This window comes from Nicotiana tabacum, chromosome 12 (assembly GCF_000715075.1).
Source record: "Nicotiana tabacum cultivar K326 chromosome 12, ASM71507v2, whole genome shotgun sequence".
NCBI lineage: Eukaryota > Viridiplantae > Streptophyta > Magnoliopsida > Solanales > Solanaceae > Nicotiana > Nicotiana tabacum.
Window position 1 is genome coordinate 7,960,609 of NC_134091.1, and position 144,179 is coordinate 8,104,787.

Genomic DNA, 144,179 nt, shown 5'->3' on the forward strand with positions numbered 1-144,179 from the left:
TGTTATCTTCTCATATATGATTTAATTGCATAGGTTCATATTATTGTCGTGTCCTTGTCTCGTCACTACTTTATCGAGGTTAGGCTCGGCACATACTAGTACATGGGGTCGGTTGTACTGATACTACACTCTGCATTTTTTGTGCAGTTTTCGAGACTAGACCGCGTAGATCAGAGCTGGGTTGCTACCTTCAGTTCAACAAAAGATCCAAGGTAGATCTGCTGGCATTCACAGACACTGGAGTCCCTTTCCAGTTATCCTGGTTTCTCTATTTTATTTTATTTTGGAACAGATGTATTTTCTTCAAACCAGTATTTGTAGTGAATCTTAGAAGTTCGTGGATTGTGACACCAGATTCTGGGTAACCATGTATTAGTACTTAGATTATTATGAATTTTCGCACTTCTTACTCTGTTTTGGTTTAATTACTGTTATTTACCATTTTGGATAATGGTTAGCATATTAAATCTTTTTGTTGGCTTGCCTAGCATTCTGAAAAGTTAGGCTCCATCAGGATCCCGACGATGGGAAATCCGGGTCGTGACACCTCAGCGATGGGTGAGGATGATGTCTTCAAAACAATGCTTTAGATATTTATGACTAATCAATGAGATAAGCACAAAAATTAAGTAATAGTAATACAAACTAACCAAATTCGGTGGAAGCTCCTCAGCATCCCTCGATGAATATGAGCCTTAACTAATTCGATGCCTACTATCCATATCTCATACCGGACGAGCATCAGCAACCGTCGATGCCTATGGATGGTCAGAAAACAATGCATCCCAGTCATGTGAGGTAAAGGTTGTGCCGACAATCGACAATGGAGCTGACGAGGTCACCTGCAAAGTCCCTGGAGTAAGCCTTGTAGACATGTAATTTTTGACCCTCCCCAAGATTTTACATTTTTAGCGTTTAAATAGTTAGTTTAGGTCTAATACCGCTATTTTAACTAGTTTTGACCCTTTTACTTTATTTTATCACATAAATAAAAATTACAAAAATATTCGCTCTTGTTTAGCTATTTGATATTTTATTTAGTTACTTTTAGTTTATCTACCTTTCATAAAATAAAAAAAATATATACAAAAATAATTTCACTTTTATTTTTTAATTTTAATCTAGTAATTTATTTTGATTAGGAATGATTTCACAATTTTATAGTTATTATTGTAGGAATAAATATTTTTAGTCTAGTAGAGTTAAAGAGCCACTTTTAAAGGTAAATGTTTGCCAAAATTCGGCCCAATTCGGATCTAGCCCATAAATCCAATCCCCTTTACCCATTCCCCTCTTATATCTTAATTAAAAACTAACCCTAGTCAAAAAGACCCTTGAGCCGTTTCTATCATCTTAAAAACCTTACACACCTTAAGCTTCCTCTTCATCACAAAAAACACCATAGTAGCAACTCCTTCTCCAAAAAAACCATCAGCCGCAACACACAAAGACCTAGATATAGCCACCTCCCCTAATTCATATACACATCTACCGCACCCCTACTTCGTTGGACCACGCCGATGACCACTCTTAAACCCCCCATATCGATCAGATCTGGATGATTTGACATGAAAGCTCCATGTTTGGCCGAACTCCAACGATCTCTCCTTGTTCTATGCCGCAGCTACCTCATTTATTCGCACCGCTGCTTGTCGCTGTGGAAATAGCGGTGTGTGTGTTCGATTTTCTGATTTTTGCCAGAATTTCAGATCCGGTTGTTTTTTTTTACTTTCCGGCGAGTTTCGAGGTAGAAGAGTCGAGGTCTGTCTGTGTTTCATCGACTTTCGGCAAGTTCCGAAGTCGAAGTTCCATTGGTCTTGGTCGCGTTTCCATCAGACTCTGGAGCTGCAAATCAGCTAAGCTCAGATTCATTTCTGGAGAGGCTTGTTTTTTGTTTGTTTTGGTTCTACTGTAATCAGGTATTACTTTTGACTGGAATGATGCAAATATTATGTTCCGTTGAATGAAGATTATACGAGCTCACCTCTATTTAAATTTGTTTCAAATTCTAGAGTTGTGTAAATGTTTACCTTGTTTAAATGCTATATTGCTATTTGAAATGTCTATTCATGGTGTAAGATGCCTATCAAGAATTTTATTTATTAAATTATTGTCAAGATGAAAAGGAATCACGTTGGCAGTTGGTAAAAAAGTTGTATCACTTTGCTTGGACATTATGTGTAAATTATGTCAGTAATGATTCTACCAAATGAAGGTTTAGGCTCATGAGGATCTGATTTGTTAAGTTGGTTTTCCTTGATTAAAGCATCAATCTATTGTAGTTAGTTCGACCTGAAGTAATTGAGTTAGCATGTAGTTGAAGAAAGAGTGTTAGTTCATAAAATTGCTTGTTAATTGTAAGCAGATTTCGAATGTCAGTCTTTATAAATAATTCTGTATTGTGTTGAAATTTGAAAATCATATGTGTTTGCCATATAACTCGTTAGTTCCATGTTGTGCTGGGCGATTGGAGTTCGGAAGAAAATCTAATGAATGCTTTGAAAATTATTGGGCCTGTTAATAGGCCCAAACAAGGTTTTTGTTACCATCGACTTCATGCCTTTATTGTCGTACCCAAGTATGGGTTCAAACATATTTCAAGAGTTTAAATTGTTACTGTCAAAATTTTATATTTTATTTCTCTAAATACAATTTTGCTCACAGATGATTCCACAATAAATCATTTCATAACTTTGGCCTCGCAATAATCTCAAATTAGTTTAATAAGAAAAATAATATCCATAAACATCGTAGCTTCCTTTAGATGCTATTAATAAATCAGCGTGACTGTGGGTACGGTTCTTGTGACATGGTTATGATACGTAATTCCCAAAGTCGGGTGCATATTTCATGTGACCTGACCCCAACTTCGAATATTAATAAAATACATGTGTTGCAGATTGTGGGTACGGTTCCCGTGACACGATTCGCAACATGTACAAAAACAAACAAGTGTACGACAATCGTAACTTATTCCAGAAATAAATCCATAAATAATTAAAAGCGGTTGAAAAGCTAAAAGTGCACAATAATTATAAAATATGTAATTAATCAGATAATTAGGCCAATTAATAATAGTTGAATGACCGTGCTAAAACCACAGAACCCGGGAATGTCTAACACCTTCTCCCAGGTTAACATAATTCCTTACCTGAATTTTTGTGTTTCGCGGACTGTAAAACAGAGTCAAACTTTTTCGATTCGGGATTTTAAACCGGTGACTTGCGACACCATAAATTATCCCAAGTGGTGACTCTGAATTTGAATAAATAATCCTATTTCGGTTTTGTCACTTTAATTGGAAAAACTCCCCTATACCCTTTCGGGTAGAAAAAGGAGGTGTGACAGCTCTGGTGTGATGACCCGGCCAGTCGTCTTAAGAATTTACGCCTCGATCCCCTATTAACTGCCTTCCCCGAGTTTATTTCTACTATTTTGATTTACCGGGATATACGGTTTTGAATTTCGGAGAGTTTTGGGACACTTAGTCTCTAAATGAGAGTTTAAGTATTGGAAATTTGACCGTAGTCAGAACACTGTGAAGATGGCCTCAGAATGAAAATCTGATAGTTCCGTTAGCTCCATTTGGTGAATTCAGGCATAGGGGCTTGTTCGGATTGTGTTTTGGAAGTCCGTAGCTAATTTAGGCTTGAAATGCCGAAAGTTGAATTTTTGAAGTTTCCGGTCTGATAGTAAGATTTTTATCCAAGGGTCGGGATGAAATTCCGGAAGTTGGAGTAGCTCCGTAGTGTTGAATGTGACGTTTGTGCAAAATTTCAGGTCTTTCGGACGAGGTCTACTAGACTTTTTTATAGAATGCATATTTTGAGAAAATTTGGAGTTCTTAGGCTTAAATCCTTGGTTAATTAGAGGTTTTGATATTGGTACAAGTTTGGATGGTTTTTTGTGACTTGTTGGTGTCTTTGGTTTAGGTCTCGGAGGCCTCGGGATGAATTTGAATGGTTGACGGAAAGATTTTGGATTTTAAGTTGCAGCTTCAGCTGCTGGTGCTATCATAGCCACACCTGCGGTTTGGGTTCCGCAGGTGCGACACCGTAGATGCGGCTCAGCGAACGTGGGGGCGGAGTTGTGGAGTAGCAGTAGGTTCCGCAGATGCGGGTAGTTAACCACAGAAGCAGTACCGCACATGTGGATAGTAAATCGAAGGTGCGGCAGTTAGACCGTAAGTGTAAGTCATAGATGTGACCAATTATTCCGCACATGCGGGACCGTAGAAGCAGTCCCAAAGCCACAGATGCGTAAACTGCTGGGTAGATTATTTTAAAAGGGGTTCCGCGACTTTGGGGTTTATTTCAACATTTGTATCACTGCTTGGGAGCTTTTCGAACAATTTGAAAGAGGGATTTTAAGGGAACTTCATTGAGGTAAGGAATTTGGAGCTAAAACTTGTTCCTATGATATTATTTCACGGATTAAAGCTAGAAATCATGGAAATTAAGGGTGAAAAATTGGGGAAACTAGGGCTTAGTATTGGAGAACTTTGAGTAATGATTTGAGGGACCATTTGAGGTCCGATTTTGGTAACTTTGGTATGCATGAACTCGTGAGAGTGTGTGGTTTCTTAAAATATAAATTTTACCCGATTCCGAGACGTGGGCCCAAGGGGCATTTTGGTCATTTTACATAATTTCACATATTAGCTTAGAATTTCTTTGTAGAATCCGTTACTTGAAGTGTTATTTACATTATGCAATTGAATTGAATAGATTTGGGCCATTTGGAGTTGAGTACTCGTGGCAAGAGCGTGGGTTTGGATTGATTATTGAGCCGTTTCGAGGTAAGTGGCTTGTCTAACCCTGTGTGGGGGACCTTCCCCTTAGGATTCAGTATATTTGATATTTGAAACACCTTGTGCATGAGGTGACGAGTTTGTACTTGAAGCTAATCTTTAAAAATCCGATTTTCTTTACGTAATTTCAATTGTGTTCCTTTTCTTGTTTCATTTTACATGCAATTTAAACCTGTTGTTAGCTTAGAAAGAGTATGCCTAATTGACTTAACTATTTATTTGCTTAACCTGCCTTAATTGCATTACATGAAGCATGTTAGGCTAGAATCAAATGTTTACTTGGTATGGAATTGTCTTTAAATTGAGTATTCTTGTGTTGCTTCTGTGTATTTTTAAATTGGGACTACGAGACGGCAGCTCGGGAGATCCCCTGTATGAAATTATGATCTCGACTGAGGTGCGGGATACCAAGAGATCCCTGGCAAGTATATTGAGGATACCAAGAGATCCCTAACATATATTGAGGATACCAAGAGATCCTCGGGATACCAAGAGATCCCTTGTATACATAGAGGATACCCAGAGATCCCCCGGTTATCCTCCTTGTTATGAGTGGTATTTCCTCGCATTTTGTCTTAATCTTTATTTTTGTTATTGTACTCTTATTATCTTGTACAGATTCTTGCTGTAGATTCTTAATTGTAATGCTTATCTTATCCTGTCATCTTAGTATTTATTTCATTAATCTCAGTAGGGCCCTGACATTCCTAGTCACTACCCCACTGAGGTTAGATTTGACACTTACTTAGTACTGTTGTGGAGTACTCATGCCCCTTCTGCCCATGTTTTTCATGTGCAGATCTAGGTACTGCTACTCAGGCCTACCATCTTTGAGGGAGGCGACTGCTTAGAGACTTCCAGGTACATCTGTCGTGCCCGCAGACCGAGAAGTCCCTTTCTATTCCTGCTTTTAGTATTTAGCCTTTTTGTATTTCCCCTCTTATTAGACATTCTGGAGTTAGAGTTATGTAATATTTTTCTTAGCTTGTGATTCGTGAGTTTCCGGGTCTTGGATCTATGTATTGGTATTGAGAGTTAAACATGGTGTATATCGAGCAACACCTTTAAAACATTGTTATTACTTTAGTTCTGTTTTAAACTATTTTACTTCCACAAATTTGGTTTTTCTTCCGCAACTTAGGCTTACCTAGTCGTAGATACTAGGTGTCATCATGATGGTTCACAGAGGGCGAACCGGGGTCATGACAAGTTGATATTATATCTCTAGGTTCACAGGAGTCATGGATCACAAGCCGATTTATTAGAGTCCCGCTGATCGGTACGGAGACGTTTGTACTTATCTACGAGAGACTATGTAAGTGTTAGGAAAATTTCCACTTCATTTGATTTCCTTGTCGTGCGATATTTTGACATCACAATTCTAAACTTCTATATTCTATTCTCTCACAGATGGTAAGGACACGTGCTACCTAAGATGATCAGGCACCCGCGCCCCTACTGTAGCCGTTAGAGGCTGCAACCAGGGTAGAGGACACGGGCGGGGTAGAGGCCGAGGATGCGCACGTGGTGCAGAAAGAGCACCTGCGCGAGCTACCACCAAGGTACCACCAGTAGTTCTAGCCGGAGTCCAGGCACCTGACACGCCTACTGCTACTACTACTCCAGCTTTTCAGGAGACTGACACAGTTCATGAGCATGTACACCATTTTGGCTCAGGCAGGGTTGCATCCCCTTACTGCAGCTGCATCTCAGGAAGGGGGAGGAGCACAGACTCCCGCCACCCGCACTCCTGAGCAGCGAGTGCATGTTGAGCAGGTCCCTGAGATTATTCCTGTACCGCCTACAGTGCCAGTTCAGCCTGAGGTCAGGGTAGCAGTTTTCGAGGAGGAGCAGCTGAGGCTTGAGAGGTTCAAGAGGTACAAGCCTCCTTTATTCAGTGGTCTAGAATAGGAGGATGCTCTGGGATTTCTAGATGAGTGTTACCGCATTCTCCACACCATGTGTATAATAGGATCGAGCGGGCTTTCCCTCACTACCTTCCAGCTTCGAGGAGCTGCCTATGAGTTAGACAGTCCAGATGAGGCTGCTTCACTGACTTGAACTCAGTTTTCATATCTGTTCCTGAGGGAGTATGTTCCTCAAAGCCTCAGGGACGCATGGCGCATAGAGTTTGAGCATTTGTACCAGGGTACTATGACTATCTCAGAGTATGCTGTCTGTTACACCAGTTTGGCTAGGCATGCACCAACCTTGGTTTCTACTGTTCGCTAGATGGTTCGTCGGTTTATTGAGGGCCTTATTCCCAACATCAAGTCTAGCATGGCTCGTGAGTTGGAGATGAATATTTCTTATCAGCAGGTGGTGAGCATTGCTAGGAGGATTAAGGGTATGCATGCTAGGGAGAGGGAGGACAAGAGGTCTCGAGAGTCGAGCCATTTCTCTGGCGCCCGTGCCCCAACTGTAGGTCGTCATGGTATGGGTTATATGAGTCGCCCTGTTCATTTAGCTCTTCCAGCAGCCAGTGGTATTCTAGCTTCTCCTAGGCCTCAGGAGCCTTATTATGCACCTCTAATTTCTAACGCGCCTCCTGCGCGGGGTGTTTTCAGGGTTCAGTCCAGCAAACCTGGCCCGAGACAGTCATAGCCGCCACATCCTCCTAGAGCTTGTTTTGAGTGTGGTGACACACGCCACGTGGTGAGGGATTGCCCTAGACTTGGGAGGAGTGCACCACCACAGACTTCTTAGCCACAACATGCCCTAGAGAGTTTTCAGGCTATGGTTATTGCTTCAGTTGCTACCCCACCTACTCAACCAGCCAGAGGTGGAGGTCGGGGAGGTAAATGTCACCCTAGAGAGGGAGGCCAAGCCCGATACTATGCCCTTCCTACCCGTACTGAGGCTGTTGCCTCCGATTCTGTCATCATATGTATTATACTGGTTTGTCACAAAGATGCATCGGTTCTATTCGATCCAGCCTCCACTTATTCTTATGTGTCTTCTTATTTTTCTCTACATTTGGGTGTATCTCGGGATTCTTTAAGTTCCCATGTTTATGTTTCTACTCCTATGGGAGATTCTCTTATTGTGGACCGCGTTTATCGGTCGTGTTTGGTTGCTCTTAGTGGTTTTGAGACCAGAGCCAATTTATTGTTACTCAGTATAGTTGACTTTGATATTATCTTGGGCATGGACTGGTTGTCGCCCAATTATGCTATTCTTGATTGTCACGCCAAAACTATGATGCTGGTTATGCTAGGTGTATTGCGTGTTTAGTGGAGGGGTACTTTAAATGACACTCCCATTAGAGTTATTTCTTTTCCTAAAGCTCAGCGTATGGTTGAGAAGGGGTGTGACACGTATTTAGCTTATGTGAGAGATATAAGCATTGATACCCCTTTAGTCAATTCAGTTCCAGTAGTACAGGATTTTCCCGATGTGTTTCCAGCTAATCTTCCAGGCATGCCGTCTGATAGAGATATTGATTTTGGCATTGATCTGTCGCCGGCCACTCACCCCATTTCTATCCCTATATATCGTATGGCTCCTCTTGAGTTGAAGGATCAGTTATATGAATTGCTTGATAAGGTTTTATTCAGCCCAGTGTACCACTTTGGGGTGTTCCTATCTTTTTTGTGAAGAAAAAAGATGGTTCTATGCGTATGTATATTGATTATCACTAGTTGAACAAGGTTACAGTGAAGAACTGTTATCCTTTACCTCGTATTGATGATCTGTTTGACCAGCTTTAGGGCGCACGAGTGTTTTCTAAGATTGACTTGCGCTTAGGTTACCATCAGTTGAAGATTCGGGAGCCAGATATCCCGAATACTGCTTTCAAGACTCGGTATGGTCGTTACGAGTTCCTTGTTATGTCATTTGGGCTGACCAATGCCTCAGTAGCCTTTATGCATTTGATGCACAGTGTGTTCCGGTTGTATCTTGACTCGTTTGTCATTGTCTTTATTGATGATATTCTGGTGTATTCCCGGAGTCGGGAAGATCATAAGCAGCACCTGAGGACTGTGCTTCAGACTTTGAGAGAGAAGAAGTTATATGATAAATTCTTGAAATGTGAGTTTTGGTTGGATTCAGTGGCATTCTTAGGCCATGGTATCGAGTGAGGGTATTCAGGTGGATCCGAAGAAGATAGAGGTCGTGCAGAGTTGGCCTAGACCATCCTCAGCTACCGAGATCCGTAGTTTCCTTGGTTTGGCAGGCTACTACCATCGTTTTGTGGATGGGTTTTCATCGATTGCAGCCCCTATGACCAGGTTGACCCAGAAGGGTGCTCTGTTCCAGTGGACGGGGGAGTGTGAGGCGAGCTTTCAGAAGCTTAATATAGCTTTGACCACAGCCCCAATTTTGATACTGCCTACAAGTTTGGGGTCTTATATGGTCAATTATGACGCCTCGAGGGTTGGCCTCATAGTGGTGTTGATGCAGGACAAAAGGGTGATTGCCTACGCGTCCAGACAGTTGAAGTACATGAGAAGAACGACCATGTTCATGACCTTGAGTTAGCTGCCATTGTTCACGCACTGAAGATTTGGCATCATTATTTATACCGGGTTCCCTATGAGATTTATACTAACCATTGGAGCTTGCAGCACCTGTTCAAGCAAAAGGATCTAAATTTGCACCAGAGGCAATGGTTAGAGTTGCTAAAGGACTATGATATCACTATTTTGTATCACACGGGCAAGGCCAATGTGGTGGCCGATGCTTTGAGTCACCGGGCAGAGAGTTTGGGAGTTTGCCTTATCTACTAGCATCGGAGAGGCCTATGGCGATGGTTGTTCAGGCCTTAGCCATCCAGTTTGTGATATTAGATCTTTCGGAGCCTAGTCCGGTTCTAGCTTGCGTGGTTTCTCGGTCTTCCTTATTTGATCGTATCACAGAGCGACAATATGATGACCCTCATTTGCTTGTCCTCAAGGACAAGGTTCAGCACGGTGATGCCAGAGATGTGACTATTGGTGATGATGGGGTATTAAGGATGCAAGGTCAAATTTGTGTGCCCAATGTTGATGGGCTGCGAGAGTTGATTCTAGAGGAGGCCCATAGTTCGCGGTATTCCATCCATTCGAGTGCCGCAAAGATGTATCAGGATTTGAGACAACACTATTGGTGGAGGAGGATGAAGAAAGATATAGTTGGATTCGTAGCTCGGTGTCTCAACTATCAGCAGGTGAAGTATGAGCACCAGATACCAGGTGGATTACTTCAACAGATAGAGAACTCGAAGTGGAAGTGGGAGAGGATCACCATGGACTTTGTAGTTGGGCTCCCACAGACTTTGAGAGAGTTCAATGCTATTTCGGTGATTGTGGATCGACTGACCAAGTCCGCTCATTTCATTCCTGTGTGCACTACTTATTCCTCGGAGCGATAGGCGAATATTTATATCGGAAGATTGTTCGTCTGCATGGTATTCCAGTGTCCATCATTTCAGATAGAGGTACGCAGTTCACATCAAAGTTTTGGAGGGTCGTTCAGCATGAGTTGGTTACTCGGGTGGAGTTGAGTACAACATTTCACCCTCAGACGGACGGATAGGCCGAGCGCACTATTTAGATTCTTTAGGATATGATCCGTGTGTGTGTGACTGAATTTGTAGGGTCTTGGGATCAGTTCTTGCCATTGGCGGAGTTCTCTTACAACAACAGTTATCATTCCAGCATTCAGATGGCACCGTATGAGGCTTTATATGGTAGGGAGTGTAGATCTCTGGTGGGTTGGTTTTAGCCGGGTAAGGCAAGACTATTGGGCACGGGCTTAGTTCAGGATGATTTGAAGAAGGTTAAGGTGATTCAGGATAGACTACATACAACCCAGTCTAGACAGAAGAGTTACGCGGACCGGAATATTCGTGATGTTGTTCAGCTTCGGGTTTCGTCTATGAAGGGCGTTATGAGATTTGGAAAGAAAAGAAAGTTGAGTCCGAGGTTTATTGGCCCTTTTGAGATATTGAGCCATGTTGGCGAGGTTGCTTATGAGCTTGCCTTACCTCCCAGCTTGGCAGGAGTTCATCCGATATTTCATGTTTCGATGCTCTGGAGGTATCACGGTGATCCGTTGCACGTGTTGGATTTCAGTTCAGTCCAATTGGACAAGGATTTATCTTATGTTGAGGAGCCAGTGACAATATTGGACAGGCAGGTTAGAAAGCTGAGGTCAAAGAACATTGCTGCAGTAAAGGTTCAGTGGCGGGGTCAGCCGGTCAAGGAGGCAACCTGGGAGACCAAGTAGGATATGAGCAGCCGTTACTCTCATCTTTTCACTACTTTAGATATGTCTTTATGCTCTTTCGAGGATGAACGAATGCTTAAGTGTAGGAGGATGTGACGACTCGGCCGGTCGTCTTAAGAATTTATGCCTCGATCCCCTTTTAACTGCCTTCCCCGAGTTTATTTCTGCTATTTTGATTTGCCGGGATGTACGGTTTTGAATTTCGAAGAGTTTTGGAACATTTAGTCCCTAAATAAGAGCTTAAGTGTTGGAAAGTTGACCATAGTCAGAACAGTATAAAGAAGGCCTCGTAATGGAAATCTGATGGTTCTGTTAGCCCCGTTAGGTGAATTCGAGCTTAGGAGCGTGTTCAGATTGTGTTTTGGAGGTCCGTAGCTAATTTAGGTTTGAAATGCCGAAAGTTGTTTTTTGAAGTTTCCGGTCCGATAGTGAGATTTTGATTCGAGGGTTGGAATGAAATTCCGGAAGTTGGAGTAGCTCCGTAGTTTTGAATGTGACGTGTTTGCAAAATTTCAGGTCATTCGGACGAGGTTTGCTAGACTTTTTGATCAAAAGCGTATTTTGAGAAAATTTGGAGTTCTTAGGATTAAATCCTTGGTTAATTCGAGGTTTCGACGTTGTTTTTAGTGTTTTAAGGATTGGTATAAGTTTGGGTATTGTTTTGTGACTTGTTGGTGAATTTGGTTGAGGTCCCAGAGGCCTCGGAATGAATTCGGATGGTTGACGGAAAGATTTTGGAGTTTAAGTTGCAGCTTCAGCTGCTGGTGCTATCATAACCGCACCTGCGGTTTGGGTTCCGCAGGTGCGGCGCTGCAGATGCGGCTCAGCAATCGCAGGAGCAGAGTTGTGGAGTATCAGCAGGTTCCGCAGATGCAGGTGGTTAACCGCAGAAGCGGTACCGCACTTGCGAACGGTAAATCGCAGGTGCGACAATTGGCCTTACGTGTAAGTCGCAGATGCGACCCCTTGTTACGCATATGCGGGACCGTAAAAGCGGTCCCAAGGCCGCAGATGCGTAAACTACTGGGCAGATTATTTTAAAAGGGGTTCCACGACTTTGGTATTTATTTCACCATTTTTATCACGACTTGGGAGCTTTCAGGACGATTTGACTGAGGGATTTCAAGGGAACTTCATTGAGGTAAGGAATTTCGACGTAAAACTAGTTCCTATGCTATTATTTCACGGATTAGAGCTAGAAATCATGGAAATTAAGGGTGAAAATTTGGGAAAACTAGGGCTTAGTATTGGAGACCTTTGAATATTGTTTGAGGGATCATTTGAGGTCTGATTTTGGTAATTTTGGTATACATGAACTCGTGAGAGTGTGAGGATTCTGAAAATTTAATTTTTACCCGATTCCGAGATGTGGGCCCGAGGGGCATTTTGGTCATTTTACATAATTTCGCGTATTAGCTTAGAATTTCTTTGTAGAATCAGTTATTTGAAGTTTTAGTTATATTAAGTAATTGAATTGAATAGATTTGGGTCATTTGGAGTTGAGTACTCGTGGCAAGATCGTGGTTTCGGATTGATTATTGAGCCGGTTCGAGGTAAGTGGCTTGTCTAACCTTGTGTGATGTGTACTTGAGATAATTATTTAAAATCCGATTTTCTTTACGTAATTTCAATTGTGTTCCTTTTCTTGTTTCATTTTACATGCAATTTAAACCTCTGTTAGCTTAGAAAGAGCATGCGTAATTGACTTAACTATTTATTTGCTTAAACTGCCTTAATTGCATTACGTGAAGCATGTCAGGGTAGAATTAACTGTTTACTTGGTACGGAATCCGTAATTGCATTAAGCATTAAATTGAGTATTCTTGTGTTGCTTCTGTGTGTTTTTAAATTGGGACTACGGAACGACATTTTGGGAGATCCTCTATACGAAATTATGATCTGGACTGAGGTGCGGGATACCAAGAGATTTCGGGCATGTATATTGAGGATACCAAGAGATCCTCGGGATACCAAGAGATCCTTTGTATACATAGAGGATACTCAAAGATCCTCGGGATACCAAGAGATCCCCCGATTATCATCCTTGCTATGAGTGGTATTTCCTCGCGGTTTATCTTAATCTCTGTTTTCGTTACTGTACTCTTATTATCCTGTATAGATTCTTATTGTAGATTCTCAATTGTATTGCTTATCTTATCCTGTCATCTTATTTTTTATTTAATTAATCTCAGTAGGGCCCTGATATTCCTCGTCACTATCCGACTGAAGTTAGGCTTGTCACTTACTGAGTACCGTTGTGGAGTACTCATGCCCCTTCTGTGCATGTTTGTCATGTGCAGATCTAGGTACCGCTACTTCGGCCTGCAATCCTTGAGGGAGGCGACTGCTTAGAGATTTCGAGGTACATCTGTCGCTTCCGCAGACCGAGAAGTCCCTTTCTATTCCTGCTTTTAGTATTTGGCCTTTCTGTATTTTCCGCTCTTATTAAACATTCCAGAGTTAGAGCTATGTAATATTTTTCTTAGCTTATGATTCGTGGGTTTCCGGGTCTTGGATCTACGTATTGGTATTGAGAATTAAACATGGTGTATGTCGAGCCGCACCATTAAAACACTGTTATTACTTTAGTTCTGTTTTAAACTATTTTACTTCTGCAAATTTTTGTTTTTCTTCTGCAACTTAGGCTTACCTAGTTGTAGATACTAGGTGCCATAACGATGGTTCATGGAGGGTGAACGGGGGTCGTGACTTCTAGCGACTCTACTGGGGATAAGAACCCAGAATCTCTGGTTCAGGGTTCAGAATTCGAGCATAGAATAGCTGTTATAGATGGCTTTTATTTATTATGTGATTTTTATTACATGTTTGAGCCTAATGTGCTAAATATCGCTTTGATATTGTTTGAACTATATATAAACTATTACGAAACCCTTCTTCTCTCTGAGTCTTCTAAATCTTTTGGGAAGTGCACGCTGGTGTGACTTCTTTTCTGTTAGAGTCATACCCTAATTTAGAACGAGAAGCGGATCAGTTACAAAGTCGGATGACTTTTTGGTTACCGGTACGTTGCCCCCCGGCTTGAGTTGTCTGCTCGGGTAAGCTAGTTCTAGAAAAATACACCCAGGTTTTTCAAAACCTAGAATAACATAGCCTTATGACGGATCCCTAGTAGGGACGCTTGTTTGCATCACGTGCATTTGACTTTTGGGACTCAACACAGGGGTTGGGTCCATCTAGAATAGGTGTACCCGAAATAAAAGACCATCCTGATGTATTTTTACGTACTATTTGAGCATTTATTTGTTTCAGCTTGCATGTTGACCGGCTTTTAGATTAGGAAAGAAAAATCAAAGGAAAACAAATATTGTGGTAGGAGAGAGAAAATCATCCATTTCCAAAAAAACCTGGTGTTCAAATATCCCGAAACTCTGCCAAAATTTTGGAAAAAAAAAAGTAGAAAAAGAAAATTTATTTCAAAATAAGTCATATTTACCGTTATGTCACAACTGACAAAACTACGCGGGTCTGATTCTCACCGGATGTGAGATACGTAGGCAAACCTCATCGGTTTCGGCCCCCAGTTTTCAAAAATCCTAAAATATTTTCCTTTACTTCCTTCTTTAGAGAAGTCTTTCTTTGAGTACCCAATTTTAAAAATCCAAAAATATTTTCATTCTTTTTCAGAAGTTTTTCTTTCAAAAATTCAAAAGAAAATTCAAAATTCAAAAATATTTTCTCTTTTCTTTCGAAGTATTTCTTTCATAAACTCAAAATAAAATTCCAAAAAATCCAAAAACAATTCATTTCTTCTTTAGAAGTTATCTTTTGAAATCCCAAAAAAAAATGTCGAAATCCAAAAAATGAGTTATGTCTAAATCCAAAAAGAAAATTCTTTCTTCTTTATGTCTTTCTTTCGGAAATTAAAAAAAAAATTCAAAATCCAAAAAATGAGTTAGTTTATTTATTTTATTCCTAATCTTCCTGAAATACGCAAGATCTGATTTATGTTCTCACATGATACGTAGCCCACATAAGGTTCGATCGAATGGTTTTAAAAAAATATATTAAAAAAAGAGAAAAAAGGAAAAAAAAAAGAGAGAGTTTATTCTAACATACTTGTTGTTTTGAAATAAAAGCTAGTCAAAGGTGGTCGGTTTGTTGGTTTGCTATAGCAAGTCACAAAAACAATACAAGATCTCTCGGAAATAAAAGCATATTTTCAACCAATGTAACAAGCACCATTGTTGTTGATCAAAGGTCACTAAAAGGCAAGTAGGCAATTTGGTGATAAAAATAAAAAATAGAGGCAAATGTGGGGTTGACTTTACCAGATTTGAGCAATAGGACATGCCCTGCTCGGGATAATTGTCAAAATTTGAGTGTTGAATCCAAAACAATCAAATTGGTTAAATGTCGTAGTAAGGCTGATGTGTGAATGTGTGGCTAAGATGTCACTTAGTTACTGGAAAGTCACTCCTCATTTAGCCATGGTAGCTTATTTTTGTCGGTTTTTCTTCTTCTTTTTGCGATCGGATCCTGCTATCCTTTATTCAATAAAAAGCACTCAGTCACTTTGTGTCCATTTTGTGCATAGTTCTTTTCATGCTAGTTCTAGTGACATGACATGCATGTGAAATTTTTGGTCAGATCTTAGAAAATTAATTTATTTTGAATTTGATAAGTGAGAAAGAGACACTTTTGAAGATGAATAGAGACATGAAACATTTGAAAAAATAAGCATGAGCCAAGTTTACATGGAACCAAAGCAGTCATACTCATGGAAGTTAAGGATCTCTACCTTTTGAATCATTTGAGAGATCGAACTTAAGGTTGATCAGACGGGTTGAAATTTTTTTAGCACTAAGAGATAGAAAGTGTTTTTCAAAAGAAGGTGTATTCCAGACAACTCAAAAGGGATCAGTTAGTGGCAAAATGCATCTTCTTCATCAAGACAAAATCCAAGAAAAAGTCACCTGAATTGATAAGGGGCATTCACTGCGAGGAAAACATTGCCCATACAACCTTACACTGAAAAAGACCCAAAAAGCAACATGTCTATCTATGTCGTGTTGGCATTCTCAAGGTTACGAGGCCTTTTTTTGCTGCTACCCAAACACGTTATACCCTTTGTTATCCCTTTTGAGAGTATGTTATTTTCTTTGATCACCCTCTTTTGGAATCAAATATAGAGTCCAAAAAAATGATTGAAAAAATAATAATAAAAGTCCATGCCCCAAGAGTACAAACTGGGGCAGCATTTAGAAAGTTCTAAGTGAAAAAAAAAAGAATTGTCAAAGGTCCATGACCTAAAAAATAGAAGCTGGGGCAACTTGTTTTGAAAAAAAAAACAGAAAGAAAGATGAAAAAAAAGTTAGGTCAGATGTTTGAACTACGCTAGACCTGATTCCTTTAAAAAAGGATACATAGGCAGCCTCACGGTTCGGTCCAACCAAATAAGAATTCAAAAAAAAAAAAAAAAATTCCAAAAATCCACAGTATCTGAAACTGGGGCAAAGATTTTATTTTACTTTTGAAAGAGTCGATTCCAAGAGTTGTAAGTCTACAATCATTCCTTTTGAATCTACTTTGAGCCTTCATGCCATCCTTTCTTTCCCACCCTATCCAAAAACATTCCAAATAAAGACCTCCCGATATGCTTTCAAGAATGCCGAGACACACATGCAATGAGCAACATTTGTCACACGTCATAGAACACTGTCAAATTGCTCAAGAAAGCAACAGAAAAAAGAGAGAAAGAAAAAATGAGAGTCTTGCTAGTGAAAACCTTCACGGGCACTGTAAGAGATGGTAAGCAGAGATGAACAAAGGAGAGAGACTTATTGGTATAAACCCCTCGGGGCACCACTAGTCGAAAGGGAGTCATGAAGCTGATGCAAAGGATTAGCACGAACAAGCCCGACTTCAAATATTATAAGAATGGTAAAAGGGAAGATTGGATTAGTTTGGTAGATCGGTTGTTTAGTCCAAAATCCATGTCATGATCATTAATGCTAGTTATTGAAAAAAAAAGCTCTTTCTTCTGTCCTTCCGACAGGGCCATTTCCTGTTAATACTTGTTTGTTTGCATCATTGTGTACTTCACCCTAAGTCAGTCCTTGTCAAAACAAGTAAGAAAAGATTTCATAATCTGCTACCTGCTTTTTAGTTGCATAAAGTAAATTTGGCCAGCACACTCAGTTGTTACTGTCAATATACCTTGAGGATTCATGCAAAGGCTTCCCCAAAAGACTCTTGTCAGCCTACTTGGTGCAAGCAAAGATTACTAGTGATTCTCTCTGACAGACAAATTGCTCAAAAAGTAAGAAGTCATTCAAGATATTAGAAAAGGTCACCTAAGAAAAGATCTCCAGCTGGGATAAGGCTGATTGAGCCACATACACAAATGGTACTGGGTGTGAAACAATTAGGGTTGATGCAGAGCAAAAGTCTCTTAAAACCAACTTAAGCTGATTGAGCAGAAGCCAAGCTGCCCAAGACTCAAGGCCACAAACCGACCACCATTTTCAAAACTGACAAATTTTTCTTTGTGTGAAACAACAACAAAACAGTGCAAGGAAAGTGGTTCAAAAAAGAAAAAAAACAAAATAAGAGAAGAAAAATAAAAGAAGAGAAAAGCCGACAAAGGGAAGTTTCTCAAATCTTTGCCTTTATTTATCTTGCTATTGTGCATAAAATCTTGCTATTTATCTTCACATTTTTTTCTCCTAGGATAAAAAGTCCTAGTCTGATGGATTTTCTCCCAATAAAAATCTTAGTCTGATGAATTTTTCTCCTAAGAAAACAAAAAAAAGGGACCTAGTTTGATGAACTTTCTCCTAGGATCGAAATCTTAGTCTGATGAATCTTTCTCCTAAGATAAAAGACCTAGTCTGATGAACTTTCTCCTAGGATAGAAATCATAGTATGATGAATCTTTCTCCTAAGATACCAAAAAAAATGAAGAAAAGAGACCTAGTCTGATGAACTTTCTCCTAGGATCAAAATCTTAGTCTGATGAATCTTTCTCCTAAGATAGAAAACCTAGTCTAATGAATCTTCTCCTAGTATGATAATTTTCATATTAAAAAAGGAGGGTCTGGATTTGAAAAAAAAGGGTCAATTTTTAGTTTTCTTAAGCTATTAATCTTTACTTTTCTTGAAATCAGGGGTCCTCTTGGAGAATAGGGCCAGTTTTTATTTTAGTTAAGCTTAATTTATAGTTTTCCGCAAGCTCAATCTTAAATTTAGGAGACGCACTTCCTAGTCTGGGTCATTCAGGTTTTTTTAGCAGGCGTATTTGCTTGTTGAAATTTTCTTGGTTTTACTCACAAGAGACGCACATCCTAGTCGAGTCTTCAATTGCATCTTTCATCAATAGCATAGGTGATTCATAGGTATGCTAACAACTCATAAATCTTCCTAGTGTAAACTGGGGCAGAAAAGTTTTTTTTGTTGTCTGTTTTGCGGTAGTAGCAAGCGCCCACATGGAGAACGAGGGAAGTCATTTCATAAGTCAATTCAAGTTAGAAGTAGCGGAATCTCGCCTAAAAATACGAGTCGACAGTCCGAGATAACCAAAAAATAAGTCTAAATCCAAAAAAGGGAAGTGAATCCAAATGCAGAAGAAGATGAAAGATGTGAACTGCTCAAGAAATGGTTGAAGTCACAAGCGCTGCATGTCCGATCTTGATCAGAAGAAGTCGTGGAAGAATGACCTAACACCTGCAGCTAACAAGCATCAAGATTCAGATCAGAGTCCGCATGAAGAACCAACCAAAGCACAAGATCAAGTTTGAGAAGACTCATATATAGGAATCTTGTAACTCGTTGCTGATAGGCTTAGTTAGTCTTTTTAATTTTGATTTTGATGTAATAACAGGACCGCGAACCGGAGCTTCGATGAAACCTTACTCGACTCTCGAACTCATCACTCCATCATTCTCTAAACTACACGTGGCTTGATTCCTTTATAGCCAAGGATATGTAGGCAACTCAAATACCAGGGCTCGGTCCCATTCTCCTTTATTTTAATTTTTGGTCTCTCTAAATAAGGGTCGGGTCAAACCTGTCTCGTCGTTCCTTGTTTGAAAACTATTCATGTTTCCAGTCAAATAGGGGCAACTATTGTAACGACCTAACCGACTGTTTTGAGCTCTAGCACGTCGTTCAATGATTTGAGGCCATGAGCAGCTTCACTTCAGGTATTATGACTTGTACGCATGGTAGGAGTTGAATTTCGGAAAGTTCGTAGTTGATTTGGAGAGAGAATTCTTATTTCATAAGCTTTAAGTTGAAAGAATTAACTAAGATTAGATTTTTGAGTAAACAACCTCGGAATTAGGATTCGAAGGTTCCAGCAGGTTATATGATAATTTTGGACTTGGGAGTATGTCCGGATCAGGTTTTGGAAGACCCGGGAACGTTTCGGCACCTATTGTGGAAGGTAGCACTTTTGGAAGGATTTCATAAGTTTGGGTTAAAGTGCCTTTCAGTGTTATCAATGTCCGTTTGGGATTCTGAGTCTGGGGATAGCTCCATATGGTGCTTTTAGTATTAGGAGCGCGGTTGGAAGTGAATTTGGAGGTCCGTAGGTCATTTTGGAGTCATTTAGCTAAAGATAGAAATTTGAAGGTTTTTGAGGAGTTTGATCGGAAGTGGACCTTTTGATATTGGGATCGGATTATAATTCCAAAAGTTGAAGTAGGTCCATAATGTCAAGTATGACTTGTGCGCAAAATATGAGGTCAATCGGACATGATTTGATAGGTTTAAGCAACGAAAGTAGAAGTTTGAAATTTTAAAGTTCATTAAGCTTGAATTGGAGTGCGATTCATGATTTCAACGTTGTTTGATATGATTTGAGGCCTCGAGTGAGTTCGTATCATGTTTTTGGACATGTTTGGTATAATTGGTTAAGGTCCCAAGGGCCTCGGGTGGATTTTGGAAGGTTAATGGAATGGATTTCGGACAAAGAAAGATGCTGAAATTCTGTTGCAGAAGTTGTTCGGCAGAAAATTTCTGATGCAAGGAGTCGATTTTGAAAGCTCATATCTTGCCATATGTAAGGAATCTGAAAATTTGCAAGAAATCGAAGTTGTAGCCCTTGCTTTCTTGTTTCCAGAAGATAAACCATTCATCATTTGGATATTTGTACAGAATGTTATGATCGATTGAATAAAGGCTGGTAAAACTATTTTGCAATTTCCCTAGAAATTTCTGAGGCGAGGAGCCTATTTTGGAAGCTTATATCTCGAAATCTATGGAATCTGAAAATTAACAAAACATGAAAGTTGTAGATCTTTGATTCTAGTTTCCAAAAATTTAAATCATTCATCATTTGGACATTTGTACATAAAGTTATGGTCCATTGACTTAAAGCTTGTAGTAGTTCATTTTTTGACCGAAAATCAGGCAAAGTCGCATTTCATACATGCGACTTGCCTTGGCAGAATGCCTAAATACGGGAGTCAGCCATTTTTTACTCATTTTTGAGTTTTGAGTCTCGGATTTGGGCAATTTTTGGAGCTTTTGGAAGAGGGTTTTCACCCAGCACTTTGAGGTAAGTAATTTCTATACAACATGAGTTTAATACATAGATGGCAAAATACATAAGTTGGCACCCGAACAATGGACCAAATCCCTGTTACACACTTTCTGTGGACACAAATAATATTACACACTCAACCTTTTAAAAGTGTGTCTAATACACCCCACTTTTTTCTTGACCACTTTACCTAAATATGGGTAATGTCACACACCAATAAGGTCATGACACGTGTCATTAACATAAATAAATAAAACAAAAAATATAAAATTACACATATACCCTCATCTTCTCCAACCCCATCTCTTCAACCTCCATGGACCACCCGAAAAACTAGAACACACAATTCAACCCAAAAATTAGGAGCCCAAGTGATTTAATCCCAGAAAGAAATAAAAACATCAAAAGCTAATAAGCCATGGCTCACACCACCGTATTATCACCACAACAAGGCCATTGTTCAAAAAAAATGCAACAATGGCAAAGGTAGATCGAAAATTACAACTGCTTGGGTACCATATCTATTGAAGCTTATCTACATCAACAAAGACATAAACGGACTATTTTCATTTATAGCTCTCTTCCAAAATTTTGTTTGTCATTTCCGTGGCTGCCATCACCACCACCAACTTTCAGAATAAAAGATTCAGCCTCCTCTTCAACATGAGAAGCTAAGAATCTTAAATTTGAGATAGATAACCGCAAAATTTAAGGAAAAGGCAGATGCACGCGATAGATGTAGCCGAAATTACTCACAAAGAAAAAAAAGCTATATTAATTGAAAAATTGGCGATGATGACAAAATTTTATTAAATTTGGATGAAATCAAACATATAAAAAAGGAGGCTGGAGACAGAAATAGATTGGAAGCTTGAGATTAATACAAAATATGTATATTTAAGAGGAAATCAGAAAGAAAAAGAAAAAGAAGGGATTTGGTGGGGGGAGGTGTTGGCTGGCGGAAGAGAGTGATATAGGAAGGGTGGGGAAGATGAGGAAATTTCAGACACGTGGCATTGAATAAATAATTAGACAGTATTTTTATTAGTAGACGCGCTTCTATCGTGGTGTTTTACACATGCTGAGTCCTGGTCAAAAGCGGTGTGTATTAGATACACTTTTAAAAGGCTGAGTGTGTAATATTATTTGTGTCCACAGAAAGTGTGTAACAGGGATTTGGTCCATTGTTCGGGTGACAAATTATGTATTTTGCCTACATAGATTATGGATAGATTAACATGTAAAAATTGGTGAAATCAAGGGTTTAGATGAAAACCTAGGTTTTGTTAAAAATGAGATTTGACCGCGAAAATGGTTATGGAATTTGGTAATAATCATATATTTGACTTCATAAGGTTATGGTAACAACTTTCTTCGAATATTTTCGAAATCCGGGCACGTGGACCCGGAGGTGAATTTTAGGAATCTTACATTTAGGGTTGGGTAATCACCTCAATAGTTGGAATATGAATTTTTGAACATGTATTGATTAGTTTAAACACTATTTCATTAGTTTTGGATTGTTCTGTACCGAATTGAGGGTTTGAGGATAATCTTGGATAGGAAAGTGGGCTTCGGAGCGAGGTGAGTCTCCTTTCTAACCTTGTAAGAAGGAATTATCCACATAGGTGATTAATTGGATATGTGCTCCTATTTGTGGGGCTACGTACGCACAAGGTGATGAGAGTCCGTGCATAGCTACTATTATGCATAAGTCCGGGTAGTCTAGGACCAAATAGCATACTCTACTTGTAATATTTGGAATCTTGTTGTCGATTTAAAATACTTAAATCATATTGAATTGGTAAATAAATTTTTAAAGGAATTAAACATCATTTTCTTGACCATTAAAGAGAATTGCTATTTCTTTGGGTAATTATTTTTCCCTGATGAGATCTTGATTGACTGTTTGAATGTGTGTTTCTATGTGTACCTGCGTTGCATGTATGATTAGCGAGCGGGGTGATTGATTATTTATATTTGACCGCGTCGGTTGTATGATTCACGAGGGGGGTAATAGATGTATCTATGGTTCGCGCCATTCGACCCTCTGGCAGAGCACAATTTAAATATTTGTTGGATCAGGTCGTACGACCTCGGCATGATTTGCGCATGTTTGTAGTGCTTGCCTTGAAATTCATAGATGTTAATATTTATTTCTCCCCGGCCTGAGATAAATGTATAAATGATGAAAATAAATTTGGGAATTTCCTATAAACGAAAGAATTGTTTGCTTGTCTCATGCTATTTGAGTTACCGTCATTTTTATGAAAATCCTCGATTTATGAAATTATTGGTATATTATCATTGGACCACTAGCAAGTATCAAAGTCGACATCTCGTCTCTACTTCTTCGATATTAGACGGGATACTTACTGAATACACGTTGTTTTTGTACTCATGCTACACTTGTTGTGCAATTTTGTTGCACAAGCACATGTACCTCTAACGGCCTAATGGGCATAGCAGCATGGATGATATGGACACTTAGGCGAGCTGTATCTCTCGAGGCGACCCGTAGCCAGCATAGTCTCTTTCAGTGTATTGTATTTACTTCCTATCCAAATCTGAATTCCGAATAGTTATTGTACTTTATTTGATTTCCTAGTGATTGTTCATGCACTTGTGACACTGGATTCTGGGATGATTATGAGATATTTATTATTAAAAGTTGTAAACATTTTTATTTATTCAGTGATAATTACATTTTTACTAGTTGAATTAAAGGAAATTGGGTCGTGACAACATGGTATCAGAGCACTAGGTTCCTTTAGGTTTCACTAGTCATTAGTGAGTATAGTAGAGTCTTGAAGATCGGTACAAAGACGTCAGTACTTATCTTCGAGAGGTTGCGGGGCTGTTAGGAGCACTTCCCTTCTTGATTCCCCATCGTACAGTTTGATTCCTTTGAGGCTTATGCCCCTATTTCCTTCTTACTCAATCCCATGGGATGCGAAGCGCTTAATATAAATTGCGAATTGAGGAATTATAATAGTACTATAGATGTGGTGCGGGATGTTTCTTCAGTGTAGTTGTTTGTACTATTGTCGTCACCTTGTAGAAGGTCGTTCTGTTGTTTCAGCTCAGTATCAGTATTACCTAAGGTTTCGAGATTTGGCATCGATTTTATGATGATTCGTGCATTGCTATCGCCCAATATTGATGTGATGGTAGGATACTTACCAATATGTCGAGGCATTGAATGACCTGAAAGGAGGCCTACTCAGTGCATGATTCAGAGACTCGGAATGATCTATGATATTTTTAACTTGCAGTGTAGCATCGGGAGGAAAAAGGGAAAAAGAATTCAGATTCATAGAGGGATTATCAGAATGGGTGCATTAGTTGAAGATGCAAATGTGCGTGCAAGGAGGGTATGGAGCGGTTCATGGGTTTGGAGACAATGTGGTCTCATGGAATGGGGTCACTCAAGATGAGTGCGGATTTAGGTTGGTGATGTAAGGAATGGAGATAATATTATTTCTAAGGAAGTTAAGGATGAATTAGAGGAAGTTAGATTGGCCAGCCATGGTTGAATTGGCATAGTGGTGGCGGTGCCCGCGAGGCTCAACGGTCGCCGCAATTGATTATATTTGAAAGTATTCAAGTATTATGGCCTGTTATGTGTAGGCGGATCTGGGAAGGGTTATGGCAATTTAGACCACTACTTGAGGTTTGAATGTTCTGCGGCTATGATAAGTTACTCGCGTGTTGCTATGGTCTTCTTGGAATGAGTTAAGTAAAAAGTTTCCAGGTGAAGAAGTGTTTACCATACTAGTGGTTTAGGATTTATGATGAAGATCTTGTGCTATCGCATATTGCCATGTTGGGTGCAGTGAGTGGTATGGAATTTGAAAGTGAGGATCAAGGTTGCGGTTCATTGTTGACAACGATGTCACGAGCTCGGATGAGCATGAAAGGGATTTGAATGTTTAGAGTAAGCTGGCATTGTCTTCAACGTCACCTCAGATTGGTGTTTTGTGAAAAAGGCTTTGCATCTTGGATAAGGATTTTTGATCTCTTTTCAGCGTTAGTGTGGACGGTGGTATGGATATACAAACCTGTTATCTATTACGGAAGGTTGTGGGAGCGTGTCCCACGAAAATGTTGTATAAGTGTGTCATGTAGTCACTTCCTTAATTGAAGAATTAAACCTAGGATGAAAATTGTGGTGATATCGTTAATTTGAGAATTGATGCCTGGAGAGCACTCGATTTATTGGGTTGTGGACTGTGGAGGATTACTCTGGTTATGATGGTTGTTCTTGTGTGTTATGGGAAAAAGGGGGGAAAGATTATGGACCTAGTTCGGTACGATCAGAATAGGCTTGAGGTCTGTGAATGGATTTAAGTATGAATATGGGCTCTACATCAGGCAGAATGTGTTCATTTCAGCATAGTTCTCCTTATGGAGGAGTATTCAGACGTTGGATGTTATTTCATCGTCGGCTATTTCATGTAATGCTATATTGTGTCGTGTAAGTTGTGAATGGCTCGATAATTTTCTTATGTGTTGAGGTTCAGCGTAGCGATGGTGTTATGCGAGCAGGATGGCTCTTTAGTTTTAGAACATATATCACACCTCAGTTGTGTTTGAGTTTGTTAGCTTATGGAGTTATATGTCTCCCCAAGGATGGTATTATGCACTTAGCGTGCTTGTGACCGATATTTGGTATTTTGTTGTAATGAGCAATTTAGCTCGATGTGTATCTCCTTATGTGTGGATCGGGTGGCACGCCGACATGGGTATGTTGTTTGGATCGGGTTGCACTCCATAGCAGTGTGATGTTGAGTATAGTTCCTTATACCTATTTTTGTGTGTTTTGTTTTCCATATTCTGAGGAAAGTTCATATCAGTCGCATGAGTTGAGTAGTCGCTTCCTGAGTTTATTTTCCTTATGTATCACGTTAGAGCTTGCAGCCTATTGGCACGTTACGACATCATATGTAACTTTTAATCATGACCGAGGTGGCTATTGCCTGAGCAGTTTGTACTGGGTGAGACAAGATTATTGGATCTAGGATCAGTGTAGTCAGATTATATGAAGCATATTAAGGATCAAAGATCATTATTTGGTTCAGAATGAGGTAATGGTTCTTGTCAGAAGTATAGAATCAATGATTTTTTAACTTGGTGGTTGGTTATAAATTTCTACAAATCTCTTCTATCGTGGCGGTATTGCGAGAGTTGGAACAAGACTTATATATATCATGAGGTGTGTTTTGAGCATCAGATTCGGGGAATGTTGGTTATTATGATCAAAGAATGTTATTATGGTCCTGTGAATGATGTGGTGCATGGTGAGAATTCAGCAAAGGTATGCAGTCATGTTCTGGTACCTCGTGTAGTGATTGATACAGTGTTCATATACTAGAAGTAGGCCTGACGCAGAATTCCGGATGTTGGAATTGGGCTCTAAGCTTATTTGCTTCAATAAAAGGGAATATCTTAAGATTTGACCGAGCTAATGTGCTCAACTGGGTTGTATAAGCACGGGTAGGTGTATGATGTGTTAAACAGTGATGTCAAACAACTCCAGCGCAGTTCTTAGCATGTTCGAGGGCGAACATATGTTTAAGTGGGAGAGAATGTAACGACCCGACCTGTAATTTTGAGCTCTAGCACGTCGTTCAGCAATTTGAGGCCACGAGCAGCTTCACTTCCGGTATTATGACTTGTATGCATGGTCGGAGTTGAATTTCGGGAAGTTCAGAGTTGATTTGGAGAGAGAATTCTCATTTCGGAAGCTTTAAGTTGAAATAATTGACTAAGATTGGATTTTTAAGTAAATTACCTCGAAATCGTGATTTGAAGGTTCCAGCAGGTTCGTATGATAATTTCAGACTTGGGAGTATGTTTGGATCGGGTTTTAGAAGACACGAGAACGTTTCGGCACCTATTGTGGAAGTTAGCACTTTTGGAAAGATTTCATATGTTTGGGTTCAAGTACCATTTAGTGTTATTAATGTTTGTTTGGGATTCCAAGTCTGGGGATAACTCCGTACGGTGATACTGGTATTCGGAGCACGATCAGAAGTGAATTCGGAGGTCCATAGGTCATTTTGGAGTCATTTGGCTAAAGATAGGAATTTGAAGGTTTTTGAGGAGTTGATCGGAAGTGGACTTTTTGATATCGGGGTCGGATTCCGATTCTGAAAGTTGGAGTAGGTCCGTAATGTAAGTATGACTTGTGCGCAAAATTTGAGGTCAATTGGACGTGATTTGATAGGTTTAACAAACGAAAGTAGAAGTTTTAAATTTTAAAGTTCATTAAGCTTGAATTGGAGTGTGATTCATGATTTCGACGTTGTTTGATGTGATTTGAGGCCTCGAGCGAGTTCGTATCATGTTTTGGGACATGTTTGGTATAATTGGTTAAGGTCCTGAGGGCCTCGGGTGGATTTTGGAAGGTTAACAGAATAGATTTCTGACAAAGAAAGCTTCTGAAATTCTGTTGCAGAAGCTGTTCGCCAGAAAATTTCTGATGCGAGGAGTCAATTTTGGAAGCTCATATCTTGCAATCTATAAGGAATCTTAACATTTGCAAAACATCAAAGTTGTTTTCCTTGCATTCTAGTTTCCAGAAAGATAAACCATTCATCATTTGGATATTTGTACAAAATGGTATGATCGATTGAATAAAGGCTGGTAAAGCTGTTTTACAATTTCCCCCAAAAAATTCTGATGCGAGGAGCCTATTTTGGAAGCTCATATCTCGAAATCTATAAGAAATCTGAAAATTTGCAAAACATGAAAGTTGTAGATCTTTGATTCTAGTTTCCAGAAAATTAAACCATTCATCATTTAGACATTTGTGCATAAAGTCGAATTTCATACATGCAACTTGCCTAGGCAAAATGCCTAAATACGGGAGTCAGCCATTTTTTACTCATTTTTGAGTTTTGAGTGTCGGATTTGGGATATTTTTGTAGCTTTTGAAAGAGGGTTTTCACCCAGTACTTTGAGTTAAGTAATTTATGTACAACATGAGTTTAATACATATATTATGGATAGATTAAAATGTAAAAATTGGTGAAATCAAGGGTTTAGATGAAAACTTAGGTTTTATATAAAAATGATATTTGACCACGAAAATGGTTATGGAATTTGGTAATAATCATATATTTGACTTCATAAGGTTATGGGTAACAACTTTCTTCGAAAATATTCGAAATCCGGGCACGTGGGCCTGGGGGTGAATTTTAGAAATCTTACATTTAGGGTTGGGTAATCACCTTAATAGTTGGAATATGAATTTTTGAACATGTATTGATTAGTTTATACACTATTTCATTAGTTTTGGATTGTTCCGCACCGAATTGAGGGTTTGAGCATAATCTTGGACAGGAAAGTGGGTTTGGGAGCGAGGTGAGTCTCCTTTCTAACCTTGTAAGAGGGAATTGTCAACACAGGTGAATTAATTGGATATGTGCTCCTATTTGTGGGGGCTACGTACGCAAAAGTTGACGAGAGTCCGTGCGTATCTACTATTATGCATAACTCCGGGTAGTCCAGGACCCAATATCATGCTCTACTTGTAATATTTGGAATCTTGCTGTCGATTTAAAATACTTAAATCATATTGAATTGGTAAATAAATTTCTAAAGGAATTAAACATCATTTTCTTGACCGTTAAAGAGAATTGCTATTTCTTTGGGTAATTGTTTTTCCCTGATGAAGTCTTGATTTACTATTTGAATGCGTGTTTCTATGAGTACCTGCGTCGCATATATGATTCACGAGCGGGGTGATTGTTTATTTATATTTGACTGTGTCGCATGTATGATATGCGAGCGGGGTAATAGATGCACCTATGGTTCGTGTCATTCGACCCTCTGGCAGTGCACAATTTAAATATTTGTTGGATCGGGCGATACGACCTCGGCATGATTTGCGCATGCTTGTATTGCTTGCATTGAAATTCATAGATGTTAATATATATTTCTCCCTGGCCTGAGATAAATGTATAAATGATGAAAATAAATTTGGGAATTTCCTATAAACGAAAGAATTGTTTACTTGCCTCATGCTATTTGAGTTACAGTCAATTTTATGAAAATCCTCTATTTATGAAATTATTGGTGTATTATCATTGGACCACTAGTAAGTATCGAAATCGACCTCTCGACTTTACTTCTTCGAGATTAGACGAGATACTTACTGAGTACACGTTATTTTTGTACTCATGCTACACTTGTTGTGCAGTTTTGTTGCACAGGCACATGTACCTCTAACGGCCTAATGGGCGTAGCAGCATGGATGATATGGAGACTTAGGCGAGCTGCATCTCTCGAGGTGACCCGTAGCCAGCATAGACTCTTTCAGTGTATTGTATTTACTTCCTGTCCAAATCTATATTCCGGACAGTTATTATACTTCATTAGATTTCCTAATGATTGTTCATGCACTTGTGACACTGGGATCTGGGATGATTGTAGGATATTTAATATTAAAAGGTGTAAATATTTTTATTTATTCAGTGATAATTACCTTTTTACTAGTTGAATTAAAGGAAATTATGGTTCCTAAAATATTAAAATGAGAGTTTAATTAATTACTCAATGTTGGCTTGCGTGACCGAGGTGTCCGGCGCCATCACGGCCTTTGATGGATTTTGGGTCGTGATAGCTGTAGATATGTAATGTTTGACCCTCCCCAAGATTTTACATTTTTAACGTTTAAATAGTTAGTTTAGGTCTAATATCGTTATTTTAACTAGTTTTGACTCTTTTACTTTATTTTATCACAAAAATGTAAATTACAAAAATATTTGCTTGTTTAGATAATTGATATTTTTATTTAGTTACTTTTAGTTTATCTAATTTTCATAAAATTAAAAAATATACACAAAAATAATTTCACTTTTAGCATTTAGTTTTATTCTAGTAATTTATTAATTAGAAGTGGTTTCACAATTTTATAGTTATTATTTTAGGAATTAATGTTTTTAGTCTAATAGAGTAAAAAGGCCACTTTTAAAGGTAAATTTTAGCCAAAATTCTGCCCAATTCGGATCTAGCCCATAAATCCAAGATCATTACCCATTCTCCTCTTATATCTTAATTAAAAAAATAACCCTAGTCTGAAAGACCCATGAGCCGTTTCTATCATCTTAAAAACCTTACACACCCTAAGCTTCCTCTTCATCACAAAAAACACCATAGCAGCAACCCCTTCTCCAAAAAAATCATCAGCCGCAACACACAAAAACCTAGAGACAGCCACCTCCCCTAACTCATGTACACATCTGCTACACCCCTACTTCCTTGGACCATGCCGGTGACCACTCTCAAACTCCCATATCGATCAGATCTGGATGATTTGACTTGAAAGCTCCATGTTTGGATCTGAAGAAAATAGAGGTCGTGCAGAGTTGTCCCAGACCATCCTCAACTACAGAGATCCATAGTTATCTTGGATTGGCGCATTACTACCGTCATTTTGTTGAGGGGTTTTCATCGATTGCATCCCCTATGACCAGACTGATCCATAAGGGTGCTCCGTTCCGGTGGACGGAAGAGAGTGAGGCGAGCTTTTAGAAGCTCAAGACAGCTTTGACTACAGCCCCAATTTTGATACTGCCTATAGGTTCTGGGTCTTATATTGTCTATTATGATGCCTCGAAGACTGGCCTCGGAGTGGTGTTGATGCAAGACGGTAGGGTGATTGCATACGCTTCTAGGCAGTTGAAGATACATGAGAAGAACTACCCTATCCATGACCTAGACTTAGCTGCCATTGTTCATGCACTGAAAATCTGGTGTCATTATTTATACGGTGTGCTTTATGAAATTTATACTGATCATCGGAGCTTGCAGCACCTGTTCAAGCAAAAGTATCTAAATTTGCGCTAGAGGAGATGGTTAGAGTTGTTGAGGGATTATGATATCACTATTTTGCATCACCCAGTCAAGGACAATGTGGTAGCCGATGCCTTGAGTCGCTGAGAAGAGAGTTTGGGGAGTTTGGCTTATTTACCACCATTGGAGAGACCTATGGCGATGGATTTTCAGGCCCTAGCCAGCCAGTTTGTAAGATTGGATCTTTCGGAGCCCAGTCGGGTTCTAGATTGTGTGGTTTCTCCGTCTTCCCTATTTGATCGTATCAGAGAGCGGTAGTATGATGACCCTTATTTTCTTGTCCTCAAGGATAAGGTTCATCATGGTGATGTCAGAGATGTGACTATTGGTGATGATGGGGTATTGAGGATGCAGAGTCAGACTTGTGTACCCAATGTTGATGGGCTTCGGGAGTTGATTCTGGAGGAGGCCCATAGCTCACAGTATTCCATTCATTCGAGTGCCAGAAAGATGTATCAGGATTTGAGGCAGCACTACTGGTGGAGGCGGATGGAGAAAGATATAGTTGGATTTGTAGCTCGGTGCCTCAACTGTTAGTAGGTGAAGTATGAACACCAGAGACCGGGTGGGTAGCTTCAGTAGATAGATATTCCGGAGTGGAAGTGGGAGCGGTTCACCATGGACTTTGTAGTTATGCTCCCACAGGCTTTGAGAAAGCTCGATGCTATTTGGGTGATTGTGGATCGGCTGACCAAGTCCGCTCACTTCATCCCTGTATGTACTACTTATTCTTCGGAGCGGTTGGCGGAGATCTATATCCGGGAGATTGTTCGTCTGCATGGTATTCCAGTTTCCATCATTTTAGATAGAGGTACTCAATTCACATCACGATTCTGGAGAGTTGTTCAGCATGAGTTAGGTACTCGGGTGGAGTTGAGTACAACATTTCACCCTCAGACGGACAGACAGTCCAAGCGCACAATTCAAATTCTTGAGGATATGCTTCGTGCGTGTGTGATTGAGTTTGGAGGGTCTTGGGATCAGTTCTTGCCATTGGTAAAGTTTGCTTACAACAACAACTATCAGTCCAGCATTCAGATGGCACCACATGAGGCTTTATATGGGAGATGGTGTAAATCCTCAGTGGGTTGGTTTGAGCTGGGTGAGGCAAGATTGATGGGCACGGACTTGGTTCAAGATACTTTGGAGAAGGTTAAGGTGATTCAGGATAGACTCTGTACAGCCCAGTCCAAACAGAAGAGTTATGTGGACCGGAAGGTTCGTTATGTTTCCTATATGGCTGGAGAACGGGTTCTGCTTAAGGTTTCACCTATGAAGGGAGTTATGAGATATGGGAAGAAAAGGAAGTTGAGTCCGAGGTTTATTGGCCCTTTTGAGATATTGAGGCGTGTTGGGGAGGTTGCTTATAAGCTTGCCTTACCTCCCAGCTTGGCAGGAGTTCATTTGGTATTACATGTTTCGATGCTCCGGAGATATCACGGTGATCTGTCGCACGTGTTTCAGTTCAGTCCGGTTGGACAAGGATCTATCCTATGTTGAGGAGCCGGTTGCAATATTGGACAGGCAGGTTAAAAAGTTGAGGTCAAAGAACATTATATCAGTAAAGGTTCAGTAGCGGGGTCAGCCGGTCGAGTAGGTAACTTGGGAGACCGAGCAGGATATGCGCAGCCATTACCCTCATCTTTTCACTACTTTAGGTATGTCTCTATGCTCATTCGATAAAACGAATGTTTAAGTGTAGGAGGATGTGACGACCCGGCCAGCCGTCTTAAGAATTTACGCCCCAATCCCATATTAACTACTTTCCCCGTGTTCATTTCTACTATTTCGATTTGCCGGGAGGTTCGGTTTTGAGTTTCGGAGAGTTTTGGGATACTTAGTCCCTAAATAAGAGCTTAAGTGTTGGAAATTCGACCGTAGTTGGAGGAGTGTGAAGACAGCCTCGGAATGGAAATCTGATGGTTCCGTTAGCTTCGTTGGGTTATTTCAGGCTTAGGGGTGTGTTCGGATTGTGTTTTGGAGGTCCATAGCTAATTTAGGCTTGAAATGCCGAAAGGTCGAATTTTGAAGTTTCCGGTCCGATAGTGAGATTTTGATCCGAGGGTCGTAATGGAATTCTGGAAGTTGGAGTAGCTTTATAGAGTTGAACGTGACGTGTGTGCAAAATTTCAGGTCATTCGAACGAGGTTTGATAGACTTTTTGATCGAAAGCGTATTTCTAGAGTTTTGGGGTTCTTAGACTTGAATCCATGGTTGATTCGTCGTTTCAATGTTGTTTTAGGTGTTTCAAGGATTGGTATAAGTTTGGACAGTGTATTAGACTTGTTGGTGCTTTTGGTCGAGGTCCAGGGGGCCTCGGGGTGTTTCGGATGGTTGATGGAAGGATTTTGGAGTTTCGAGTTGCAGCTTCAGCTGCTGGTTTTCTGTCATAACCGCACATGCGAGTTTGGAACAGCAGGTGCGGCGCCACAGAAGCGGCTCTGTGGTCGCAGAAGTAGAAAGGGGGAGGTTCAGCAGGAGGCGCAAAAAGGTAGAATTTCTGCAGAAGCGGTACCACATCTCCGGATGGGGAGTCGCAAATGCGGAAGCTGGTCGTAAGTGAAAGGTCGCAGGTGCGGCCATTTTTTCCCAAAAGCGGGACTGCAGATATAGTCCCTTGACCGCAGATGCGGTAATAGTTTGGCAGAAATATGAAATTTCGAGAGTTTAGTTTCAAAAGTTGGAAATTTGATTTGGAGCTCGGGAGAGGGCGATTTTGAGAGGAAATTGAAGAGGTGGTCATTGTGTAACAATTCTTTAATCCTTTCTAGTTATATTCCATCCATCTATAGTTTGTTTCATCATTTAATTTCGGATTGGAGATGAAAAATTGGGAAAAAGTTGGAAGAAAGTTCTTAGACCTTAAATTCGACTTTTGATTGGGAATTTGACCTTAGATTTTGATAATTTTGGTATGCATGAACTCGTGAGAGTGTGAGGATTTTGAAAATATAAATTTTACGCGATTCCGAGACGTGGGCCCAAGGGGCGTTTTGGTCCTTTTACCTAATTTCGCGTATTAGCTTAGAATTTAATTGTAGAATCAATTACTTGAAGTGTTATTTACATTATGCAATTGAATTGAATAGATTTGGACCATTTGGAGTCGAATACTCGTGGTAAAAACGTGATTTCGAGTTGATTTTGAGCTGGTTCGAGGTATGTGGCTTGCCTAACCTTGTATGGGGGACCTTCCCCTTTGGATTTGGTATATTTGGTAATTGAAATGCCTTGTACGTGAGGTAACGAGTGCGTACTTGTGCTAATTGTTGGAAATCCGATTTTCATTAAGTAACTACTAGTATGTTTCCTTCCTATTTTTATTACTTGCACTATTAAGCCTGTTGTTAGCTTAGGAAAACATGTCTAAGTGACCTAATTGCTTACTTGCTCAAACTGCCTTACCTGAATTCTGTGCAGCATGCTAGGCTAGAATTACTTGTTTGCCTTAATATGAAATTTATCATTTCTGAATATTTTCCTATTGCTGCTGTGTATTTACATTGGGACTACAGATGTGGGATTCCAGTAGCTCCCCCTTGTCTATTTATTTTAGGACTACGAATGTGGGATTCTAGTAGATCTCCCCGTACAGTTATATGAAACTACGGGAATGCACCCGGTAGATTCCCCCAGTACTGTGTATTTATATTTGGGACTACGGAACGGGATTCTAGTAGATCCCCGTGCACTATGAGTTGGACTACGGGACGGGATCCCAGGAGATCCATTGGATATGTATTACGGTATCCTGGGAGATCCCGTGGTGTTGAACCGTATTTCTTTCTGTGTTTACCTTGTATCTGAAATAGTTGTTGTTGCCTCTTCTATCTAGTGTTACTTTTATTGATGTACTTATTTATACTGTTTTATTCTGCACAGTTGAACTTTATATTTTATTTAACCTCAGTAGAGTACTGACCTTCCTCATTGCTATTCGACCGAGGTTAGACTTTGCACTTACTGAGTACCGCTGTGGTGTACTCATGCCCCTTCTGCGCATGTTTTTCATGTGCAGATCCAGGTACCTTGACTTAGTCCTATCACCCTTGAGGCGAGGCGACTGTTCCACAGATTTCGAGGTATATCTGTCGCGTCCGCAGATCGAGGAGTCCCTTTCTATTCTCCCTATTGTATTAGCCCTTCTGTATTTCTTTTCCTTGTTAGATATTATGGAGTTAGAGCACTATGTAGTATCCTTAGCTTGTGATTCATGGGTTTTCGAGTTAAATATTGTGTATGCCGAGCGGTACTTTTAAACGTTGTTTTATTACTCTATTTCTATTTTAAATTGCTTTCTTTTCTTCCGCAAGTTTGGTTTATTTTCCGCATTTTAGGCTTACCTAGTCGTAGAGACCAGGTACCGTCACGATGGTTCACGGAGGGCGAACCGGGTCGTGACAAAGACTTATGCTTGGCCTATAGCAGTAGTAGCTCTAGGGAGGCAGGTCCGGGATGCAAAGGCAGAACCTCCATGACGACTACTGTAAGTTGAACAAAATTAATTACATTATTTTTCTTTTCCACTACTTAAATATATTGCAATACCTTGAATATTAAATTTTATTCGATATTTTTACTATATTGTTAATTAGGTTGTTACATTTTCAATATTATAATTTTATATTTTATACATTACTTTAATATGTTAGTTTTATTATTTTATATGTTAGTTTTATTAATTTATATATTAGTTTTATTATTTTATATGTTAGTTTTATTATTTTATATGTTTGTTAGCTATTCACCTATTTTTTACTATATATGATTTAATTATTAAATATTCACATTTTGGTTCCAAACACAATATTTGAGGCCCAGTAGCACCAATGTATCCTGAATTCTTATGTTCATGATGAGAATTTTTTTTGATTTTTTACTCAACAGGTATGTTATTTTATATGTTAATTTATTATTGTATATGTTAGTTTTATTATTTAATATGTTAGTTTATTATTATATATGTTAGTTTTATTATTTAATATGTTAGCTTTATTATTTAAATATGTTAGTTTATTATTGTATATGTTAGTTTTTATTATTTAATATGTTAGTTTTATTATTTAATATGTTAGTTTTATTGTTTATTATGTTTTTTTGTTTATTTGTTTGTTAATGACTTATTTTTTTACTATACTAAAATTAAATAATTACTTTTCATAACTATACAAGATTTAATTATTAAATAATTATATTTTGGTTCCGGACACAATATTTGAGGCCCACTAGCACCAATGTATCCTGAATTCTTATGTTCTTACGTTTGTTGACTATAATTGGAGATAATTTGTGTTTCGACATATTTTTGGGAATAAAAGATACTTAAATGATTCATTTCTATAACTACAATGATACTACGGTAAAGGGCACTACGTTTTACTACGCTAAAAGGTCACTAAATTACAAATACGAACACTACATTAGGCCACAAGATACCACTACAAGGTACTAAAGTAAAAATTTATCTAGTTTAATAGTCTTTTAGCAAATTAATAATCTAAATCGAATAAAAATAATAAATTAATTTAATCACAAAACAATCACGAAATTACATATACCACAGTAAAAAGTAACTAATTAACTTTTTTTTAACAACTAATAATAATTTCTCTATTTTATAATTTTTTTAGCATACTAATACTATAGTCCGGATAAAAAATAACAAATTAGTTAAATCGCAAAAAAAAATTACAAAATAACATAGGGTACATAAAAACAAATAATATGCATTTTTAATACAAGTTTTAACAAAAATTAAGTCGAAATACCTCAATTTAAGGTTTTTAGAAAGTCGAAAATTTTATGATTTTGAGCCGGAACAACCAACAACGTACGAAATAACGCCTTAGCTAGCACGTGGGACCGAGAGTCTTTACTTTTTGTAGGACGGGCTGGGCTCCACTCAAGCTTTTTTGGTTTAAAAATTGGGGGGGGGGGGGAACGTTTCTGTTTTGGGGGAAGGGAAGGAGATAATATATTTTTCCGCTTAAATTAATTCAGGTATAGCGTCTTTTTGAATCACGCTATACTTAACTGGCCAAACGACCGTTAAAGTATAGCGTGATTTCAAAAAACGCTATATGTATTTATGTCACTAAGTTTTTTTTTCCACATTTTTGTTGTTTGAGTCCAAAAGAACCACATTGATTCCGGACTCGGGCTGAGGGGGAGATTAGTAAAGCCTTTGCTTTAGGACCCTTAAATTTTGGGGCCCCAAAAATATTTTTAGTTGTAGATTTAGTACCTTATTTTCGCTTAGATAATATTGAAGTTTATAGAAAAAAAGAAAAAAAATACTAAATCCTTATTGAAATGGAAAGAAAGACTATCTATTTTTTAACAATAGAAATATTTTACAACTTTTACTTGAGATACTCAAATCTTCGTATTGATAAATAACGTTTTTACAATAAGATCCAATGTAACGAATTATAAATATGTGGCTTCGTATTGATAAATAACGTTTTTACAATAAGATCCAAGGTAACGAATTATAAATACGTGGCTAACATCTTCTTAACTTGAATTTTCTTACCAATATAAATATTAATATTATATTTAAAGATAACTACACTATAAACAAAATAAAGAAAGAAAAAAAAACAATGTAATATTAATACTATATTTTGCAAGATAACTATAGTATAGACAATAAAAAAAATTAAGATTGCATTGCAAGAGCATAGAGGTGGTGCTCCTTGTTTAATTTATTGTTGGGTCTGTTCTAAGAGTAGAGTCTAATTGAGGGAAAATATTTGATTTCCGTTGTGACTATTTTATACAATTTTTTTTCGCTTAGCTGAGACGATATTTTAGGCACCTGGGTAATACTTTCTTGCCCTTGTTCATCTCTAAGAATGATTTCTCGATCTTTCCATTGATTTTTTGGCTTACTATCTGGCTAAGCTGGGTGTTGGATAACAGATTACGAAGACGAAATCTGCTTAGTGTGCTTATTATTGGTAGAGATCCTGCACCACAACCATTAGTTAATATTGGAGATCCAATTGCTGAACAACACAAGATGGTGTTGGAGCTTGTAATGCTAACATTCTAAGATTTATGCCACCATAAAGTGGTGGTAGAGCTCCAATCGTTGAACCACCACAAGGTGGTGGTGTTGGTAATGCACAAGTTCCAATACCGATACCTCCACAAGATGGTGCTGGGGCTCCAATACCCGACCCACCTCAAGCTGGTGCTGGACCTGGTAATGCTCAGATACCTCAAATACTACCGGGGGATCTAGAATCAGCGTTATTGCATGATATAATTCGCAAAAATCAGGTATGCTTTTGTACCTCTATATCCTTTAATGTTTCCCTATTTTATGTATTAGTTGGTGATATAAGATTTTTCCTGTTCTTTCATCTGGGGCTCCAAGAAAATTGGCAATTCTATGATTAAATTTGTTTGTCTTTGATTAACTATTATGGCTTAACAATTGTGATATGTGTTGCTGTTGCACTTGGTGTTATTTCTCTTGCCCAATTTATTCTATTGTCATTGATTGCTATTCCAAAGATTCATGCTCATATGTCGATTAGTTTAAGGCCAAAAGGGTGTTAATACCTTGTTTAGGAACGTTAATTTTTAGGATATGTTAGTATTATGGCAGGAGAAGTTGAGAATCCAAAAAATACATTTCCTGTAATATTAACTTTTTCTGTGTTTTGACTTGTGTTGGGTATATTATTCCATTTTGCCCTTCACTGGATTTGTTTAGTTAAGAAAAATGATTGAGACACACTGTATTTATTGCAAATGCTGCAGAAATGAATTCTGGAAAATGGTTGAAATTTTGGATCGAAATTGATGTTGTTTTATCAGCCATTTGATTATTTGAATCTCAATTGAATAGTTTCGTATTTCAACTTTTGGGCATGACTGATATAGATTTATTTGCCAAGTTATTTTGCTTAAGGTCTAAATGGTTCAATACACCTTGGGTTGGTATAGTGTTATCAACAAAAATTTCATTGGGAATGTCTTAAATTAATTTTCAAGATATCATTTCTTCAGTAAATATTTAGGTTTGCTTCTGGAATTTACTTCATTACTCTGGCTGAGCGCCAATAAAATTGCCCACTTTTGGTAATTATGTGTTTATTACCCTTCCCATGAGTTTGTTTTTGTTGGAAATTATGTGTCCATGAAGTTTTTTGGTTATAGCAACCAAACATGTGTAATTGATTAATGGTTTGATGGCTATTGGAGGGATTATATGATTTTTTTGATGAAGATTTGTAAGACAAAGAGGTTGCTTACATTCAATAATTAAGGTAGACAATAATTACTAAGAAAGGCAGTTGGTGTATGCTTTTTTTTTGCTAGAAAGAAACTTGTCGTGACATTTTTATAATATGTGACTACTGTTGGAAAAACATTCTTATTTGCCACTTCTACTTGTATATTATGCATAAAATTGTTATTTTTATTCATTTTGACTAAAATTTGTTAACTTTTAGGCTTACCTCAAGAAGGTGTTTGATCTGTGGAGTGCACATATAACCCTAGTCGATGGAAGAGCTTTAACATTGAACGCTTGGACAATGAGGGTTAGCGAAAATGACCAGCCAATTAGTTGGTAGCTACCTGCAATGGATTTTGTTGCACTCTACTTCTCGTTGGTGGACGAGACTAGCGTCAATGGTGTCAACCTGGACAATGGTGACCATCTAATAATAAATACTTAATTTATTAGTGGTGTTGTTGAGATCTTTGTCCCTATCTGACCAGAGAGAATCAGTATTTTTGCTGCTGAGGGTAGGGATATTAGTAACTCCTAATTTGTGCCAAAACTTAATAGCATTGTGACATTCAATGATAATATGGTCAACCGTTTCTTCATCTCTATATTTAGTGTAATGTTCAACAGTATTAATACCTTGCTTATGAAGATAATGACGGGTATGGTGCTTATTGTGGTAGTTGAGCCAGATGAAGTATTTTATCTTCAGAGTACGAAGATTACTTCAAGAAAAATTCCTAGTATTATCTGAAAGCTGACTTATCAATCTTTAAATTGACCATACTACAGTAGGAATATGGATACAGAATGCTCTTAGTAGCAGTATTAGAAGTCAAAAGGAATATTATCAGAACTCCAATTATTATTATTAAGGTTAGAGCTGACCTGCATCTCATAGTGTTGTCCCATCAATGGACCGTGAATTGTTTCTAAAAGACTTGTTGTCAGGGATCCAGTTGTTGTCCCATAACCTGATATTATTCCCATTAACTATAGATTAACAGACTACATTCCTACAAATGCTAAAGATATTCTTCCAACTCCTAGATTTTACTTTAAGTTGCGTGATGGGATGAGGTCTAGAAAGGGCATTGGAACAATGTTTATGAAACAAAGTTTGTGCCCAAAGGGTGCAGAGTTGATTGAAAAACCTCAAAGATAGACAAGATAATGTGAGCTAGAGTTTTGGTTTCAATTTTAATCACCACCCCCCCCCCCAAAATTTCTTCCAAGGTAGTAATATTCTAGTTAACTAGGTGAAGTTTTGACTTAGTGTCAGCCTGTCAGCAGTACCCCAAATAACATTGCGCTAAATTCTGTAAGTGGAAGCAGTTCTTAGGGACTTATATGTACTACATAGGGTGGTTTGGGGTAGTATTGAGAAGGGACTAGGGTAACCCTACCAGGCATAGTAAGGAATTTCCATTTCCAGCCTGCCAATCTCTTCTTCATATTATCAATTATCAATAATATACTGAGAATTCTAAGGTCTTTGGTGAAACTTTAGAAAATCGAGGTACTTACCAAAGGAGGATCCTATAGTTAGATTAAGGGAGCAGGATATCGGTTGTCTAGTGGTCCTATGGCTGTTGTTGGAAAAGAATATATTTCACTTAGAGAAGTTTATGTTCTACCCTAAAATAGTACAAAATTCAGAATTCCTAAAAGTATTACTTGATTTGGAAGTTGCTCTATGTCACGATCCTAAACCTAGACCCGATCGTGATGGCGCCTCTCGTAAAGACAAGGCCAGCCGACACTTTCCATTTCAGTTTTTAAGCAATTAAACAACAAGATTCAAATCTAAAGCATGATAAAATAATCTAAAGTTTAAGCAGTCAACAGTACAAATTTACGAAAGAACAACCTAACACAGACCGATAGGCGTCACTAGTCATGAGCATCTAAAATCCGGAATAATCAAGAAAAGTCTACAGAGTTCTGTACAAAACTAAAACAAGAAGAAACAAGATAAGGAAGAAGCTTTGGGCTGCGAACGCGGACAGCTACCTAGAGAATCCTCGGATCCGCCTGAGCTGGAAGGATCAACATCAAGAGTGGGACCAGATGTGCCTGAATCTGCACACGGGGTGCAGGGAGTAAAGTGAGTACTCCAACTCAGTGAGTAATAATCATAAATAAAGACTGTAAGCATGAATTCACGTAAGGTACATTATAGGCTATAATGAGGTAGTAAAACCAGTAAAACCAGTAAATCAAAAAAAGATATGTGAAAGTTATTTTAGTTCAAATTACACTTCATGAAAAACCTTTCTCAACAATTAAGCAGGTAAATGACATGCAATTAAGTAAGTTAAACACATAAAGGTTCGCCCCTCGGGCATAGCATCAACAAATCCGCCCCTCGGGCATAGCATCAACAAATCCTCCCCTCGAGAAATATCTCAGAATAATAGTAGCCCCTCGGGCTATATCTCACATCACAATGGGTACCCGCGCTCACTAGGGGTGTGTAGACTCCTAGAGAGGCCCTTTACGGCCTAAGCGCAATATCAAGCCATCTCGTGGCATCATCACTAGGCTCTCGACATCATATCAACAAGCCACCTCGTGGCGTACACATCTCAGGCCCTCGGCCTCATAAGAATAATCAGTATTTCCTCACAACATAGGCCCTTGGCCTTACTCAGTCAAAATCTCACAGCCACTCGGGCAACAGTAAAACATAGTGCTTAGCCCAAAATATCATTTAAGTATTAAAGTAGAGTAAACATGGCTGAGTTATGAAAATAGTAGAATACAACATGATTGAGTTCAAGTATAAAGTCAAAACAGTAAGGAATATCAATAAAAATCCCCTAAGGGTTCAAATAGTTGGCACGAAGCCCAAATATGGCATTCAGCCTAAAACAAGATGATATCAAATAGATTGCAGTCAAATATGCGGTAAAATAGTCATTCGGGACAGACTAAGTCAAAATCTCCAATAGTGCACAACTCCACGCTCGTCATCTAGCATGTGCGTCACCTCAATATAGCATCACGATGTGCAATCCAGGGTTTCATATCCTCATGACATCATTTACAATCATTACTCAACTCAATCCGGTCAAATCTCTAGCCCGCAACGCCTTTGCCCCTCGAATCGGCCTCCACTCGCATTGAATCTATCCAAAATCAGAAACACGGCATGAAAATATGCTAAGGGAACGAAGCCCAAGCGAAAATAATCAATATACAACACAAATCCCGAAATTACCAAAACCCGACCCCCGGGCCCATGTCTCAGAATTCGATAAAATTCACATCAATGGATTTCTTATCTCCCCACGAGTTCATACATATCAAAAGTACCAAAATCCGATCACAATAGGTTCCTCAAATCCACAAGTCTAGGTCTCCAATACCAAGCCCTAGTTTCCCCAATTTTAACCCTTAATTTCCATTAATTATGGCTCTAATCCGTGAAATAATACATAGGAACGAGTTTTATGACCAAAATTTTTACCTCAATAAAGTTCCCTTGTAATCTCTCTTCAAAATCGTCCAAAAAGCTCCAAAGCCGACTTAAAAATGGTGAAATAGCTCAAAAATCGCGAAGGACACAATTTATACCTTCTGGCCTAGGCATTTTCGCATCTGCGGCCATATACCCGTTTTTGCGGTATCGCATTTGCGGCCAAAGAACTGCCTCTGTGGTTTTCACTTATTCTGTCCTGATCCGCATCTGCGATGCACCAGCCGCACCTGCGCCATCGCAGGTGCGGTCCACTAACCATTTTTGCGGCTTCCTGCCTACCTAGCTCCATTCTGCTTCTGCAGCTCCCCTCCACGCATCTGCGAGATCGCACTTGCGCACCCTAATCCGCATGTGCAGAAATACCAGAAGCAGCAAAAAATTTGCAGCCTACCAAAATTCCAAACTTCTCCGTTAACCATCCGAAATCACCTCGAGGCCCCTAGGACCTCAACTAAAAACACCAACCTATTCCAAAACCTAATTCAATCTTGTACCAATCTTCAAAACACCTCAAATAACATCGAATCAACCAAACCACATCAGATTCAAACCAACTGGACCGTGATGAAATCCAGAACATGAGATGGATACCCGGAGCATGGAAACATGAATTACCTGGTGCACACTCGACAAGCTGAGTGGTAAAGCAAGCTCATAAGCCACCCCCCAATCCTCTGAAGCACCTCAAAAGGCTCAATGAACCGAGGACTCAATTTCCCTTTCTTCCCAAATCTCATAGCACCCTTTATGGGCGAAACCTTCAACAGAACCTTCTCGCCAACCATGTAGGACACATCTTGAACCTTCCTGTCAGCGTAACTTTTTTGTCTCGACTGTGCTGTACGAAGCCTCTCCTGAATTACCTTCACCTTTTCTAAGGCATCCTGCACCAAGTTTGTCCCCAATAGCCTAGCCTCACCTGGCTCAAACCAACCAACTAGAGATCTATACCGTCTCTCATACAAAGCCTCATATGGAGCCATTTGAATACTCGACTGGTAGCTGTTGTTATAAGAAAACTCTTCAAGCGTTAGAAACTGATCCCGTGACCCTCCGAAATCAATGACACAAGCACGCAACATGTCCTCCAATATCTGAATAGTGTGCTCGGTCTGCCCGTCTGTCTGAGGGTGAAAAGTTGTGCTCAACTCAACCTAAGTACCCAACTCTCGCTGCACAGACCTCCAAAAATGCGAAGTAAACTGAGTGCCCCTATTTGAGATGATGGAAACTGGGACACCATGCAAACGAACAATCTACCAGATATAGATCTCTGCCAACCACTCTGAAGAATAGGAAGTAGACACAGGAATAAAGTGCGCGGACGTAGTCAGCCGATCCACAATCACCCAAATGGCATCGAACTTCTTTAAAGTTCGTGAAAGTCCAACTACAAAGTCCATAGTGATCCTCTCCCACTTCCACTCTGGAATATCCATCCGCTGAAATAAACCACCTGGTATCCGATGCTCATATTTCACCTGCTGACAATTGAGAGACCGAGCTACAAATCCCACAATGTCTTTCTTTATTCTTCTCCACCAATAATGCTGCCTCAAATCCTGATACATCTTTGCAACACCTAGATGAATGGAATACCGCGAGCTATGGGCCTCCTCCATAATCAACTCCCGAAGCCCATCCACATTGGGAACACATATCCGGCCCTGCATCCTCAACACCCTATCGTCACCAATGGTTACATCTCTGGCATCATCATGCTAAACTTTGTCCTTAACGACAAGCAAATACGGATCATCATACTAGCGCTCTCTGATGCGATCATATAAGAAAGACCGAGAAACCACACAAGCCAAAACCCGATTGGGCTCCGAAATATCTAACCTCACGAACCTATTGGCCAAGGCCTGAACATCAACTGCAAGAGGTCTCTCCCCAACTGGAATATATTCCAAACTCCCCATACTCACCGTCTTTCATCTCAAAGCATCGGCCACCATATTGGCCTTTCCTGGATGGTACAATATAGTGATATCATAATCCTTAAGCAATTTCAACCACCTCCGTTGTCTCAAATTAAGATCCTTCTGTTTGAACAAGTGCTGGAGACTACGATGATCAGTAAACACCTCACAAGACACACCATATAAGTAATGCCTCCAAATCTTCAACGCGTGAAATATGGCAGCCAACTCCAAATCATGAATGGGGTAGTTCTTCTCATGGGGCTTCTACTGACGAGAAGCATAAGCGATAACTCTACCCTCCTCCATCAATACACAACCAATACCAACTCTCGAAGCATCATAATACACGGTATATAAACCTGAAGCTGATGGCAAAACTAACACTGGAGCTATGGTTAAGGCTGTCTTGAGCTTCTGAAAGCTCTCCTCACACTCATCCGACCATACAAATGAAGAACCTTTCTAAGTCAACTTGGTCAAGGGCGATGCGATGGATGAAAATCTCTGAACAAACCGGCGATAATAGCCTACCAGACCAAGAAAGTTATGAATCTCTATGGCTGAAGACGGTCTAGGCCAACTCTGAACTGCCTCTATCTTCTTCGGATCAACCTGAATACCCTTGTTGGACACCATGTTCCCCAAGAAAGCCGCCAAAACTCACACTTGGAGAATTTTGCATAAAGCTTCTCCTCTTTCAATATCTGCAACACAACTCTTAAATTCTCTGTGTGCTCCTCCTGACTACGCGAATACACCGGAATATCATCAATGAAGACTATGACAAACGAGTCGAGATAAGGCCGAAACACGCTATTCATCAAATGCATGAATGCTGCTGGGGCATTGGTCAGCCCAAAACATATCACCAAGAACTCATAAGGACCATATCCGGTCATGAAAGCTGTCTTAAGAATATCCGAGTCCCTGATCTTCAACTGGTGATACCCTGAACGGAGATCAATCTTGGAGAACACTCTCGCTCCCTGAAACTGGCCGAATAAATCATCAATAGAGGCAAAGGATACTTACTCTTAACTATTACTTTGTTCAATTGCCTATAATCAATGCACATCCTCATAGTGCCATCCTTCTTCTTCACAAATAGAACCGGCGCGCCCCAAGGTGACACACTAGACCGAATGAACCCCTTATCAAGGAGTTCTTAAAGCTGCTCTTTTAACTCCTTCAACTCCGCTGGTGCCATACGATACGGCGGAATAGAAATGGGCTGAGTGTCCGGCACTAGGTCAATACCAAAATCAATATCCCTGTTCGGTGGCATGCCCGACAGGTCTGCAAGAAACACATCGGGAAAATCCCTCACAACTAGAAAAGAATTATTACTGGGAGTCTCTGCATCGACATCCCTCACAAAGGCTAGATACGAAAAACAACCCTTCCCAACCATACGTTGGGCTTTCAAGAAAGATATCACTCTACTAGGAACATAATCAGTCACACCTGACCACTCAATCCGTGGCACACCCGGTATAGCCAATGTTACTGTCTTAGCATGACAGTCCAGAATAGCACTATACGGAGATAGCCAATCCATGCCCAAAATGACATAGAAATCCACCATACATAATAATAAAAGATCCACTCGGGTTTTTAGACCCCCAATAGTCACCACACACGACCGATACACACAGTCTACAACAACAGTATCGCCCACTGGGGTAGATACATGAACAGGTGATACAAGAGACTCATGGGGCGTATCCAAATAATGAGCAAAGTATGATGACACATAAGAAAAGGTGGAACTAGGATCAAATAATACAGAGGCATCTTTTTGGAAGACTGAAACAATACTTATAATAACAGCATCGGAAGCAATATTCGGGTCTAGCTGGAAGTGCATAAAAATGGGCCTAGCCGCCACCTGATCGACCTCCCCCTCTGGGACGGCCTCTAGCTGACTGACCTCCACCCCTAGTTGGCTGGGTGGGTGATGATGAAGTAACTAGCGCTGAATCCGATGACTGACCCCTCTGCTGAGATGAACCCGCAAGACGACGAGGGCACTGACTCCACATATGACCCATATCTCTACAATCATAACAACTCCCAAGTGCTGGAGAAGGGGACTGAAGGGAACCCCTCGCACCTGAATGACTAGCAGATGCACCTGGCATAGAAGAGCCCTGAACTGATGGAGCACGGGACGAACTTTGAGCTGGATTGGCACTAAGTGATGATTGGCCCTGATGAGAACCGTAAGAACCATGACTCGATGACACTCCACGATAACCTGGGTGAGCTGGCTGAGCATGCCTGAATAGATGGCCTCTACCGTGCTGAAACTGGCCTCTTGAAGGAGCACCACGATAACTACCAGATCCTCGAGGCCTCTTGGCCTCCCTCTCCTCTCGCTCCTAGCGATGAACAGACTCAATCTCACGGGCGATATCCACAACCTCCTCGTAAGTTGCACCAGTACCCTCTCCCTGGTCATGAGAATGCGAAGCTGATAAGTGAGGCCATCAACAAACCTCTTAATCCTCTCTCTATCTGTCGAAACCAACCAAATGGCATGACGAGCTAACTCGGAGCACCTCAACTCATACTGCGACACGGTCATCTCTCCCTGATGCAACCACTCAAACTGCCTGCGCAGCTCCTCTCTATGAGACTGCGACACATAATTCTCCAGAAAGAGAACGGAGAATTGCTGCTAGGTAAGGGGTGCTGCACCAACAGGCCTACACCTCTCAAAATCCTCCCACCAAGTGAAGGAAGCTACAGAAAACTAATAAGCAGTGAAAGCGACCCCGCTGGTCTCCAGAATACCCGCTGTACAAAGCATCCTCTAACACTTATCTAAGAAACCCTGGGCATCCTCGCCCTCTGCACTACTGAAGGTCGGAGGCTGAAGTTTACCAAACCTCTCCAACCTACGTTGTTTGTCCTATGACATGGCAGGAACTACATAATCCTAAGCAGCTGCAACTGGCTGGGCTGGATGTGCCCCCGGTATCTGAAGTCCCTACACGACCTGCTCAGATGTGCGGGCGAGGGGAGTCTGATTTCCTCTCCCGGCCTGAGAAGTAGCTGTGGCTGTAGTAGGTGAGACTACCTGAGCTAGGCCAGTGCAAACTGATAGAATCTGAGCCAAGGCCTCTTGAAGACCCGAAATCACAATGGCCACAGCTGGTGCTTGAGCTGGTACTTCTAGAGTGTCCATAACTGGGACCTGATCCTGAAGTGGGGTTGCTGGTGGATCTGCAGGTGCAGCCCTAGTTGTTGTGCGAGCCACACCTCTGCCCCTACCGCGACCACGATCGTGTCCTCGGCCTCTAGTGGCCATAGTTGGTGGTACTGGTGGTCGTCTATCCTGACTGATAGCGCGATGTCCTCACCATCTGTGAGAGAATAGAATAACAGAATGTTAGTACTCGGATCAACAAATTCGCACGACAAGAATTTTAAGAATATGAAGTTTTTCCTAAAGGTTCTGCAGCCTCTTGAGGATAAATACAGATGTCTCTGTACCGATCTGCGAGACTCTACTAAACCTGCTCATAACTCGTGAGACCTATGTAACCTAGGCTCTGGTACCAACTTGTCATGACCTTAAACCCGGACCCGGTCATGATGGCGCCTCTCGTGAAGTCAAGGCCAGCCGACATTTCCCATTTCAGTTTTTAAGCAATTAAACAATAAGATTCAAATCTAAATCATGATAAATAATCCAAAGTTTAAGCAGTCAATAATACAAATTTGCAGAAGAACAACCCAACACAGTCCGATACCAGGGTGTCACTAGTCATGAGCATCTAAAATCTGAAATAATCAAGAAAAGACTACAGAGTTCCGTACAAAACTAAAACAAGGATAAACAATACAGGGAAGAAGCTCTGGGCAGCAAAAGCCGGCAACTACCTAGAGAATTCTCGGATCCACCTGAGCTGGAAGGATCAACACTCGGGAGCGGGACTAGATGCGCCTGAATCTGCACATGGGGTCCAGGGAGTAAAGTGAGTACTCCAACTCAGTGTAATAATCATAAATAAACACTGAAAGCATTAATTCACGTAAGGCACATTACAGGCTATAACTAGGCAGTAAAACCAATAAAAACAGTAAATCAGTAAAAGATATGTGAAAGTCATTTTAGTTCAAATTACACTTATGAAAAGCCTTTTTCAACAATTAAGCAGGTAAATGATAGGCAATTAAGGAAGTTAAACACATAAAGGTTTGCCCCTCGGGCATAGCATCAACAAATCCTCCCCTCGGGCATAGCATCAACAAATCCTCCCCTCGGGAAGTATCTCAGAATAATAGTAGCCCCTCGGGCTATATCTCACATCACAATGGGTACCCGCGCTCACTAGGGGTGTGCAGACTCCTGGAGAGGCCCTTTACGGCCTAAGCGCAATATCAAGCCATCTCGTGGCATCATCACTAGGCTCTCGGCCTCATATCAACAAGCCACCTCGTGGAGTACACATCTCAGGCCCTCGGCCTCATAAGCATAATCAGTATTTCCTCACAACATAGGCCCTTGGCCTTACTCAGTCAAAATCTCACAGCCACTCGGGCAACAGTAAAACATAGTGCTTAGCCCAAAATATCATTTAAGTGTTAAAGTAGAGTAAACATGGCTGAGTTACGAAAATAGTAGAATATAACATGATTGAGTTCAAGTATAAAGTCAAAATAGTTGCGGTACCGCATTTGCGGTTATTTCTCCGCTTCTGCGGAAATCACTTAACTTACGGTTTTCTGCTTATGCGATCCCTCATCCGCATTTGCGACATTGCAGATGCGGTCCATCTCACCGCTTCTGCAGTTCCTGACTCCCTCAGAACTTCAGTTTCTGCTACCTCCCTTATTGCACATGCGGTCCCCAATTCGAATGTGAGGAAATACCAGAAGCAACACCTTCAACAGCTGCAACAAAATTCCAACTTCTCTGTTAACCATCTGAAATCACCCCGAGGCCCCCGGAACCTCAACCAAAAGAACAAACATATCCTAATACCTTATTCAAACTTGTACCAATCTTTAAAACACCTCAAATAACATCAAATCAACCAAAACCCATCAGATTCAAGCCAAATTTTCTAAAATCTTCCAAATTCCGCTTTTGATCAAAAACCCAACCAAACCTCGTCCGAATGACATGAAATTTTGCACATACATCCTAAATGATACAACGGAACTACTGCAACTCTCAGAATTCCATTCCGACCCCTCTATCAAAATCTCGCCTACCAACCGGAAATTGCCAAAATATCAACTTTGCCAATAAAAGCCTAAATCTACTACGAACCTCTAAAATTCATTTCGATCACGCTCCTAAGTCACAAATCACCTCCCAAAGATAGCCGAACCATCAAAACTCACATACGAGCCCTCTAACACATAAGTCGATATCTGGTTGACTTTTCCAACTTAAACTCACTCTTAAGAGACTAAGTGTCTCAAACCTTACCAAATCCTTTCCGAACTCGATACGACCAACCCGATACCACATAACACGGATAACAAGGCATAACAAAGCAGAAATAGGGAAAACGGAGTGGTAACTCATGAGACGACTGGCCGGGTCATCATAATATTCCCCTACCTCTCCCCCTTGTGTGAGATTTGTTCTGAAGCTGTATGTTCTCTAGCCTGCTTTCTAACTATTTTTTTTAAATGCCTTATTAAATTGTTCCTACTCTTTACTCTGTTCTGACTTTCATAAATGTTCTTTCTACTAGTAAGATCTTCATTCTCTATCTACCAAACCCTTTCAAAGTCATTATGCACTCCCACATTACTCCTAGAGTATTAGGTTCTGCCCCTCTGGCATGTCAGAGCTGGCCTTTCCACACTGCACTTAAATCAGTTATTGTTGAGAAAGGGTTTAGGTGTGAGCACTACCCGGGATCCTTGAGGTCCTTAGGGAACTTTGACACACCTAGACATGATATCGTCTATGGAACTTTGGTATTGAGGCTATCGGAGGCTTGGGAAATCATTTGGGCCTGCTTCAGGCTCCCTATAGTTAACTTCTTTTTTTTTATTTGTTTATGTAATTTATTTCAGACGGTATGTAATAATTATATATAAACAACATTGGGGTGATTAGTGAAAAGGGATGGGTAGTTATATCTGTTAGGGTAATTCGGGTAGATACCATGCCTATAGGATTGTGTTAATACACTTGTTATGTTTGCTTTACTTTCACAATATTAGAAATTATGTCTATAGGGTTAAAATCAACTTTATAATTAGAAATCATGCTTATAGGATCTAAATGGCTTTGTAATTAGAAATCATGCCTATAGGATTTAAATGGCTTTAATAACTAGATACCATGCCTATAGAGTGTAAAGTAATTGAGTTCAATTTCTGCCACTACATGTATTTGCATTTGTTTCACTAAAAATCATGCCTATAAGTTCCAACATCAGCTCTTAACAATTAGATACCATGCCTATATGAATTAAAATCAAAAATCCTACCTACAGAACTAAAATCAGTTTGGTTAAACAAGTCAGTTTAATTCATGTCTAATTCGTGTTCAAATTGGTTCAATTACTGTCCATTTCTTTAAATGAGTTTCCAAACACTGCCTTAATTTACTACCGCTAGAAAACATGTCTATAGGATCTCAAATATCTATTTAAAACTGTTCGCTATTTTACTAAATCAAGGTAGATATCCTGCTCTTAGGACATCACTGTCTGCGTTTAGGCAAGCCTATAGGGCGATTAAAATTTTGCAACTCTGAAATTGTGTTTTTGCTATTTAAACTGTCCAGATTTAATAGGTTTAAACCAGTAGGCAAGCTAAATAGGATTTTGACACTTTGTCCTAATTCAAGGCTGTGTAATCCCTGCTCACCTAGATACCATGTTCTAGGATCTTCTCTTAAATACTGGACTATTGTTTGAAGACGTGCAATTACTTGTTATATTTGTGGAGGTAACTTTGGGCCTATAACTTGTTCCCTTTAAATGCAATCCTAACCGTTCTTGATTGATTCCTAGACTTTTATCCTTTAAAACCTTAGGAGGGTCTAGAACTGTCCAAAAGTAGAGGTCCTGAAATACCTCCAGGGCCACGAGGAGGGGACGGGTAGTGCACACATAAGACATTTTAATGTTATTAGAATGCTTTAGGTTATGATGACTACGCGCTAATATCACGTCTAGCCCCTTATTGAGGAGTGTTTACCGGGCATTGTGTGGGGTGATCCTGTAGGCTAATCAACATAGGATCCCTTTCTCCAATTCCCAATGTACTTTACTTTTTTATATGCAACTTGCTCAAATTCTTTGTCTTATTATTATTTGAGTCAAACAGTGTCCGATATACTTTTATTTACAAATTATGTGTTTCAACTTCTTGTTTTTAAAGGACTAATTCATAAGTATGAGTTCGGCCAGGACCCACTATTGTGGACCAAGAGGGGTGCCTAACACCTTTCCCTCAAGGTTATTTCGAGCCCTTACCCTAAATCTCTAGTAATGCAAATTAGTCTAAGTGTTAATTACTCTAGGTGCCCTAACGCACCATAAATCCGTTAGGTGGCGACTCTTCAAATACCCAAATCCCAAAACCCCCCATGAACGTCGGAACCCGGAATTCTCTCCGCGAAGAGAAAAAAGGGGCGCGACACTACTTATTTCCTGCATCGTTAGTGTGGAAGTTTCAAATAATTTTTTACTGTGCTGTTTTGGATTGGATAACCAGTCGTTGGATGATTTTTTTTTCTTTTCTTGTTTTGCTATAAAAAGAAATAATCAAAGCTGAAGGGAGAAATAAATCAAAGATTGATTGAAGCATCTAAAAGGAAAAAGAGCGCTAAGAATCCGACAAGAAAATCAATCAGAGATTGCCTGAAGAGTTAAAAAGGAAAAAACGCATTAAAGATGGAAGGAACCATATTTAAGGAGCAAACACGGCGCTATTAAGGCTTGAAGATGGAAGGTGTCAAAGTCCACACATCAAGGAAGAGTAACGGGCATTTACCTTATTCTTGGAAAGAATCAATTTCTTTCCAAGGATCAAATCTCTTGGGTTGACAAATCTGTTCAGTAACAGTCTCCTACAAAGTATTTATACGCAACCTTAGGACTTAGAGACATATACTTTGATCAAACCAATTATCCTCTCTTTGTTCTACCACAAACAAACATTGTAGCTTTACTAGATCTACCGTGTAACAACTTAGAGAAGAAAGAGAGAAAAATACTAGTGAGGCATTGTATCAAGAAAAGACGAGTGACATAAAAACTGAGTTGTTGGTGTAAACTACACCATTCACTTTGTACTCAAGAAACTCAATCCCTGAAAGAGAAATCCCTTGCAACCCAAGGGAACTGGACTAGGATTCACATTGAATCCGAACCAGTATAAAACCTCCGTGTCTTTAATTCTTGCAATTTACTTCTGCATTTTAATTCTGCACCTTTTGATATCTTGCTATTACATCTAGCCGACTAATTGAAAAAATAATCAACTTATAACAATTAATTTTAATAATAAATCAATTCACCCCCCTCTTGTACTTTCATGTACTTATCTTCTAGAGGCTATGAAGTTTAGGAACAAATTTCACTTTTACTCTTCTTTGTCGTGTGATTTTACTCTCTCATTGCTCATTGAACTCTTCTACTCTTGTTCTCTCACAGATGGTGAGAACATGTACTGCATTTCAATCGGAGACCCCAGTGGCAGCTCCTATGAGAAGTAGAGGTCGAGGCTGAGGTAGAGGTAGAGCTCAGCCCAGAGCTCGAGCACCAGCACCAGCACCAGTAGTAGAGTCTTAGGTGGAGTTTGATGAGGAGGTTCCATCCTAGACTGTGCCTATTGGACCAGCTCAGGTCCCGGAGGGGTTCATCGCCACCCTTGTGCTTCAAGACGCTCTAGTCCGTTTATTGGGCCTTATGGATAGTGTGTCCCAGGCCGGTACATTCCCTATAGCACCACCCATATATCAGGCTGGGAGAGGAGCAAAGACTCCCACTACTCACACTCCGGAGCAGATGAACCCTAATACCAGACTCCAGCAGCCCAGCCAGTTAGGGTAGTTTAGCTGGTGTTGTGGCATATGCCGGTGATGGACTAACCATGTCTTCTGAGGGCTTATTGAGATTGGACAAGTTTACCAAGCTCTTACTAGTTCACTTCAGTGGTGCACCTTCTGAGGAGCCACAGGATTAGCTTGGCCGCTGTCATGAGGTGCTGCGGAACATGGGGATAGTTGAGACCAATGGGGTCGATTTTGCTTTGTTTTAGATGATGATTTCCACCAAGAGATGATGGAAGGATTTTGTAGCTACTAGACCAGTCGGGTCGTATGCTCTTACTTGGGACTAGTTCTCTCAGATATTTCTTGAGAAGTTCTTTCCTGTCATACTGAGAGAGGATTATCGCAAGCAGTTTGAGCGTCTCCATCAGGGCAGTATGTTAGTCACTCAGTATGAGACTCGTTTTGTGGATCTGGCCAGTCATGCTATTCTTCTGCTTCCTACCAAGAGAGAGAGAGAGAGAAGGTGTGGAGGTTTATCGAGGGACTCGCTCAGCCTATCAAATTGCAGATGGTTAAGGAGACCGGGAGCGATATTTTTTTCTGACAGCTGCTAATGTCACCTGGCGAGTCGAGATGGTTCTTGCATAGGGGGAGGTAACGGATCTGACAAGAGGCCTCGTCATTCCAGTGGGTTCAGTGGTGCCTCGTCTGGAGGCAGGGGTACTTTCGGTAGAGGCCATCCTCACAGGCCGTTTTATTTAGCACTCCAGGCGTCCCATAGTGCTACAGGTGGTTGTGGCCCTCATATGCCTCATTCTGACTAGCTAACCTATAGTGCACCACCAGCTCCTATTAGTGCACCTCGGCTCCAGAGTTTTCAGGGTGGTTTCTCGGGTTGACATGGTCAGTTTTAGGGTCTGCAGTCACAGCAGCCAAGGTCCTGTTATACTTATGGTGATCTGAGGTATATTGCTAGATTTTTTCCTCGGGCATCGAGCATCTCACAATATCAAGGTTCTCGTGCCATGGTCCCAGCACTGGTGCTTTACTGCCCGCTAATATAGCTAGAGGTTGGGATCAGACAGCTAGAGGTAGAGGTTAGGCTATCAGAGGTGGTGGTCAGTCTGCTAGAGGTGGAGGCCAGCCAGCTAGGGCCCGTCCATAGAGATATAGTTCAGAGTGGTGGGGCCCAGCCTCGATGCAATGCTTTTCCAGCTAGGCCTAAGGCTGAGTCATCTGACGCCGTTATCAGATGTATTGTTTCAGTTTGCCGTAGTGATGCTTCAGTTCTATTTGATCCGGGCTCTACTTATTCCTACGTGTCATCCTATTTTGCTTCATATTTGGTTATGCCTCGTGATTCTTTGAGTGCTTCTATGTATGAGCCTACACCTATGGGAGATGCTATTGTTGTAGATTGTGTTTATCATTTGTGTGTGGTTACAATTGAAAGTCTTGAGACTAGTGCAGATCTTCTACTTCTTGATATGGTAGACTTCGATGTTATCTTAGGCATAGATTGGCTATCACCGTATCACACTAGATTGGATTGTCACGCCAAGACGGTGACCTTAGCCTTGCCAGGGTTGCCTCGATTAGAGTGGAGAGGGACTCCTGGCCATTCTACCCGGAGGGTTATCTCTTATGTGAAGGCTCGGTATATGGTCGAGAAGGGGTGTCTAGCTTATCTGGCTTATGTCCGCGATTCTAGTATGGAGGTTCCTTCCATGGATTCAGTACCTATTGTTTGTGCGTTTCCAGAGGTATTTCCTACAGACTTGCTGTCATGATCCTAAAACTCACCCGGTCATGATGGCGCCTATCGTGAAACTAGGCCAGCCGACACAAACCCAAAACCAACTAGAAAATCATAAGAAGCCATTTTAAGCCATTAATTAACTAAAATCCCATAATATAAGTTTAAACAAGCAGTGCGGAAATATAACACAAGCCCGACATCGGGGTGTTACCAGTCATGAGCAACTACAAACTTTTCTAAGAACAAGGAAAGGCTAACATAGTCCGAAAATAAAATACTAAGACAATCTGAGTAATAAGAAGGAGAAATGTAGGGCTGCGAACGCCAAGAAGCTACCTAGCCAACTCTGGAGACCTGCTGGAAGACTGATCAGCACTCACTATCACGTCCCGAGACTCATGAATCTACACACATGGTGCAGGGAGTAATGTGAGTACGCCAACTCAGTAAGTATTAAAAGTAAAAGAAGCTAAGCAGTAAGAAAACATGTAATTCCACGTCATAGAACTACAACAAAATAGTATATGTCCAGAACAATACAGTAAATCAATTAACTCGTAAAACAACTCGGTTCAGTAAAACCCTTTTAAAACATCTTTCAATAGTTTCAAACGAGTGATGAAAACAGTGAGTAAAAGGATAGAAAGTAAATGGCCCCTCGGCCAAAACATGTATCAAAAACTGCCCATCGGGCAAAATATCAACAAAACCAGCCCCTCGGGCAACAACATGAAACAACAAGAGCCCCTCGGGCAATATCATATCACTCACACTGGGACACGCACTCACTGGGGGTGTTCAGACTCTAGAAGGGCTCCTACAGCCCAAGCGCTATCACAAGCCATCACGTGGCATAGCAAATCAGGCCCTCGGCCTCTCATATATCACAAATCAGTACAACATGCTATGACGCACAGCCCGATCCCATAATATCCTCACAACACAGGCCCTCGGACTCACTCAGTCAGAAATCTCTCAAGCCACTCGGGCAATAGTAAAACATGATGCTCAGCCCAAAATATCATTTAAATTATCAAAATGGAGTAAGTACGGCTGAGTTATAAAAACAGTAGAATACAACATGACTGAGTTTAGATATTAAGTAAAACCATTAAGGAATAGTAGTAAAAAGCCCCTAAGGGTCCAAAACAGTTGGCATGAGGCCCAGATATGGCATTCAATCCAAAACATGGAAATACTTTCCAAAACACAATGATATCAAATAGTTTTCAATCAAATACACGACTTAACAGTCGTACCGGACAGACCAAGCCAGAATCCCCAATGGTGCACGACCCCACACTCATCATCTAGCGTGTGCATCACCTCAAAGTAGCACAACGATGTGAAATCTGGGGTTTCATACCCTTAGGACAATATTTACAATCATTACTAACCTCGATCCGGTCCAAACTCTAGCCCGCAATGCCTTTGTCTCTCTATTTGTTCTCTAAATGCTCCAAATCTAACCAAAATCAGTATCATACCATAAATACGCGCTAAAGGAACAAAGCCCAAGCGAAATAATCAAATTAACTCAAAAATCCTAAAATTGGTCAAACCCGACCCCAGGCCCACATCTCGGAATCCGATAAAAATTACATCAATAGAATCCTTATTCTCCCACGAGTCCATACATACTAAGAACATCAAAATCGGAACTCAAATGTCCCCTTAAATCCCCAATTTACACTCTCTAATTTCAACCCCTAATTCCCCAATTTTAGGCTTTAAATCCCACTAATTTCATGTCTAAATAGTTAGAAATCATCATAGAATTGAGTATTGAGTTCAAAAACCTTATCTCCAAGTGTTTCGCTTCGATTCCATCTCCAATACCTCTCAAAAAGCTTCAAAGCCGTTCAAAAATGGTGAGAAATGGGCTAATAATCGCGAAGATGAGTTTTTATACATTCTACCCAGGTGCTCTCTTCATCGCGAACGCGACCGTCCTCTCGCGTTCGCGTAGGCCAATATCAGACTTCCTCTGCTTAACCATTTGTGAATGCGACAACTTCTTTGCGAATGCGATGCTCAACCAGCTCACTCCTTCGCGAACGCAGACCTCGCCTCGTGAACACGTAGACCAAAGACCTGGGTTCCCCAACTGCCTCACTCCTCTTCGCAAATGCGACCCCACTCACGCGTCCGCGATGCACATGATGCCTTAACCTTCGCGTTTGCGTCCTCTCCTTTGTGAACGCGTAGAACAAAATTCACTACCACAGAAGACACTCTTTGCGAACGCGAGACACCCTTCGCAAACATGATTAACAAAATCTCTGCAACAGAAAACCAGCAAAATCTGCTAACTCCTCAAGTCCAAAATGACCTGTTGAGCATCCGAAACACACCCGAGGTCCTTGGGACCTCAACCAAATATGCAACACATCCCATAACATCATTCAAACTTGTTCCAACCTTCGGAACACATAAAACAACATCAAAACATCAAATCACCCTCAAATTTAAGCATAAGGATTCTAGAACTTCCGAATTCCGCAAACGTTCAAAATGTCTGTCAAACATCACTTGAATAACCTGAAATTTTGCACACACGTCAAAAATGACACAACAGACCTACTCTAATTTTCAGACTTCCATTCTAACCCCGATATCAAAATTTCCACTGTCAACCGAAAAATGCCAAATTTTCAATTTTGCTAATTCAAGCCTAAATCTACCACGGACCTCCAAAATACATTCCAGTTATGCTCCTAAGTCTCAAATCACCTAACGAAGCTATCCGAACCATCGAAATTCACATCCGAGGCCTTTTTCATATAAGTCAAAATCCGGTTGACTCTTCCATCTTACGCTTACTCAAAAGAGACTAAGTGTCTCATTTCTCTATAAAAACCACTCCAAACCTGAACCAACCACCCCAATACCACAAAATACAGCTGAACAAGACATAAGGAAGAAGCAATGGGGGAAACGAAGCGGTAACTCATGAAACAACCGGCCGGGTCGTTACATCCTCCCCCTCTTAAACAAACATTCGTCCTCGAATGAGTCAACAAACATACCTAAAGCCTCAAATAGGTGAGGATATCTACTCTGCATCTCCCGCTCAGTCTCCCAGGTAGCCTCCTCCACGGGCCGACCTCTCCACTGCACTTTCACTGAAGTTATATTCTTTGACCTCAACTTTCGGACCTGCCACTCCAAAATAGCAACTGGCTCCACATCATAAGTCAAATCACCATCTAACTGAATCGTGCTGAAATCCAAAACATGAGACGGATCGCCAATATACTTTCGGAGCATAGAAACATGAAATACCAGATGCACACTTAACAAGCTGGGTGGCAAAGCAAGCGCATAAGCCACCTCCCCAATCCTCCGAAGTACCTTAAAAGGACCAATGAACCGGGGACTCAACTTACCCCTCTTCCCAAATCTCATAACACCCTTCATGGGTGAAACCTTCAATAGAACATTCTCCCCAAGAATGTAAGACACATCACAGACCTTCCTGTCAGCATAACTCTTTTTTCTTGACTGCACTGTACGAAGCCGCTCCTGAATCACCGTCACCTTGTCTGAAGCATCCTGCACCAAGTCTGTACCCAAAATCCTAGCCTCACTCAGATCAAACCAACCAACCAGAGATCTACACCGCCTCCCATACAAAGCCTCATATGGAGTCATCTGAATACTCGACTGGTAACTGTTGTTGTAAGCAAATTCTGCGAGCGGTAGAAACTGATCCCATGACCCTCCAAAATCAATGACACAAGCACACAACATGTCCTCTAATATCTGAATAGTTCGCTCGGACTGCCCGTCCGTCTGAGGTGAAAAGTTGTGCTCAACTCAACCTGAGTACCTAACTCTTGCTGCACATCCCTCCAAAATTGCGAAGTAAACTGAGTACCTCTATCTGAAATGATGGAAACTGGAACACCATGAAAGTGAACAATCTATCGAATATAGATCTCTGCTAACCGCTCTGAAGAATAGGTAGTACAAACAAGAATGAAGTGCGCGGACTTGGTCAGCCGATCCACAATCACCCAAATAGCCTCGAACTTCTTCAAAGTCCGTGGGAGTCTAACTACAAAATCCATGGTGATTCTCTCCCACTTCCACTCTAGAATATCCATCTGCTGAAGCAAGCCACCCGGTCTCTGATGATCATATTTCACCTACTGACAGTTGAGACACCAAGCTACAAATCCCACAATGTCCTTCTTCATTCTCCTCCACCAATAATGCTATCTCAGATCCTGATACATCTTCGCAGTACCCGGATGAATGGAATATCGCGAGCTACGGGCCTCCTCCAGAATCAAATCCCGAAGCCCATCCACATTGGGCACACATATCTAGCCCTGTATCCTCAACACCCCATCATCACCAATAGTCACATCTCCTGCATCATCGTGCTGAACTCTGTCCTTAAGGACAAGCAAATGAGGATCATCATACTGGTGCTCTTGATGTAATCAAATAAGGAAGACCGAGAAACCACACAAGCTAAGACCCGACTAGGCTCCGAAATATCCAACCTCTCAAACCGATTGGCCAAGGCCTGAACATCAACTGCAAGAGGTCTATCTCCAATAGGAATATATGCCAAACTGCCCATACTCAATGCCTTCCTACTCAAGGCATCGACCACTACATTGGCCTTTCCCGGATGGTACAAGATAGTGATATCATAGTCCTTTAGCAACTCCAACCACCTCCGCTGCCTCAAATTGAGATCCTTCTACTTAAACAAGTGCTGGAGGCTGCGATGATCAGTAAACACCTCACAAAACATGCCATACAGGTATGCCTCCAAATCTTCAATGCGTGAACAATGGAAGCCAACTCTAGATATCCACACATTTTCACCTCGATCGAACGACAACGGGATACTATTTCGATAAGTTCAAAATAACACCCTTTAAGGCCAAGGACCTTCTCCAAAATGAAGAGTTCGACCTCGATCAAATGACGACGGGTTACTATTTCGATAAGTTTTGAATAACACCCTTTAAGGCCAAGGGCCTTTCCCAAAGTGAAGAGTTTAACCTTGAGCGAACGATGACGAGTTACTATTTGGATAAATTCGAAATAACACCCTTTGAAGCCAAGGGCCTTCGCCAAAATGTAGAGTTCGACCTCGATCGAACAACGACGGGTTACTATTTCGATAAGTTCGAAATAACACCCTTTAAGTCCAAGGATCTTCGCAAAGTGAATTGTTCGACCTCGATCGAACGACGACAGGTTACTATTTCGATAAGTTCGAAATAACACCCTTTAAGGATAAGGGCCTTCGCCAAAAGGAAGAGTTTGACCTTGATCGAACGACGATGGGTCACTATTTCGATAAGTTCGAAATAAAACCCTTTATGCCCAAGGGCCTTTGCCAAAAGGAAGAGTTCGACCTCGATCAAATGACAACGGGTCACTATTTCGATAAGTTCGAAATAACATCCTTTAAGGGCAAGGGCCTTCACCAAAATGAAGAGTTCGACCTCGATCGAACGATGATGGGTTACTATTTCGATAAGTTCGAAATAACACCCTTTATGGCCAAGGGCCTTCGCCAAAGTGAAGAGTTCGACCTTGATCGAACGACGACGGGTTACTATTTTGATAAGTTCGAAATAACACCCTTTAAGGCCAAGGGCCTTCGCCAAAGTGAAGAGTTCGACCTCGATCGAATGACGACGGGTTACTATTTCGATAAGTTCGAAATAACACCCTCTAAGGCCAAGGGCCTTCACCAAAGTGAAGAGTTTGACTCGATCGAATGAAGACGGGTTACTATTTTGGTAAGTTCGAGATAACACCCTTTAAGGCCAAGGTCCTTCGCCAAAATAAAGAATTCGACCTCGATCGAACAACGATGGGTTCTATTTTGATAAGTTCGAAATAACACCCTTTAAGGCCAAGGGCCTTCGCCAAAGTGAAGAGTTCGACCTCGATCGAATGACGACGGGTTACTATTTCGATAAGTTCGAAATAACACCCTTTAAGGCCAAAGGCCTTCGCTAAAGTGAAGATTCGACCTTGATCAAACAACGATGGGTTACTATTTCGATAAGTTCGAAATAACACCCTTTAGGGCCAAAGACCATCAAAAAGTGCAAAAAGACCGAGACCCACTGGGCGGGAATCCATCTCGCATCGAAATCACGCGCAACATAAACAAGGGTAGAATACAAGACAAATAACAGTGAAAAACTCTTCTTTATACAAAGTCTCCGCGCAAATGGTAGCGGATTACATAAGACCCAAGTTAACAATATATAAAAAAGGAGGGGCAACAAACAACAAAGAAAAAAAACAACGATAATCGACTACGAACGAAAAACGGGGAAGAAAACATCAAATGGAAAACAGATCAATGTCACTATCCCTCTACTCTACATAATCATCGCCACCCTCTCCAATACCATCTCCGGGAAGTTCTCCTTCGACGTTTGTGCCCCCATTGGCTTCTGGTGTCACCGCATCATATCCACAATTGACGCGAGCCTCCCGCACTTTCACTCTCGCCTCTTCATAGGCATCTTTAGTCACATTCCCCCCCTCCTACAAACTCTTGTATATATCCTGCTGGGCTTCGGCGTAAACCTAAAGCTCGTGCATGCAGCGAGGAACGGTGGTGGAGGTAGATTCAATCTGAGCCAACAGATGCTAATTTTTCGCCTCTAGTGCTGCGACCCGATCCCCAGAACCGAGGCCTCTTAGTTAATCTCGCTAATGTGCTCCGCATATCTTGCCTCCATAAGGGTGGCCATCGCTCTCTTCGATTCTTTCTCGGATTGGAGGACGCGAATGGTTTTCTCCAGGGCCACCACCCTCGCTGAAGCCGCGGACCAAGTACTCTCGATGCTCTCCAACCCAACAATCTTGTTCTCCAGCCCAGTCAATTTCCCCATCCATTCCGCGCTTAGCGCCTCAACCTTGATCAAGTTCATATCCATCTCCGACTGCTGCTGTGGATAGCCTGCATTAATTCTTGGTCCATTTTCTGCAACTCCTCACCAAGAGCCCGACTACCAGGGTTTGTATTCAGCCGCTCATGCCTTTTGCGATACTTGTTGCGGTAGCGACGATATTTCTCCAACATCTTCAAGAAAATCTTGGCCCGAATGTTGGCCCTACGAATGCTCTCCATTTCCACCATATACGTCTGAAAAATAAAAAGATAGGTTAGAATCCTATCATCAAGGAAAAGCGAAAGTAAGCATAACATACCCTTAAGCCCATAGCGGCCACCTCGTCCATCAATTCAGCATCGAGAATGGTCCGAAGGGTCACATTCTCAGATACGGAGCATAGCATGCTGAACTGCGGCACTAGGTCCTCCGTGTCCCCAGGAGATTGACATCCGAAGGGATCTCAAGAATACGGGCCGAGCCTCCCACACGAACTAACGAGTGAGTAAGACCCTCCTCAAACATCCTGACATCATCAGGGTCGAGGTCCGATTCGGATTCATAGTCGTCGACCACCATGGCGTTTCCTCTTTCAACAGCCGAAGAGGAAGCATGACCAACTATGGAGGACGTGGGTACGTCCGAAACTACAACGGTAGCCCCGAAAATCTAACCTTCCACCACGATAGGTTGCTGACCACCAACAACGTTGGGAATCTCTGGTTGAGCCGAGGCGATAACCGGTTCCGTCCCTATGGGGGGAGCCACAAAAACCCCCTCTCCAGACCCTGTCAAAGGAGAGTCATCTAGATGAATCACTGTTGGGGGTGTTGTCTCGAACTCCACTCGCCGTCTTTTTGATGGCCACTCTTCTTCCCTAGTAGGCAAAGATTCACCCGTCAGGCGAACAACATGGGTTGGAACATCGGCCTGAGAAGCGGCCCTCGCAGAGTAACCACGGACGCAGACTCAACTGAAGCAGCCCTCGACGAAGGTCGGGCAGTGGGTACCGCGATAGGGCGAGCAGATAAGGCTGGCTGCCGGAAAGCTAACGGAGGAGCCCTCACTCTCCGTACCCTCCCTGACACCGACAAACATCATGTGAGGAATTAAATACAAAGATAAAAAGAGAAAAACAGTGAACAGAAATGACATCTTACCAGAAAGAGGCCTGTGCCCATACTTGTCATAGAAAGTCGCCCACATGCGGACCCCTGCTGTATGAGGGAGAATAGCACTTACCCACTCGCGGATATTTTCGACAGGTGGAGGGGGCAATTTCTCAGTTGCAAAAACATAACAGGGTTTAGTACTATAACGGAAAATGGTCGGATATATCTTCGACTAAAAGCATGAGAAGTTCCACTTCTCAGGGAACCCCGTCGGATCCACCACAATGTGTTCAGTCTGCACATAGAAATAATTCTCATAAAAACGATGGTTAGTTCTATCATACATCTTCACCATCAGACTCTTCGACCGTCGAGGACACATGTGAAGCATCATGTCGCGGATAAGCTGAGGAGCGAAGATACTAAGCAGGTGGTATAAGGTGATCTCACGACCGGCGAGTTCCGCAAACTTGAGCAACATAAGGAACATCTTGTATAGGTACGACGAAAGTTGGGCGGAGCATACCTCATAAAAGCGGTAGAAGTTTACCACTAGGAGAGGGAGAGGAAGTGTGTATCCAATAAGGAAGGGGTAAGCATAAAATACACAGTACCTACAACAGTCAAAGTGAACTATGTCGTTTCCTTCCACCGGCCGCATGTCGACATAACCCGGGATCCTCCACCTGGTTTTCAACTCTACAATGCCTTCTTCTCTCATAACAGAAGGAACAGGCTCCGGCTCCGCCCCGGCGCGACTGCTGAAGTCGGTCAATTCTCTCCCAGTGCAAGGAAAAATCTCAACTATCAACAAGACCTCCTCGTCTTCCACTGCATCTGCCCCTCCAGTGACCTGAGCAGCACTTTCCGGTGCTGGAATCGTGACGGGGAGATCGGTGCGAGAGGAATCACCAGCCATTTTGTCCAGAAGATACGGCAAAAAGACAACGGAAAGAAAGGATGAAAATCCTCAGTTAACAAAAGGGCAAACGAAAACTTGGAATGTCAGGAAGAAAGTATATTTGCAGAATTCTTTCGCGTAAAAGGAAAAAAGTGTGTCAATCGAATGATAAGTTCTTTCTATTTATAAGAGACATAGATCCCTCGAGCACGAAACCTAAGAGTCGCCAATTGAACCTGATAGGGCACGAAACGTTTCAGTTCCCCAGGGACGTGTGTCATGATGGCGGTAACCACAAAATAAGGCTTCGATACCAAACGACGTTTTGGTTCCGAAACAGCCGCAACGGTTCATGGGTATCAAGAGAACGCCGCCACCTCGCCTAAAACCCAAGTAATGTAACTAAGGAACGAGAAGTCAGATTTTGCTCAAACTCATAGCAATCATGATCCGTTTGCCGGGCCCGACAGAGGACGACCCCAATATCATACCCTTTTTTACAAACTTCACTTAACTCTTTTAAAATTAATAAAAGTGATTCGTAAAGCTTGAAAAGGATTTTCTAATTAGAACATGACAAAAATTGTGTTCAAAAGGAAATAACTCAGAGTCGCCACCTGACATTGATTTCGGTGTGTCAGGTCATCATTTTTTTTAAAAATGATTTTTCCTTTAAGACACTTTGGACTCCAAAACTAAATTCGCACCAGAGATTTGGGTAAGGGGGTTTATTTGACTCGGGGAGAAGGTGTTAGGCACTCCCCAAGTCTGTGAAAGTCACGGTTTCATACTCGATCTAGTTGGCTTTTAAAATATTTAAGTTGAGGTAAAATAAAAACAGAAAAGAAAAATAAACACGTAAGATGCTCGAGGTCGTCCCCCTCCTAATAAAAGAAAGATAAAAATAAAATGAAATAAGAATAAAAGTACCACGAGTTCGCTTTCCGCCTCCAATTATAGAATACTAAGGGGCATTCCCCAGAATAAAAAATATACAAATCCTTCGGGGCATTCCCAGGATAAATTTAACTAAGGGAATGACCTCTTGCCTCAAAATTAAACAAACAAAATCCTAGAGTTTGCCTACCTAAACATTAACGGCCTAAACATGCTCCTAGCAATTAAAAGCAACAAAGCAAGATAAAGAACTAAGAAAATCGATCCAAGCTCAAATTTTTGTAATTCCCTTTCCAGCTCGTCCAGTACGCCTTTATAAAGTCCATGTTTCTATTAAACCAACCCCTTGACCAAATTCAATTTTTTGTCCCGTTTATCAAATTGTGACTTATTTGCCTTAATATTCCTAATGCACTTCAAGTTTAACCCAATTAATTCAAATTGATCCAACACAAAATTAACGATAATGCAAAAAACTACAGTGAATCAAGGAAGCAAAAAAACACAAAACAAGACATGAAACATTCCAAAAACCACAAGCAAAATAATGAAAAAGATCAAAGCACATATCAGATGAGAGAAAATTGAACCTCATTGATTGATTTCTTTGTATTAAACGTGACCTTGGTCGCAACAAACTCTGACAAACCAAATTTGGCCGAAAAGCGCAATAGTAGCAGGAGCTCGGACCGCGAATTCCTTTGACAGACCTCTTCGACTCAAACTCAGGATCCTGAGCAGCTATGTTGGCGCTGAGAATACTCTAATCACTAGTTATAAAATTAGCTAAAATTGGCTATAACCTTTTGACCACTTAAAATTCAGCAGACTCCCATAAATTTTTAATAGAAGACAAAACCCTCTTGGCTCTTGTTTGAGAACTAGGTGAAGAAGTGAGAAAAGCAATAGCCACAAAAATAGTAAGTAAAAAGAGACGTTTGGCTAGCTTCTCTATCTCTCTCGTCTGGATGTGCACAAATCCGGCGTCGCTACCGCAACGAGTAACACCAGAATAGCGCTAATGGGAAGCAAAGATCAAAGGGTTGCCAAAGTAGGCATGTCCGGCCAGATCTAGTTTCGTCCTGTGTGTGTGTGTGTGTTTGAGAATGAGGGGAGATCACAACTGTTGGGAGTGGGTAGAGACGGGGTTGTCGTTGGCGGCTGTATATTCTGGAGAAGATGACTGTGTGTGGCGGGTTAGAGGCTGGTGGCGGAGAGGTCTAACGATGGTTCTCTTTTTAAAATGGGGTGGTGGAATTGGTCGGCGGTGTGGAGCTGGGTAGTGTCCAGGCTGCTGATGGCTTGGAGATGTGAAGAAGGTGGGAGATTAGGGAGGGACAGCTGGTTTCTCGTTAGGGCTTTCTAGGGTTTTTTGTTAGTGTGTAGGTTGAAGAAGAAGATGAAGACTTAGGGCTTTTATGGGTTTTGGGTGTGGGTTGTCCAATTTGGGCCTCTTGCAAGAATTTAATTTGGGCTAAAAAAAATCTACAAAATTGGGATAAGAAATGGCTAAAAATTGAATCTACTTCTAAAAATACTTATAAGAAGATACAAGTAAAACGAAAAATTAAAGTTGAAGTTATTATAATAAACTATTATATTTAAAATATAACTAAAAATTAAAGTTGAAACTATTTTTGGTATTTTCAAAGATTATATTAAAATAAAATAGATTCAAAGTAACATATCCTTCTAAAAATATCTAATACGTGAATTACGTAGAGAAATATGGAATTATTTTTGTTATTTTTAATTTTTGTTCTTAATATAAAGTAAAATAATTAAAACTAGGTAAAATAGCGATATTAGGCCTAAACTAAATATCTAAAAGCTAAAATGAGTAAAAACTCGGGGAGGGTCAAAAATTACATGTCTATAGTTTCCCCTCTTTGACTGGGAACACGAAGATTTTTCAGACAAAGAACGACAAAACAGGTTTTTTGACCTGACCCTTAATTAGAGAGACCAAAAACTAAGAGAAAGGAAGAGAATGTGACCGAGCCCTGGTATCTGAGCTGCCTACATATCCTTGGCTATAAAGGAATCAGGCCACGTGTAGTTCAGAAGTGAATGAGCTGATGGAGTATACTGTGGTGGAGAGCCGGTCAAGGTTCCTGCCATTACATCAAAATAAAAGGAAAAAATTACAACAATAGTAAAAGAAAAATGCAAGATCCATCTACTTCTTGTCTTGAACCTTCCTTGAATCTCTACTTGATCCTTCAACATGAAACGAAAAAATGGACCATGTTCTTCAGGCGGGCTCCTGATGCTCCTTGAATTTCAAATTGAAAGTAACTCTGAAATGAATTCCCTTGTTCTCCAGGTGGGTGCCCGATTGCTAAAACTTGAACTATATTCCCTTGTTCTACAGGTGGGCGCCTGATTGCCAAAACAATAACTGTGTTCCCTTATTCTCCAGGTGGGCGCCTGATTGCCAAAACTTGAACTATATTCCCTTGTTCTCCAGGTGGGCGCCTGATTGCCAAAACTTGAACTGTATTCCTTTGTTTTCCAAGTGGGCGCCTGATGCGAAAACTTGAAATGTATTCCTTTGTTATCCAGGTGGGCGCCTGATTGCCAAAAATCGAACTGTGTTCCCTTGTTCTCCAGGTGGGCGCCTGATTGCGAAAACTTAAAATAATTCCGAAACGAATTCCCTCATTCTCCAGGTAGGTGACTGCAATCAAAACAACTAAACAAACAAAATTTTCTGCTCCAGTTTGCACTAGGAAGATTTGTAAGTTGTTAACAAAACTGTAAATTACTTATGATATTTATGTAATGATGAGAGTAAAACTAAATACTTAACTGGGATGTGCATCTCCTGTGAATAAAACCAAGAATATTTGACTAGCAAGTGAGTCAACTAAGAATAAAACCTGAATGACACAGACTAAGAAGTGCGTCTCCTAGATTTAAGATTAAGCTTGCGGAAAACTATAAACTAAGCTTGACTAAAGTAAAAACTGATCTTATTCTCCAGGCGGGACCCCTGATTTCAAGAAAACTAAAGATTAATAACTTAAGAAAACTAAAAATCTATCCTAGGAGAAAAGTCATCAGACTAGGTCTTCTATCTTAGGAGAAAAATTCATCAGAATAAGATTACGATCCTAGGAGAAAATTCATCAGACTAAGCCTCTTATCTTAGGAGAAAGATTCATCAGACTAAGATTTTAATCCTATGAGAAAGTTCATCAGACTAGGTATTTTTTGTTATCTTAGGAGAAAGATTCATCAGACTAAGATTTTGATCCTAGGAGAAAATTCATCAGACTAGGTCTCTTATCTTAGGAGAAAAATTCATCAGACTAAAATTTTGATCCTAGGAAAAAATTCATCAGACTAGATCTTCTATCTTAGGAGAAAGATTCATCAGACTAAGATTTTTATTGGTAGGAAAATCCATCAGACTAGGACTTTTATCCTAGGAGGAAAAATGTGAAGAGTATTGGCAACATTTTATGCACACTAGCAAGGCAGATAAAAGCAAAGATTTGAGAAACTTCCCTTTGTCGATTCTTCTCTTCTTTTTTTTTTCTTTTTCTTTCTTTTCTTTCTTTCTTGTTTTTGAACCAACTTGCTTGCACTGCTTTATTCCTGTTTCAAACAAAGAAAATTTGTGAGTTCAAATATGGTGGTTAGTTTGTGGCCTTAACCTTAAGGGCGGCTGCTTCTACACTTACCACTCCAAATTATTCTCGTTATTGTTGTTATTATTTCTTTTTGGGGGGGATAATGTCGGACCAAATTAAAAGTACTTGAGATATGCATTCCCTGCATGGTTCAATTGACCTGTCGTGCCGAAAATATACACCCACGACTCATACACCCACAAATTAATCAAAAGAGATACAATAGTATGAGTTGACTTTCTATTTTATTTCTTTGAAGATTGCGTTGACTAAAATCCTTCAAATATTATTCCTAAGCTCTATTTCGCATTAAGAAATGTCATACTAATATGGCAATTAATATTCTTTCCAGTTTCTTATACCGACAAACTGCCACCAAACTGAATAGTTTTTTGCAAACTATTGCCTTGTTTCTGGTACTATATGTATATCATTTCCTACTAAGATACTATATATCACGTACCCAAACTAGTATATAAAGGACATTTCCCATCTCACAATTTCATAACACATTCCTCCTCTCCTAAAGAAAAAACTCACTTCCTCATCCTCCTTTTGTTGTAAAATTTTCCGAACGAAAAAAGAAAAAGAAACAAAAGTCATAGCTCATGGCGATTAGAACAACAATTCCTCTTCTTAACATTCTATGGCAGTTGCTTTTGCTTCACCAGAACTTGGCTGACGCTGCGGGTGGCAAGTGGCAGCTACTGAAGTCCAACATTGGCATTTCAGCCATGCACATGCAACTCCTTAATAACGACAGAGTCATAATGTACGACCGTACTGACTTTGGGGCATCCAACATCTCATTGCCCAACGGCAGATGTCGCAACAACCCTAATGACCTCGCCCTGAAAGTCGATTGCACTGCCCACTCTGTTGAGTACGATGTTTCCACAAACTCTGTGCGTCCCCTCATGGTCCAGACCGATGTGTGGTGCTCCTCTGGTTCTGTCAACGCCGACGGTTCTTTGGTCCAAACTGGTGGGTTCAATGACGGTGAACGTATGGTTAGAGTAGTCAAACCATGCAACACTTGTGACTGGCAGGAAATGGGAAGTAACCTAATTCAGAGTCGATGGTATTCCACCAATCATATTCTACCCGATGGAAGGCAAATTATAATTGGTGGTCGTAAGGCTTTTAACTACGAGTTTTATCCCAAAACTGCTTCAACCAACAACGTATTTAGCCTACCCTTTCTTCAGCAGACTAATAATCCTAGAGAAGAGAACAATCTTTTCCCGTTTGTTTTTCTCAACGTGGATGGAAATCTATTCATTTTTGCTAATGATCGAGCTATCTTGTTCGACTACAAGGTGAACAAGGTGGTGAAAACGTACCCACAAATACCTGGTGGTGACCCAAGAAATTATCCAAGTTCGGGTTCTGCAGTTCTTCTTCCGTTAAAGAACTTGCGGGCACAAACGGTTCAAGCTGAGGTTTTGGTGTGTGGTGGAGCACCAAGAGGATCATACCCCAAAGCGGACAAAGGTGAATTTATAGGTGCATTAAACACATGCGGGCGAATTACAATTACCGACCCGAATCCACAGTGGACCGTGGAAACAATGCCATTAGCTCGAACAATGGGTGACATGGTAATTTTACCAGACGGAAATGTCTTGATCATCAATGGAGCCGCGGCGGGCACTGCTGGATGGCAAATCGCTAGGAAACCGGTTTTGAGTCCGGTGATTTATCGACCCGATAACCCACTTGGTTCTAGATTCGAGGTACAAAATTCCAATACCATACCCAGAATGTACCACTCAACAGCAGTTTTACTCCGAGATGGCCGGGTTCTTGTTGGAGGTAGTAATCCAAACGAGTTTTACAACTTTACCGGAGTTCTTTTTCCAACGGAATTAAGCTTGGAGGCATTTTCACCATCCTATTTGGATCCAGAATCTTCTAATTTGAGACCACAGATCATTTCTCCCGCTTCCCGTCATAAAACCAAGTATGGGAAAAGTGTTAACATTCGGTTTACTGTTTCTGGATTACTAAACACAGATTTGGTCAAAGTAACAATGGTTGCACCAGGGTTTAATACTCATTCAAATACTATGAACCAAAGAATGCTTGTGCTATCAAGTGGAAAGGTGAGAAGGATTGGAAAGTCCTCTTACCAAATCAATTTGATCTTTCCAAATTCTGGTAAATTAGCACCACCTGGTTACTATATGTTGTTTGTAGTTCATCAAGAGATACCAAGTGAAGGAATTTGGATCAAGATCCAATAGCCACATTGGATTCTTCATCCCTCTGCGTATAAAGACTACATTTTAATTTGACATCACTTAGGTGTAAATTTTAAGTTTTTCTTCCACTTCTACTTTCTTTTCTCCTATTATTCATGTTGTTCCTATCCACCAAAAAGAAAAGAAAAAGTAAGATTTAGGGTTTATTTTGTTATTTACAGGTTGCCTTATAATAAGGTGTGATGACTGATGGAGACAATCTTTTCTTGATTTTGACAAAATAATTGTAAGCATGATAACATATTTGATTGTTTGTATTGAAGATATTGCAATCATTATGCAATAATAAAACACTTGTTACCCTGTTTAATTTCCTCATTATCTTATACCAATAATTTTCTTATCTTGAAGATATATAAGTCAATGATCTGCTAATTTAAGAGGGAATGATAATTGCCACAGTCTGTGGTGGTATATCAATTAATATATATATATATATATATATATATATATATATATATATGACCATGCTTCTTCAGCGGCTTCTGTCTTGATACATTTATCTTATTAATGAGACTATAAATTGAAAAATGTATATTTGTATAGAGCATTCTTTTAATCGACCAGATTGACCTTCATCTAAAATTTAGATTCCAAATCATATATTCATATTTAGTTTTTCATAAGGATGACATCAGTTAATGAAGTTTGTTGAGATTTTTCTCATTTAAAATTTTTGTTTGTTTGTAGCAACAACAACCCAGTATAATCCCACTAGTGGAGTTTGAGGAGGGTAATAGGTACGCAGACCTTACCCCTACCCCGAGGGGTAGAGAGGCTGTTTCCAGAAGACCTTCGGCTCAAGAAAGTGACAAGAGACGATATATTAGTACTATACATAGATTCATAATAAAATAACATAAAACAAAATAAAATAACATACCATAACATAAAATAAAAATAACAACAGTATAAGAAATATAGGAAGTACGAAAAAGATGGAAGATATAATAATATCCAGCAGATAAAGCCCTACATCAGTAATTGACCAGTCGCATCCTAAGACTAACTCCTAAATGGCTAGTCTCACTTTAGTGCGCTGTAGAAATACTCACACCTTCCCCCTAGCCTACAACCTTAATGCTCGACCTCCACAATTCTCTGTCAAGGGTCATGTCCTCAGTAATCCTAAGTCGCGTCATATCCTGCCTGATCACCTCTCCCCAATATTTCTTAGGTCTCCCTCTACCTCTCCTCGTGCCGACCACAGCCAGTCATTCACACCTCCTCACCGGTGCCTTAGTGCTCCTCCTCTGAATGTGCTCAAACCATCTGAGTCTTGCTTTCCGTATCTTGTCCTCCATGGGGGCCACGCCAACTTTCTCTCGAATATCTTCATTCCTAATCTTATCCATCCTTGTATGCCCGCACATCCACCTCAACATCCTCATCTCTGCTACTTTCATCTTCTGGATGTGTGAATTCTTAAATGGCCAACACTCGGTCACATACAACATGGCAGGCCTAACCACTGCTTTATAAAACTTACCTTTTAGTAACGTTGGCACTTTCTTGTTGCGCAGGACTCCCGATGCTAACCTCTACTTCATCCACCCCACCCCTATACGGTGTGTGACATCCTCGTCGATCTCCCCGATCCCCTGAATAACTGACCCAAGGTACTTGAAACTACTCCTCTTAGGGATAACTCGAGAGTCAAGCCTCACTTCCACTCCCGCTCCATCGGTTCAGCCCCAAATTTGCACTCGAGGTATTCCGTCTTCATCCTGCTCAATCTGAAGCCTTTAGACTCAAAGGCCTGTCTCCAAACCTCCAGCCTCTCGTTGACACCACCTCGTGTCTCATCGATTAGAACTATGTCATCAGCAAATAGCATGCACCATGGCACATCTTCTTGAATATGATGAGTTAGTGGATCCATCACCATGGCAAATAGGAAAGGGCAGAACGCAAACTCTTGATGTAACCCCGTAACAACCGGAAAATGCTCGGAGTCGCATCCTACTGTCCTAACCCGAGTCTTAGCTCAATCATACATGTCTTTAATTACCTTAATGTAGGCTGTCGGGACCCCTTTAACCTCTAAGCAGCTCCATAAAACCTCCCTAGGAACCCTATCGTACGCTTTTTCTAGATCAATAAACACCATATGGAGATCCTTCTTCTTATCCCTGTATTATTCCACCATTCTCCTCATAAGGTGGATAGCTTCTGTGGTAGATCGCCCCGGCATGAACCCAAATTGGTTGTCTGAAATAGACACCATCTTTCGCACTCTCATTTCTACCACTCTCTCCCAGACTTTCATGGTATGACTCAGTAGTTTGATACCCCTGTAGTTGTTACAACTTTGGATATCGCATTTGTTTTTATACAACAGAACCATTGTACTCCACCTCCAATCTTCAGGCATCCTATTAGTTTTGAATATAACATTAAACAACCCAGTAAGTCATTCCAAGCCTGCTCTACCCAAACACCTCCAAAGTTCAACCAGAATTTCGTCTGGCCCGGTCGCTCTGCCCCTTCTCATCTTACGCATTGCCTCAATGACCTCATCGACCTCAATGTCCCTACAATAACTTAATTCATGGGGACTGTCGGCATTCCTCAGTTCACCTAGTACAATATCTTGATCTCCTTCTTCATTTAGAAGTTTATGAAAGTAGTTCTGCCATCTCCTCTTAATCTGGTCACCCCCATCAAAACTTTGTCGTCATCATCTCAAATATACGTCATAAAGCTTAAATTATTCAAAAAGTAAGTATCTCTCAATTCTTGAATAATTATGAGCTATTAAACCCCGAAACAAAGTAACTTTTACCTAAGATTTGAACTTTATAATGTTGGAACTCAAAGACAATCAGAACGGAAAGAAAGATTTAGGGCCCGTTTGACCACAAAAAAAGATTCTTTTTTTTTCAAAATAAGTGTTTGGCCGTGAAATTTTTTATTTTTACTTGAAGATGAATTTCGAAATACTTTTCGAAAAATTGAAAAATTCCAAAAAGCTATTATTCAAAAATTTCACTTCAGATCACTAACAAAAAATCAAAAATAGTCCAAAATTATATTCATGTCTAAATACAACTCTAATTGTTAAATATTATTTTCACTTGAATTTTTTTTGCTCTCTTCCAAAATTTTACAATTCTTATGTCAAAACGCCCACTTAAATTGGTGATGCTAAAAGAATGCATCGACACTATAGTTGATTGTTGGGCCATATTTGTGGATTGGAGGTCCCAAAGAAAGCATTGACCCAATAGTTTGTTGGGCCATCGCCATGGCTAACGAAATCGGGAGAAATTCAAAAATAACCAGATTTACAGCTAGTCGTTCAAAAATAACCCAATTTTAAAAGTAATTGAATTTTAGTCACTTTTTATGTAAAGATAAATTTGAGCAAAAACACAGTTCAAAATCCGGAAAATACACTAGTATATTACACTCGAGTTTCAACATAAGTATGCTTGAACTCCAGCATATTATACTGGAGTTCCGGGATAAGTATGTTGGAACTCCAGCATAATATGATGGAATTCCAGCATAAGTACACTAGAACTCCTGCATAATATACTGGAGTTCCAGCAAGTATAATTGTCCAGTATAATATACTGGAGTTTGGAGCACCGATGCTCGAGTCTCTAATATATTATACTGGAGTCAGCAAAGTATACCGGTCCAGCATTATATACTGGAGTACATACACAAGTGCACTGAACTCCGGTATATTATGCTGGACCGGTCTCTGTTGCATCAAAATAGTGGCTATTTTTCATTGACTTCGTAAACGCTGGCTATTTTTGAATAACCAATCCGAAAACTGGCTATACCGTGCTATTTTTACAATGAAATCTGGGAAGTATATAAATAAATGAGATTCAAATTTTAAAACACTTTAAACTTCACATTTAATATAGTTAATTCGTGTTATAACATAGCATATATTACATAACAAGTTAGTATATGACTAACCAAGCTAGTGCAAAGAGGAACGGGATTGTTGATATTTCTATTCAAGATATCATGTTCTTCTAGATGATAGTAATCATGTTATTATAATTTATATATGAGCTTCCTCAAGTCTTGCCAAAGTTTAATTTGGCGATATTAGTCGAGCTTAATAATTTTAATTCTTTATCTTGTTTTAATATTTTATTTATTAAATGACTAGGTTTTAAGGCTTTAACATGATTAGCGACAATATTATTGATCACGGTGGTAGTGCGTGTGTAAAATAATAATATGCTGACACAACGGATAAATAGTAATTTAAAATCTTAGATCGTCCGAATTATAATGCCATATCTAGGAATGAGAATGAAAAATAATAAAGAAAATATCACAAAAACGTATCTATAATAGCTTCATGCATCAATTGCCCTCGTACGTGTCCTTATTCTTATATACTAGGGAAAATTACCAAAAAAAAAGAATAAAAAGCTTATTTTATATGTAAACGAGAGGCGATGTAAGGAATTAATCACTACACATGTTTAACATATATAAACCCATAAAAATGATAATCCATAAAATTTATGAACTCAAGTTATATGTGAAAATCAAAGTATAACTTTCTATCTTTTTTATTCGACGATATTTCTATTACCAAATTTTTTCAACTTCAAATAATTTATTTTAATTTTAAAAATAATTTTAAATTAACATAAACACCTCAAAGGGAACAAAAACACACACCTAATGAGTGGTCACCCAAAATTTAACCATGCCAAAAAGATGTTTGTATTATTTTTGTAAAACTAAACGGCAAGTCACCCTAAAAGTGTGCAAACAAGTGTCTATTTATAAAACTAAATGACAGGTTAATAATAGAAATTAAAGTCTATTTCATTCTAGGTTGTGTTTGATCCAAAATTAGGTTTAAATAATTAAATTTTCTAATAAAATAGGGTTAATCTTAGCCAATATTAATTTTTAAAAGATTATTTAACCGATGTCGTGGCAAAATGACACAAATTCCGTAGAAACAATAGTGAATACGTAATAACAAACAACATTCAATGGCCCAAAGGGGATATCATTAAATAGCAATAAATGATATATAATGGCATTTATGTAAATAAATGCAAGTCCGGAAATGGATGAAATTGTGTGATATTCCCTCTGACAATGATAAATGATTGACGAGCTTTTGAATATTTAGATTCTCCTTGGGTCATGGGAGAGAAGTTAGACAAAAATTTCAAGAAAATATGTTTTTTGTATGTATGTAATAAAGCAGAATCTAGAGAATATCATTGTGTTGTTCTTTTCAATGAGTGTTCAATCCCCTCCTATAGCTATATCTATTTCTATTTATAAGAGAACATGGCCATAAAATCATAATAGTACAGATTTTTGCAATATTCGCTGAAATATTCTCCTTAAAGTCTCATCCCTAAAACTAGATGTTACTGCTCCGTTAAGGAGAGTACTCGTCTTCAACCTCTAATGACTCCTCGACCTAGCCTTCCTCTTTTGTCGGATCACTTCGACCTTGTCTTCGTCTTTTGTCGAAATCATATTGATGACGTGTGGCAGCTGTCACACCTCCTTTTTCCGTACCCGAGAGGGTACAAGAGAGTTTTTCCAATTAAAGGACAATCGAAACGGGATTCGTTTATTTATTTCAGAGTCGCCACCTGGGAGATTTAGGGTGTCCCAAGTCACCAATTTTAATCCCGAATCGAGGAAAAGAATGACTCCATATTACAGTCTGCGTACCAGAAATCCGGATAAGGAATTCTGTTAACCCGGGAGAAGGTGTTAGGCATTCCCGAGTTCCGTGGTTCTAGCACGGTCGCTCAACTGTCATATTCGGCTTATTTATCTGATTTTTAAATACAATTATGAACCATGTGCAAATTTTAACTTTTTACCGCTTTCATAATTATTATTATTATTATTAAGAATGTGAACATCGCTTAAAACATGTCTTTGGACTGCGTCACATGAAATGCACCCACAATCCGGAACATATTTTATTTGACGTTTTGGGATTTGGATTTGGGTCGCATGAAATGCACACCCAAGTTTAAGAAAGTAGATTATTAAACACGCACCTAAAGAGACTATCGTGTTATTATTTTGGGAAGGCCGTGAAATTCGCTAAAGGCCCTCCTGAATTCTAAGTAATTTAAAACAGGTATTTACTGAGGGCCCCGCAATTTGTATTTTTATTCAGCGAGGCTCATCTCATTCTTATTTTTTTTTAAAAAAAAAAGGATATCCTATAGCAACTACGTTTCTTGTCGCGTTTGTCTCTACTAATTTAAAACAGAGATAGTCCTAGTTAATTACATGCTTGCAGATTTTATAGCGGGATTCAAAATGCTTTTACATAATAAGAAAACGTGGCTACGCGCACAGATAGTTGATCGAACATTATGGGCCCAAATCCAGCTCATGCGGGATGGGCCAGAACTGGGCCACTGTTTATCCGGTGCGGGCCTGCTTGGTCTATTTTGACCTGGGCTCGACCCCTGTGAGGTTGAGGCCGTGAACTTGTTCTTTGTTCTACAGGCGTGGTTTATCAGTTATAACGGGACAGTTTATTAAAGGGAAAAACAGTTAACTAATGATGAATAGTTTTCGTGCGCTACTGGACATGCTAATCACAAACACAATTAATTTCTGAGCTACAACCTACTACATGATCGAAAATTTTTATCCAACAGCCTACACACACAATTGGATGTCAAATTACCCTACATTGACAGTTTCTATGTGTTAAGGCTAACTCAGTATCCGAACAAAAATGTAAACTATCATACATCACATATCATTCAGTGTAAAGGCTATACATAAAATAAACGATCTTCAACTCTTCTCTTTGTATTCATACTCAACTTCAGATTACATTGACAGTATTAGTCGTGTACCTGGATGTTTGAACAACAGACAAGAGAAGAAGAAAGATGTCAGCAACGGGCAACCAAACAGCAAACACAGCAACAACAACCAACAACAATAACCAGCCTCAATTATGAAGCCTTCAAGTGATAGAGCACCACGCAGAAAATCCCAGAAAACAGAGTAGAAACAACCGAGAAAACCAGAATGTTCACGGCAATAGCAACAGCAATCCAATGATCACAAATAACTTGGCAAATAAACAACAACAATTGGCCAAGACAGCTTTTACCAGCTTGAATTCTTATGTAAGTTTCAGACAGTGTTTGGTTACAATATTCTGAGAATTTATGTTTCTTTCTTTCAACCTTTTTTAAGAAAAACTTTCTCTCCAGGCTCCAAAAAAAATCCCCCCCCCCCCCTTCTAATAGAAGGTCTCTTCTTTTATAGCCTAAACGCAGCACTTTACAGTCTGTTTGACAACTCAGAATTCCCCCTCCCTGCTGTTTTTCCACTCAGCTATTTTAAATAACCAAAACTCCCATGAGATCCCTGACAGCCCCTCTCTATTTTGTTGTTAAAGTGTCTTAATCTCTTATTTATTTAGCCAAAGTATGGGCAGCAGGAATATAATCTGACAGCACATGCTGTCCAATTATTTTAATTCCTTAACAGCTGACCATACACATGTTGCCCACAATCTGAACCAAGTAAACATGCCATCCATTTAAGACCAAAGTCTGAACTGCCATTATAACTTACCCCCTAAATGTTTTTTTGATTCAAATTGAACAAAATCAATAGGCAACACAATTCAGTTCCTAATGGAATTCAAATACGATCACAGCAGAAACAAACAACATGAATCAAGTTGTTACCATTAATGGCTGAAACTAATTGACGACATACATCGACTCGACTATATTAATCGTAACACATAATAATCAGTCGTTCATATAAACAATACGTACAGGGTCCTGAATGGCTTCAGACAACTTTTGTTCAATTACTGGGAACCTATATGAATTAACTATTGGACGAACCAATCTAATTGACGAGCATGTATATCACCAGATGTATTCACATACAGAGAAGAACAAACAACCAAGTAAAAGGTCTTTGTCAGAGGTGGAAGGAATTTAAGAAAAATACCAAAAAAAAACAAACAAACACAACAGAAACATGCTAATAAACTTAATCAGCATGCAAATGAAACATAAAAAGAAAAGAAAAACTTACTGAAAACTTTTAAGAAAAGTCGACCCAGGTCCGAATCAGATTTGGCCTTTTGAAGCCGAACAGACTTTAATCGGGGTGTTCTCAACCGAGAACACCCTGATTGAAGTCTATTAGACCCCAAACCCTCTATGAAACAAGTCAGATTCCCCAGGTTCTGGTGTTCTAGGGTTTGGCTCTTCAGATTTGAGATTCTAGGAGTTGTGGGTAGATTCGGACCAAACCAAGCTTGGTTTGGTCACGAGGGAGGTCAGGGGTGTGTCTGGTACGAATATGGTGAGGTTTGGTGTAGGTCAGAGTTCGACTCGAATCTTCAAATGAAGATTCGAGATGAAGGAAGGTGATTCGAGGCTAGGGGGTAACAGATTTGGGTTTGGGGTGGTGAGGTGGTCCTAGGGTGTTCAGGAGGTGGTCACCGGCGTCCATGCCGCCGGCTTTAATGGCGAGGGGAGATGGGGCGGCTAGGGTTCCTAATGGGAGGTCTGGGTTCGAGCTTGGGGATGACGGAAGGGGGGTGTTCGTATAGGGGGGCTGGGTAAAGGGTTAGGTTTATATATGTAACGGGTAATTAGATCCTGGCCGTTGGATGAATCGAAATTGATGGCCAGGATCCTTCACCTAATACGGAACGACACCGTTTGGCCTTGGTTGGGGGGTCGGTTCGAACTGGTTCTTGGGTCGGGTTTGGAAACGGGTTACTGACAAGGATCATGGGCCGTTGGATTGGATTGGTTGGAACGGCTGAGATGAGCAGTCCTTGAAACGACGTAGTCTTGGTATTGAACTACGTCGTTTTGATGACCTGCGGATGGGTCTTGGGCTGGCTGACTTGGGCTGCTTCTGGGCCTCAAAAATTTTGAAATAAATAGGCCCAGTCCGATTTCTTAAATAATTTGCACTCTTTTATTTTGTTTTCTAATTTTAAAATACAACTAAACTAAAATGAATTTGAAATACCCATTAATCAATACTTAACACAATTATTCACACACATATAAAAAAAACTTTTAAATGGTTAAATTACAACCTAGAAATGCATACATATTTTTTGTGAATTTCTTTTAATGACACATATTTTGTTCGATAACATTAAATAATAAAAAAAACATGGACAGAACCACAAATGACCAACAACACATGTTATGTAAAGTCGAAGATTTGTACAGCGCGGTCATTTGTCACTATTTTTGCTTTTTTTTTCTTTTAGAGTGATTGTTCGTGAAGCAAAAATCACGTGCTTACAGCAGCCTTCGAAGGTTCTCTTAGTATCGACATGATGTTAGATTATTAATTCGTGACCATAACAGAGATAAAGATACAATCACACAATCAATCTAGAGTCAGAGTCTAAGGAAGCGTACCGTTGAATTCCATAGATTCAGCAGGGACAACAAACGGGGATTAATCCTGAGACCAACTTCCACAATCCACTAGCTACGCGCTCTCACAACCCGGAAAACTTGACTGATGGGACGTCTACCGTTACCACGTATTCAAGAGGCAGAATACGCTAGGGTTTTCTAATAGCTAGGGAAGGGAGGTTGGCCTCTATTTATAAAGAGTGTCTAACCATCACAAGGCCAATAGTTATTGAGTCTCACTTATCCACACACATAATAGTTAATATTAGGCCTTTTATTTATCCATCACTTGGGCCACATCACTATCCTTTTAGGCTATAACCAATTAACGTAAGTCCAAATTCCAATATTCTCTCACTTGGACGCCAACGTTAATTGAGGACAAGAAAACAATTTTAAAATATTTGAGTTTTAAGAAAAATCATTTTGAAAAAAGATTTTAGACTCTACAATGGCCACACTACTCATATAGTCAATGATAGAATGACCCGTATAACAATCCATTAAGTCTCAATAGAGAAGACTAACAATGAACCATAACGGGCATCACACCATTTTAAGGTATGAATTCTATTTACGACCACATATGCTAGAATTTCTATCAACATGGATCAAACATGTGTGCTGATCATATTATCTTTCTAATCAAGGTGAATAGATTCACACCTCTTAAAAGAAATAATCCTCCAAGTGATATTATAACTATATCACATCAGGAGCCTCCAAATCAAATGATATAAAAATCATATCACCTTAGGAGGTTTCCCTTGTGCCTTACCCGAGATAATCAAGGCAACAAGCAACAAAACTCAAAGATATCATGAGTTTATGCAATGTCAAATTGAAATAAATAAATAAATTATCATGTCAGTCAATAAACATAACAAATATGAAATAACATAAGCTTGCATAAAATTAGAATTTATTAAAAGTAATATCTCAGTCAGTAGCTATGAAATGACTCCCACCGACTAAAGCACATCAAAAGACTCTAATATGCCCATGTTTTTAGCATGTTCATTAAACACTACAGGCCTAAGACCTTTAGTCAAAAGATCAGCCAACATAGATTCTGTGCTAATATGCTCAATACGTACATCACCTTCTTTTACCATATCTCTAACCTTAAGAAACTTAAGGCTAACATGCTTAGAGCCTCTTGTTCTCTTGTTATTCTTGGAGAAGAACACAGTTGCACTGTTGTCACATAAAATAGTCACCGGCTTAGATATAAAATTCACAATTTGCAATTTAGTAAGAAAATTCTTCATCCATACAGCATGTGATGCAGTCTCAAAACAAGCAATAAACTCAGCTTCCATTGTAGATATAACAGTGATACTTTGCTTCTCACTTTTCCAATAAATAACACCTTTTATGTGATCAGAAATGGATCTCTTCGTGATCATAAGGCTCAATTTGTTAGCCTTCATCCATTTATCATACTTAGCCTTTTCATCAGCAATGCTAGTAGTTGTAGGTTCAACAGATTTCTATTCAGTCAATGCAAAGTCCACGTCTATTAGACCTAACACTATTTCAATATCTTGTTTCCATTTATTGAAGTTGCTACTAGTCACGGTTTCAATGGAATTCAACTGAGTAGTCATGTTGCTAACAACTGTATAAGCAAACAACACAAAAAATAGATAGAATTATAGGCAGGAATATATTAAATCAAAAGAGTCAAAGACATCCATTATACCCCTCATTTGGGTAGAAGATGCAACTGCCTCCCCTTTTAAAAAATCAAGGAGTCCAAGGCATTCATTGAATCCTCACCTTTAGGCAAGAGATACAAAGCCTCCCCCTATTATCCAAGAGTACAAAGCTACATCGTGTCCTTCCTTTAGGTAAGAGACACAAAACCTCCTCTTACATCAAATTATCCTTATTCATTTAATTTATATATATACATGAGAATCCAAGATATTAAGCTTCATCATTTGGGTTGAAATGTAATATCTTATCTCATAAATTAATTTAGTGTCACTAGTATAAAAAAGGTAAACCTCCAACACTAGCATACACTCTATTAAGGACAATTTATATATGTGCATTGAGAATATTTCAATGACTCAAATAAACAGACCACTTTGGTGGAAACTATTTATTAATCATAATTTTCAATCCACGTATAATACTATTTCACATGTATAAAGTTTTAAGAATTTTCAATGACTCCAAATAAATAGACCACCTTGGTGGAAGCTATCTATTAATCATAATTCTTATTTAAACAATTCATGTGAGGAAAATAAAGACCATATATGTAAACTCATCTAATCGCTACTAATTTCATTCTCTAACATTAAAAGTCCAAAGAACCAGTAAGAGCGTTATGACCAAAACAAGATCAACATTCTAATTTATTATTAGAACAGAGTATTTCATATAATACGGTAACGGCTAAGTATTTGATCAACTACTGAATAGAAACTGAGAAATATATTAAAGGGTACAAATCCATAGAAAAACAATAGACCTTTAAGTCAATTATGCTTAGTAGGTTAACATTGTATGTTGGAAAATAATTGCATGGAGTTAATTTCATAACTAAAAGGACCAATCAAGTTCGTCTGAACAGAACTTAACAAAATTTAGCCCTCAATTAAAAAACGTTGTCTCATGCCCCCACCGTCAGAAAGTATCAAGGTTTAACTAACTTTGATACGTGATTTTATTTACAAATACCAACTACAAAATGTTACAACCCCTAATACATTGGCACAAAACAACCGTTAAACATTGATGAAATTGTTTTGGCGACAAACAATGACAAACTATTGTCGTCTAAAAATTACACAATAAAAAAAAATATTTCCGCTGGGAATAATAGATTGCTATATAGACAAGAATGCTTATAACAAGCCTTAGTGTCGAATCAATTTACCAAACAGAGAACGGAAAACGCAAAATTGTTACCCAAGATATATACTTTTGTTAACTCAAGATTAAATCTCGATCTTAATCTCTAACTATGGTGGCTCTGATATCAACTGCTAGATAATTAATTCGTGGCCACAACAGAGATTAAGACACAATTACACAATCAATCTAGAGTCAGAGTCTAAGGAAGCGTACCATTAAACTCCATGGATTCAGCAGGGACAACAAATGGGGATTAAGCTTGAGACCAACTTTCACAATCCACTAGCAACACACTCTCACAGCCCGGAGAACTTGACTGATGGGACATCTACCGTTACCACGTATTCAAGAGGCAGAATACCCTAGGGTTTTCTAATAGCTAGGAAAGGGGGGTTGACCTCTATTTATAAAGAGTTTCTACCCATCACAAGCCAATAGTTATTGAGTCTCACTTATCCACACACATAATATTTAATATTAGACCTTTTATTTATCTATCACTTAGACCACGTCACTATACTTTCAGACTATAACCAATTAACGTAAGTTCAAATTTCAACACATGACCCAAATATAACTAGGATAATGTTTGGCCTGTTGCATAATCCGATTTTCTCGTAATCACTCACTTCCCTGGGTCAAAGTCAAACAAGGCTAATATTACACACACAAAAAAATTAAGCGGGTCTATGTGTAAAGTCCCTAAAAATTTACCGTCATATCAAATCAACGTCCCTTGACAGTAGGCGCAGTGTGGTTTAGGGCCGTGGCCGAACTTCTCTTCCTTTAGCCGGTGAACGCTAACGTGCGCGAGGGTGTTTCCTCCCTCTTCTCACTCTCTCTCTCTAGAAGATTCCATTCACGCGACCCCACACACTCACACACAGCTCCAACGTTCAGGTCCGATCCTTCTTTTTGCCCCCTCAAAAAACCCTAATTTTCTAATATTTCTTACTATTTCATCTCAATTTTGAGCTGTTCGTAGTTGTTAACAATTCATAGGCTCTAATGTTGAATGTACTTTTAGTTAACTGAAAAACTGAAATAGTATTATTAATTGTTTGCATTGGCTCTAATTTTGTGGAAAAGGAAGAAGATTTGTTTTATTTTTGGATATGAATGTTGTTGTATTTATGAACTCTGGATTTGTTTTGCTGATTCAGTACCCTGGAATGGTTGTATATTGAATGTGTTGAAGGAATTTTGGCTAGGGTTTACATGTGGAGGAGGGGAGTGTATTGATTGATGCCCTAGGGGCATGGGGGAGGAAGAGAATATCAAATTGTTGGAGAGAGCACCTAAGAAGCGTGTCGAGATGGAGTTTGATTCAGGAGATGATGAGCCTATTGGGTCTTTACTGAAGCTAAAAAGCAAAAAGAACTTGAAAAAAGTCAAGGTGGAACTAGGTAGTAACAAGGCTGTGGTTCGAAAAGCAGCGGTTAAGGATGAAGATTTGGTTGGCATGGATGATACCTTAGCTAGTTTTAGGAAAAAGTTGAAGGGTCCTAAGAAGGATAGTGGATCTGTATCAACTACTGGGAAAAGTTCAAGTAAGTTGACAGTGCAATCTCTGGATGGGTCTGTGAACGTAATGGCCAAGATTGTGGAAAAGGGTCGGTCAGATGTGGATTGTCTATCTGAAGGGACAATCGATAAAGGTTTTGAGAAAGGAAATAAGAGAAAGAGTAAGAGGCCAAAGCTTGCTTTGGAGCCACAGAAAGTGGAGGTATCTGGGGATATCTCCTTGCTATGTGATAAAAAGAGTGGAAAAAGCTCTCCTAATTGCATTGATGGTGGCATTCTTGAAGATTCACTATCAGCTTTTCTGAAGAAAACACAATCTGGTTTGATTAAGAGATCCCACGGTCCTTGGCAGTTGAAAAGAGGGAAGGAAAGTGAAGCTTTATGTGATGTTTTGAACTCAAGCCCTATTGCAACAGAAACCGTTTCTTCCGTAAGTATGTGCCGTAAATTGATTGAAGAAATTCCTGAATCCAATGAGAGTGTGCATGTGGCACTTGATAGAGTTTCAGTAGATATGCAGTCAAAATCAGGTGAGTTAATGCCCATAAAGGAAGAATGTGTCCAACACCTTTCATGGCCAGAGGTTTCTTCTTCTGCATTGAACAATGATGAGTTGTTGAAATCAAGCAATGAGATAGATGATGCATCTTCCATTAAGGTCTCAGGTGTCCTAGATGGTGAGATCACATGTCACATTAAACTTAGAGAAGAGGAAATTGCCAGTGTGAATGATATTGCGGGTGGAAATTGCAAGGATCTTCATGATGAGGGTCTCTTGAAGAACTGTCCTAATTGTCATGAAAAGTCTGCTTCCAAGGACGGATTTAGTGATCATTCAATAACAGCAGGTCGTGATATTTCGTCTCTACATACCAGTACTCCTGAGAATATCGAGAAGCTTGAGTTTGAGCATCCTGTGTCTGAAACCAAGTTCAATGCTTATATGGATATGAACTCAAATGCAATTTTAAGCAGCCGGAAAACTCATGTAGATGATCAAATATGCTCTTCAAGCCGAGCAGATGATTCAGGTTCTTGTAGAAGCGTTCAATTATTGAACAAACTTGATAAACCACAAGGGAGCATTGGAAATGTGCCTATTCAAACTTTGATGCCATCCATCTGCCTGTTAGAAGGCCCACCTGCAGCCAAGGAGGAGACAGGCTCGGAAGGTTGTGGGTATGCTCAAGTTTGTTTGACGCCTAATTTTGTTGCAGCAGATAAGCGTTCAAGTGACATTTATGATGAGCAGCGAATTTCTGGTGATTCTGTTGATGACCAAGCTTGTGCTCCAGTTTCGTTGTCAAAGGAGGATGGTCAAGTGTTTGAGGGTGGGTTATCTCCAGTGGCTATAGAAAGGAATCAACAAGTTAAAGTTGCCAGCCAGATGAAGCACGAGGACCAAATCATGGAGAATGCTGATGACATCTATGGTTCTTCTGAACAAATGACTATTGATAATTCTGCCACCTCATTGCGCAAATGCGCTTCAGCTTTCCATCAGAGTCAACTGGCTGATGAGAATTGTGAAGGCGCCAATCATCAAAGTCGTGAATTTGTTACTGGAGATGATGAGGCTGATGCCACATCTTCTCCATCAATTACACCAGAATGTGATGAAAACGTTGCTGAAGAAACTGAGTCTCAACTGGCTACTGAGGGAAAAGGGCAGAGACTCTTTTCTGGTCAACGTGCTCCACGTAAGACCAAAAAGCGTAGGCATGGGGACATGGCCTATGAGGGTGATGTTGATTGGGAAATTCTGGTGCATGGGCAAGATTTTCTTCTCAGTCATCAGGATGGAGATGGTAGACATTCCTTCAGAACAAGAGAGAAGCTTGAGTCTATGTTGATAGGTATGGATACTAAAAATGGCGGGGCAGCAGCAGTATCTGTTGGGCTGAAAGCTCGTGAAGTTGGGCCAGTAGAAAGAATCAAGTTTAAGGAGGTGCTGAAGCGCAAAGGTGGACTCCTGGAATATCTAGAATGCAGGTAATGACAGATCTTGTACTCTGAATACCATATCCAGTCTTCTAGTAAATGTACTATTTTAGTTCCTTGTCCATGAGATAACTAAATTATGTTTATAATCTTTCCTTTATTCTCAGTTCATTGTTGCCAAAAAAAAAAATGAACTAGTCCCTGGCTATTTGCATAGAAAAATAAATATGCTCCTGGCTCCTGCTTTCCTTGAAGAACCATTAGATAAGAACCCTTCTTAAGAGTAAAAACTAGGGAGAAAGTTTTAGTTAATATTTTAATTTGTAACTAACAACATAATCCACACGGGTTATCTCTGCCTAGTCTGGTGGGAAAGATACAAGAAATAATGATGCTTGGAAAATGGTCCTGTATCTTGTTAGTTTCAGTAAATACTGGGATGACATTGCAAAAAGTTCTTTTCTCTTTTGGACAGATGACATTGCAAACAATTCCTCTTCTCCTTGCTGACATTGAGTATGATTTGTTACATCTTACATGTGTGCTGGTTCTGATAGTTATGATGCTGAATTGAATGCATAGAGAAAACTGAAGTGTCTTTTTTTTGCTTTTTGCTAGGAGAAGACATCTAAGTCCGAGAAAGATGCTAGTTTTATGACTTGAAGGCTTAGTGTATATAAAGTATGCCTTGAAAGCATAGTATCTTTCCTCCCCTTTTTTATGATAACTGAGAAATCCCCGAGCACTAGTGGTGAATGGTTCGAGACTTGGTGGATAATTAGGGGTGTGCATTCGAATCGGTTTATCGATAAATCGAATCGATTATTTGTTATCGGTTTATCGATTTCGATTTCGAAATTTTCCTTATCGAGTTATCGATTTCGATTGTCCTCTTTGGATAAACTGATAAGATATACTAAAAAGTCAATTTTTTTTTACCCTTATTCTATAATACCCTTTCCTTTACCCTAAGTCCCTAATCCTATTATTTCCTCTACCACATTTAAGGAATGATCATATTTAAAGATCAAGGGAATGAAGTTAAAATTAATGGAAAACAGAATTAGCCGTGATGATGTATTTTTTTTTATACCGTTGGAGTGTTGGTGGTATACATTTGATCCCTTACTTTAGTTTTGTTGCATGTGCTTGTTGACGCAATTTTTATGTTATAAACGGTGTTCGTCTTATTTTAGCTTCTTTTTGTCCATATTAGTTAGGCGTGTTTATAGCGATATACTTTCCGTGGAATCCCGTAAATTTTCTTATTGGTGTAATCGATAAGCCCCCAAAATCGATAAATCGAAATCGAAAAAATCAAAACCTTATTGTAACAATAACGATAAGCATATGTACAAATCGATAATCGATAAGTAATTATCGATAAGGGTCAAAATCGAATGCACACCCCAATGGATAATAGGCCCGCCCCTCTACCTTTCTCTATTTAAATACCAGGCTTTTGTCCGTCGCAAGGTTCGAAATTGTGGCGTGAGCCTAACCCACACATCACAAGCTGTGCTTTTACCGCTAGACTAAAGCCTTTAGGGGCTAGTATCTTTCTTCCCCTATTCTCTTGGATTTTGAATTTTATTCTTTCGTTTTGCTCTCTCTCCCTCTCAGTGATATGGTGGGGGCTTTTTTTTTGTATAACCGTGGTATCCGGGCCAGTTTGCGCGCATCTCGACTAATTCCGTGAGATACCTGCTACCTCCCACCAGCGACAACTACCCGGTAACTCTGTCCATTAAGGCTTAAACAAATGGGTAGAAATCACCTAGTATTTTTGCCTCCATTGGGATTTGAACCTGAGACCTCATGGTTCTCATCCACTTCATTGACCGCTAGACCGCACCCTGATTTTGCATGAAAATGTAACGCATCACATAACCTTCTAGTTACTTTGTAAAATTTTGTCAACTAAGAGTGCTTGCAGTACAAATTAGTTTAATGCATTATCTTATTTATTGAAACAGGCATATATCTTTGCGGAAAATATCTATGCATGCATGGAATTATTTTGGTATTCCTTCCGTCTTACAGATTTAATATGGTGGTTTTTGCCTTTTGAATGAAATGTATCATTATCATCATTCTTACACTTGATGCTTTTTTTTTGGGAGAATAGCCTAGTAGACACCTATACTACCTATACTTGTTCCAGTTTGTCATCCCCGTCCCTGTACTCCACAAAGTTTCATTTAAACATAATTTGTATTTGATCAAAATGAATATTTTAAACCCCTCCTATTATGCGGGAGTCTCACTTGCCGTGACATGGATAACACATCAGATCCATGTCAAATACATAATCCACATCATCATCTTCTTCTTTACTAATACCAGATTCTCTTTCTCCTTCACGCCATTTTTCACCTTCCCTCTCGATTTTCAGAGAACCTCAAAAATTCACCGGCTTCAACTTCTTCTCTCTTTTATCTCACCATAATTGTTGCACCTGAAACTATTAGGATTCAATTTTTGGGTTATGAAATGATTGCAGAAACTATAAGGCAGCATAGATCTCATCAATTTTCCTCCAATCACCATTTCTTCCACCCAAAGAGATCCCAAATTTTTCATATTGCTATCGTCGTCGTCATGGCCTATCGGAAGGGCGAGTGTTGACAAGAAGATCTACCAGGGATTGGAAGTAGAGGTTGTCAAAATCTAGGGTGAAACGTTGTCGGAGTTCGTAGTGGTTGGTGGTGGTGGGCTTAGTGGTGATTGGGTGGAACAGTTTAGGAGAGAGATTTTGAAGTTCTTGAAATAAAAAAGGGTAAAGAGTGGGAAGAACAGGAGAAAGGAAGAAGGGAGTGATGGTGGGGGTCTTGATGGATGAAGGGTATGGGGTAGAAGGCAGTAGATGGGGGTGATGGGTTAGGTAAAGGTTTTGAAGATGGGAGGAAGGGGTGTTTTCCCTTTTATTTTTATTGTTTCTCTGTTTTTTTCATTATTATATTTGAATTTTTCCTTTTAAAAAAAATAAAAATATAGATTCACGCTCTCTTTACTCGTGCATACCACGCATTCCATCCTAGTCAGATAAACAAAGGCCAAATAAGCTTGGTCAACGGTTAGAGGGGTTTATAATAATCATTTTTATCAAGCACAAGTGTTTGAATGAAACTTCATGGAGTATAGGGACCGGGATGACAAACCGGAACAAATATAGGTGTCTACTAGGCTATTCTGCCTTTTTTTAGGTTCAACTTGCTTAACATGTACGTACTCCACACATTAGGTGTATATATTATCGTTGATTTTTGAAGCTCTAAATGCTGTTTCTATTGAAAAATTCATCTGTTTAAATCTTGAAATGATCGACTGTCTTGCATAAATAAAAGATGTATTATTGTTTATTTTTGAAGCTCTAAATGCTGTTTCTATTGAAAAATTCATCTATTTAAATCTTGAAATGATCGACTGTCTTGCATAAATAAAAGTAAGGAACTTTAATCAACATCCCACTTTGTGGTTGATGAATGCATGTACTGATATACACAATATATGTCATCTTCTAACCCTTGATGTATTTTAAAGTTCAAATTGCTTAACATGCACACAGCATGTGTCAACAGTTGATTTTTTAAGCTCTACATGTGTTTCTATATGAAAATATATACTTTGTTAGCAATAAAAAGGGGAAAAAGTTACTTAATATTTTTAGTGATATGGCGGAGGCTTTGAACAGCACATTTTATCTGATTAGTTGGCTATATAATTGGAACAACTCATTGGTTTCTGTTGTGCATTGGTGTCCTCTCTTATGGTCTAACTACTGTGGTAACCATTGATGAACCAAAGAGCTATTTGCTTTGTCCAATATTATGTTGTTTTACTTTGTTTAGTATTTTAGATCATTTTGAGCTAAATATACTTTCTAGTTTATGAACAACAACAACAATAACATACCCAGTATTATCCCACACCATAGGATCTGAGGAGTCGAACATAGGTCAATTTCTTGGAAGGCAATTATCATAACCGTTGGAGTATAAGGTGTTCCACCCTCGTTTGTGTGTCCTTTCGTTCATCCTCTGGTGGTGCGTAAGAGAAGGGAGCAAGTAGTTTCATTTTTTGACGGGTTGTTAGATTCAGATCTATCTAAAGATTCAAAGTACCAATCATTCCATGATGCATCCCGCGAGAATACTATTACACTATCTTTGGTTCCAAGAAGGGGAGGGGAGGATAAGACAGCGTTCATGAGCATTGCAATCCCCCTTTACCATTTCCGCTCCTCCAACGCCCCTTTCTTCTCAACCAAACATAGCATTCATGAGCGCTGCAAAAGTTTGAACTAGGAACATGAGAGGTGATGATTCATTTAGGAAGGTGATAATATAAGACAAATTCTAATTGAAAAAGAAAATTTTAAACAGTAAAAAAGTTTAAAATTTTCGTGCAATGCAGGTGGATGGGTCTTTAGGCTTCTCACCTTACCCTAACCTGCAGCCTGTACTGGAATTTATACATGTCCACCTCACCTCTTCTGATATAATTTATTCTAAAGCCACTCTTAGGCAGGTAATATATGTATGCACATGCATAGACAATTAGAATATTGTTCCGGGTATTCTTTTTAACAGGGTTTCTCTATTAGAACAACGGTAGGGGGGAAGGCGGGTGCACCAACTGAGTCACGCCAAAAACCGGGATTTCTGTAATATAAAAAAACTCTCTCTAATAACTATTCCTGAAAGCTTCTTTATTATCTCTATTATAAATCTGAGTTTTGTGACTTAAGGAATTTGGTTTTGGCACTTTCCATTGTTAACTTGCGTACAGTTTGGGATCAGGGAATTTACTGCATGTTAACTTTCCTTTATGATGCAGTTCAATCTTCGTTATTTTTCATATTTTCATTTTCATTATTGACTTCTGTTGGTTGGTGAATCTTTGTTGCGATGCAGGAATCAGATTTTGAGCCTTTGGAATAAAGACATCAGTCGTGTCTTACCTCTTTCAGAATGTGGAGTGTCTGAAACCCCTTTGGCGGATGAATCACCTCGGGCTTCTTTAATTAGGCAAATCTATTCTTTTCTTGATCACTGTGTAAGTATTTTGCAATCCTCCAAGTTCACATTGGAGTTTTCTTATTCAAGCTGGAGATCTGCCCTTTTTTTAATATGATCTTTCTACATTAAACTATTTTTGGTTCATCTCTTTGCTTGCTTGTTTATCATTATTTTTCACAGTTTAACCACTTTTAAACAGGGCTACATAAATTTTGGAATTGCTTCAGAAAAGGATAAAGCTGAAAATGGTGTCGATCACAACTTGAAAATTTTGACAGAAGAAAAATTTGTAGAAAACTCTGGAGCTCCTGTTACTGATACGGATGATGGAGTTTCTTTTATTCTTGGGAGATCAAAGAGTTCTGAGATTGTCATGCCAGAGAAGAATGATGTTTTATCTGATGAAGGGAAAAAGACAGAAAACGGTGGAACTGATTGCCAGCTCATTGATAGGCCGGCCGTAGAGTTATCTACTCTATCAGAGCAACGAGAATGTCCTGCTGATGATTTGCAGGTAAATGGTTATCTTAATATACAGTCACCCTGTCAACCATTTGATTTAGGTTCAGTTGGTCCAGTGCCTTCAGGTGAAGTTAAGGATAGTGAATTACAGAATATTGTACATCCAGATTTTTTGCCTCCTAACAGTACAGAGATTGATGGTAGAACAGCCGATAAACATCTTGTGATTTCAGAAGATACTTGTGGGTTCCCACCTGACTCATTCAGGAGTCAGAGGCAAAACACATGTTGTGATGCAAAAGGGAAAAAAAGAATAATTGTTGTCGGTGCTGGTCCTGCTGGCCTAACCGCAGCACGGCACCTGAAACGCCAAGGATTCCATGTTACCATGCTCGAGGCCAGAAGTAGAATTGGTGGTCGTGTTTTTACAGATCTCTCATCTCTCTCTGTCCCGGTGGACCTTGGTGCTAGCATTATTACCGGTATTGAGGCAGATGTGGCGACTGAAAGAAGACCGGATCCTTCTTCATTGATTTGTGCACAGTTGGGTCTTGAATTGACCGTGTTGAACAGTGATTGTCCACTGTACGATGTAGCTACTGGCCAGAAAGTTCCAGCAGATCTAGATGAAGCATTGGAAGCAGAATTCAATAGCTTATTGGATGATATGGTACTGTTGGTTGCTCAAAAAGGGGAGCATGCGATGCGGATGTCTTTGGAGGATGGTTTAGAATATGCACTTAAGAGACGGCGCAAGGCTCGTTTTGCAAGAAATCATATGGGTAATGAACCACAAAAATCATCAGTAACAGCAGTGGAATCCATGGCACTTCCTGATTGGGGAACTTCTCAAAATCTTAGTTCTAAGATAGAGATCTTGAGCCCTCTTGAGAGGAGGGTAATGGATTGGCATTTTGCCAACTTGGAGTATGGTTGTGCTGCATTACTTAAAGAAGTCTCTCTTCCTTATTGGAATCAGGATGATGCATATGGAGGTTTTGGTGGAGCTCATTGTATGATTAAAGGCGGCTACAGCTCCGTTGTTGAATCACTGGGTGAGGGACTTTGCGTTCACTTAAACCACATTGTAACTGATATTTCATATTGCAAAGAAGACATTCCGACAAAAAATGACTTGTTTAACAAGGTAAAAGTTTCTACGTCAAATGGACGAGAGTTTTCAGGAGATGCAGTCCTTATTACAGTTCCATTAGGGTGTCTTAAGGCAGAAACCATTAAATTTTCACCACCTTTACCCTACTGGAAAGATTTGTCTATCCAACGGCTCGGCTTTGGTGTTCTTAATAAAGTTGTGTTGGAGTTTCCTGAAGTATTTTGGGACGATTCTATTGATTACTTTGGTGCGACTGCAGAAGAAACAGACCAGAGGGGGAGATGCTTTATGTTCTGGAATGTCAAGAAAACTGTTGGGGCACCTGTTCTTATAGCGTTAGTGGTTGGAAAAGCTGCTATAGATGGCCAGGAGATGAGCTCCTCTGACCATGTAAAGCATTCATTACTGGTTCTGCGCAAGCTTTATGGTGAGAACAGGGTACCTGATCCAGTTGCTTCTGTGGTCACCGACTGGGGAAAAGATCCTTATAGCTACGGGGCTTACTCTTATGTGGCTGTCGGGTCATCTGGAGAAGATTATGACATATTGGGCAGGCCTGTGGAGAACTGTATATTTTTTGCGGGTGAAGCTACTTGCAAGGAGCACCCTGACACAGTTGGTGGTGCAATGATGAGTGGGTTACGAGAAGCTGTGCGCATAATCGATATATTGACTACAGGTACTGATTACACAGCAGAAGTAGAGGCGATGGAGGATGCAAAGAGGCATTCGGATGTTGAAAGGAGTGAAATAAGGGACATTATGAAGAGACTTGAAGCAGTAGAGCTCTCAAGTGTATTGTGCAAGAACTCTTTGGATGGGGTGCAGATCTTGACCCGGGAGAATTTGTTAAGGGACTTGTTCTGTAATGCCAACACAACAGCAGGAAGATTGCATCTCGCGAAAGAACTGTTGAAACTTCCTGTAGAAGTGTTGAGATCTTTTGCTGGAACTAAAGAAGGCCTTAGCACACTTAATTTGTGGATGCTGGTATGATTCCTCACATATTTCAGTTTCATGCCATATCTGTCGACCACAGATTGCTTGTTGTCTGACTCATGTTTGTTGGTCACAGGACTCCTTGGGCAAAGATGGGACCCAACTCTTGCGTCATTGTGTTCGTATACTAGTAAAGGTCTCAACTGATTTGCTTGCAGTCCGACTGTCAGGTACCTTTGAGAAAAGGAACTTACCCCCCCATTCCTCCTATCCTGCTCTCCTTCTAGTCATCTTTTATGTTAACCTTTTTTTGGGTATTTCGGGGGTTGGTGGTTGGAGATGCAGTTACTGCGATATTCTTTGAAACTGTTCGGCTTTTTTCCCATATTGTTGATATTAGCTAATTGTTACCTCCCAATTATTTACTTGCATATGCCACCGGGGCTATCTATATTCTCTATAACCATTTCTTGCATTTGAGTTTCTATGCGTTAAACCCAAAGTATTTGTGTTGTATATCCGTTAATTGCTAATGATCATTATAATCATCATATCACTGGTGCATTTGCTTCGTCTTTGTATTGATTTTATTGATCCTATTGTTGTCATCTTTTATTCAGGTATCGGGAAAACTGTAAAAGAAAAAGTCTGTGTGCATACTAGCCGTGACATACGTGCCATAGCAAGTCAGCTTGTCAATGTGTGGATAGAAATTTTTCGAAAGGAGAAGGCTGCTAATGGTGGTCTGAAATTATTAAGGCAATCCACTGCTGCTGATACTTCAAAGAGTAAACACACTGGAGCATCTGGAAAACCACCAATTCGCAATGCCAACAACAAGAAGCTGAATGTCAAGCTAGCCACGTTGGAAACTATTCCAGATGTTGAACCATCAACCTCTCAAGCTTCAGTAGGAAGGCAAAATGATACCACTGAGGAAAGGCAAGATTTTCCCATGTCTGAGGATGAAAAGGCTGCATTCGCCGCTGCAGAAGCTGCTCGTGTTGCTGCTCTTGCAGCTGCTGAGGTTAGTTCATTATAATTTAATATCCCCTAGATTTACTGATCGTATTGATTCATTGTTTCCATCTGGGAATATGCTACATTTTACTGGTTTTTGGGTTATTCCTCGAGTATGCGAATCTATCTATATTATTATAAAAATGGGAACCTCAAAAGTTAAAAGTTGAATTACTAAAATGTCCTTATTAATTATGAAGAAGAAAAGTAAGTGGCTTTTCTGAAAGGTTGTGTCCTTGTAACAGTTAATAATATATCCAACCGTTGGCTAATAGAGAAGATAGCGGCAACACCAAATCCGAAGTCCATGAAGAGGAATTATGTTTCAGGACTCAAATCATTTTTCCAACGTTTCAAAAATTATCCTTGTGACATTACATTGGTTAAATGGAAAGTGAAAGGCTATGATAGGAAAACTTATAATTCACTCAAGATTCCCATGGTTTTATCCCACATTTTTCACATATAAAATTGATCGGTGTCCACTGTCCAATTTCCTTTGGGGTTTTCAACACTGCCAAAGCAAATAGAACGCCAGGATTATTGTTCAGATATTTTACACTTCAACTTTTGTGTTCAGGTCAATATGTATCAATGGTAAAAGTAAGTTCTCTATATCTTAATCTTATTCTTTTCTGTGTTTATTTTCAACGTATATTTTTTCCCGTTTGTTAAAAAAGAAACATTCAAGTTGTTAAAACATTTTGAATATAGTTTTCAACGTTTTAAGTCCTGAGGGGTGATTAAATTTTATACATATATATTTTTATTAGGACGTATAATTAACTACCTACTAAGTACTATTTCTATAATATTTTTGTCAAACATAACCGTTGGGCCATTCACAGTGCATTCCATTTACGTTTTCATCATAAAAGACCGAGCGCAAATAAAACTAAAGGTCATAAATGAACTACTTAAGTTTGAATTCAATTAAACAAAAGCATGTCATCATGTGTTGAATTTCTAATCATACTATCCACTAAAATTTAAACTCTACAAGGGCATGATCAAATGGAGATTGGTATATATCTAATATCATTTTTAAATTACACAACTCTGAATATGTCCCAACTGTTCAAGGTAAATTTAATATGCGATGCCCTAAAACAAAACCAATGAGTTGTATGGCAATAACTATTTCCAAAATATTTTAAGTATTACAGTTTTAGTACATCGTTATGTAGTTTTTAAGTATGTTATTTTTTCCTAAATTCAGAGAAATTACTATCTATATTCAACTCATAAATTATGTAACTAAAATTTTATATTTGAAATGCTATGTTTATTTTTCTACATGGAGATATTAACAATATCTAGACATATGCAAACTATTCATATGAAATATGACTTGACCACAACTCATTATTTTTAACATCTTTAATTCAAAATCGAACATGAAAATTTGGTTTCATTCGGCCCTTATGGAGATGAGTCAATTTATAGATCTAAGATGTTAATAAAATTCGGAAGAAAAATAAGTTCAAGAGTAAAAGAACTCCTTATAAAAGCAAAAAATTGCATATGTAAATTCATTTGGAACTTTAACTGTTGTGGCATTTCATCATCTTCTTCTTCTTCTCATTGACATGTGACTCTTTCTTCTTTAGCAATCTTTCTAATATATCCCGAGCTTCTTGCAAAACAAGATTACAGTGCAATTCTAATGAAATAGTAAAATGATTTGTCATAGATAGCTCTAGAATATGGATTTCAGATGAAAGATGTTGCCATATAACTTATAACACGGCTATTATCTGCTTCTTGCTCTTGCAGACAAGATCCTACATATATTTGAGATGGATATAAAAATTACACATATATTTACCTACAGTTTTGTAAGCCTCTATTCTACCGCTTTTGATTTGATACATTCCTCAAGTTACATACATATAGACAATATACTTCTTACAAATTGGGGTAACTAATATATATTTATTATATCTGAATCACGCTAGGAAAGTAGAGGAACAAAGCAATACTTAAATTTATCATTGTAATTATTTCCTACTACGCTTTTCTCTTTATCTAATCAAGTCTCATTTTAATTTGTTTTCACATCTTATAAGTGTTACTTTGTCGAATTTGTGTTTATTTAAGTCCCATTTAGTTAAGCGGGAAAGAGGAAGGAGAGCTTCTTGTTCTGATAAGCCTAATGTGAAGAAAGGACCATGGTCGATCACCCGAGAACGATATCGACCTTTAAGAATTTATTGAAACATAAGAAATCGAATTTTTTTGAATAGTACATAGGATATATGGATCTTTTTCCTTAATTTTATCTTATTTGATTACCTAATTTTCATAACTGGACAAAAAAACTAAAATTATGTAATTTAACCTTTCATATCCACTTGTGAGATTTGAACTCTACTATTTATATGTATAAATAAATATTAATTACTTTTAGGTGTATATGATGAAGCTGAAAATCTTGTGCATGACATGTACATTAAAATAAAAAAACTAGGCTTGAATATTTTCTAAAAGAGCAATCAATTATGGGAAGACAATTATGCCAAAGCGTAATAGATATTGTTATGCGGTTGAGGGATATAGAGAAGATAAAGTTTATCAAAGAATGTTGCTTCCAACAACGTCTACTGGAGCAATCAAATTTCAACAGGGAGATATACCAAAATTTAATTGATAGTGTGATGGCTAGAAAACGGACTTATAGTTTGTCGAAGAGTATGCCTTTTGACTTATTCATAAAAGATATAAAGGTTACGCGAGAATGCTAGCTAGGCTGTTCCAATTTGTATTAGCACTAAATTAATATTTTTCGAATATGCGCTTCTACTTTTAGTATATATATTTCGTGTAAATATGATATGGCATACACGTGCGTTGCACGTGCAGAGAGACTAGTTATTAGAAAAAGGGGAAACACACAATGTTGGATTCTTTTGTTATGTTGATTTTGGGCTGCTCTATATTGCAAATTATGTTATCTGTTTAATGTTCTTTTCCATAAATAGATCTTGGCTTCTCTTAGGCAGCTGTACAATAATTACACTTCATTGCAGGCTTATGCTTCATCTGGTGCTAAGTGTAACATGCCTCTGCAGCTTCCTAAGATACCCTCATTTCACAAATTTGCTAGACGGGAACAATATGCAAATGATGAGTCTGACATCAGAAGGAATTGGCCTGGTGGTGCAGTAGGAAGGCAAGATTGCTTATCTGAAATAGACTCCCGCAACTGCCGAGTGAGGGATTGGTCTGTTGATTTTTCTGCTGCTGGTGTAAACCTTGACAGTTCAAGAATGTCTGTTGATAATCGCTCGCAGCGTAGCCTCTCAAATGACAATGCATGTCAGTTTAATTTTAGGGAGCACTCAGGCGAAAGTGCACCTGTAGATAGTAGTATATTCACCAAAGCGTGGGTTGATAGCTCAAGTAGTATAGGGATAAAGGATTACAATGCCATTGAAATGTGGCAATGTCAAGCAGCTGCTGCTAATTCTGATTTCTATGATCCAGTGATGCATGTCACTGATGAAGAGGATTCAAACATGAGTTCCAAAATGCTTATGAGGAAGCATGATGTGTTAGTGTGTGAGAGCTCCGCTTCACAAATTACTGTAAATAAAGAGATGTTGCATGATCAGCCGAAAGGAGCAGAAAGAATCAAGCAGGCTGTTGTAGATTATGTTGGATCTTTGCTGATGCCTCTTTATAAAGCACGGAAACTCGATAAGGAAGGGTATAAATCAATAATGAAGAAAACTGCTACAAAGGTCTGATTTCTGTCATGTCTCACCTCTAGTTATCTAGCCTATTGGATTCTTTAATCTTTTTTTCCCATAATTTGGGTTCGTTACTCTTTTTATATCTATCCTTTGCGAACTGATCTTGTTCCAAACTCAAGGTAATGGAACATGCCACTGATGCTGAAAAGTCAATGCTGGTGTACGAATTTCTTGATTCCAAACGTAAAAACAAGGTACAAACTGCTCTCAGTTGATGTCACCTTTTTACATCGTTTAATAGGTTCAGTTGAGTAATTTTCTTATTTATGTCTTCCTCCATGCCTTCATCTTTCGATAACAGTAATTCACAAAACCATATCCTGAGTGTGCCGTCAGCCATGAATTTGTTCCTAGGTGGTTGTAACATAGTCCCAATCTTGATTAGACAGTAATCTCAAAACAGTACCCTAACCGTGCCCTCAGCCATGAATTTGGTCCTAATCGAGTTGTTATAACATAGTCGTGATCTTGATTTTAATTGGTCCATTTGTTTATCGCCAATGAAAACACGTGATTTCGTGGCCTACCATGAGAGTAGTGTCAATTTAAGCCCAAATACCCAGAGCAATCAAAGTATTTACCTGTGGAAATCCATTGAATCAATATCAGCCCAATCATGTTGATCTGGATAAAACAGTAGGCTGGTTGGGTTATCTCCCATTATTCAAAAGCACCGATCTAAATCCCATTTGAAACCCCTCAGTGAGAGTGTTTTGATGTAATTCAGGGCAAAATAGTTATTAGCAAAAGGTTCTGAAAACAAAAAAATTGAAAGAAAAGAAACATGCAAAAGGAAATGAAGGAAAAGGAGTTGCAGGTCCACCACCCCACTCCCACCAGCAATATAGTCTACTCTTCTTTAATCCCATACCCTGCTTCTGGCCTCCATTGTTTCCGCTTCCTCTCCTCCCCTCTCCCCCCCCCCCCCCCCCCAAAAAAAAAAAAACCCAACAACTATACCTCCTCCCTAGTTTGGTGCCTGTTGTTCTTTTGCTCCTGGAGAGCATCCTTCCCATCCAAAACCATGTTGCTCTGTACCTTGCCAATTTTTCTGACTCCCTCTATCACACTCTTAACAGTGCCACTCTCCCCTCTCTCCCACACTGTCATCATATTGTACCCTCCATTGCCACTTGGGACAACACCTCCCATTTGCCGGTAATGGGCAGATTGTCGCCTTTAAAAAAGAGTGCGTGTAGGTCCAAGTGAGAACAATGGATACAGTTGGGATCAAAATACCAAGGATTATTATGATAAAATAAAAAAGACTAAGAATTATATGGATCTGTTTGGAGATTTACTCGAAAGAAATACTTGTGTTTTTCATAGCACTTGCTCAATGTGCTTGATATTTGTTTTCTCTTTTCATTGCTTCTCTGCCTTTGATTTGTTGTATTGGTAAATCTGCAGATTAGAGATTTCGTAGACAAGTTGATAGAAAGGTATATGCTGATGAAGCCGGGTGCAAAATCATAATGGAACCACGGATGAATAATCATCCTTATTGATGCTTTGCCACAGGGTGATTAGTCTGATCTATTTGTTCACTAGTGGATACAACAATCATTGGCGAGTGAGGAATGTCTTCCTCATTAAAAAATGATCCTCGCTAAGCTAGTTCTCTATAGAGCTGCAGGCATGAAAGACAAGACCGTTTTGTTGAGCATCTTGTGGATCTGTTTATAGTCAGAGACTGATCAATTGTCCTGCCATAAATTTGGCACTTTTGATATTTCTGTAGCAGGGTGCCTGCAAGAAAAACATTCTCAAGGTGGAAAAGTCGGTTGAAAAGAAATTTTTTTGCCATGTGAATGTTATACTTCTACTCCTGCTGATAGACGTGAATTCCTTCGGAGATAACAAGATTAGGTTTACAATTGGTAGTCAGATTTGAAGCTGTATTATTTAGGGAAAAAGTAGCCCTTTCTTTCTTTCAGTTCAGGGTTCTCTTTTGAATCACTTCTGACTTTTCTTTAGTTTTGGTATGTGTACAGCTTAGGATTGTTATTGTTGCAACAAATATACATAACATTTTGAGGCATCATATCCTTACTTCATTTTGAAATCTTGATTTTTTCTGAGAATAAGTAAAACAAAACTCTCTATCTTCCCTCCCTTAAAGAAATTTATTTACTGAAGATGATTTTTTTTTCTTTGATAAGTTTGAAGATGAAATCTCTTAGTGATCCTATATCAATTTCTTGCTCTGATCTGTGGAACTGCTCCATGGAATCAAAAGAACATTTTATGCTGTGTGCTTTTGGCAATTTTCTCCAAGTGGCTTGATCTTGGTTCATGATGTTTCCTAGTTCCTACGCGTTATTCAGTGAAGAAGGCAAAAAGAAGAGAACAAGGGGAGTACACAAGTGAGTTTTCTATATCCTGTTTCCGTTTCCTCTCCTTGCCCCCTAGTGGGATGAATGATCTTTATTCGCTCCAAAGGTGAGTGCTGGAACTTCGGGGATTTACATGCCATTTTGTTATTGAAAGTGAGGTGATTGTTTCCCCATGTACTCATTTTCTTTCAACGGAAATGTTATGTTATTTAAATGCACCTTATGTTATTCAAATGCACTTTCATTCTTCATTAGAAGTTTGCATTTGATAAAGAGATGCATGCTGGCATTTTATGCATATTTGCGGTTGTAGTCTTTTGATTTCTCACATGCGCTATCTGATCTTATACTTTTTCCTTTATTGTCAGGTTATGCATGTAGCTGAGAGAATACTTGACAGGAGGAGAGTCTTCTCTTTGGACTTGCCTTTTCCAGTCCTTATCTGTTGCTTTTTTTTAATTTATTATTATTATTATTATTATTATTATTAAAATTATTATTTCTTCGAGTCTTTGGGTCCATTGGGATCATTATACGTTCCAGATCTATTATTTTTGAGGGCCTTCTACATTTTTGGTATTGTCAATTAGAAATTGTGTTTATTTCTCCTCCTATTGTGTCACTCTCTGTCTCTCTGTAAGATTTTGAGTAGATTGCCTATCCATCAGGCAAGAAGTATATCCTCGGATTGGGTTGGTGAATTTGATCATATACACTTTCGCAGAAGCATATCACTTATCATATTGAACATCTTGGAATGAAATACTGGCCGTACATAAAGATGAAAATGTCAGCTCTACGCTGTTCACTGGAGAATGCTGTTGATTGTACTATCATTGAGACGGAGGAAGAGGTTCATAATTGGATTGCTAGCATCCAATCTTTTGCCAAATGTCCAAGGCCCCCTTTTGAGATTACTTGGTATCAAGTCTTCGGATGTTCATGTGAGGCCAATGGTCATTGTTCATTATACGCTTTACTGCAAATTGTCATGGACTATATGGTCTTTTAGTTGGCCAATCTATCTGTTATTTGCAGAGGTAACTCTTTCCACTTCCATCATTTACTGGCCAATTGTAGTGGACTTTATGGTTTTTTATTTTGCTATTCTTTCTGTTATTTGCAAAGGTAACTATTTCTGCTTCCATTATTTAGTTCAAAGTCAGATTTTTCTTGTACTAGTGTGAAAGTCTAATCATTAAAGCTTATTATTTAGTTCAAAGTCAGATTTTTCTTGTACTAGTGTGAAAGTCTAATTATTAAAGCTTTTCCATAATTTTCTGAGCATGTAGTAGCTCGTTTCTCAAATACTCCTGTATATGTCCAATGTATGGTTGTGTACTCGTGCTTATTTTTGCCCAAGGGAACACTGCAGTTAATAACTTTTACCTCCTATATTTGTCGTCTTACTCAATCAAATGAGAAGTGCACATAAGATATTCTGGCAAATTGATTTCCTAGTTCCTTTGTCTAGCTGTTGTTGTTGATTACCAGCACTTAATTGCTAGTTAAGATTTTTGTTACAAGATAATCGATGAGAAGAAACTTCATACTAATTTCAGCTGTATGGATTCATTGTTTCAGTAGACTCTACTTGTTATATGGTATTATCTCCCTTTCTCCCTGAGATTTTTTTGCATCTGTGACGTCTGTTTATTCTTGATGCATTGATGCACTATAGAAATTTTATTTTATTTTGACAGCATGCATTAACCATGCGATAATGTGTATCGATGTTGAAGATCAGAGCAGAGGAAGAAATCGCTTCTGTTGAGGCTTAAACGTGGTTACTGAAGTTGAGGCGAGATTTCTTTTTGTAAATAGTTTTACTTCGATATTCAGATTTTTCTCTTTAAATTCTTCCGATAACTTCAGTTTTTCAATTTTGCTTCTTTCACCAGTGGTTTTGTTTTCAAGTTAGGTTAGCTCCATGGCACATTCCAATATATATAGCTTCCGGAACGTAGAGGGATGTTTTCTGTATGTTCTCTTGGATTTCAATTTGTTCTTCTTCCTCCTTGAATCAGATAGCACGCTATTGTTTGAACATATAAGGCTATAAAGTAGCGTGATTACTGAAGTTTATAAAATCAAAGTATTTAAGCTTTCTAAACTTAGATGTTACAAAGGTTAATGACTCCAAAGTCCAAGCCAAGCATGAAAGGAAACAAATGATCTTAATGGAACAGTACTGGTATTTCAACTCAATTAAATGCCTGAGGACATTATTTTATTGGTATTCTATGCAGCCCGAAGAGCAGGGGAAAAGAGCAGTGGTGATACCATTTGAACCAACATCTAAAGTTAGATGTTTGAGACGTGAAAATCATTTGCGGCGCTTAAAAAGGAAAAGTTGGGTCAAGTGAAAATCATCTGCAGTAATTTAGTCACTTGCAGCAGGTCACTCAATCTTTTCTCTAGTTCAATAACTCATGTCTGTTATAAGCACTTGACGAATTCTTTTTAAGTGACATGACCATATAAATTTGTTTTACTCTATCGATAAATGAAATTTGAACTCATTTAATAATAATTACTTCATTATAATAGCAAAAGAGAAAAAAGAAAGCTAAAAAATTTGACAGAGGAGAGTGATAATTAAAAATTGCCGGTGTTTCAAACTAACCAAGATTTTTAGCTTGACGAATAAAAAATTAAGGTAAAGATAATATAGAGAAATTAACTTATATAGCCGCTCGCCCAAAAAAAAAAGAAAGAAAATTGGCAAACGTATAACATAATTGGTGTATAAAATATCTAATTGGCTGGGGACTGTAAATATTTTGACAGAGCAATCAAACGTGTAACTTCCCTAAAAATAGGATTATTCATTTGTTTTGGTGGAAACACATATGCAAGTTTTTTAGGGGGAAATTCAAAAATAGCCAAATTTACAAGTGGTCGTTCAAAAATAGTCACGCTTTCAAAAGTAATAGAAATTTAGCCACTTTTCATGTAAAGATAAATCTGAGCGAAAACACTATTTAAAATCCGGAAAATTACGCCAGTATATTATGCTGGAGTTCCAGCATAAGTATACTTGAACTCCAGCATATTATACTAGAGTTCCAAGATAAGTATACTGGAACTCCAGCATAATATAATTGAGTTCCAGCATAAGTACATTAGAACTCCAGCATAATATACTGGAGTTCCAACAAAGTATACCAGTCCAGTATAATATACTGGAAGTTCATACACATGAGCTCGAATCTCCAGTATATTATGCTGGAACTTTCCGTGTGTTGGAATTCCAGCATAATATGCTGGAAGTTCATACACAAGTGCATCGAACTCCAGTATATTATGCTGGACTGGTCTCTGTTGCAGCAAAATAGTGGTTATTTTTCAATGACTTGAAAAACGTTGGCTATTTTTGAATGACCAGTCCGAAAACTGGCTAGTCCGTGCTATTTTTACGGGTTTTTATCTAGGATGGGCTTAGGAAATAATTGCTAGACAAGCCTGGTAGCAGCCACTATAAAGGGTTGCTATTTAGAAATTAATCAATGCACTTTAAATTTTAATTTTGTAATTTCTCGGGACAAAAGTATCCTGAATTCTTGAGATTCAGATATTTAACTAAAAATTTTAGGATAAAATAAATATTGACTAATCTTTAAATAGCATTCTCGAGAATGACTGCATGCGCACACTTGCCCCACAAGTCATCCTAGACTAGTCTTGGGCCAAAAGAGTGAGTAGGCCTAAGGCCCAATCCTCCAGACCCGGTAGTTGACCATCGAAGATACTACGATTCATTTTCAGACCAATATTAAGATCAATCGTAAAGTAAGGACCAGACATTCTCAGATTCCGATCAATAAACTTTTTTTTTTCTCTCAGATCGCGAATCGCTTCAATTCCAATTCGAAGAAAAAATGGCATCGACTTTTAGCGGCGATGAAACGGCACCGTTCTTCGGGTTCCTCGGCGCTGCAGCTGCCTTAGTCTTCTCCTGTACAGTACTCTTCGCCTCCAATTTCAATTTTCCATTAGATCTAGTGTTTAATTTGCTTAATTCTAATTCTGATTCTATTTTTTGTTGTTATTTAGGTATGGGAGCAGCTTATGGAACAGCGAAAAGTGGGGTAGGGGTAGCATCGATGGGAGTAATGAGGCCGGAATTGGTGATGAAGTCAATTGTGCCAGTTGTTATGGCTGGAGTTTTGGGTATTTATGGGTTAATTATAGCTGTGATTATTAGTACTGGGATTAACCCGAAAACAAAGTCGTATTATTTATTTGATGGATATGCTCACCTTTCATCTGGACTTGCTTGTGGTCTCGCTGGCCTTTCTGCTGGTATGGCTATTGGAATCGTTGGCGATGCTGGTGTTAGGTATTTTTTCATTCGTCTGCTAATTTTGAGCTATCATGTTTAATCGTCGTGTTATGTTAAATACAAATTTTATGATTGGAATGAAATACAGATAATGAGGAATTGGATATAGAAGATTCATAAAGATATGTAAATGATTCATTTAGCGGATCCAAACTAGTTTGATATTGCGTAGTTGGTTGGTTGATTGTGTTTAATTCAATGCTGCTGCTGGAATAAATCTTATGAGCATGCTGGCTGCTGTCTAAGCCTTAGTCGGCAGAGTTACCTGGTATCTATGCGGGTTGGAGGTAGCAGGTACCCGATAGAATAGTCAATATGTGCGCAAGCTGGCCCAGAACCACCCTGTGTGTATACACAGATTCAGATCTTTACTCAATTCTGTGCCATTTGATTACCTTTTGAAATGTCCGTTATAATGATCGGTCTATTCTTAGTAGTGAAGCTTTTATTTGTTTCTAGTTGTGCGGTATTGAAAGTCTCCTTTTTTTTTTTGAAAAATAATACATAAATTACTTTATGTTATCAAAATAAAGTTCCCTCCTTTTTAGGGATTTTTGTCTTTTGTCTTTAATGAGTAATGGTGAATTGTGTATTTGGCTGAGTAACAAAGTTTGTGGGTTGTTTCTATCTCCTTTAATAGTTCGGCCTCATTGAAAATTGCTTGATCTAATTTGCATGTGATTGACCGTGTTTTTTTGGTGATAAAAGTAGTAGATAACCTTTTGTGAATATATAGACCCTGGAAGGATTAAAGTTCATCTAGTGTTGTTCTGTTTAAGATATAAACTGTTCTACATGGCTTGATTAGATAACATTACTCCGGTGGCAGATGTGGGATTAATTACGGGAATGGACATGGATGATTCTTTTAAATGGGTACGGTGCAAAGGGAGGACATTGGAGAATGGTGGTTAGAACCTCGGGCTATAGCTAATTCTGCATGCTTGGGTTCACCTTTAAAGATTGTACTTTCCTTTTTGTTTTCATAAAAAGGGGCTCTAGTGTTGCTAAGTTATCAGACTTCTAGGCCTTGGTGGCTTTACTGAGTTGGTATTTAAAATGTTGCAGTCTCATGTTGTAGTCATGGTGTGGGTTTTGTTGGTTGACTAATGTAGGGTTGAAAATCATGACTTCACTGCATTATACTTATGCCTCTTTTTGTAGTATGTTCCCCTTTCTTATGTAGCGTTCAATGGTACTGCTGACTTCTTCGTTTATCCTTCACTGTGGATGAAGCTTCCCTTGGACTTGAGGTGAGAGAAAAATCAATTAATTGCTGTTGCTTCCTTTTTGTTATTTGCAGAGCTAATGCACAGCAGCCAAAGCTTTTCGTTGGGATGATTCTGATTCTTATTTTCGCTGAAGCTTTGGCTCTTTACGGCCTTATTGTCGGCATCATCCTTTCTTCTCGCGCTGGTCAATCTAGAGCAGAGTAGAGAAAGATCCTCTCTTGTTCCATATTTGTGTAGTATCTTTGTGTTCTTCCTTGTTGGACGAGTGAGTTTGGCTGTTAAATCATATTTTGTTTTGTTTTGGGCTCCAAGATTATGTATTTGTTTGCGTGGCTAGAAGAATTGGTTACGTGCAGATCAGCTGTAGATTAGATCTCTCAATAAAGATATCAGTTTTTCTGATGCTCCATTTTTCAGTGACGACAATGGATTTTTGTAAAATGTTGCGTGTATTATTTGCTCTCAACTTTAATTTAAGCATTTGTAATTGTTTCTGGTCCTTGCCTTCTTTATCTCTAGATTTTTCATTTCCATCCTTGCTGCCATGCTTCATGTAAGTTTGGGGTGGTAGTTTACTCTTCTGCACTCTGAATAACTCAGGTAACATAAAGAGCATTCATTTGCATCTAAATTTTAGGCGTCCAAAAGGTGAATGTATTACATTTATTGCAGCTCATTCTCTAGAATTGTGTGGAACAATGATGAGTTTAAATCTATGAACACAGAGATCTTTAATTCATCCAACTAGGACGGTCGGGCTCAAGTACAACAACCCAGTGGAATTCCACAAGTGGGGTTTGGGAAAGAGGGATGTAACACGAGGACTTCCCATGGGGTCACCCATCTAGTACTACTCTCGCCCAAGCACGCGTAATTTCGTAGTAAAGATGGGATCCGATTTATTAGTGCTGGTATGATCGGATCCTACTCTCGCCCAAGCACGCGTAATTTCGTAGTAAAGATGGGATCCGATTTATTAGTGCTGGTATGATCGGATCCAAATATAATATTCCTGTTGAGAATTGAACTCAAAACTTCCACTTACTAAACGGGCGGTCCGGCTAAAGTGTCTTGCAAAAATAAAGAAAGATTCAGAAACTTGAAAAATGGAGAAGAAATGGAGGGTAAACTCCAATTGTAATAGTAAACATTTGAGTTTCAGTAACCTCATGTGACTTTAATGCTTCATTACTTGAATACTTCCCTATACGCTATCTGTAGAGAATAGAAAGAAATTAATGATTTGAAATATTTTGCTGTTGGAAAATATAAAAGAAAATTGGCAACCACATACATGTTGCGGTTAGACTTGTTTCTACCCATGTTAGTTATCATTGAGTCAAAACAGTTTCATCGACGGCCAGAGGCTTACTTATTATTGAATTAATTAAAATGGTAAAATTGTAAACAAACTCCAACCAAGACTTAAAAAAGGAAATTATAGATAGTAGTTCTATTACGAGGAAGCTTATAAAACAGCTAATAACTGCACCATCTCAGAACAGATGAGCAAAGGGCCATACAGAGTTAAGTACGATTTCTCAATCTTTATTTGTAAAAATCTGTCTAAAAGAGGGTGACATTGCTGTTAGTTTCATTAGTGTTTATTGTGTATGATATACTAGTAGATACGTATCATAGTCATTTTGAAAATGAATTTTTATATAACTATACACTGTTGGAAACTTTATTATCCTCCCTATTCAAATTTCAATTTAATTACCTCCAATATACAAATTTACCAATTATATACATTTTTGAAATTAAATGAGTATCCCTTTATATTAGGAATCAATTATTTCCCTTCCTTATTCTCTCTCCCTCATGCGCTCTCTCTCTCCGTTTCTCCTGCTCCCCCCCCCCCCCCTTTCGCTCTCTCTCTGTCTCTTTATCTCTCAATCCCTAATTTCAGTAATGTAGAGCAAAGAAAAAGAGAGCAGTAATTCCACCATTGACAGCCATTAAAAAACTTTGAAGCTTTGAATTCGAGTTTGGGTTTTCAAAAAACATTATTAGTTTGAATTGGGTGTTGTTGCAAACAATTGAGAATTCTCTCTACGTCTCTCTATCTCTCTCAATCCCTAATTCCAGTAATGTAAAGCAAGGAAAAGAGAGCAGCAATTCCACCATTGACAACTATTAAAAAGCTTTGAATTCGAATTTGGGTTTTCAAAAACCATTATTTGTTTGGATTGGTTGTTGTTGCAAACAATTGGGAATAAGGTTTGGAGTTTATATCTCAATTTTGAGGGTGTTTTGGTGAAGATTAAACTTGATTTTGGCTGAATTTCAGATTGAAACTCGAAGAACAAAAATAAGAAGACATGAAATACATTATACTGACGAAATTATAGTAAAGTTGTAGAAAAATAGTATTTTGTTATTTATATATATATATATTGTATGAAAGTTGAATATAAAAATTGTATTTAAGTTGTATGATATTGTGGTCGTATATAACTGGATAGAAATAATGTATGAAAGTTGTAGATAGGTAGTAGATAAGTTGTATGAATTTTATTTTTACTATGTATAAATCAGATACAAAATATACAAAAGACATATTGTATAAAATTTGTATTTAAGTGGTATGATATTATAGTTGTATATAACTGGATAGAAATAATATATGAAAGTTGTAGATAAGTTGCATAATATATAATTAGTTGAATGAAATTTGTTTTTACTACATATAAATCAGATACAAAATATACAAAAGACATTGTATAAAATTTATATTTAGGTGGTATGATATTATAGTTGTATATAACTGGACAGAAACAATGTATGAAAATTATAATTGTATATCAATTGATAGATGCGTTGTAAAGGCTGAAAGTAATACGTCATAACTTGACTCTGAGTTTATCACAATTTTGTCGACATTGAAATTAACATATCGACCACTACTATCCCAATTTTACCCTCATATTTGCACATCATTAAGACAACTGGAAGTTGGCGGAATGCATGTGACGTCTCAATCTCTCTACTATGTTTCCTATTGAACTTTGAAGTCGATGTCATAATTAAAGACAAAACAGGAAGGACATTGCTTAGTATAGGTCTAATCTTGTTCCAAGGTTAAAAGAGAAGCAATTAGGCGTCGAAGAAGGAAAGAAGGAGGAACCAAAAAGATTTGGAGTGTGGGTGAAAGATCTCGAGAGAAAAGGGGAAAAGGAGAAAAAAAAAGGAAAAAATGTATAAGTAAATCCCTTAATTGTAGGCACTAATAATGGATTGGGAGCCTTTTAAGGTGGAATATATATTTTGTAAACAAAACTTGTTTAGGTCGGGTAATTAACTAAACGTGAACATCTTTGGTAATAAAGTTTACAATAGTGTATAGCTATATAAAAATTCCCTTTGAAAAATAAAAACTTACACTATTACACAAATGTAGTATTTACTTCCAGGGCGGAGGGAGAACACGAGCCGCGGGTACACTAAATTTAAAATCAAATCATTAGTACTTGAAATCGTCTTTCTAAAATTCAGAAACCATAAATTTAAAATTCTAGTTTAGCTTGTGTTTACTTCAACTCTTCAAGTGTGTTTAGTTAACAAATGAGGTGGAATAGATTTCTTTTTCCATTTTCCTTTCCTTGAACATGAATCATTGTTATTTTTTAAATTCTAATATTTGAAATTTGTTTCTTTTCATGTTTTACAATGGTACGTGATGCAACTGTATTCACGTGGTATATGAATAAACTTTAATTTAAGAGATTTAACTTTTTAGATTTTATTTAATTTCACGAGCAAATCACATCTAATTTATCATTGTTAAGTATTGAAAGTTTAATAATAAAAAATTTTATGTTATATATTTATTACTGGTTTGCTGTAAATTCGGATCAGTATTTCTTATTTATATATATGTATCTGGACACTTTTCACAAATCACAAGTACGCAATCCTCCAAATGCATAATTCCAGTATGCCATTTTGACCGTTAGCTTCTTCTACGCGATCATTTTCTTGAAAATTTAATGTAATTTTTAATATTAAAAGTAGGTAATTACAAAAGCAGTAAAAACAACGTATGTAGATGGCAAGAAATAAGGGCTACGATGACATTTAATAAATGTCATAAATTTACTTACCGACATTTATTTTACACTTAGGTCAGATGTAAATTTCAATGTCGGGAAATTTCCGAATTTATATTAATGTTGGTAAATAATTTACGACATTTATTTCATGACTTTTTTTGAAATGTCACTTTAAATTTCTGACATTTAATATATTATCAGTAAAAAAATAGTCCGTAGCTTAGTTTATGACATTTAGAAGTGTCGGGAAATTTGAGTGACTAATGACACTTCTGTAGCGCATCCTTTAATGTCAAAATTAAAATACTCATTGACATTTTAATGTAGAAACTAAAATTTTATTTCATTAACAGGAAAATATAGCCATTAAAGTTCAAATTGTACTTACAAATGTCATTCACTATAGACAATTTAAACAAAAATAAAATATTTTGCAAACATAAGATCCCTATACAAGAATAAAATTGTGAATAGCTATACATCTTTACAATTAAACATCGATGATTCAAACTAATATTGCGACAAGAGATATTTTCACTTCTTCAGCTCTATTTCCACTCCTTCTGCTACTTTCTTTTAGAGCTTCCTCCCCAAGTCATTTGAGTGCCTACTCATTTGATAATCTCCTGAATTGCTAGAAAAAAATTTGTCCAAGGTGATGATCAAATGATGGCTAATACCACTAATTATTGCAGAATTCCAACTTTAAGTAATAAATTTCCTCGAAGAGAACAGAAAGAATATTAGGCAACTCTATAAACTATGCAGTAGGATTTAATCAAAGATAGCAACTATTTGTTTAAGTAGTTGTATGTTATTATAGTCCAATAATTATCTTTCTAAGTAAAGTATCTCCTAATCCAAAAATTATAACAAATAAAACTAACTTACAATGAGTGCAACAATCAATTACATACTACTTGGCTTAAAAAAAATCAAGGAGAATAACAATATTATCATGAATTTGACACAGAGATACACAACAATTCAAATGTTAAACAAGTCGGTAAACGTTGGTGGAGTATTGAATTTGGTGATATTGGAATCAACAATCCTAACCTCAGCAACCACTGTTAAGGAACACTTTAATCAGTCAGTAGAAGTTTACTGTACAAGAAATAAACATGGAGCTCCATAACCAGCACATATCTAAATGTAACTCTGCGAGAAACATAACTCATTTGAGCGAGACATACTTGATATATCATATATAAGTAAACAAAAAATACAAAAGAAAACTTAAAAATATAGCTTTTTTAGAACAAGATCAAATAGAGGTAAAACTAAAGACACATGCATAGCCAGTTTCATCCAAACTCCACTATCAAGCAAAACTCTATGTTTCATCAGCTTGCCAAATGCCAACTAAGATCACTGAATATTTGAATCCTATTTGAAATCAGTGTCAGAATTGAAATAAGAATTACCTCATTTCCACATTTTTCCTACTAAGATAGTGACGCAAATGATTAATCTTTACATTGGAATAGACATATGAGCCAACAATTAACCATTTGAGTATCTTTAGGTGAAAAACCTGACAACATTCATTACTCTAATTAGAGTTAGACAATAAATTTCTTACTCTAAAGCAAGATGGAAAATCAAACAAAATTAACTGAATGCTTTATCAAAAACAAAATAAAATTTGCTTAGAAAACCCCCCAAAAAATATCTTTACCTTCCCCTCAAGCACTCCAAACTAAAGAACAAATGAAAGCGCTGCATAAACGCAAATATTTCAAGAAAACACCAATTTTGCAGGCAAATAATATCATCAAAGCTACACACTATAAAAAGCTTAAAATAACTAAACTTAATAGTATGATTATCAATGAACAAAGATGTGTGAATAATTAATCACGATGATACCTGAATGTAGCAGAGAAAGAGAGATCGAAAGACTTCATATTCGAATCAGTGGAGACATCGAACTTCAAAAGGAAATCTTATCTTAATTTTAAATAATATATCATCTGTAGCCTTCTCGTCCCAAGTCGCAACTTTGGTTTCACAATCTTTCTTGTCTACGACAGTATCAAAGGCAGAAAAGGAACAATCGACGGATAAGCACTGATAATAGGTGAATTTAACTTTATTCAGACCCTAAATAATCGCCTTCTTGCATAGTTTTGATAATAAAAGTGATAACAAAATGCTCTTATTAGTGCTTTTCATGATTTGCAGGTTATATATGACTAAGGAAGGCTAGGGAGCACTTTTGGAGTGAAAAAAATGAAGAAAGAGAGGCCACCATGAAATATCCCAAGTGAACCACGCAAAACAGGCTGAAGAATCAGAAAACTGAGTCTACCGTGGTTCCACCGCGACCGCGCGGTGAAGGATGTTCGCGGATAGAAGGAAGATCAGAGGCCATGTTTGGCCGCGGTTCTACCGCGACCGCGGCAGAACCGCGGCAGGAGGCGGGAATTTCAGGGACTAAAGTGTAAAACACGGGATTTTTAGCCCAAAACCCTATTTTAAACACTAGACTTCGCCCAAGAGAGACATGTATTGATTTTTAGAGTATCTTGGCAAGAAAAACAATTGTGAGAGATCACCCAAAACATCTTTCTTCTTTTCTTTGATTTTTATTGCTAGTTTTTGATGATGAATATTATCTTATCTTGTTTACCCATAGTTATGAGTAGCTAAATCTTTTGTCTAAGGTTTTGATGGAACCTATTGGGGGATGAACTTCTTGTTTATGTGAATACAAATTGCTAATTTCAATATTTATTTATTCAACTATGCTCTTGTTGTAGTTAATTGACAGGATCCTCAATTAGCTGTGCCTATTTAGTGTGCATAACTCAGGAGAGAGTGCATATGTAGGTTATTGTTGAATAACACCACTCCTAAAGTATAAAAGGAATCTATAACTGCAGGTTTAAAGGCGGAATTAGGGATAACGAAGCCTTGAGTGCAATCTTAAGTGAACTGTGTTAATTAAAGCTAGCTAATGTATCTCGGGAGAGTGCAATAGTATATTACTGTGATTACTCGGGAGAGATTTACGGTAAGAAAAGTGTTCATGATTGATAGAGGTGTGTTTGGAAATTTGTATGAAGCATAAACAGAAGGGATTTCATCAATAGGGGAAATCTTTACCTTAGCTTTTTCTCATCATTGTTTACAACCTTAGCATTTTAGTTTACAGCTTGTTATTTACTTGCAATCTTAGTTAGTAAAGAAACCTTCAACTGTGATTCAAAAGTTTGGGGAAATTGGTTCTCAAGAGTTTAGTAGTTCTAAAGATAGTGATTGATAGGTTAATTCTATGTGGATTCGACTCTGGGCAGAATACTCAGGTTATATTTGCAACGTCCGCATTGGCCTTTTTATAAGGCATAGTTGGGCGTGATCAAATTTTGGCGTCGTTGCCGCGGAGTTAACGGAATTATCAATTACCATTGCTAGAAATACAAAAATTCTTCGCGTAGACAGTTTTTCTACACCCAATTTTTGATTGAAATTTTTTACGGTTGTTGACTTGGTGGCACAGGTGTATGCCTAGAAACTCTACAAGGACTGGAGAACTACTTGAAGGACTCGCAGACCCTGAGAAAATATTCAGGGCAGTGAACCGTGCCAACTGAAGACTTCAACCACCTCAGCAAATAGACAAATTCGAAACTGACATGGGAGACGCAATCGACCCTAACAGAAACGACAGGCATGAGCAAGTCAACTTGAATGTCAGAGACGCGGTACCTCTGGTGCCCGAGGGTGCACTGTATGACTGGGCACAACCCACAACTGACAATTTAGCTACTGCCATAGTTGTGCCTGCAATACAAGCTGAGTCGTTCCAGATCACAAATAATATGTTGCACTTGTTGCAAAACAAGGGACTCTTTTCTGGGATACAACTTGAAGATCCTCAGCAACACTTGAAGAACTTCCTGTCGATCTGCAAGACCCAAAGGCAGCCCAATGTCACTCCAGAGTCTATCAGATTATTATTGTTCCCGTTCTCGGTGACAGGAGCTGCACAAGTTTAGCTAAATTCACTCCCCATAAATTCTATAGCAACGTGGGATGAGTTAGTCAAGCAGTTTCATAACAAGTTTCATCCACCCAACAAAACTGCCCAACAAATTGATGAGATCGTGAGCTTCAAGCAGAAACCAATGGAGACACTGCATGAAACATGGAGCAGGTTCAAAGGAATGTTGGTTATGTATCCACATCATGGTATTCCAGAACAAATGTTAGGACAACGATTTTATATGGGACTGTCGGATGGGTTGAAGAATATTGTGGATGCTTCAGCTGGTGGGGCATTCTTGAGCAAGACATGGAGAGAAGGACAGAGTTTACTTGATAAAATGGCACAGAATTCAGGATGGATATACAGGAATGCACCCATCACTCCAGTGGTACACTCAGTGCCCCTTGATCCTTCAAACACTATGGCTGAAAATATGGCGACCCTCCTAACACAAACGAGTATCCTCACCAAAAGGGTGGAGGAATCAGGACAGAAGCAGCAGGTACACATGGTAGACACTACCAATGGGGGCTTGTGCACATCTTTCATTAGTCAGCCAGTTGGTAATCCTTGGAATACAGAGCTTGATCATCATCATTAGCACCCTGAAGATATGAACTATGTAGCTAACTATGGGGGTCAGAGACAGGGAAATCAGAACTGGGGTCAACAGACTTAACAACAGTACAGACCACCTCCGCCACAATATAACGCCGGAAACATGGGAGGTATGAGACCCCCAACAACATGGCACTGTATCCTAGATCCCAGGGGTACAACAATCAGCAGCAGGGGTACCACCCGCCTCAGCAGCAGCATGGTGGAAGACAAGACGATGGGTTTGCTAGACTGGAAGCAATGATGCAGCAGGTTATTGGGTCCACTGCGAAGATAAATGAGAGAGTAGATGCACATGACGCAACTATCAAAAATATTGAAGTGCAAGTGGGCCAAATTTCAATGTCTCTGAATAATCGTCCTCAAGGAATGCTACCTGCAGATACCCAAATCAATCCTAAAGATCAGGGCCCGAAGCAGCTGATGGCGGTGAGTCTCCGTAATGGCAGGGACCTCGATGAAGAGCAGGAGAGAGTTCGTGACCATATACAGGCTAAGACACTTATTCAGGTACCCATTGAGCTGGATGAATCCATAAGGCTGACAGATGTGACAGTCCAGCCTTCTCAGGAAGAAAAGAACACTCAACAGGAGACCGAGAAAGTTACTGAAGCAGTTGAAGAGCCAGTAGTAGAGATAGTAGCTGAGAAAGAAAAGCCCCAAGTGATTGGGAAGAAAAGACCTCTTGCACCATTCCTACAGAGGTTGGCTAAACACCAAAAAGAGGAGCAATACAAAAAGTTCTTTGAGATGCTCAAGCAAATTCAGGTAAATATTTCATTGATCGAAGCTTTAAAGGAGATGCCTGGATACGCAAAAATGATGAAAGACTTAATGTCTCGGAAATTTGACTTCCAAGACTTGGCTACGGTGACACTTACTCAGACGTGCAGTGCAGTGGTAACTAAACCTGTTGCTGAAAAGCTCTCAGATCCCGGGAGTTGTACTATTCCATGTACTATTGGAAACTTTGCTTTTGAGAAAGCACTCTATGATTTAGGGGCCAGCATTAATCTTATGCCCATGGTCATTTACAAGAGGTTGGGCATTGGGAGAGCTAGACCCACCTCTATGCTGTTGCAGCTGGCTGATAGGACTGTAGAGCGTCCATTTGGGATCTTTGATGATGTACTTATTCAGGTGGGGAAGTTCGTGTTCCCTGCTGACTTTGTGATATTGGATTACAAAGTAGATGAAGAAATTCCTATCATCTTAGGAAGACCATTCTTGTCCACAGGGAGAGCTCTTATTGATTGTGAGACCGGGGAGCTTAAGATGAGGCTCAATGACGAAGAGATTATATTCAATGTGCAGAAATCTATGAGGCGCCCAAGTGAGTTCGCAAATTTCTCTCGTATTGATGTCGTGGATGTAATCGTTCAGTGTGATGATGAAGTGTTGACGATTGAGGATCCCCTCGCTGCATGTTTGACGAATTTGGAGGAAGTGAACGGTGAGGACTTGGCAGAATGGGTGTTGACATTGGAAGGTAGAGGGTTTTGGGAAAGAAATCTAGAGTTTGAGCCCCTACACTTAGAAAAGAGGGAGACTCCTCCAGCTAAGCCATCCATTGAAGAACCACCGAAGCTGGAACTAAAGCCATTGCCAGGCCACCTCATGTATGAATTTCTGGGACCTAACTCCACTCTACCTGTTATTATCTCATCTGGTTTGTTAGATGTGCAGGTCCAACAGCTTCTACAGGTATTGAAGGAGTGCAAAACTGCCATTGGGTAGACCATGGCAGACATCAAGGGGATCAACCCCGCGTACTGCATGCATAAGATTCTGCTGGAAGAGGGGCACAAACCTTCCAGGGAACATCAGAGGAGGCTGAACCCGAATATGAAGGAGGTGGTGAAGAAGGAAGTGAAAAAGTGGCTAGATGCGGGAATTATTTTCCCAATCTCTGACAGCAGCTGGGTTAGCCCAGTTCAATGTGTGCCTAAGAAGGGTGGCATGAAGGTTGTGAAGAATGACAACAATGAACTAATCTCAACGAGAACCGTCACAGGCTGGAGAATTTGCATGGATTATCGAAAGTTGAATCTAGCCACCCGGAAAGACCACTTCCCACTTCCCTTCATTGATCAAATGCTGGATAGATTAGCAGGGAGGTCACACTTTTGTTTTCTGGACGGGTACTCAGGGTACAATCAGATTTCCATTGCACCTGAGGATCGAGAGAAGACCTCTTTCACATGCCCTTATGGCATCTATGCCTTTAGGAGGATGCCCTTTGGCCTATGTAATGCACCCGCCACATTCCAACGGTGCATGATGGCCATATTCACTGACATGGTTAATGATATAATGGAGGTATTCATGGATGACATCTCAGTGGTGGGGAATTCATTTGATGAGTGCCTGGTGAATCTGACGCGTGTGCTGAAAAGGTGCATCGAGACAAATCTGGTGCTGAATTGGGAAAAGTGCCATTTCATGGTACAAGAAGGCATAGTCTTGGGGCACCGGGTGTCAAGCAAGTATAGAGGTAGATCGAGCAAATTTTGATGTAATAGCAAAGCTGCCTCCACCAACTTCGGTCAAAGCAATCAGGAGTTTCCTTGGACATGCCGGTTTCTACCGGCGGTTCATAAAAGACTTCTCCAAAATCGCCAATCCTCTCTGTAAGTTATTAGAGAAAGAACACCCGTTTGTATTTTCTGATGATTGCAGGGTATCGTTTGAGGAGCTGAAGCAGAGGCTGGTCACAACACCCATCATTATTGCCCCCAACTAGGAGCAACCGTTCGAACTAATGTGTGACGCTAGTGACTACGCAGTGGGGGTAGTGCTGGGCCAGCGAAAAGATAAATTGATGCACCCAATCTACTATGCTAGTAGAACGCTGAGTGGAGCCCAGTTGAACTATACGGTGACTGAAAAGGAGATGCTAGCTGTGGTGTTCGCATTCGACAAGTTCCGGTCCTACCTGATAGGATCAAAGGTAATTGTATACACTGACCATGCTGCTCTCAGATACTTAATAGAAAAGAAAGGCTCTAAGCCACGCCTGATTCGTTGGGTGCTGCTTCTGCAAGAGTTTGATCTTGAAATACGTGACCGCAAGGGCACTGAGAATCAAGTCGCTGATCACCTATCACGACTTGAGGGATCTGGAAATGCAATTGAAGTTGAAGAAATTCTGGAAACTTTTCTAGACGAGCAACTGCTCGCCACCACTCATCAGGAAGCGCCATGGTATGCGGACTTGGCCAATTACCTAGCCAGTGGTATAGTCCCTCACGACCTTTCATCGGTCCAGAGGAAACAATTTTTTTCGTGAAAGCCGCTTGTACTAATGGGATAAGCCTTATATCTTTAGAATATGCCTGGATAACATGATCCGGAGATGCGTCTCCGAGATAGAACAATCTTCTATTTTGTAGGCTTGTCATGCATCGGCTTATGGTGGACACTTTGGAGGGATCAGGACAGCAGCGAAGGTGCTAGAGGCCGAATTTTTCTGGCCGACTGTGTTTAAAGATGAGCACTCATGGGTGAAGGGTTGTAATGAATGTCAACGCACCGGGAACATTTCCCGGTGCCATGAAATGCCCATGAACCCAATTCAGGAGATAGAAGTGTTCGACGTCTGGCAGATTGATTTCATGGGTCCCTTCGTCAGCTCCTATGGCAATAAATACATCCTTGTTGTTATAGACTATGTGTCCAAGTGGGTGGAAGCTGTAGCATTGCCCATAAATAATGCGAAAGTGGTGGTGGGATTTCTAAAGAAGAACATATTCACCCGCTTTGGGACACCACGGGCGATTGTTAGCGACGGAGGCACTCACTTCTGCAATAGAGCCTTCGAGAAGTTGCTTATGAAATACGATGTGCGCCACAAGGTAGCTACTCCTTACCACCCGCAGACTAGTGGACAGGTTGAGGTATCCAACAGGGAAATCAAGAGTGTGTTAACGAAAACTGTAAACGCCACAAGAACTGATTGGGCAAGGAAGCTAGATGATGCACTTTGGGCTTACAGAACAGCTTTCAAGACACCAATTGGTATGTCACCATACAAGTTAGTGTTTGGGAAGGCCTGTCACCTACCTGTAGAACTTGAGCATAAAGCATGGTGGGAAGTGAAGCAACTAAACTTAGATATGGAAGTTGCGGGCACATCAAGAGTCACAGAATTGCATGAGCTCGAGGAATTCAGGTATCTTGCTTTTGAGAGCACAAGGCTGTACAAAGAGAGAATGAAGAAACTACACGATCAAAACATTGTTGAGCGAAATTTCAAACCTGGGGACATGGTATTGCTATACAACTTAAGACTAAGGTTGTTCCCGGGCAAGCTGAAGTCACGATGGTCGGGACCATTTCGAGTAGTTGAAGTTTTCCCGTCAGGAGCGGTTGAAATTGCCACTGAGAATGACTCTCGTACATTTAGAGTCAATGGTCAGAGATTGAAGTTGTATGTGGGTATGAGCGAGCTTAAGGAAGGGTCTGAACTACACCTGACTGAACCATAGAGGTCGAGCGAGCCTTAAATGCGCTCATCCTGCGTCGTGCCGCGACTTTAAATCAGGCGCTCCGTGCGAGGCAACCCACGAAATTGTTGTAAGTATAATATAAAATATAAAAAATATAAAAAAAAATAGTCGGAATCAGAGACGGATGTACTTTGTGCTGGGGGCACCCCACCTGGATCAAAGACCAAAGCACCCTGAATTCCAATTCTTTCACGCATTTGGCTAAGTGTTGGTTGACTGTTATCTGCAGCCGGTTCATGCCCTCCAGCAACACCGCTGATGTGAACTTCAACAGAGCATTATTGACATGGTGCTTCGTGACGAAGAAGGACTTTGATGCAGCCCGGGTAATTAGTGACGAAATGGTCCTGCGGGGACCGCTGCTGTCAAAGGGGTTTTACTTTCCTTCCTTGGTGACTGCACTGTGCTTGCGGAGGGGGGTCCCCACAGGTCCTGCCGATGGAGAGTTGGCACCTGAGGCACCGTTCCGAGCTTCATGCATCAGAGTGGGCAGGGGTACACGTGCAAAAATTGTGATAGATGATGAGGATGATGACCCATTTCCGAGTGCACCGTCCAAGAGATCGACTGACAGTGCGGGACCCTCTCGGCGCCCCCATACTGGGGCAGGCTTTGCCAGATCTCAGTCTACCAGGCCTATGCTGCGTTCCATGAAGGAAGAGGTCGCGGATCTCCGCGCCTCAGTGGATGGCCTACACACACGAATGGATGCAATGTCTCAGAGGCAGGCCCGGTCTGAGAACAAGTCCACGGCCTGGTTCCATGCTTTGGGGAGAGCTTTCCATGTGGACCCCAACACCGTCTCCGACTCTGATTGAGTCTTAAGGAAGTCTTCTTACCCTTCTGCTCTTTATTTTCTTGATATGACATGAGGACATACCATTATTTTTAAGTATGGGGTGGGAGACTTGCTCTAGTTATATGTGTACTGTACATAGACATTGTGTGTGTTGTAGCATGAAATTGATGTTGTTGTATATAAGTAACTGTTCTTATATTAGGAATATGATTTGACCCAATGACGGACACTTGTCGACGGGTCTCATGAGGGTCCAAGTCGTATATATAAAAATAAAAAAAATAAAAAAAAAGGGACTCTTCCTGAGGACGGACCACTTGGACAGTACTCTTGAGGGAAGTAGTCCATAAAAATTTGGTTATTTATTTCTTTTTCTTTTTCATTTTAGGTAGTGTAGCAAGCCTCCCTTGGTTTTTCTTTTGGCCACGGTTCTTTTCCAAGGGTTTTGCTTGAACCGGGTTAGATAGATTTTCCGTTTGTAGTTAGAACTGAGATAGGTAAAGGCTAGAATTCTACCCATGATGTACACACCTGCAAACACTAAAACGAACTTGAGAGTGTGAAGTCTAGGCTCAGTTGTGGACTTATAAATCTATGCCTTAATATTGCACATCTTGCCTTGCTCGAACGCTTGTATGAGTGTGTTGATAAACTGATTTAGAATGAGTTACATGTTGTGTGTGTGTGTGAGGTTTGTGGTATTCTATGCATTGCATTTGATGCCTAGAACTTGCCCGGTGTGTTTGCAAAGCGAAATAGTAGTTTGTTCAGTCTTGGAAGTGATATAGGCATTTCTTTGTTGAGCCAGATATCTATATTTTACCCGCCTAATTGTTATATATCGTAGTTAACCCCTTTGAGCCTGTAATCCTGTTTCTTTGGCAACCACATTACAAGTCTTACCCAATTGCTTGAATTAACCATCTTTGTGAACCATTGTAACCTCTCATGAGCACTTGAATTGTTTATGAACTTTGTAAAAGTTAAAGTGTGGGGTGGTTGGTTTGGCTTTTGAGTGGAACTAATGAAATAAGGAGAAAGGGTGCATTGATTTGAAAAACAAGAGCCACTTGAATTGAAAAAGAAAAGAATGAAAAAAAAAACAATATTCTTTGATAGTGGTGACTTTTGATATAATTGTGCTTAAATAATTTGGGAGTTGATGTATATTGATGTGAATGTGGAGTTTGGCTTGACATAAGTATGGGGTTTGAATGTTAAAGTATAAGTATTAAAGTGCTAAGGGAGTTGTAGTCACTCTTATATCTAAATGTATCCTACCCGTCCCTCAGCCTACATTACAACCAAATAAAGTCCTAATTGATCCTAGATTGAATGAGCTCCATTAGTAGAGTAGTACACTACGGGCAAGCTTATGGTGCATCTTTTGTGGCATATGAATGTTATTTCTGAGAGTGGGTGAATTCTTGATATCTTCGATTCCTTGTGTTTAAATTTTATGCGTGTGGAACTGCTCTCAGATTTTTAATGTGAGCGAATGTGACTCGGGAAGAAAAATAAGTCTTCACCTCTGTTATAGTAACTAGAGTGAGCGCAAGTGTGTCATGGCAGTAGAGTCTGCAACTGGGGTGTGACCGGCACATTTCTTAGGCTGTTCTGTCAAAATGGAAGGTGTGACATACATGGGGTAATGCGTCAAATGGTTAGGCCTAGAAGTGTGGTTTAGCTTGCTCGAGGACGAGCAAAGGTTTAAGTGTGGGGTGTTGATAATAGGTGAATTTAACTTTATTCAGACCCTAAATAACCGCCTTCTTGCATAGTTTTGATAATAAAAGTGATAACAAAATGCTCTTATTAGTGCTTTTCATGATTTGCATGTTATATATGACTAAGGAAAACTAGGGAGCACTTTTGGAGTGAAAAAAATGAAGAAAGAGAGGCCAACCATGAAATATCCCAAGTGAACCACGCAAAACAGGCAGAAGAATCAAAAAACTGAGTCTACCGTGGTTCCACCGCGATCGCGGTAGAACTGCGGTGAAGGATGTTCGCGGATAGAAGGAAGATCAGAGGCCATGTTTGGCCGCGGTTCTACCGCGACCGCGACAGAACCGCGGCAGGAGGCGGGAATTTCAGGTGTGAGCACGTGATTTTTGCCTTAACGAAAACTACTCCAAAAATAAATCAAAAAATAAAATAAATTTCTCGTACTGTGTAATTTTTGAATTTTGCGTGGTGTTAAATACTTGTGTTATGTCCGTAAATGTTTACTTTGTCATAATGAAATGAAAAATAAAATAAAATACATATTGCATGCATATAGGATTTAATTATGCATTTAAGAATTAATTAAAAATAAAATCACAAAAAATATGCATTCGTTCTATTTTTAAATGTGTTACTGTGTGATTAATGTTTTGACTATGTGTTAAATAGTTGTTATGAAGTAATTAATATTTTGTGTAAGGTTAAAAATTGTTTTATAATTTTATTAGGATTTTTTTTATTAATAATAAAATTAGAAAATAATTGAAAAGGAAATAAAAAAAATCGGACCTGGATTTAAATCCAGGCCCAAATCAAATCACCCCCCCCCCACAGCCCAATCCAAACAGCCCAAGTCTGACCCAGTCCCAAGCTAAGACCAAACGACGTCGTTTGGTCACCTCTCATCTTGACCGTTGGATTGGGGAGGTTAAATTATATCAGCAGGTTTATTTCTCAGCTCACGACAACCTGTGAGCCAATTTTCAAATTGTTAAAAAAGGATGTTGCGGTCAAATGGATCGATGAGTGTCAAGAAGCGTTCGACAAAATAAAAGGGTACTTGTCAAACCCACCCGTGTTGGTCCCGCCAGAGCCAGGAAGACCTTTGATTCTTTACTTAACGGTTTTTGGAAAATTCATTTGGTTGCGTATTGGGACAACATGACCTCACTGGCAGAAAAGAACAGGCTATCTACTACCTTAGCAAGAAATTCACAGCTTATGAGGTTAAGTATACTCATCTGGAAAAGACATGTTGCGCCCTAACCTGGGTAGCTCAAAAATTGAAACACTATTTGTCATCCTACACTACTTACCTCATTTCTCGGTTGGATCCATTGAAATACATTTTTCAAAAGCCTATGCCAACGGGAAGACTTGCAAAGTGGCAGATATTGCTCACAGAATTCGACATCATCTATGTGACTCGAACTGCAATGAAGGCTCAAGCACTGGCCGATCATTTAGCCGAAAACCCGGTCGATGAGGAATATGAGCCGTTGAAGACTTATTTTCCTGACGAAGAAACAATGCATATCGACGAGGTGGAACAAATTGAAAAACCTGGCTGGAAACTTTTCTTTGATGGAGCCGCTAACATGAAAGGAGTCGGAATAGGAGCTGTAATTATTTCTAAAACAGGGAATCACTATCCTGTTACGGCTCAATTACGATTTTATTGCACCAATAATATGGCTGAATATGAAGCTTGCATTTTAGGGTTAAGGCTAGCTGCAGACATGGGTATCCGATAAATCTTAGTCATGGGAGATTCGGATCTTCTGGTACATCAAATTCAAGGAGAATGGGAGACCCGAGACTTAAAGCTCATCCCATACCGGCAATGTCTACATGATCTTTGTCAGCGGTTTCAATCAGTGGAATTCCAACATATTCCAAGATTCCATAATGAGGTGGCCGATGCATTGGCTACCCTGGCATCAATGTTGCACCATCCGGACAAAGCTTATGTAGATCCGATACATATTCAAGTCCAAGATCAACACGCTTATTGCAATATGGTTGTAGAAGAATTTGATGGTGAACCATGGTTCCACGACATCAAGGAGTATATCAGAATGGGGATATATCCCGCACAAGCCACAGGAGATCAAAAGAGGACCATTAGGCGATTAGTAAATGGATTCTTCTTAAGCGGAGGAGTTTTGTATAAAAGAACACCAGATCTTGGATTATTAAGATGCATAGATGCCAGACAAGCTACAACTGTCATGTCTGAAGTACATTCAGGAGTTTGCGGACCCCACATGAGTGGATATGTGTTGGCAAAGAGAATCCTCCGAGCTGGTTACTATTGGCTTACCATGGAGCGAGATTGTATCAGTTTTGTGCGCAAGTGTCATCAATGCCAAATACACGGAGATTTGATTCATTCTCCGTCATCCGAGTTGCACGCCCTTCGTTGCCTGGGGCATGGATGTGATTGGACCAATTGAGCCGGCAGCATCCAATGGGCACAGGTTCATTCTGGTAGCTATTGATTATTTTACCAAATGGGTTGAGGCCAAGACATTCAAATCAGTGACCAAGAAAGCTGTGGTCGATTTTGTCCACTCAAATATCATATGTCGATTCGGAATCCCGAAGGTGATCATCATAGATAACGGTGCTAATCTTAACAGCAACTTAATGAAAGGAAGTATGTCAACAGTTTAAGATTACACATCGTAATTCTACCCCATATCGGCCCAAGGCGAATGGAGCAGTAGAAGCAGCCAACAAAAACATAAAGAAGATACTTCGGAAAATGGTAGAAGGTTCAAAACAATGGCATGAAAAATTACCATTTGCGTTATTGGGATACCGCACTACTGTTCGCACTTCAGTAGGAGCCACTCCTTATTTGTTGTTATATGGCACTGAAGCAGTAATTCCTGCAGAAGTTGAAATTCTTTCCCTTCGGATCATCGCCGAAGCAAAGATTGATGATGATGAATGGGTCAAAACCCGTCTGGAACAGTTAAACTTGATTGATGAAAAACGATTGACCGCAGTATGCCATGGTCAATTATATCAAAGAAGAATAGAAAGAGCATACAACAAAAAGGTGCATCCTCGGAAGTTTGAAGTAGGTCAGCATGTGCTGAAACATATTCTTCCACATCAGGTTGAAACAAAGGGCAAATTTGCCCCGAATTGGCAAGGACCATTCATTGTGACCAGAGTATTATCGAATGGTGCACTATGCTTAACAGACATTGAAGGCAAATGCATAGATATGGCGATCAATTCTGACGCGGTAAAGAGATATTATGCATAACTTTTTGAGTGGTTGTATTTAGCATTATTTCGAAGATTGGAATGACAAAGGCAATTTATTCTGCTATCCAAACACTATACCATTTGTTTCCCCTTTGAGCCATACTTGTTTCTTTCCTACCCTCTCTTGGAATCAATAAAAAAAATAATAATAAAAAAAAAAAAATCACTATCATCAGGTGAACTACGTTTGACCTGATTCCTCAAAGAAGGATACGTAGGCGCTTCACGGCTCGGTCATAGGGTGCACAATATACATAAAATGTGCACAAAAAGAAACATCAAGCGACCCCAATCAAAGAACTGGGGCAAGAATTATATTGGGAATAAGAAAAAGATTCCAAGAGTTATAATTTTAAACACATACCAAAACTGTTTAGCTTTTCCATTTCTAACCCCATACCAAAAAGACCTTTCGACCAATCTTAGAAAAATGTTGAGACAAGCAAATGAAGATGGTTCTTAATACTCTGGTACAAACAAGAAAATAAAGTAAAAATGAGAGAGTCTTATAGGTGAAAACCCACACGGGCACCATAAGGCGACGGAAGTTGAGAGAAAAGTAAAATGAGAGAGTCTTATTGGTGAAAACCTTCGTGGGCACCATAAGGCGAAAAGGAAGTGAGAAATGAACAAATGAGGAAAGTTTATCGGTAAAAACTCTTTGAGACGTTGCAAGTCCAACGGGTCTGTGAAATGAAAAATGAAGTGAGGTTAGGGAAATTTTTGGCAAAAACAAAAATGAGACAAATGAAAGGAGATTGATTAAAAGACTGGGTTGATTAATCCGAAATGCATACCATGATCATGGGTGCCAGTAACTTCAATCAGATAAGTTTTTATTCTTTCTCCACAGTCATCCAAAATTGGATTTTTCTTTTCATTCTATAATTATCGAAATCAACGTGTTTCGTCACTAATAATCTAACTTTTCTAAAAAAGCTTTGAGATAAGTTTTATTCCAAACAAATAAGAAGGAATGCCAAGATATACTACCAAGATTCAAGGTTACAAAATACGGCCACGAAAGGTGGGAGATAAAAGATATGGGTGTAAGAAAGGTGAAATCGAAAGTGGAAGGGACATATGATTACAGTTAAAAGGTTTTGAAGGAAAACATACAGAGGGGAATCCTATAGTCGAGAATCAGTTACAAAGACAAAACAGTCTTTTCAACCATTCCAGATCAACAAAGAGAAACGAAGAGAAGCATCACCATCGGCAAGAATGCCCCAATTAACCACCCTGCTTTAAACTAACAAAGTTTTCTTTGATTTAAAAACAGGGGCGAATACAATATCTGTGTCAGGAAATACCTGGTAAAGAATAAGTTAGGCGTCCACCTGGAGAATGAGGATGAAGAATTAAAGAAGTCAAGCGTCCACCTGGAGAATGAGGATGAAGAATTAAAGAAGTCAGGCGTCCACCTAGAGAATGAGGATAAAGAATTGAAGAAGTCAGGCGTCCACCAGGAGAATGAGGATGAGAATTAAAGAAGTCAGGCGTCCACCTGGAGAATGAGGATGAAAGAATTGAAGAAGTCAGGCGTCCACCTGGAGAATGAGGATGAGAATCGAAGAAGTCAGGCGTCCACCTGGAGAATGAGGATGAAGAATTAAAAAGAAGTCAGGCGTCCACCTGGAGAATGAGGATGAAGAATTAAAGAAGTCAGGCGTCCACCTGGAGAATGAGGATGAGAATTAAAGAAGTCAGGCGTCCACCTGGAGAATGAGGATAAAGAAATTAAAGAAGTCAGGCGTCCACCTGGAGAATGAGGATGAAGAATTGAAGAAGTCAGGCGTCCACCTGGAGAATGAGGATAAAGAAAAGAAGAAGTCAGGCGTCCACCTGGAGAATGAGGATGAGAATTAAAGAAGTCAGGCGTCCACCTGGAGAATGAGGATAAAGAAATTAAAGAAGTCAGGCGTCCACCTGGAGAATGAGGATGAAGAATTGAAGAAGTCAGGCGTCCACCTGGAGAATGAGGATAAAGAAAAGAAGAAGTCAGGCGTCCACCTGGAGAATGAGGATGAGAATTAAAGAAGTCAGGCGTCCACCTGGAGAATGAGGATGAAAGAATTGAAGAAGTCAGGCGTCCACCTGGAGAATGAGGATGAAGAATTGAAGAAGTCAGGCGTCCACCTGGAGAATGAGGATAAAGAATTGAAGAAGTTAGGCGTCCACCTGGAGAATGAGGATGAGAATTAAAGAAGTCAGGCGTCCACCTGGAGAATGAGGATGAAAGAATTGAAGAAGTAAGGCGTCCACCTGGAGAATGAGGATGAGAATCGAAGAAGTCAGGCGTCCACCTGGAGAATGAGGATAAGAATTAAAGAAGTCAGGCATCCACCTGGAGAATGAGGATGAAGAATTAAAAAGAAGTCAGGCGTCCACCTGGAGAATGAGGATGAAGAAAAGAAGAAGTCAGGCGTCCACCTGGAGAATGAGGATAAAGAATTAAAAAAAATCAGGCGTCCACCTGGAGAATGAGGATGAAGAAAAGAAGAAGTCAGACGTCCACCTGGAGAATGAGGATAAAGAAAAGAAGAAGTCAGACGTCCACCTGGAGAATGAGGATAAGAATCAATGAAGTCAGGCGTCCACCTGGAGAATGAGGATAAAGAAATTAAAGAAGTCAGGCGTCCACCTGGAGAATGAGGACAAAGAAAAGAAGAAGTCAGGCGTCCACCTGGAGAATGAGGATGAGAAAAGAAGAAGTCAGGCGTCCACCTGGCGAATGAGGATAAAGAAAAGAAGAAGTCAGGCGTCCACCTGGAGAATGAGGATAAGAATTGAAGAAGTCAGGCGTCCACCTGGAGAATGAGGATAAAGAAATTAAAGAAGTCAGGCGTCCACCTGGAGAATGAGGACAAAGAAAAGAAGAAGTCAAGCGTCCACCTGGAGAATGAGGATGAGAAAAGTAGAAGTCAGGCGTCCACCTGGAGAATGAGGATGAGAAAAGAAGAAGTCAGGCGTCCACCTGGAGAATGAGGATGAAGAAATTGAAGAAGTCAGGCGTCCACCTGGAGAATGAGGATGAAGAATTGAAGAAGTCAGGCGTCCACCTGGAAAATGAGGATGGAGAAGTTAAAAAGAAGTCAGGCGTCCACCTGGAGAATGAGGATGAGAAAAGAAGAAGTCAGGCGTCCACCTGGAGAATGAGGATGAAGAATTGAAGAAGTCAGGCGTCCACCTGGAGAATGAGGATAAAGAAATTGAAGAAATCAGGCGTCCACCTGGGGAATGAGGATGAAGAATTGAAGAAGTAAGGCGTCCACCTGGAGAATGAGGATGAAGAAAGAAAAGAAACAGTCAAGGCACCCACCTGAAGAACGAGGGAATGAAATTGAAATGTTGAAATCAAAAGCCCGTTCATATGGAAAAGGAGCACACTTAGAATCAATAAAGCAGAGGAGTCCAACAGAATCCCTAGCAAGAAACAACAAGAGTTCCAAAAGGAATACGGAATATGCCAAATGCCCAAGAGTCACCAAGATATCAAGACAACAAGAAACGCAAGGGCATGATCTAGATAAGATTTTTATAATTCCTGTACCCTAATCTAGTTTAATTTTTGTATTACCTTGGAAGTAAGGTGTAATAAGGAGGTCAGCAAGCAGTAAAAACAGCACGAAGCAGCAGTAACATCACAGTCCCACGGTAGTCCCAGCTACCCAAAAAATTCCCGAACTACACTGACCTGATTCCTTTATAGCCAAGGATATGTAGGAAACCTTTGAAGCAGAGGTTCGGTCAAGTCTTTCTAAAAATGCTTCCCACGGAGTATTCGAACGGGCAAAAATCGCTCGTATCCGCTCACTTTATCTTTGCACGAAAACTCTTCGAGTTTCCGCACAAAGAGGGGCAGCTGTGAGCACGTGATTTTTGCCTTAACGAAAACTACTCCAAAAATAAATCAAAAAATAAAATAAATTTCTCGTACTGTGTAATTTTTGAATTTTGCGTGGTGTTAAATACTTGTGTTATGTCCGTAAATGTTTACTTTGTCATAATGAAATAAAAAATAAAATAAAATACATATTGCATGCATATAGGATTTAATTATGCATTTAAGAATTAATTAAAAAATAAAATCACAAAAAATATGCATTCGTTCTATTTTTAAATGTGTTACTATGTGATTAATGTTTTGACTATGTGTTAAATAGTTGTTATGAAGTAATTAATATTTTGTGTAAGGTTAAAAATTGTTTTATAATTTTATTAGGATTTTTTTTATTAATAATAAAATTAGAAAATAATTGAAAAGGAAATAAAAAAATCGGACCTGGATTTAAATCCAGGCCCAAATCAAATCACCCCCCCACAGCCCAATCCAAACAGCCCAAGTCTGACCCAGTCCCAAGCTAAGACCAAACGACGTCGTTTGGTCACCTCTCATCAAGGGCCGTTGGATTAAATCCAACCAACGGTCAAGATCCCCTGCCCTTACCCGCAACCCATAACCCGACCCATTGACCCGACTCAGTCCGACCCCAACGTTAAACCAAACGACGTCGTTTGGATTAGTGGATTGATCCTGGCCATTCATCTTACTTGATCGGACGGTCAATATCCACCCACCATTCCCCTATATAAACCCATAATCCCTTACCCGGCCCCCTAACTAAACACCCCCCCTCTCCGCTCCTGTTCATCATCGTTCCAAACAGACCCCTAACCCTAGCCGCCCCTATTCCCCTTCGCCTGAAACCCGGCGGCATCAACGCCGCCGGTCACCAACTTAACACCCTAGGACCTCCTGAACATCCCCTACACGAATCCGACCTTAGTTTCCTTCGAATCAGGCCCCAACTCTTCGAATCTTAAATCGAAGGTTGGCCTGAAAACCTGATCTAAACCAATCAGCACCTAGTTAACACCATAGCTTCCCCTAGTCATCCTGAGTATGGATCTGTTGTTTGTTTGGCTCGAATCAGTTCCGAGCTTCTCAAATCTTCTTTTGAAGATTCGGACCAAACAAGAACAAGCTCAGATTTGTTTTAAGCTAACACCAAATGACCCCTAGGCTACCCTCACCCTTGTGTCATGTTTGGTTCTTCTCGAATCTGACCAGAAATGGTTAAATCCCAAATCGAATTTTTAAGAACCCTAAAAATACCAAACTTTCGGATTATTGTTCAGATTAAGTAAAGATTGAGGTTCAATCGACCTTAGTCGAAGTATTTTCAGTGGAAAATACTTCGACTAAGGTCTGTTTGATTTCAAACAAAAATCCAAATCCAAGTTGAGTTCGAGTCGGATTAAAATTGAAGATTCAAAGGTATTTTTCCTATTATTTTGTGTATTCTACATGTATTGTTGTTTGTCTTAATAGCTTGTTAATTTTTCATGATTTTATTTGATTAATTCTGTCACCTTTGTCTCATGCCCGTCTATATGGTCAAATATGAAACTGTTTCAGTTGGTTGTGATTGTTCATAATGTAAGTAATCGACTCGATTAAGTTCGTCGATTAGTTATATTATAAATTCTCACTTATGATAATGCTAATAAAAACAGTCTGCTTCTATTGTTTTAGACCAATTATGGACAATTGTTGTAGATAATCAGTTTAAATTAATACTCGTCAGTTAAATCACCCTTGTTTACATTTATATGAATCTGTCCAAATAAGTGTTGTATATATGTTATTGTCTGAACATTAAAGTTTCAGGGCATTGTCAGTATTGACAATGATCCTGTGTGTGTTTGATTTTGGTTCAATGTTAAATCCAGTCTGAATTGTTATGATAATTTCAGTAATATGTTGTTATGATGTTAATTCTGAAGTCAATGTAATATTGCTGTAATGTCCAGTTTGAATTCAAGTTTACAAAAGTTGGTCAAGTACAATTGTGTTATTTGGTTTAGGAATTGGTTGTTAGCTGCTAAACAAGCTTAATTCAGATAAATTGGACAGTAATTACAGTAGGTCAGGAGTATTTCTGGGAATGAAACAGTAAAAACAGGGTGTTAGTGCTAGTGTATTATAATGTAATGTTAGTGGCTATAGTTTAAGATAATAATGGGGAACAAGGGATAATGGGGCTGCTGAAAATCAGGTTAGGATCATATATAGTATTAAAAAGAAGTTTTAATGGAACTTTTTGATTTTAAAAGAAGAAGGGGGTCCAAGAAGCACTTAAAAAGATAAAGACCAGCCCTGTATAAATACAAGAAGCTGGACAGCTTAAAAGGGGCAGACCTTAGAGAGTTTTAAGAGAAAAAGAGGAGTTTTTCAGAGAAAAGAGAGCTTAGAGAGAGTTTAAAAAACAGACTTTAAGAGGAAAAGAAAAAATCAGTTTTCAGGGAGAGGAAATCAGTTTTCAGAAGAGGAATATTAAAGTTCAGTTTTCAGAGAAATTAGAACAAAGAAAACTGAGATTTTGGGTAGATTTTAAGAGGAGGAACAATCTGATTTAGAAAGGCAGTTTTGATTTTCTTCAAGTTATCTGTTTAAGAGAGGTCGACTTTCAAAACATTAGGAAATATGTACAGAAGTACATTCCCAAATTGTGAAAAACAGAAAGAAAGAAATGTGGAATAGGAATCTGAAACAGGAAGAGAAAAGAAACTGAAAGCTGAAATGTTATCTTTCTAGAATCTGTCCGTTGTTTGCTTGTGATTATTGTTCAGTCCAAATCTGAAATTTTTCTCAAGTCTCTGTCGCTATTCATCTGGGTTAACGGGTCTTGTTCAGACTTGCTGTGTTATTGGTATATTCTGCTAATTTTTGTTACTGCTGCAACTGCTGAAACTTACTTCTTCTACCTCCATTTCCAGGTACATATCCTTTTAAATTCTATGTTGGAAAGAGATTCAATATGACGGATAAATGAAGATTGAATTGTAATAATATCTTTGAGTTCTTTAATTAAAAACTCATTTTTGTTTCTGGATCGAATGAGTAGTATATGTTGATAGAATGACTGTAAGCTAATTTATCTTTTATTGAAGATTGTATAAGTGTTGTAACAAGGTTAATTTTTTTTAAAAACTTTCATTAAAGTATAGTTGTGATTAAGATTGTCAAGGTAGGAAACATGGCATAAAATGGTCATTATTTAAATTTTATGTTGTTGTTAGTTAAGTAAAGAGTAATGTAGAAATATCAAGAAAACTACATTACTAACTCTTGTTGTTAAATAAGGTTTAGATGGTATTGATGGTATATGTTTATAAAGATAATAGATGTGTGTATAAACTTTGGTGAAAGGTGACATGATATAGCTTGTTACGATGTATAAAACATTATGAATGTTTACGTCATACAACTAAGTTGCATGTAAGGTAATTTTATTGAATTGGCTTGTATAATAATTCCTTTCCTATAAACTCGAATGCTTATCTACCTTCATAAAACAAAGTGACCAAATTAATTTCGTCTATTAAGATTAAAACGAGTATATGAGAATAAGTTGAGATGTATATGCACAAATTGCAACACTTTAAATCAATGGTAATTAGAAATAGAATTTGCATTAAGTAAATAATGAAAATTCTTGGAAAATATTTCCTTCCTTTATGAATCATTCATTTTCAGTTTCATATGCAATTTATTCTTCGGCATATATATATATATGTCATATTTGTTTTAAAGATAGTATTAATCATATTTTTATTCTGTCCTTTGAATCTCAATAATTGGAATGAATATAATTTATATTCAGAAATTATAATCAATGGGTGTCATTCCATAAATTGTGAACTCTTTTTTTTTTAAGAATTAAGGGGTATTTTAAATGAAGAATTCTCATAATATAATAAACAATTTGTGGAAAAATCCCTGATATCATTATAAATATTTTGCGCAATTAGGGATACGTTCACGTACCCTGATTATATTTTTAAAAACAAAAATTCGGATTATGCGTACGCGCAATTTTGAACAAATATTTAATAAAAGGATTTTTCCAAAGGCGTTAAATCAATTTCATAAAAACCCGAGATGTACGGTTCACTATTCAAAAATAAAATATTCTTGATTCGACATAATTTCGAAAAATGATTGTTTAATAAATATATTACCAAAAGTTATCGTGTACACGTACGCGTGACACAATTCCGCATTTTTAAAATTTATAACACGAATATACGTACGCGTAATTCGATTCAAAGAAGGGTCCTCAATCACAGTAAGTAAAAGCGGTAGAAAAATCATGTAACAAAAAGTATTTAATAAAAATCAAGATAATTAAGCCAATAATAAAAACAGTTAAGCGACCGTGCTAGAACCACGGAATTCGGAAATGCCTAACACCTTCTTCCGGATTAACAGAATTCCTTACTCAGGATTTCTGGTTCGCAGAATAATAAACAGAGTCATATTCTCCTCAATTCAGGGATTAAAATTGGTGACTTGGGACGCCTTAAAATTCCCAGGTGGCGACTCTTAAATGATTAAATAAATCCCGTTTCGACTGTCCTTTAATTGGAGAAAACTCCCCACGCGCCCCGCGGGCGCGGTGAAAAGGAGGTGCGACAGCTCTGGCGACTCTGCTGGGGATAAAAGTAAACTATAACCCAGAACCATTGGTTCAGGGTTTAAAGAATTCGAGCTTAAAATATCTGTGTTAATTGGCTTTATTTACTATATGATTTTCAACTGTTTACATGCTAACATGCTAAATGTTTTTTTTACCGCTTTAATATTATTTGAATTGTGAATATATACAACTGCTACGAAACCCCCTTTTTTCTGAGTCTTCTGAATTTATGGTGTACACGTGCGCGTGACCCACCTTTTTGTTAAAGTCATACCAAATAAGACGGAGTTGGGACAAGTAACTAGGCCGGGCAGACTTTCGTGCTCTCGGTACGTTGCCCCCGCTTCAGCTCAAACTGTCTGTTTGGGTAAGCCAGGTTTAGAACAATCAACCTAAGGTTTTACACTTAGAATAACTCAGCCATGTACCAGATCCCTAGTAGGAACGAATATTTGCATCATATGCATTTGGCCTTGGAGACTCAACACAGGGGTTGGGTCTGTCTAGGACAGGTGAACCAAAAATAAAAAGACCATCATGATGCATCCTACTTGTTACTTGTGCATTCACTTGCCTCGAACATGCTTGTTGACCAGCTTAAATAAATCATGGTAAGAAGAAAGGAATAAAATGGGTTGTTTTAAATTTCGAAAAAAAAAAGAAAAGGTTTTAAATCTTGAAATAAAGGTATTTAATAAATAAAAAAAATTCGAAAATTAATTTTTTAGTATAAATTTTCAAAAATGAATTTTGACTTTATCAAAATTAAATTTCAGATGCAAAATGAGCATCACACAAAGCCCCTCATCCACAAGTACGGAAGAATTTCTATGTCAGCTTCAAATGTGGTGGTATGATTTAGGCGAAGACGGTCAAAAATGGGTCGTCAAGCATTTGGGAAATCTCACGGACATTATGAAAGTTAAACCCCGTGATGATCTGATTGCGGCGTTAGTAACTTTCTGGGATCCTGTTCACAATGTTTTTCGTTTCTCTGACTTCGAGCTTACTCCTACATTAGAGGAGATAGCTGGATATATTGGTTTTGACGGAAGTTTAAGAAATCAAAGCTTGATATTCACAAAGGCTCCTTCAGTACATCGATTCTTCGGTCTTTTGAACATCAGCAGTCAAATCAGGAAAAGCAATGTCATCAATGGATGTTGTTCCTTCAACTTTTTGTATTCAAGGTTCGGAAAGTCAGATGGGTTTGAAATTCATGAAAAGGGCCTTACTAATAAGCAAAACAAAGACACTTGGTAGATTCACCGTCGATTTGCTTTCATGGTGGCTTTTCTAGGAGTCATGGTCTTCCCAAATAAAGAGCGAACAATTGATATTCGCACCGCAAAAGTTGTGCAAATCCTTACCACCAAAGAAAATCACACCTTTGTCCCCATCATTCTATCAGATATTTATCGGGCTCTGACTTTATGCAAATCAGGAGCAAAAGTCTTCGAAGGATGCAAAATTTTGTTGCAAATGTGGGTGATGGAGCATCTCCAACAACAGCCCAAGATCATACAATATGGGTCAAAAAATGATAATTGCATTGAGAGCTATGAGGAAAGAACAAAAAATTATCAAGCTCCAGAAGGGATAGAAGCATGGGTATCTCATCTAAAGGCTTTAACGCCAAATCAAGTTGAATGGACTCTGGGATGGCTCCCGATGAGAGAAGCAATACATATGTCAACCTCAAACAGTTATCTACTACTATTGGGATTGAGAAGCATTCAGCCATATGCACCACTAAGAGTCCTAAGGCAATTAGGGAGATATCAAATAGTTCCTGATGATGAAGATTTGAGTATGCAAGTAATCGAATTACACCCAGAAGCCACTATCCCCGAAGCTCTACTTCAGCAGATGTGGAATGGGTGCCGATACTTGAAAAGCGATACTCAAGTCCTAGACGCTACAAAGGGTGAGATAAATCCTGGGTATGCAAGGTGGTTCGAAAAACGGTCTCGCGTGGATAATGTACCAGAACCTGAGCTAAAAAGGCCAACAAAAAGACCCCATGTTCAAAACTTCAATGATAAAATCCAAGAGCGGTTGATCTGGGGAGAAAAAGAAAAAAGGTACAAAGCAACTATCCATGCCCTAAAAGAAAATTTAAGAAGCCTCAGTTTGGAGAAAGATTTGCAAGCACAAGAAGCCGAAGGCGAGAAAAAGAGTCTAGCTTGTGAGAATGAAAATCTTCATGCTCGATTCCAAAAAATGAAAAATGTTTCTGAAACGCCAAAGAGGAGCTGGAAGGATCAAAAAACCATCGCCAATCTCTTTGAAAGAATGCAAGATTATGATTCCATTCTTGCGGAAAATGAAAGAGCATTGAGCAAAGCAAAAGAAAAGATCCAACAATTAAACGAAGAAGCCAGATCTAACAAGGAACGCCAAGATAGGCAATCCGAAAAAGACAAGGCACAATTCAAGAAGGAAAAAGATTATTGGATGCGATCAGAAGACCAGCTTCGTGCACAACTAGAAGAGGCAAGAAGATGCAACAGAGAACACCAACAAGCAGACCTCGACAGGGAAAGAGCGCAAGCAAGATTAGAGCAGGCCAGACTCCGAGCTTTGTTAGAATCAGCTCTAGATCGTGAGAACCGTGTCAGAGATATAGCCACCACTCGTCAGCAGCAATTGCAAGACCAAGACCAACGTCTCCAAGGTTTCAGGGCACAAATCCACGACCTGGCAGTCTTCACATCTCAAAGTTATGTAAACTGCCAAGGAATGGATTATGAAGCATTTACAGAGCATGCGCCCACTTTTGCTCGTCATCTAGCAATGGAGTTGGAAAGGATGTATCGAACGCTAGGAGGCCATCCGGGTCAAGCACCACATTGAGCAGATAACCCAATATTTGACAACAAAAGTGGAAAGTGGGGCACATTGTGAGATGTTAAGAATTGTATCTTTATTTTGATTTAAGTGTGTGTGTGTGTGTTTTCAAGCCATTTTCTTAAAGTTTTCAAATGTAATTCCATCTTTGTGTAATGAATAAAAGTGATTGCCTTTGGTCCGAACTACGCAAGGTCTGATTCATGTAAGAGCATGATACGTAGGCAATCTCTCAAATTCGACCACCACGATAAAAGATATGTATAATAAATAAAAATGAATAACAATAAAAATTTCAAGAAAAACTGGGATGACATAAGCAGCCGAGCAAATGCATAATAGAAAGGGATTATTTGTCTAGGAGCATTGCATCTCAACGTATGATTATATATGTGTTAAACTCTCAAAACTAACAAGTTTGTTCATTTCCAGAATTCAAGCAGTTAGTTTCTCTAAAGAGTATACTGGCATATTATCACTATCACACAAGATCAAAAGGACCAATACCCGAAAGTATGTCTATCCCAGATATTGACACAGGTATGGAAATAGAAGAGATGGATGTCGGGAAAATGAAAGAGGAGATGTTTAAGCTCAAGCAGCAAATGGCTGAGATGTACCAAGCTTGGTCTACAGGGCAGTTACCCCCATCTTACCCAAATAACCCTGCTCCATCAATGACCCAAACTCAGGATAATATCACCACTGAATTATCCCCAAGTTTCCCCATTTATCAGCACTACCGAGGCACCACCTCTCAGACACCACAGTCTCCACCTCCAAAGCCAGTTCCGTACTTTCCTCCACCTATGACTCCTGTTTTCGTAGCACCTCCCCCTGCTACATTTCACAAATCTCCTAGTGAGCCTACATTCCAGGCCTAAGACAACCAATATAACCCCCCTGATCCCACCTTCAAAGCCTCCGAAATCAATTCAACTGCTCCTCGGTTTGATCTCCCAACCGAAATTGACAAACCAGCCAAAAATGCTGAACAAGAAGAGATGTTCAGGAAGGTCAAAAGTCTAGAACAGTCGTTCCGAGACATGCGGGGATTAGGTGGACAAGTCAGTGTAGCATACAAAGATTTATGCTTATTCCCTAATGTACAATTGCCAGTTGGCTTCAAAATGCCCAAATTTGAACTATACAGCGGGCACAGCGACCCAGTAGCCCACTTAAGGGGTTTCTGTAGCAAGATGCGAGGAGCTGGGGGAAAGGATGAATTATTAATGGCATACTTCAGTCAAAGTCCAAGCGGATCAGCTTTGGAGTGGTATACACGCCAGGACCATGGAAGATGGTACACCTGGGATGACCTGGCACAGGCATTCGCATACCATTTCCAATACAATCTGGAAATCATCCCAGATCGATTATCTTTGACCAAATTTGAGAAGAAACACAATGAAAGTTTCAGAGAGTATGGTTTTCGGTGGAGAGAACAGGCAGCAAGAGTGGATCCTCCTATGAAGGAGAGCGAAATGGTAGACTACTTCCTCCAAGCCTTGGAACCAACTTACTATGCCCACTTGGTTTCAGCAGTTGGGAAATCATTCAACGAAGTAGTGAAGATGGGAGGTATGGTGGAAGAAGGCCTCAAGACAAATAAAATCATGAGCTATTCAGCAATTAAGGCAACTACTCAAGCTATTCAAGGCGGGGTAGGAGGAATTGGAAGGAAGAAGAGAGAGGAAGCAGCGGTAGTTGATTCAGGAATTTGGCCGGGACCCAGAGGTTCACCGCTTTACTACAATCAACAACGACCTCGCCAATCAGCTTACCACCATGATTCATCCCAAAACTACTGTCACCCTTCAGAACCTCATTTTTCCATTAACCATGCTCAAGCATACAATCAGCCACCTGTTCACACCAATTGGCGTGCTCCCGTCACACCAAATACTTACCCACGAGCCTACCCCGGACCAGGTTTCAGGCCTAGGCCAGCATTCAGGGGAGAGAGGGAACAGAAAAAGAAAATTTACACTCCATTGGGAGAGTCTTACACTAGTCTGTTCCACAGGCTGAGACAGTTAGACATGCTCAGACCAATACAATCCAAACTACCCAATCCTCCACCAAAGAATCTGGATTACACCATTAGCTGTGAATATTGCTCCGGTGCACCAGGCCATGATACGGAGAAATGTTGGCATTTGAAAAATGCAATACAAGAGCTGATTGATACTAATAAAATCGAGGTTCAAACCCCTGAAGCCCCAAATATCAATAGAAATCCAATGCCAGCCCATCAAGAGGCTAACATGATAGAAATCATACAAGCTGATGGAGAGACAAAGAAGCCGTCACAAACTGTCATGATGATCAAGTCTCATGAAACCAAGCCAGATAAGCAGTTAACAGCGGAGAAGCCAGTATCTAAGCAGAACAGAAATGGTGATAGACCATCTATGATAATCGAGGAGGCATCATCGAGCAAATTTGCCGCAAAACAAGAAAGGCCGAAAGTGGTAGTGCCAGGGGTTGCTAACAAACCCATTATATTCGTGGAAGGAGCACGTACAGATCGGGTTATTATTGCACCTGTAATCCAGCTGTCGATCATCAACAACAAAGCCATCCCATGGAACTATGAACGGGTGACTGTAATGTACAAGGGCAAAGAAATCAAGGAAGAAGTGTGTGAGGTGCAAGGTTTGACACGTTCGGGAAGATGTTTTACTCCCGAAGAGTTGAGAAAAACTAAAAACAATCCAACGCCAACAAAGAGAGCTGTGACGGAAGAAGAGGCAGAAGAGTTTTTAAGAAAAATGAAACTCCATGATTATTCTGTTGTGGATCAATTAAAGAAGACCCCCGCTCAAATTTCATTGTTGTCATTACTGATCCATTCAGAGGAGCACCGCCTGGCTTTGATGAAAATCCTGAATGAAGCTCATGTTTCTGAAAAGATCTCTGTAAATCATTTGGGAAAAATAGCCAACAGAATCTTTGAGACAAACAGAATTACATTTGCTGATGATGAATTGCCTGTGGAAGGTACCGAGCACAACAGAGCTCTTTACCTCACCGTGAAATGTGAAAATTCCGTAGTAACCCGGGTATTGGTTGATAATGGGTCCAGTGCAAACATATGCCCTCTCTCCACTTTAAACAAATTAAAGATTAAAGAGGAAAGGATCCAGAAGAATAGTATCTGCGTACGAGGATTTGACGGTGGAAGCAGAGATTCATTTGGCGACATAGTGTTGGAACTGACAATAGGGCCAGTCGAATTCACAATGGAATTCCAAGTGTTGGACATAACTGTTTCTTACAACTTATTGTTGGGTCGACCATGGATCCATGCTGCTAAAGCAGTCCCGTCAACACTACATCAGGCTGTCAAGTTCGAATGGGATCATCAAGAAATAGTCGTGCATGGAGAAGAAAGTTTAAATGCTCACAACAGTACCATTGTACCGGTCGAGGGAACAGAAATTGACCAAGGACCATGGGTATACCAAGTGTCCGACACGGTGTCAGTAGAGAAAATTCCAGAAGGGAAAAACCTTCCGAATCCAAGGATATCCTCTGCATCAGTCATGATAGCTTATGAAATGTTAAAGAATGGCTTTATACCCGGCAAAGGTCTGGGCTTATCTCTGCAAGGAATTGTACAACCAGTATCTCTCCCCGAGAACTGGGGAACATTCGGTTTAGGGTTCATACCCACCGCCAACGACGTAATAAGGGCCAGGAAATTGAAACATCAAGCATGGGTTCTTCCAAAACCAGTACCACATCTGTCAAAGTCTTTTGTCAAGACCGGCGCTAAAAATCGCCCGATAACAACAATTCCTAAATCCCGGGTCAATCCTGAGAAGGAATTAATTGAAAGGTTCGAGAAATTGTTTAGTGATGTGAATATGTTGGAAAGCGGAGAAGGGTGTAGCAACGCAGAAGTTCAATTCGTTGGGCCAGAAACAAAGCTCAATAATTGGAAAGCCACTCCTCTCCCAATTCGAAAGGAGTCTTGGTAGTTTATTTTGATTTTCTTTCAGTTTGTTTGGGTTATTTCAAGGTTGTAATCCCAAAGTTTATCTTACAGTTGGTTTGAAGTATGCAAAACCTTGTTATCTTTCATCATCCAATAAAAAGCAGTTTCCTTTTTATTATCATTCCTAATAGCTTTCTTTTCTTTTTCTTCTTTTCTGTACAATTCCTTTTACGCTGGCTCTAGTGATATGGCATGCATGAGGAATCTTCAGCCCAGTCTTAAAAATCAATCTGGTTACGAAATATTAATTCAAGAAATATATTGTGATTATGAATCAGAATATGATGAAGATGAGGTTTTTGAAGAGATTAGTAAAGAGTTAATTCACTTTGAGGAAAAAATCAAACCTAATTTGAGTGATACCGAGGACGTCAATATAGGGGACATGAGTAATGTCCGGGAAACTAAAATAAGTGTCCATCTCGAACCAAAGATCCGAGAAGAGTTAATTAAAGCACTCATAGAATTCAAAGATGTTTTTGCATGGTCGTATGACGACATGCCGGGCTTGAGCACTGATTTGGTGGTCCACAAATTGCCCACCGATCCAACGGTGCCTCCTGTCAAGCAGAGGCTGAGAAAATTCAAGCCTGATATGAGTATGAGAATTAAGGAAGAAATCACCAAACAATTGGAAGCAAAGGTCATTCGAGTCACTCGATATCTTGTTTGGTTGGCTAATGTCGTTCCTGTGCCAAAGAAAGACGGCAAAATTAGAGTATGCGTCGACTATCGCAATCTCAACAAAGCAAGTCCAAAGGATAATTTCCCATTACCCAATATCCATATTTTGATCGACAATTGTGCCAAGCATGATATAGGGTCTTTCGTGGATTGTTATGCCGGGTATCATCAAATTCTAATGGATGAAGAAGATGCAGAAAAGACGGCATTCATCACACCATGGGGAACTTATTGCTACCGGGTAATGCCATTCGGTCTGAAGAACGCCGGAGCAACCTATATGAGAGCAATGACCACAGTGTTTCATGATATGATACACAAGGAAATTGAGGTGTACGTGGATGATGTGATCATAAAATCAAAACATCAGGCCAACCACGTTGGGGATTTGAGGAAGTTCTTCTTAAGACTTCGCAGGTACAACCTCAAGCTTAACCCTGCCAAATGCGCATTTGGAGTTCCATCCGGAAAGTTGCCGGGATTCATAGTCAGTCGACGAGGCATCGAGCTAGATCCGTCAAAGATTAAATCCATCCAAGAACTGCCACCTCCAAAAAACAAAACTGAAGTAATGAGTTTGTTGGGGAGGTTAAATTATATCAGCAGGTTTATTGCTCAGCTCACGACAACCTGTGAGCCAATTTTCAAATTGTTAAAAAAGGATGTTGCGGTCAAATGGACCGATGAGTGTCAAGAAGCGTTCGATAAAATAAAAGGGTACTTGTCAAACCCACCCGTGTTGGTCCCGCCAAAGCCAGGAAGACCTTTGATTCTTTACTTAACGGTTTTGGAAAATTCATTTAGTTGCGTATTGGGACAACATGACCTCACTGGCAGAAAAGAACAGGCTATCTACTACCTTAGCAAGAAATTCACAGCTTATGAGGTTAAGTATACTCATCTGGAAAAGACATGCTGCGCCCTAACCTGGGTAGCTCAAAAATTGAAATACTATTTGTCATCCTACACTACTTACCTCATTTCTCGGTTGGATCCATTGAAATACATTTTTCAAAAGCCTATGCCAACGGGAAGACTTGCAAAGTGGCAGATATTGCTCACAGAATTCGACATCATCTATGTGACTCGAACTGCAATGAAGGCTCAAGCACTGGCCGATCATTTAGCCGAAAACCCGGTCGATGAGGAATATGAGCCGTTGAAGACTTATTTTCCTGATGAAGAAACAATGCATATCGACGAGGTGGAACAAATTGAAAAACCTGGCTGGAAACTTTTCTTTGATGGAGCCGCTAACATGAAAGGAGTCGGAATAGGAGCTGTAATTATTTCTAAAACAGGGAATCACTATCCTGTTACGGCTCAATTACGATTTTATTGCACCAATAATATGGCTGAATATGAAGCTTGCATTTTAGGGTTAAGGCTAGCTGCAGACATGGGTATCCGAGAAATCTTAGTCATGGGAGATTCGGATCTTCTGGTACATCAAATTCAAGGAGAATGGGAGACCCGAGACTTAAAGCTCATCCCATACCGGCAATGTCTACATGATCTTTGTCAGCGGTTTCAATCAGTGGAATTCCAACATATTCCAAGAATCCATAATGAGGTGGCCGATGCATTGGCTACCCTGGCATCAATGTTGCACCATCCGGACAAAGCTTATGTAGATCCGATACATATTCAAGTCCACGATCAACACGCTTATTGCAATATGGTTGAAGAAGAATTTGATGGTGAACCATGGTTCCACGACATCAAGGAGTATATCAGAATGGGGATATATCCCGCACAAGCCACAGGAGATCAAAAGAGGACCATTAGGCGATTAGCAAATGGATTCTTCTTAAGCGGAGGAGTTTTGTATAAAAGAACACCAGATCTTGGATTATTAAGATGCATAGATGCCAGACAAGCTACAGCTGTCATGTCTGAAGTACATTCAGGAGTTTGCGGACCCCACATGAGTGGATATGTGTTGGCAAAGAAAATCCTCCGAGCTGGTTACTATTGGCTTACCATGGAGCGAGATTGTATCAGTTTTGTGCGCAAGTGTCATCAATGCCAAATACACGGAGATTTGATTCATTCTCCGCCATCCGAGTTGCACACAATGTCGGCACCATGGCCCTTCGTTGCCTGGGGCATGGATGTGATTGGACCAATTGAGCCGGCAGCATCCAATGGGCACAGGTTCATTCTGGTAGCTATTGATTATTTTACCAAATGGGTTGAGGCCAAGACATTCAAATCAGTGACCAAGAAAGCTGTGGTCGATTTTGTCCACTCAAATATCATATGTCGATTCGGAATCCCGAAGGTGATCATCACAGATAACGGTGCTAATCTTAACAGCAACCTAATGAAGGAAGTATGTTAACAGTTTAAGATTACACATCGTAATTCTACCCCATATCGGCCCAAGGCGAATGGAGCAGTAGAAGCAGCCAACAAAAACATAAAGAAGATACTTCGGAAAATGGTAGAAGGTTCAAAACAATGGCATGAAAAATTACCATTTGCGTTATTGGGATACCGCACTACTGTTCGCACTTCAGTAGGAGCCACTCCTTATTTGTTGGTATATGGCACTGAAGCAGTAATTCCTGCAGAAGTTGAAATTCCTTCCCTTCGGATCATTGCCGAAGCAAAGATTGATGATGATGAATGGGTCAAAACCCGTCTGGAACAGTTAAACTTGATTGATGAAAAACGATTGACCGCAGTATGCCATGGTCAATTATATCAAAG

General features: G+C 39.4%; 3 protein-coding genes, 2 long non-coding RNA genes and 2 pseudogenes across 7 annotated transcripts; 5 read left to right on the forward strand and 2 right to left on the reverse strand.

Annotated features, from left to right (window-relative positions):
* The first annotated feature begins 1,304 nt into the window (after positions 1–1,304).
* LOC107778402 (uncharacterized) lies at positions 1,305–5,924 on the forward strand. The gene is made up of 2 exons (XR_001646372.2): positions 1,305–1,919; positions 5,610–5,924. It is a non-coding gene; the product is annotated as an uncharacterized LOC107778402 (long non-coding RNA).
* A 29,788-nt stretch (positions 5,925–35,712) lies between these two features.
* On the forward strand, positions 35,713–38,667 carry LOC142167000 (putative polyamine transporter At3g13620; annotated as a pseudogene).
* A 16,227-nt stretch (positions 38,668–54,894) lies between these two features.
* On the reverse strand, positions 54,895–66,032 carry LOC142166790 (uncharacterized). Its single transcript, XR_012697183.1, has 2 exons — positions 65,173–66,032; positions 54,895–55,189 (listed from the first exon to the last, which is right to left on the reverse strand). It is a non-coding gene; the product is annotated as an uncharacterized LOC142166790 (long non-coding RNA).
* A 2,796-nt stretch (positions 66,033–68,828) lies between these two features.
* LOC107778404 (aldehyde oxidase GLOX1-like) lies at positions 68,829–70,579 on the forward strand. Its single transcript, XM_016598657.2, has one exon. The coding sequence runs from the start codon at positions 68,829–68,831 to the stop codon at positions 70,464–70,466; it is 1,638 nt and encodes a 545-aa protein (XP_016454143.1). The 3' UTR covers positions 70,467–70,579.
* A 12,883-nt stretch (positions 70,580–83,462) lies between these two features.
* LOC107795945 (lysine-specific histone demethylase 1 homolog 3) lies at positions 83,463–100,585 on the forward strand. 3 transcript variants are annotated; one of them, XM_075226117.1, is made up of 10 exons: positions 83,486–83,668; positions 83,932–84,713; positions 84,823–86,284; positions 91,150–91,291; positions 91,454–93,820; positions 93,906–93,999; positions 94,390–94,796; positions 97,819–98,532; positions 98,664–98,738; positions 99,955–100,585. In XM_075226117.1, the coding sequence occupies exons 3-10, from the start codon at positions 84,831–84,833 to the stop codon at positions 100,018–100,020; spliced, it is 5,319 nt and encodes a 1,772-aa protein (XP_075082218.1). In that variant the 5' UTR covers positions 83,486–83,668; positions 83,932–84,713; positions 84,823–84,830; the 3' UTR covers positions 100,021–100,585. The 3 variants fall into 3 exon arrangements, with proteins under 3 accessions (XP_075082216.1, XP_075082218.1, XP_075082217.1); XM_075226115.1 differs by having other exon boundaries at positions 83,463–83,668; positions 83,932–86,284; XM_075226116.1 differs by having other exon boundaries at positions 83,486–84,713.
* A 4,076-nt stretch (positions 100,586–104,661) lies between these two features.
* LOC107795944 (V-type proton ATPase subunit c2) lies at positions 104,662–106,956 on the forward strand. The gene is made up of 3 exons (XM_016618653.2): positions 104,662–104,840; positions 104,937–105,222; positions 106,529–106,956. Exons 1-3 carry the CDS (start codon positions 104,762–104,764, stop codon positions 106,659–106,661), a joined length of 498 nt encoding a protein of 165 aa, XP_016474139.1. The 5' UTR covers positions 104,662–104,761; the 3' UTR covers positions 106,662–106,956.
* Positions 106,957–107,264: 308 nt separating this feature from the next.
* LOC142167598 (5S ribosomal RNA) lies at positions 107,265–107,382 on the reverse strand (annotated as a pseudogene).
* Between the last annotated feature and the right edge of the window lie 36,797 nt (positions 107,383–144,179).

Bases quoted from the DNA above. Each gene is read 5' to 3' on its own strand.
- LOC107778404 (XM_016598657.2), top strand. From the start codon at position 68,829: ATGGCGATTAGAACAACAATTCCTCTTCTTAACATTCTATGGCAGTTG.
- LOC107795945 (XM_075226115.1), top strand. From the start codon at position 84,027: ATGGGGGAGGAAGAGAATATCAAATTGTTGGAGAGAGCACCTAAGAAG. The intron at 94,000-94,389 runs GTACCTTTGAGA...TCTTTTATTCAG, and splicing joins GCTTGCAGTCCGACTGTCAG to GTATCGGGAAAACTGTAAAA. The intron at 98,533-98,663 runs GTCTGATTTCTG...TCCAAACTCAAG, and splicing joins TGAAGAAAACTGCTACAAAG to GTAATGGAACATGCCACTGA.
- LOC107795944 (XM_016618653.2), top strand. From the start codon at position 104,762: ATGGCATCGACTTTTAGCGGCGATGAAACGGCACCGTTCTTCGGGTTC. The intron at 104,841-104,936 runs GTACAGTACTCT...GTTGTTATTTAG, and splicing joins AGCTGCCTTAGTCTTCTCCT to GTATGGGAGCAGCTTATGGA. The intron at 105,223-106,528 runs GTATTTTTTCAT...TGTTATTTGCAG, and splicing joins GTTGGCGATGCTGGTGTTAG to AGCTAATGCACAGCAGCCAA.